Below are 144,179 nucleotides of genomic sequence, written 5' to 3' on the forward strand. Positions count from 1 at the left end.
TGGGTTTGGGTGGAAGGCTGCAGCCACTGAAGGGGAGATGAGCTGCAGTGGGATGTCCAGTCACACAGCCCAAGTAAATGTGCAATTTTTCCTTGAGGTTGTTTTGTGCATTGCTTAACGCACATCACACACTACAGCCAAATATTCATCCTGGGCTTAGACCTGGATACATTGTAGGGCAATTAAAGTAAAATATTACCCTCTCCTCCCTAGGCCACAAGCAAACACGTCTGCGGGTGAAGGCCAGCAGAGGAAGAATGACATCATGAAACCCAAGAGGGAAAGCAAACACCAAGCCAGCGCCATGTGCAGGTCAGCCACTGCACCAGGACAGGCTTTCCTCTTTGTGACTTTGATTTCTGTGCTCTGTTTGCCCAGCAGACTTTTATTGGGAAAGCTTTCAAGCACAGGTGTGCTACACACCACAGCTCACTGCAGAAGGACCTGGCCCTCTCCTGCTTTTCCACTCCTGGTGGTGGCAAACAGAGCTCAACACCCTCACCACCCTGCCCTGATGAAGCTCCTCATGAGCCAGCAAAAGCCCATTTAGCCACGCTCTGCCTGCAGCCCTGGACAGCCAGGGCTTGTCCTCTGGCCCATGCTGCTCCTGCTGGGGCAGAGCTCAGGGCTGCCCACCAAAGCGTGTCCTCAAAGCATGAAAGCAACTAATTTCGGGTAGCAGGACTCCTCTCACCACACAGTGGTGCTAAAATAAGTGTCTTTTCTTACAATGGCAAGGAAATTACCTGAACCCCATGTAATTTTTTTTTTAAAATCTAGGATGGAACAGTGCTGGTGCCAGTCCTGGTGCCATAGATTGCCTCCTCCTTGGATGCTTGCCATTCCATGCCCAGCTACTTAAAACACGAAGGTTTGCTACCGTAGGCAGGCTGTATGTATGCAGGCAAACTTGCTTGCCAAGATCCAGGTGTCTGGGATGCAGTTCAACAGGATCACTTGTAGGAATCAGTATTGTATGAAAGTGCTGGTAGGATTGGCCCAGAGTTCCCCACGATACAACATCCCCTGCATCATGTGCTACCAGCAAAACCAGGTTTTACTGAGTTCCCTTGCTTAGCCCCACCGAAGCCAAAGCCAGTGCTGACACCTCTGTGCAAACAATGGCTTGTGTGGCTATAATTATATCCACTAGCAAATATAGAATACTGCCCTTCAACCACAATTGCTATAAATTTATTATGAATAAAAAAACCTGAACTGGCCAGGACTTGAAAAGCGGCACTATAAAAATTAAACTTTCCTGGCACTACAAGTCCGTGTGCCTGGAACGTTTGGTTTTGAAAAGGACCCTCATAACTGGGAATAAACCCCAAAATTTATCAACTTGTTTATTGTGGTATTTTTTTTTTTTTTGGGGTAGAAGTAAGTTTCATATGTTAACAAAAGCAGAATAGTTTTATTTAGTGTTCATCTCACACCTTCGACAGCTGCAGCTGTCAGGCACAGAAGTACAGTATTAAAATAAACTGAACAGAGTTGCTCATTGCAAAAAATCACACTATGCAAACCTGTGGATTGTAACATCAACAGTATAAAATGTAACAAAATTGAAACTTTTAATTTTTTTTAAGCTTTTAAAGATAATAGTCCAGGCTATAAAACTATATAAGCATTGAATAAGAAATGTTAAAGTCAACAAGTCTACAACAGATACATCTTGTAAAAACTCAATAAATTATATATATATTTATAATATCTAGTAACATTTAAAACCATGCACAGTTTTGTACATTTTCTTTTTTCAGTACAGGAAAACTCTTTGCTTCGAGTACTTGGAATGTACATAATTAGCAGACATTTGTAAGAAAATACCAAAAAATTCTTTCTTTTTTTTTATTCCAACAAAACAAAAATCTATAGAAATCTACCTTCTGAAACTTCCATTGAAGTAACCTCAAACTATAAATTATTTATTTTAGGATAAGGATTCTGTGGCTCTAAGAAGAAAAAAAATATCTTTAAATGAGATGCTGTCATCCTGTTATTCTGCAACATTGATATGCAATATGCACCAGAGAAAAATGAAAAGAAAGAATTTAGGATGCAATTTGCTTTGCCTCTTTCTGGCAGTACATAAAGATGTCTTCTGGACAAAAAAAAAAAACAACAAACAAACCGAAAAAAACCCACCCACAAAAAATACTCAGCCCAAACCTCCCCCACTGTCAGCTTGATCCATGCTAACATTCCTTCGTTCCCTCCTGTGCTTTTACACAGCTATCTGGCATTGAGGAACAAAACAGCACAGCATTCTAAACACCAAAACTCAGGCATCACTGGCACTTTCCAATGTGTTAGATGCAAAAGAAATATGCAGCTGTAGCAGCTCTTCTGCAAACAGTGTCACTATTTTGCTCACATGGCATTTCTGAAGCCCAAAATACAACAGTACTGGCAAAGGGGAGAGAAAAAACCTACCCTGCACCATCCAAAGTCAACATTTCACTTTGCTGCATACTTGTTATTAAATCGACCACAAAGAATACCTTCATTTGAAAATAGAAAAATAAACACCCACACCCCCTTAATGCACAGTGGTTAAACTGATGGAAGAATTCTTGGCCCTGTTTTTCTGAAATATGTAAAAATCATCTCTCTGCTGCTATTTGTTTGGTTTTAACCACTGGTGATGTATTGAAAAATAAACTTACCTTTGCTCACTGCAATCCAGGATAAACTAATATTTTTTTAATGAATACATATATATATTTATAACATTAAATGTAATTTGTTAAAGGAACTGTACATCTATACATTCTTTCAATATTTCCCATAAACACAAAGGAAAAACTTGATTAATATATTTTTTCTCCATTTTTAATAAGTTAAAAAAAACACCCTTAAGGTTGGTGAAATTTAAAGTTTACAGTAACACTATGCTATTTAAACCAATGAACAGATATGTTAATGTCTATAAATAACTTTACAAATATACATGTTAAGGTACAATTTTTAAAACAAAACTGTGAAGATATAAAACAATCAAAAACATCTTTTCTTTTGCCCAGATCAGTATATCCTAGATTGCAATGCTCGTATTTTGAGACTCTCTCTCTCAGTACTGCTTTATGTTGCATTAGTATTATACATTCTTTTATTTTAATATATTTATTTATATATATACACGATATATTTATAGATATATACAGATTCTCTGGAATAAACCTTTTTGATATAAGTTAAAGGCTCTTGCCTACAGGTACCCGTAACTTCTTTCTCCAAGTCACTGCACGTAGATGGAGCCAAACCTCTGGTGTTGAGGGGTGTGGATAGAGGAGCTGCTCCCCCCACTCACCCTTGGCAAGCAACAACAGCCAAATCCCAAAAATGAGATTTATTCCTTTCCCCCCCACCCCGCAACTGGCTGTTCTCAAAGATCAGGGTGTGACTTGAGATGCCGTGGGCACCCAGGAGCCAGGTCTCAGGGCACCCTCCGCTCTCAGGTGGGTGATGCTCTGCTCCCCAGGGACCCCACAGGGTCTCTGCCCATCCCTGGGGTCTGCTCCTGCCTTGGCACGGACACACCATTCCCAGCCCCGTGCGAGGGCCAAGGCGCTGACACTTCGGATGACTTGACCATCTCTTTTTTTACTATTTTTACTTTCATTTCTCCATGACAATTTGCATTTTACTTAGCTTTGCTTTCTCTTCTTCCAAAAAGGATTCCTTCTGTGTAGCTGGGTAGTACGATCATGAAGCTATAAAAACGACGACAACAAAAATATAGATATTTTTATAAATATATGAATCCCTGCAGGCAACGTGGCTTTTCAGCTCCACCAAAAAGGTTCATGTACAGATTGCATAAGCGAAGAATTTCCACATTCTTTACACCTTTTTTTTTTTTTCTGTGTGTTTTTTTTTTTTTCTTTTTTTTTTTTTTTCTTTAAGGAAGATTTCTTTTTCTCTTCTCTTCGTAATGCAGGCACAGAACGGTTACTCTGGCACTTGGAACGCAAGCGCGGAGGCTGGGGGGTCAGAGCACCCCCCCAGGTTCAACATTCTGCGTACTAAAGAAAAATCCCTAGCAAAATATGAAAAGTAAACAAAAAAACAACCAAACAAAACAAAAAAAAATCATCTAGGATAGATCATCTTGGCAAGAGATTAGTTCCTTCAGGCCAAACAGTGCTTCTTGACTTTTCATACAGCAATAGGGAGGAAAAAAAATATTTAAAAAAAAAAAAAAAAATTAAAAAAAAAAAGTTAAATTTTTTTGTTTTTAACCCTGAACAGCTTGTCAACAACACAAATCTCCAGGCACCATCACACAGTTCCACTGGAAGATCCTTCACTACGGTTTCACGCTCGGCGCCCCACACTTGCGCCTCCATGGGCACACTGCCCACCTGTCCGTCCATCTGTCCGTCTGTCCATGTGCCCTGGGGGTCCTCACGTCCGGATGACGCCGTTGCAGGGCGGGTGCTTGGGCAGGCAGGGCTCATCGGGCAGCAGGTCATGTGCAAAGACCGAGTCATCCCCTGAGGAGCAGGTGCTGTGGGTGTCCTGGCCGGCCGGCGAGTACTGCTCGAAGGGCACCGAGAGGTCCAGGTACTCCTGCCAGGGTGACAGAGCCATCAGTGCTGGCTGTCCCCCACGCCAGGACCCTTCCCACACCCATCCCGCCACACTCACATCGGTGGACGTCACGGTGAGGACCCTGTCCAGGTCTTCCACCAGCTGCTTGAAGGTGGGGCGCTGCGAGGGGACGGCGTGCCAGCACTCCCGCATGATCATGTACCTGCACGTGGGGACATGGCACAGTCACATGTGGTTGGGCCAAGTCACACCCACCCACCTGCCCACCCACCTCCAAACTGCCTGAAGGAACAGCCGTGGCCAACACAACTTCAGCCATGGCCAGCTGGGGGGAAGAGGAGGGATTTGTGAAGCCACAGTCCTCATTACTGATCATCTGACGCATGACCATGCCCTCAGAGCAGGAGGAGGACCTGTCCTGAAGGTGGCACACCAGAGCTACACCCCAAAATGTGCCACCTGCCCTTCGAGGGGAGGTGCTACGTGTCGCTCAGCAGCCATAGGCTGAGGAAAGTCTAGCTGGAGATGGCCACACAACTTCCCAGTGGGGATGTCCCAACAGCCTGGACCCAAGAACCCAGCAGGGTGTGCTTGGCCTCAGAGGGAATGGGGAGTGGAGCAAGGTCAGGTCCCACCACACACTCACAAATCATGGGTGCAGTTTGCAGGTTTGTCCATCCGATGGCCTTCCTTCAAGAGCTTGAAGAGTTCCTCAACAGGAATTCCTGGGTATGGAGACCCTCCCAAAGTGAAGATCTCCCATAGTAGCACTCCAAAAGACCAGCTGGAAACCAAAGAATGATCTTTAAAATTCAATGAGGTTTTTTTCCAAGCACCCCCCATATCCCATCCCCCTTGCTTGGCTTTATTTCTGTGCAGCCATGCATAGCTAACAAAGTCATCAATAGCATGACTAATTGCCTAGGCCATTTTTACTAGTTACTTGGAGATCTCTGCTGATCCAACTCAATAGCAAAGAAATCCCAGGCACCAAGTCTGAAATTGAAATGAGCATTTAATCAGATAGGTGACAGCCCATCTATCACCGCCAGCTCTTTGTTAGGTCTTCCACCAGCTCCACTGAATGGAACAAATCAAATTATTCATGCACGGCTTCACTGAATTGCAGGCTTGGAACCACAGGCCACTAATTGTGCAAGCTGATACCAAAACTTGCTTGTTACAACACTCATTTCACTGGCCAAGCCGGGAGAAAAATACCCCAACAAAAATCAGCAGAGCACTAATGTTACACACTTCAGTCCTGCAGCTGTGCTCTGGTTAAAAGTCCTTTTTTTCAAAAATATCTTCTGCCTTCTTCATTTTCTTTCTAAAAACAGGGATTATCTGTCTCTGTTTTACTTTCACGCACACTCACTCTCCCATTTTCTAGCTTTGATTTATCTGTCATGCCCTCTGCAGCACTACCTAAGCATGGAAACTATGATTTAAGATTAATAAAAGCCAAAATATCTGAAAACTACAGAAATAGAAAAGATTCATTTGTCCAATTGTGAGCAGTGAGCTCTGGGGAGAAAGCAGGCTGGCTATAAAAATGTCATTATTGATCAAATATTACAATAAAAAGCATGTGAAGCTGCTTCAACCCTTGCAAAATTCAGATGTGTTACTGATTTACATGTAAGGAGTGCTCTGCTGTTTGTTTATTGTGCAGAGGCACTAAAACAGATAAGATTAGGAAAAATGAAGAAAATAGATGAAATGGCAAAATTAATCTGAGACTATATTTGCTGAATATTCTTTGATCAATTCTAACAGCAGACAAGAGTATCTGTAGCTCATCTGACTGAAGTGTAACTGACTGGGGCAAAGCACCAAGGATAATTTTTTTTTCATGAGGTTATTTTAGCACAATATTTTTCAATTGCTGGATGAATCACCTCATCTATAAAGTGGACAATAAATACCTGCCTGCTTTCCAGTAATTTTTCAGCAGCTCCCTAGAGATCCTCAGATGAAAGCAAGCAGATAACAGCAAAATAAAACCACGTGTGTGAAGATGCAGCTTGGAATCAATTCCTGTACTTTTGCATCCCCAGGCACTGCAGCATGGAACGAGCCCCAGCCATAGCAGTGCTTTTGTCTGTAAGATACTATAGGTGTTGATTTCCCTGTTGTATTATTATTTTTTTAAAGTGTGGGTTTGCTTACACGTCGCTCTGGTGAGTATAGACCCGGTCAAACAAGGCTTCTGGAGCCATCCATTTCACAGGCAGCCGACCCTGTAATTAGGAAGACAATGGGAACATCCCATCAGCATATTCCCCCAGCCACAACGGCACCATCTGAATCTTCTTTTCTAATCCAGTTTGAAACATTTTCATTAACAACCACATCTGCCTTCCCGGTCACTGGGCAAAGCAGCAGTGGCCACATATAAACAGATTAGAGCATTTGATCCCTGGATCTTCGCTGACAGTCTTTGCAGTAAATGCTCTCTGTAGAGGACTGTACCTCACTGCCAAGGCAGGTTTAACGTATCAGTGCATCTAAATCTTTGCATGGGAACAGCATCCAAGGCTCATAGATGCAGTGAACTCTGTGGCAGAGCATGGGACAACACCTTCCATCTCTTTGGAAAGTACAGTTGACTCCAAGTCCTAACCCAGTTTAGGCTCAACTTGAAGGGAAACTTCCAAAGAGTGAAGGCAAGGGCCAGGCCCTCTAAGAAACAAATCCTGATCCTGCTAGAGGCTAAAGGAGGAGGTCTGATCCCATCCTACATCAGGATCATAAACACAGACTGTCATGTGAGAAATACAAGATGACAAAGACTAGATGAATCATAATTCTCTAGGGCTTTGTTTGGCCCCTGGAGAAAGTACAGGGTTTTGTTTTGTGTTTGAGCCATAATTTGGATATGGGAGAACTTTGTCCTCTTCTTGCCCCCTGTCTCATTGAAGGAGACTAGAGATGGGACACAGGCAGGATATATAAATGGGATTATGCTCTCTGTTGTCCCACACAGCTCTAACAGGAAAAATCCATCTGATATTATTAAAATTCCCAAGAATTGTTATTAATTTATGATTAAGAAATCCTGGCAATTAAGAAAGATTTCTGATATGCGACTGAAGTGGATCAGTATGGACATGGTGGGCTTCTGAGGACTGCTTGGACATTTAAAGCCCTTACAATCCCAAGATGCGCAGGTTCTGCGCTGCCCTCAATCTTCTGCTGCCATCTCCACACTCTGTCCTAGTTAGGGCTTTTCCTCAGGGCTCAACATCTGCTGCAAGCTCTGAACCAAGACACAGAGCTTCTTCTCTCAGCCCTTCATTTGTAAATTCATCTCTACAGAAAATATAAACAACTCCAGGCCTCAGCCCTTGTCTGGGACCATTTACTCATTCTTGGCAATGGCGTCAAGGAGCTCAGATATAAAAAAGACAGAAATGCATGAAAGACAGGTAGATCCAGATATAAAAGTAGTGACATTCCTCTGTCAAGGGCTCTGATGAGACAGGATTTGGCTCCTTGGGACCTTTATGCACAGGAGCATATACAGTGGAGCAGACAGGAAAGGGTTCCTCTCCTGCTTGGGAGAAACCTCAGTTTCTCTTAGTCTAAAGCACCCTGGGCCAGAGCTGAGACCTCACAACCAACTGCTAGCAGGACCAGGATCTGTCAAGAAAAAAACATGGTAGATAGACTCCTGGGACCAGCTCATCTACCCCCTCACCAGGTGAAGTCCCTGTCAGATTTCTTCCTCCTAAGCCCCTCTAGAAAGGGAGATGTGGGACAAAGGCCTCTTGCTGCAGGGATGACGGAGTTCCCTGCCAGGAGGAGAACTGCGTGTGCTTGGCAGCTCTGTACTTACATTGGTGGTTTTCTTGTAATAGTCAATGTTGTGAACGTCTCTAGCAAGGCCAAAATCAGCTATTTTCATCACATTATCTTCAGTGACTAACACGTTCCTGGCTGCCAAGTCGCGATGAATGCACTGTGAAAGGTGAGCAAGCCAATAAATAAGGGCTCGTTAGCTGCTCGCGCCTGGAACCAACAGCACCATGTGGTTTATGAGCTGCCGTTTCATTGACTCCCAGGCTCATAAAGCTGTGGGCACTGCTTAGCTCCCGGCTCTGCGTGTCACCGCCCCACCGTGCCTGCTCAGCGGGAACCACCTCTTAGCAACGCCTCATCGCGGCCTCGGAGCCCACACGGCCACGCACGCGCCCTTCTCTCCAGATGGGATGCACGGATGAGAAAGCCAACTCCCCTCCTCTGTGGGCACTTACTGGGATGTGCAGCTGCTTTTCTGTGCTGCTTCCCCCAGGAAGAGGAGCGCAGGGCAATGTTAGAGGGGAAAAAGATCTTCAAATTAAGGCATCCCTAATACATCCAAAATACACAGACTCACAGAATGGTCTGTGAGCTTGTGCTTTTATAGGCATTTTGTGGGTGCTAATGGTCCTGCAGGTGACAGCTGTACAGCTGCATGGCTCAGGAATGCAGCCAGCATATGGAGACCTTGCATATGGATGAAGCCTTCAGCTTCAAAACCCCAAGATACTTCATCCAGCAAAGCTTGGCCTCTAAAGGGAGAAGCCTGCAATGTTTTGCCTGGGGCTGTCCCACACACAGAGCCTTTGAACGCGTGGCTTTGACCGAGGCTTCTACAGAACGAGGTTTCTCAACTCACTTTCTGAGATGCCAAGTACTCCATGCCCCGTGCCACCTGGTAGGCGCAGGAAACCAGGTCCTTAAACGTCAGCTGCTCCTCGGGCAGCTTGCAGGTGTCAAAGGAATAGTCCATGCCAGGTGGGCGGCGTGCCCTGAGGTATTCCCGCAAGTTCCCCTTTGACGCGTATTCCACCAACACATAGAGTGGTCCTGTGAGGAAGAGCACATCAGCGTCCAGCAGAGGAAGAGCTGACCACCCAAAATCTCATCTGGGCCATTTTGGGCTGCCAGTGAGTAATTACAAAGAAGGGACAGTCGAATCTGAGCCTGACATGACCCTGTTGGTACCGGGCCGCTCTGCTACGTACCGTCCTGTGTGCAGGCACCGAGGAGGTTAATAATGTTTTTGTGCTTCCCAATCATTTTCATCATTTCCATCTCAGAGACCAGGTCAGAAAGGTCTTTGTCTGTAGCATCATCTGGAAAAAGTAGAGGAGGAAAGCAAAAAAAAAAATGTCAGGAAGAAAGTAAATGTTTAGGGGTGTAGTTACAACTGCTGTGCAGCCATGTGGGGCTTTGATGGGGAAACAATACTCAGAATATAACTGTATTTGGCTTTATTCTACTTTGGGAAGAAGAATCAAAATAAAACCAAAATCTACTACCATGGCAACAAAAAAAGACAAACAAATAAGTGAAGGTCAATGTTCATATGGAAATCAATAATGCCTTTCATCTTCTGTTTCATCCTCACAAGCATTAAAGTACAAAAATTCACATTTTGGTACCTGGTACCTGCTTTTCTGATTGTTTCTGTCCCTCATCTCTAGGGGCCAAAAGTTAATGATGGTGGAAGGTCAGGGCTGGGAGGGAATGTATTTTTTTGATGAAAAGTTGCAATTTCTCTGCAAAAACAGAAAAACCTATCTGCAAAACTAGAAAAATTGGGGAAAACCTCCCCAGAGGAACGCTTTGGTTTGGAAAGATGGAAATGTTCCTACTTCCAAAATTGGCTTCAAAAAAGACTAGAGGAAATGTAAATTAACCAAAACCGTTCCTGATAAGAAATATTATTTTTTTTACAGTGTCTCCCTATGTCAAGCCAAGGCTGCTCACTGCCCTGTGTTCTCCAGGTGAACTCAGCTGTCTGTGGTTACTGTGTCTGGGGGCAGGAAATGGAGATTTATCTAGAGGCACCAACTCAATTCCAGTTTCTGTCTCCCTTTAACTTCTCAGGGATCTGGGACCAAGTTTCTTCAATCAAAAAGATCCTCAAGAAGGAGTTTATCAGCTGAAATTCTGCAAATTCCATTGAGACTGCTGCACAAGTTTTTGGTAGAACAGGCAGCGCTGGTTAGGGGAAGAATAAAGAGTGGGCTGATTCACAGAGCTGGCTAGAAGTGAAGGGGGTTCCCCTTCTTGTCAGGGATGCTTGGCAGGGAACTGGGTTAGTTCCCAGTCCCTCTTCCTGATGGGATTTGCACTTTTGCCTGTTCTCCAAGGACAGCCCTCTCCCCCAGGCTATGTGGGTAAAGGGGAGGTGAGGCTGTTCCTGCTTTCTTCTGTTGTATCTAGTTTGTTTAAAAGACTTAAAAGAGAGGCAAAGAGAGGAAATCCCAGCACAATATGCTGTTGTGTCCTCTGTGGACTCCCCATACCTTTTAACATCTTGACAGCAACTGTGATGGCCTTGTTTGGCTTGTCCTTGTCAATCCCAATTGCTTCTGCCATCACCACTTGGCCAAAACACCCCTCGCCAAGCGGCTTCCCCAAGGTCAGGCTGAAGGGAGGAACAAACAGGAATGTTAGGAGGTCCTGGCATGGAGACACTCCCAGCAGGTACAGAGATCCCAACCCTGGCTTTGACTGACCGAGAACGAGTCAATTCCCACTTGGGATCTGGAGGCAGCTCCAGCTCGGAGACGTTGGCCAGCATTGGCCCATCGCTGGAGGAGAGGCGCGTGATCCGGACCAGGGGCGTGTTGGAATTCATGGAAGAGTTGGACTCCAGCGACACCTGCTTGGGTAGAGCAAATGAAGTGTTATTGCCAACTGTATCTCCAGACAGTGCCCAAAATGGATCACTGAGGAGGTTTGTGCTCTCTTTGCCCATGGACAGATTGCTGGGAACTTCTAGCTGGGAAATGCCCCCACCCTTGCAGAAATCCACTTGTTTAGGCACTCGTGGTCAAGTGTTTAGCAGGTGGAAAGGAGGGACAGGTCAGCCAGTGCCCCCCATCATTAGGAAGTATAATCCATTCAGTTATTCTGTCCCATCTCCACAGCCCACACAGGCTGTGAAGTGACTTCTCTCATCCTGGCAGTGTCAATGCCCACTGTGAGCTTGCAGCCGAAGCTTGAAATCTGTGCCCCTCACTGTGGAGTGTCTTTTGCTCCTGCCCCTCTGCAATTCGATGCAGCAGAATATCTCTAACTGCACAGAGACCCTTCTGCCACCTCCAAGGAACAGCTCTGGGCTCACCAGGGACATCTGTGAAAGCAGGAATGAGCACAACCAGCACTTTTTCTCCCCAGATCCCTGTTCCTCCAGAGCACCTGGACTGGACTTCCCCTGCCAGATGTGCTCTCTGTGGCACTCACATCTGCACTGCCAGAACCTCTGGGGCAAGGCCAACAGCAATGGGCTCATGAGCCAGAGTCACTGTCAGCTGCCACCTCTGACAAAGCTCCATTGGCATAAAAATAAATAAAAGGGGGTTACACTTATAGGCTGAAGCCAAATTATGTCCCTCTTGGGCAATGTTTTTCTGGTGGAACTTCTCACCTAGAGAGAGAATTTCAAAAAGGAGGAAAAAAAAAAAAAAAAGAAAAAAAAAGAAAAATAAAGGGATACCATAGGGGGGAATAGGAATCTTGTATCTACTTTCTGTTACCTGTCTCTTCAGTGGGAATTTGGAGACTTTCTGAACAGTGGGAGTGTTCATGGCTTTTTTGTTTGGCATTTTCATCCTCCAGACAATCACCAAGACCAGCACCAGGAGAAGGAGGAAAAAGCCAGTGCCATAACTGAGAATGCCAGTGTACACTGAGCCCGAATCATCCACCTCCATGAGCTCCTCAGCTGCAGGGTGACAAGAGATGGCAGTCAGGACAGGGCAGGCAGCTGCCCACACACAGCTACACACACAGAGCACAGAGAATCTGGGCAGGACTTGTTCAACTATGTCAGTGTCAGTGACTTCAGTGAGGGGACTCTCCCAGGCCAGTGGTTTTCTACCTGCAGCTGTAGCTAAAACATTAGTTCAGTTTGCCCTTTTTGGAGCAATTTTACTTTGTGTTTTCAAGAGCCCCCAGCCCACAGACTGAAAACCACTGCTCTAGGCTGAAGTCATCTTCACACGTCTGTGCTGTCCCTCTGACCCAGACCTTGCTCTGTCCACACATCCACACAACGTGGCTGGATGCCTTGGATGTGCAGGACTGGGGTTTGCTGCACTTTGCTGATTCAGGCTCTCCAGCAAACATTTCCACCAGTGCCTGCCCTGCCGGATCAAGGGGCTTGAACAGCATCCAGCAAAAGGCATTGCACCAGGAAAAAAGTCTCAAGAGAAAAATCTGCTTAATTATTTAATGAAAACTTAGTTCTGCTGGGAAGAGGCCAGAAGGTCTGTCCCAGAGAGGTGGGATAGCCAGGAGGGTGATGGCATGAGCCCATCAGCAGTGGCTACCTGCTTGCAAAACTGTCTCAGAGACCAGCAAAGGTATGCTGTATTTTCCCTCTTGTTCCTTTCAGGACACACACGTAGACCAGAGGAAAGAGCCATGGTGGGACTGATTTTCTGTCCCCCAAAGGAGTGCTGGCATCAGAGGGACAGTCAGCAGTGGGAAGCTTTATAATGAAGTCATGCTGGTGTGGTTAGCTCAGTAATGGATCATGTCCATTGCTGAGCAGTCCCTTCAGCAAGCAGCAGGAACCTTTCCCTGGCAGCAGCAGGCTCTCCTTCAAGTATTTGGTGGCAGTGCCCAGGAGGATGTGGAGAAAGGGCTGTCAAGTGACACTGGGGGCTGCTCCAGCCTGTGTGCCAGCTGTGAAGGGCCTGATCCTGCCAAATGGCCATCTTCTCCCACAAGACAGGGGTTCCAGAGTACCAGATCTCCTGGGATCAGGCACTGTAGTTGGTGCTGCAGCCCTGCTGCCTTGCCCTCTGCTCCCTGTCTCTCCTCCTGTGGCATGGACAGGGCATTACAAGCTGAGGTTCCCCAGATGAGCTGTACCCCTCCCTGTGGGGGCCTGCTGCTGCACAGACAGCTGTCCTTCACTGCATCTGACTTCAAAATAAAGTTCTACGTCTTGATTTTTGGTTGGTTTTCTCCTGCTTATTTTTTTCTTAAATAAGAGGTGTGAATTCATAAACTGTAAAAAGCAGAGTATAAGTTGGAGGAGTGGCATTCTGAAAAGAAGAGACATTAGTCTTCTAACCAAAAGAAATGTTTTCTCATCCAGTGGATGTCAGAAACAGAAATAGGATCAGATCAGCTATTACAGAGCTGGCAAATAAACAGGAAAGATCAGCAGATCCTACCAGCAGCAGGATTGGGCATGGAGGAGACCTTAAGCCCCAGTGAAAGTGATTACATCCAAATCACCCACACAGATAAAGTCAAGATTAGAAATGCCAAAGTTTCTGGTTCCTAAACACATCCTGGGATGAATGTGCTGTGAGATGGACCCAAATGTGGTCTATGACTGGGTGAATCAAAGTGGCCTCTTTAGGATTTTGGGTGCCTTTTCAGTAAGGGTGTAGTGAACATACTTGAGCTTGCCTCTGCACTGTCTGCAAGGCACAGCAGATAGGAAATTCAGTATGAATATTGCTGGTACTTCCCTGGACCACGCTCAAGCCTGCCCTGCAGTCAGAGGCAGATTCAGCAGGTGAAGGGGCATTCAGACTCTTTCCCTTTTGCAGAACAGATCTCTCTGTTGCACATTCTGTGCTGGCTTCATTGTCAATAAGAGCTTTGCACATGAAAGGACCACAAAATTGAGGTCACTCTGGCCTCGGGTTTCAAGCCCACTGCAGCTTTCATCGATCCCAGCTGGAGCAGGCAGCATGCAATGCCCCTGGGAGGCAGGACTCCTGTGCTCTGCCTACAGATGACTCTCCTTGACCTTCTGTTTGAGATCGCTATCTTGGCCTGCTCATCCGTGAAGTGGAAATAATGCTACAGGCAGGGAAGGGTGTACTCACACCAGACACTTATGCATCTAATTTTAGGTTAAGATATGAGGTCAGACAGAAAGGATCCTTCATAAGATGATCCACAGTTCATGTCCAATTTAGGTGCCCTGAATCATCTGATGGGGAGGTTTTCTTCTCCCATTGTCAGTGTAAGAAGACAAAGCTCCTTATTTTGGCACTTAACAGGCCTAACAAAGAGGCTGTGACCAAAAAAAAATAAAAAAAAAAATTCTGTGTATTTTACTATATCCTTATTGCAATCATTTAAATTTTGAGATGCAATGCAAAAGGAGTCAGCTGCAAATATGCAACAGGGGTCTGCAGCAAATCCCAAAGAGGCCTCCCTGGAAAACACCCCTGCTCCAAGCAAGGGGCGGTCTCCGGGAACTTGGCATTTCTAAAGCAAAACATCAAGGCATCCTGGAGAGGGAAGGAGAGGCCAGCACAGAAGGAAATACCTGGTAGCACCGTCAGCCAAGCAGAGTGATGTGAGAACCCAATAGAATTCCCTGCGAGACAAGTATATTCCCCAGCATCCTCAAAAGTAACATTTCGCAAGTACAGAATCTCTAGCTCCTTATCCGTTGTGTTAACACCTGCCGTCTACAGGGAAAAAAAACACACACATATAGAAAGAGGGAAAACAGAGAATAAGCCACATTCCCAGCAAGTGTGAGGACACCACAGGCAAATTCCAAAAGCAGATTAAGGTGTTTTTTTTTTTATTTTCCAATGGCCCATCTTCCACATTTATTTATTCATTCCCCTCTGCAACCTGTAGTCAAAAGCAAAAAAAAAAGTTCCCTTCACCAGGTTCTTACTCTGTCCCACTAAAGAAGCATGCAAGCAAAAGCATCCAAATGAAAAATTTCCCCCACAATATGACTGACTTTGGGTTAGTGAGGTGAGTACAGGGGTGGGGAAAGAGAGATGGGAAATGAGGAAAGACAGAAAGAAAGGGGAAAGGAGGGGAGATGTAGTGGGGAAAGATTCAAGTGCTGATCAGAGGAATATACAAACATTATGGTTCATGAGTTCATCAAAAAATACAGAATTCTAGAATTTTTTAGAATTTCTTCAGTGGGCATCTCAAAGCCTTATATTGATTACACAGACCTCGACACTGCAGTAGAAATCTGGCTGATAACCAGAGGGTGCCTGTAAGGAAGTTTCCTGCAGTGGTACCGAGTAACACAGCAGCCAAACTCTCCAGGCTGGAGTCAAAGCCCAGAGCCCACGAGACTGGTCCTCCTCTCTAGTTAACATGTTTGCTGCCATGAGCCAATGCTGATATTTATTTCTCCATTACTTCTCCAAGGGACAGAACTGATTAATTCAGTTTTGTAGATGAAAAACTCAAAACAGTTTGGTTTTCCAGAGCTTGGAACGTCACAGGTCATTAACATGCAATTCTGTTATCAGCACTCAATTGTAAGGAAAGGAAAGGAAAGGAATAAAAGTATGATGAGTTGATAGCAAAATTTGACAGTCATTTTATTGTGGGAATTTTTCCATGGCAATTGCTGTATAGGCGTTACAGTCTTGTTAAAAAAAAAAAAATTAGCAAGAAAATAAGATAAAGCCATTCAGCGTCAGTTGACAGGGTATAATACAAAATGAATAGTAATTTTAATCACTAGATTCTTAAAAATGTTATAGCTCATTCTTGCAGTTGCCAGGGCCTTGGGACAGAGTCTGTGGTTTACCTGGTTTTGGTTTGCGAATGTGGAGCCAAAATGGCTTTTCGGCTATGCCTACGAAATTGTTGGCTCTACACAGATATTCTCCTTCATCTTGTTCTGTCACATTGAACAGATTTAGGTTAGCATCGGCTTCAGCGTTTTTACTGATCCAAGACTGCAGGAATAGACAGAAACCTGAACTTCAGTAAACCAAACAATAGCTCCATCGCACCTACATCAGCTAGGATTGACTCTGCACGGCTGCCGTGACATCCCCAGCTCACCCTGTGGTGACACACCTAACCCAGCACCTGGGGGGTGAAGAGAAGTTGCCTTTGTCCCCCAAACCACGTGCAGGTGAGCTCCCTTCCCTTCACATATGCAATTTCTTTTTTAAAACAGACCAGTTTTTCCCCTTCTCCATCTGACAGCAGTCAAAGGCTCTATGGTTTCTTAGTAACTCTGCAGACAGGAGCACCAGAGAAAGGGCTTAAGCAGAGATTTGTGTTTGCAACCCGGCTCAGCAAATACTGTTTCAATTATCAGATTCCAAAATAGAATTTGGAAACAAAATATAAGCAGTGGCGGTCTGAAACTCACTGCTGACTTTGCCTTTCAGAAATTAGCTGTAATTTTTTCCACTGCTTATAGGAGCCTCTTCTTTACTAAATAAAGTGGTGTATATAAATCAAACAAACTTCAGACTTTTAAGCAATGGGTTTATTTCTCTTCTTCTATGCTGCCACAACAGCGCATCAGCTTTTTCCCTAAACACTAAACAGTTGTTTTAATTTTGGCTGAAGATGCATAACTGTTTTAAGTGGCCTCAGAAGAAGCTTCAGTTCTGGAAATGAAAATAAAGCAGAGTGTTTTGGTCTTACACTCTCCAGCCCAGTCTTGATGCCTTCCATTCCCAAGCCTGATCCTGCCAATATGACTTGAAGCTCATTAAAATCATCGGGGCAGCCAGCTCTGATCGGTTATTAGGAACTGAACCCAGAGGAGGCACCAGAGAGGAGCCTCAGTGTCCATGTCTGATGACAAACACCACCAGTTTTGACCTGAGCTCATCTCTAAGGCTTACGGGCAAGTCTGTCTGCCCTGCCTAGTGGGGAAACGTGCCTGCCTGCTGTTGCTGCCTTGTTTATAATTAAAACGGGCATGTTTCAATGCAGAATGTACAATTTAGCCTTTGACAAAGCTTGGGCACAGTGCTGCCAGCCCCCTTCTGTAACTGGAATGCATTTAGTGCTCCTCTGCAAAGAAAAAGGGGTTTTCTTTGATCACAAATTAGCCCAGGCTTTCAGGAACTGATGCAGGTGATGGCTTGGTTTTGTCAGGCTGTTTAAAAAATGGTTTGAAAGTACAGCATTCAACTTATCCATCTGGACTTGGATGGGGCTTGACACCCAACCCCCCTTTAGATGTCGGGGGCAGGAATTTCACATGCTGGGCACCTCTCCGTCTCCCTTGCTGCGATGGAGACTGGGATATTCCCCAAACTTAAACTGCCCCATAGCAGCTCCTACACTCCACAAAATCTCCAGGAAGCAGGAGGGAAGGGCAGGCTGATAAAAAAAAGCCTTATCTCCCTGCAGGCAGCACAGCATGGGGCAGGGGGGGCTGTTAACAGCACCCTGCTCCTGCCAGGATGCTGGGACAGGGCAGCAGCACTGCATGGCATGAGGGAAACACGTCCACAAAGCCAACAGACTGGCCCTGGGACAACAGCAACATCATTTTATCAGATCTTATAAAAAACAAGCACACCACATTTAAAAAGGAAAAGAAAAAAAAAAAAAGAAATCCCTGCAAAGCTGGGCCTGACACAGCTCTGTGGAGGCCCAGTACTGGCGCACAAAAGATGCATCCCAAAATGGAAATGCTCTGTGCCCCAGTGCTGATGCCGGCATTAATACAATTCAAAGCATTCCTGATTAACCAGAAGTAGTAAATAGACGTGTGCTGGTCCTATTCAGCAAAAAAACATAAAAACCAAACAAAACTTGTGCTTTCAAGCGCCTGCCTGCGCTCCCCTTCGAGGAATGCGGAGCCTTTGCCGTCCACAGAAGAGAAGGTATTTGGCAATTCTAATTACCTACCCACCCCAGTGCCGCTCCAACTTAATTTTAAAACACTATTTATACGGACTATTTATATGTTCTTTGCCACGGCAAAATGGGGGCTTGTGCTTGTGACACAAGGCACTGTTTGCAGCCGCTCTGCAAACTTCCAAAAGGTAGCACTTTATCCCACGGGGACCACACAGGGAGCTCGGAGACTATATGAGATGGCATGTGACACAACCAGCTATTCAGAGCTTGGTACTGGGCTGTGAAACCAGGGGGAAATTCAAATATGCATAATTCAAACACATTTGGAGAGGTGGCAAGAAATAAAAAGTTTTCTAAACTCAGGAGAAGCACATGTTGCCAGTCCTGAAGAACTGTCTCCAACCAATTCTTCCAACCAATCTGTTATTTCAATCTGTGTAATTATTTCCAGGGTTTCTGGCTTTTATTATAATTTATCTGGCTGTGTTACAGTTTTTTTAGATACTGTCTGATAAGTGGTGGTTGTTTTTTTTCAAACACAGAGAGAAGAAAGGTGTGTGCAGCAGGATGTGCACAAAGAATGTCCACACACAGGACAGCCTCAGCTTGAAGCTGCAGAGACAAAACCTGCCTTCAGCACTAACTGCAGAGCCAGAGAACTCCATTTGGTCCTATATGTTTTAATAAACACCACCACATGATGCCCTTAACTATTTTCTTTTTTTTAAAATATTTTAAAGTAGTGTGCTCCTCACTCCCTATTCCTTACTTTTATATTTATGCTGGTTGAGGGGAACCAAATCCTCTGGCTTTGCTATGGCTGTAATCTGAAAGTTGCCTTTCCAAGAAAGCATTTTAGCAAAGTAAAGTCTTACTATGTTTGCTCAATTAAGAAAAAAAAAAGCTTTTCTGATCATTGATAATAGAAATGTTCACAAATTTAGTGGCTGGAACATGATTATGTTGGCTCTCAGGTGCTGGTAGTTCAGCATTATTTGGTATGTGCACACTGCAATGTGTTTGCTTGGAAGAGGAAGAATGTGTTTTAGTTGGGAGACTTTTATTTTAATAAACCCTGAAAATACCTCCATTGAAGCTGTCAAAAAAAAAAAAAAGGGTATTTTTACAATTTTAGGTCAAATGCAATCTGACAGCTCTTTCATTATGCTGCATTTCCCACAATTGCCTCAGCTCTTACAATTCTGCTTATCTGTGCCACCACAGTAGTAGTGTTATCTCTGGCAAACAGAACAGTTTGGAATATCAATTTCAGGACATTTTTGCTGTATCCCCTCCAAAAAGCAGAGTATTCCACTGGGCAGGCTTACAGAAGGACTGCCCTGAGGGTGAGAAGGAGGAGCATGTACCAACCTTCAGGACTGTGACATAGGGGGTCCCATCGGGTCCGTATTTGCTGCCATTGACTTCCACGTGTTTCAGCCACTGGATGTGAGGCTGGGCATCGCTGTAGACCTTGCAGTGAAACTCCACATTGCTCCCCACCACCACAGTCTGGTTGGCAGGGAGCCCTGCTTGCAGGATTGGGCGGTGGGGTGACCTTTCTGAAAAATAGAAGAGAGGAGAAATCCTAATTCACTTATTTTTCCCCAACAAGCATTCTCCTCTGAAACATTCATTTTCTGGCTTTTCAGGTGAAAGGGTACAAACTGGTGTTTGTCCTGATCACTGCTCTATCCAGGGCTTCTCAAGCCTACAGGGAAGAACCACCTGGGAAGGGAGGAGGCATTTCAGCCCTGCTATTCCTTCTCTGGGCCCTCTGCAGACCCACTAAGTCATTTACTCATCACAGATGTGAGCCTGAATCGTTGGCCAAAAAGAAGCTTGTTGTTGGTTTTAGAAGACACATGATCCAACACTTTGGGAAAGAAACCAAGCTCCTGCCTACCCTATCACTCAGCTATTCAACATCGCCACAGATCAGCTGCTGAGGGAAAACAGTGAAATCTCACCTAATACATCGAGCTGGTACGTGTGCCTAATGTTGCCGTATTTGTTCTCCACGACACAGGTGTAATTCCCTCGATCTGACGGCACAACGCTCTCCATCACCAGGCTCCACTGCTGGTGCCGCAGCTAGAAGAAATCAAAAACCATCAAACTCATGGTCAAGCACCATCATCACCAGACCTTTCAAACCAATGAACAACCACTGAGCTTCCACACACTCGGACCCCAGAGGAAGCCTGAAAATCACAAGGGCCCCTTTACAGGGGTCACTGAAGTCGTAATGAGAAAAGGAATTAAGACCAATGCAAAAATGATGCAACACAATGTAACACACTGAGATTTCAATGGGGACTTCTGTATGTTTCCACAATAATCACAATATAAAAGCCAGCTGACAACTGAATGTGGCACCTCTCATTAGAATAACGACTTCACCAGGCATCACATAGCATCTGTATTTTATAAATTTTGATATTCTGATCTATATTTTAAAATGTGTGCACTGTGGAGGCAACAGATTATGCCATTTGTCCATACAGAAACAGATTTCTCCAACAGAGTTAGTGCCTTAAATTCCCTCTAAAAAAAGAGCAAACGTGTCCAGCCTCAAATCTGTTCCCTAGGATGCCTGGTCAGCCCTTCCATTTTGGCACCGAGTTTTATACTAGATGGTTTTCTGGATGTGGCTCCTGTCCAGAGCTGATGGTGGTTCAGTAGCAGAAGGGAAAGCACAACCCATATCTCCACCCTGACCTGCTGCCCTGTGATCTCAGCTAGAATGTTTGTTTCTAATGATTATAAAGGAAATAATGGATATGGAAAGCAAATCTTGAATTAATACAGAAAGCAACCAACAGTAACAAAGATGACTTCAGGGTGCATAGCATATGAAAGCTCTCCAGATCTCTGGATATTAATTTTATGCCTTCTGCCGCCCAAAGCAGAGCATTTAACTTTATTAAACATTTTGAAGGTGACCCCAAGGACACAGAAGCAGGAGATTTACAATAATGCTGCACTATAGAATGTCAAGGGCTGATGGAAAAAAACAAGGGTGTAATTGCTCCTGGAGATTTCTTGCTGCAGCAGGTGAACTCAAATATGAAGTCATTTAACCTCTTTTGCTACACATAAATTGCATCCACATGCTTTCCATAGAAGGGCCAAGTTGCAATCAAAGCCAGAACTTTGCAAAGAGCAGGTTTAAAACCATAGGACTAGACAGCTTAGTTTCAAGATAAGCAAGCAAATGTCATTTTAACAATTTGTAGACCTCTGCAGTCCTGAAAACAGCATTGCTGAGCACCCCATTTTTTAGAGAATGCTGAATATGGCCTTTCTTTTCATTTCAGAATACAAGTAACAGGAGGCTGTGACCAAATATTTTGTACAGACATCTCAGCTGTGGCAGCTGTCTAGTCAGCTCTGACTGCACCCAGGACAAATGGAGGAGCTCAATGAAGGAGCAGAACCAACACCTCACCTTTTGTAAAGCAAGGTCCTCTTTGCTGCATCTCTGTAACTGTGTGGCAATTACAGAGTAAGAGAAGCTCTGAGAATGGAGAGCCTGGACCCTGAGCCCACAGCTGAACATACCAGACTGTCACGGAAGCTTCAATGCAAATTTGTGGCCGCTCAGTGGCTCACTTCCATACTGGCTTGTCTCATAGTTGTGTCTAAAGGCTTCTTTAAGTGCGCTTTTCAGCATTGCAAAACGTTTGCATCTGGAGCCCCTCGGAGCTACTCCAAGGAAATGGGGCTCCAGACACATGGATGACTCCCTAGTCTGACCCATATTCTAAAACCAGGTCCAAATTAGGTGTTTTACTAAGGATGCACTTTTAAAGACACTTCTATGACACTTCCAAAGAACTTCTCTTCGTCAGGTTTGTGATGGGAACTTTGGACTGTGAATAGAGAAGAACCTGGGGGCACAGACTCACGAGGCAGAACTTGTTTGGAAACTTAGGAAGACATTTTTAGTTTTGAAAACCTCTGGCAAAAGATAATAATTCTTGTAAGGATAGTCACTGCACTTGATAAAACACTAGAAACATGAAGTGACTTAGTGCAGGCATTAATCAAGTGGGTGAGATACTGGAAATCCCTTTGGTTTATTTGGTGTTGTCATTCTTGGCTCCTTGTGAAACAAACATTTGCAGACACACTTGGAACCTCGTGTTTGCCAGACTGGTATGCAAGTCAGGGCAATGGTCTGGGGAAGGGATAATCCTCCATCTCCCCTCCCCTTCAATCTTCCCTTCTAGGGTCATTTAACACACACAGGCTTACGATATTAGAGATTCCAACATGGATTTAACCATTAATGCTCTTTGGGAAATTTCATATGATAAGTCATATGAATTTCTTTACCAGTTAAGGATGAACTGTAACAAAACCAGTTTAGCCTGACCATCATGTTTTCAACACTCACCCTCCTCTCTTGCAGGCTTTACACTGGGCAGTCACATGGGTCTAAATGCCGTGTGCAAGGGGCAGATGTGGAAGAGTGGTCAGCTTTCATTTGCTGACAACAGACTTCTCACAACTAATATTTAAACTCTTTCATGCACTGAAAACAAATGAGAATATCCCCAGCTCAAGAATTTCTGGGTTAAGACCAGATCTCAAGATGAAGCAAACCAACCAAACTCTGCCAGATCTGGATCTTGCCCATTCTTTTCAAGCTGCCTAATCCTGTTATGAAGTTAAGTTGTAACAGGGAATTTAAATCTTAAATACATGAGATACTGAGCAGGTTTTCAATCTCCTTTTCTGGTTCAAATCTCAGCTGATATCTATCAGTATATTTATATTGGATGAGATTTACACTAGATTACTTATATCTAACTGTGGCTCATGACCAAAAGCAAGCAAATAAACAAAGGAAAATTACAGAGAAAGATGTCTTTATATCAAGAATGGGACAAAGAACTACACCTAGACAGATAGAGAGCTTAAACCAATCTTCCTGTAATTGTCCTGACATTGCCTTCAATAGTTCTTTTAAGCTTTGACTTGTTGCTGGAAGGTGCCCCCAGAGAAATAAAACACAGTGATGCCAAAGACTCAGTACTGTGCTTCAGAGGATGAAATGTGTCAATTTAAACTCAAAGATAGATTAAAACTACTAGAAAGTGGGTATGGGAATTGCTTTCAGCTTTAGGGTGTTTTTTTTCTGCAGGCATAATTTAGTGCAGCTGACGTGACACAGTTTAGTAAAAAGCCATTGGAATGGTGCACACAAGCCTGAAAACACTTCAGGATGATCCTTAGAGCCTGCAATTAGTAAAAGATGCTCGTGCTTTGTGAATGTCATCTGCTGAAGAGCAGTTTACCCACAGGAGCTCCCTCCCCACTTCTTTACCGTCCATGGCTTTTCAGAAGATCCAAACCTGAGCGTGTTCTCAGCCTCATCCAGGCTGGAGCTGGGACAGGACTGAGGAAGGAGCTTTAAAGGCTTCACTGAAGCTGTCACAAAAGGCTCTTTCAGGAACAGGTCTGAGCTAACAGGAAAGAAATAGCCCAAAACTGTGGGGAGGGAGGACTTTTTTTGAATCCTCTGGTTTCTGGAGCATGGCATGCTTTGCATGCCCAGTCCCCTTTCAAAACACTACGGATGTGGCAGGCACCAGCACACAGCTATTCTGAGTACTGATGAAGGTGCCTTCCTACAAGGCACCTTCCCCTCCTTAGCAGAGTCCAGGGATATGTCAGGGCTGGCAGAGTGCAGGCAGAAGTTGCTGCTCAAGAGTCCTTCCTGTTATTATGATTTTGTCATAATCAGCTGCAACAGTTTTATTGCCCCCAAATAAAACCAGAAAAAAAGAGTCTGACTGTGACCTCAAGGGGACAAAGTAATAACAGCAGCAAAATCTGAGAAAAGCTGATTTTCCTTTTAAAATCCTGCCATAATTCATCACATAAAGTAGCACAGAGACTTCTGGCTAATTAAATAATTTGACTGCAGTGGAGTTCTGTGTCCCTGAGCTCCATTTGTAAACACGAGCCAAAGCATTTTCCAGAACACCTCATGGTGGAAAGGAAGCAGGGAGAAGAAAGCAGCCAAGGAGCAGATGCTCTTACTCTGGCTACAAGGGAATCCAACACTTGACCAAGGGTCAGTGATTTACACCGCAAGAATGTTAATGACTACCAGCATGATGATCCAGCTCTTTGGTGAGGTCTTTCCTATACCTTCAAAGGACTGAATAGGTTTTCTTTGAGAACAGGGAGTAGCTATAGCTTGATCCAACACATTTCAGTGCACTGGGCTCATCTCCAGAAATCAGGACAGAAGTTTCTGGTCCTGCTTTTTCATCCCTGTTCACAATGCAACCACAAACCCAGCCCCATTTTTACCTACTCCCTGAAAGACCACTATAGACAAACTCAGAGGGAATTAGCCTTTGATCCCAAAGGACAGCAGTCCTTTTTAACACTTAGGTGCCAAGCAATTTCTAAGAATGCAAGAACCACCTTCATTTCTACACAGTCAGGACAGTGCTCTTAAAACTATCCATGTTAATCACTGTGCAATGTAGTTTTCTAGCTGGCAGAAATAATAAAACCCAGATCCAAACCAAGACCTTACCTTAATGCCCCCAATCCTGTGCTCCCCTTTGAACTCCTTGCCGTTTTTCAGCCAGTAGATGGAAGGAGTTGGGTTCCCCCCCGCCGGACATCGGAAGCGAACGGTGTTGGCAGCGGGAACTGCCAGCAGCTTCTTCTCCATCTTATCTGGCCGGGTCCAGAAGGGGACACCTGAGAAATGAAAAACCAAGCTGAACAGGCCCCTTTCTGCTGCAGAGGATATCAGCTGGTGAGCAGATGCATTTGAAGAGTCTATGGCATGTGCAGATTGACAGTTAAATTGCTACCTGCTGCAGTTAAGATAAATGACACAGAAATGCTTTCCAGCTAAATGACTCTCATAGACATAAGAGAGGGTGTTTGCATTTCAGTTTTGTGATGAAAGGTTCATGACCAGGTTCTCGTCTTGGTAATGCCAGTATAAATCTAAAGTGGCTGCTTTTAAATCAACAAGTAGAGTTATCCCAGATCAGGATGAGAATCTGGCCTCAGCGTGTAAAAAGATACAGATGTACCTTTGGGACATTAGTAGCTAAGAAGCATAAACAGCAGAAAGATGTTAGAACTGTAAAAGAATGTTGATGGGCCAGCAAGGGAGCAGAGAAAAAGTATGAGCTGAGTGCACTGGAAAATGTCCCTCCTCAGTGAGTACAAATGTAGTGTAGCCTCCTTAAGGGAAAGAAAGAAAAAAGAAGGTGCCGGTGCCAAATTGGTTTATCATGTTTATGTTCTATAAGTACAAGTGATTTTAGTTTTAAAGATTCATGTTACCTTTAAACAGGGATAAATTTTATAACACCAGTGTTAGCATGAGATACTTTTTATAATCTGCCTCAAGTACAGCTATGTTCCTTGGCTGTGTTACAAACATTACATATTAACTCCAAATTAAGGCAGCAGCAGCAGCAAACTCATTATACTGGGAAGAAAGAAAAAGTTTTTAAAAAAACGCCTCCCAAGCTTTCATTTCTGCTTAGGGAGACACTGCAGAGCTGTACATGCTGTGTTTCCCCTGCCACACCAGGGCCACATCCAGCCCCCAGATCTGGGCTCCACACCAAGGCCAAAGGGAGATGGGGGATGCATTGTCTTGCAAAATAGCAAGGAGGGTAAGGAGTGTAAATGGCATCTCCTCCAGCTGGGTAGGAATAACTCCCAGACATGGAGCACCAGTTGCAAAGGTATGTGTGCTTCTGGCCAAGACACACTGAAGGCACTGGTCCTCCAGGAACTGTCTTGGAGAACATGATGGCCACCAAAGCTGTTGGGAAAACCTTGCTGCTGGCCTCTCCTGCAGTGGTGACAATGCTCAGGAACACCACCCAGCATCACAGCCCCATCTCAGGGCTACCCTGAAGCCCCTGTGATCCCCTTCCCCTTAATGACAGGGGTGTACAAAGTTTTCCCTCTTGTTGCATCCCTCTGAGATGCATGGGAGCTGCTCCCTTTCTCCACCGCTCCTTAGCCCTGATGCATTTGGCTGCATGATATCCATCCCATTGCAATTCCAGGTAAGTCAGTGATTGACTCCACCTTAGTCTAAGACCCCAGTGTCCCTCATGGAGGGTCCCTGCTGCATTCCAGCTCCAAGGATATTTCAGGAAAGAGCATACAGCTCAGCCAAGGCAATCCATGCACCCACTGGTTTTTAGCATCTGCCAACACTCTCCTCATGTCTCCCCCTCCTTGCAAAGTCCAACTGGATGTCAGGAGCTCCATCCAGGATACTTCTCCATGTGCTAGAGACAGGCACATCTCACGTTCCACCTGCTTTCCCACCCCAGCAGTGGGATGGCTGGATGCAGCTGCCCCAGTAACACCATCCAAGGAAGGGAAATCCAGCACTGAGGGTTTGCATCTGCCCTCAGCCTGCCTTGCACAACAGTGTGATGCCTATCAGAGTCAGCCCCACGTATCAGAGGGATCTGTGCTCACCCATCCTGCGTACGCCTCATTTTTCAAATAACGAAACTGCTTAAGGCCCTTTTCTTGCCAGGATGGCACCGGATCCAGCAGGAGTATGGCTGGCACAAACAACAGCAAAAGGAGGAATCCCCGCAGTTCCCATGGCCCTGGAAAATCCCAGCTGCAAACTTTGCTGTGAAAACACGGCACATCCAGGAGGCCTGAAATACTACATGGTAAGGTGAGCTAAAATAGGACATCATGCAACCATCTACCATTCCAAACTGCACAAAAATGGGGAATACTCCAAAAAATATTCAAAGAGTGGGTGCAACTGGTAAAAGAAGAACAGGTCTTGATGGTAAAAGGCTGATGGTGTTACAGGATGAAGGAAGGGCAGAAACCAAGGGAAGACTGGGCAAATTCCGAGGCAGCAGCAGCAGAGTGAGTGCAGAGGACACCTTGGGTGCTGTTGGGAAGGCTGGAGAAGAGAGGGCTCCAGAAACCATGCTGGGAGATGTCTGGTCCTTGGTTTCTGAAGCCTGGGCCATTTTCTGGCCAAATGCTTCTTTTTGGCAGTGCACCGTGATTTTCTGGGGACGTTACAAGAGGTTAACAGGGGTACAGGGGAGATGTCTGGCAAAGAGCAGGCAGAGATGGAAAAGTCCCCTTTTGCCATTGCCACAGAGGGCAGCCAAATAACCTGCTGCTTTCTGTTTGATTAATGTATTTGTCCACAATAAGTCCCATTTTATGGTGTTGGTGACAATCATCTAGGCACTGAGGTGTAATTATATCACATGGTCACCTGGTCAGGCCCAGGTTCCTCCTTTTGCTTTTTGGGGCTCTTCCCTCTTATACAACATGTGCATGTGCTGCAGGGTGATGTTTTATCACGTTTTTTCACTCAAAGGATGAGTTGGAATCTCACAGGAGATCCATCAACCCATTGGCTGCAAATGTTGTCACTGAAGCCAAGGGGGATTTTGCTATCAGAGATCAGAGAGGAGGAAGATGTAGCCCAGGAAAGTTTCCAGCTGGGGATATTCTCCATATGGAGCAAAGGCAGGATTCGCTCCTTCCTCCTGTAATTAGACACGACTTCTTCCCTGAGTGCTTTCCCTCGTTTGGGTGTGCTTCTGTGAGATTCAGGGCTTGCCAGGGCTGGGCACCCCTGGATTATTGTGCCAAGACTCAAACGGGGCATTGCTCTCAAGTCAAACTGGAACTGGAAGAAAGCGTCTACACATTGAAAACAGTGCCTTTGTTCTCACTTGCAGGAGCAGTGAACAAAACATCCCTGCTTTTCCTTTGCTCTGCCCTCCTAGTCCTTTCATTACCACTTTTAAGGGGCTGAAAATGTTGCTAACTCTTCTTTTCAAGCAAAGCTTGCAAAGCTCCAGAGAGTTTTGGGAGCGGGAAAAGAGGAAGGATGAAAGACAGGAAAATTTTCTAGACTAGCTCTCTCTAAATTAATTACCAGCAATGGTTTTGCATGTGCAGGTGGGGAAAAAAAAAAGGGACCCACAAACATTATCACCAGCCCTTTCCCATCATCAAACACTAAGCCTGACGGTCCGTTTTGTTCGTCAAAGACACCGGCCACCCATCCAACTGGAATGACCAATTAAAAAAAAACTGAGAGCAATACTTGGAATAATTAATACAGCCAAGCGCTCATTTAGCAATTAGGAGCTGCCACCAAATTCTGTGGCAGACAGAATCAACCCTAATTGTGTAATTTCCCCAGCTGACGCCTCCGAGGACAGAGCCAGATTTAATTGGAGATTATGGGGGCTCTTTGAAGGTGCTGGGGCTGCGCAGCGGGGGCTCCAAACAAACAGATACAAGAGGGGTAGGGAGCACTGGGGCAGAAGCGCAGTGTGTGAAAAGGGAGTTTTGTTTTTGTTTCAGGGCCAGGAAAAACAGCTGTAGAGAACAGAGGTATTAGAAAGCCTCTTTCTGCAAAGGCGGATCATGGTTTGTGACAGGGCTGCAACAAACGAGCTGATTTGAAGCTGCTGAAGTTTCTCCTTATTCTTTTCTGCTGCCAAACCCTGAGGGATGCCCTGTTTCTACACTGCCCTTCAGAGAGGAAGCTGAGGCTGAGCAGAGCAGGACACTCCACATGGAATTTGGTACTTCCAGCCCTTAAAATGAAAAAGATTGGCTTCAAACTCATGATGCTGTTGGAATCAGCTTTCCAAACTCTCCACTATATGAGGATGAGAAACTCTGTTAAGTAACTCAATTAAGCCAGAAAAGTAACTTATCATCACAAGGGGCCAGGACAAGAGGATTTTATTCAGTGATGTGCGTTGTGGCAACACTCAGTGAGCCAGTCCAGGCTGGACTGCCTCTCCTTAAATATGAAACACTATCAGTTATACTGACTAGATATCTTTAAGGTCCCTTCCAACCCTAACCATCCTCTGAGTCTGTGGTATTTTTCTTTTGCATGAAAGCATTAATTGCCTTTCCTCCTCTAACTACTGACCACAGCTACGTCTGATGCCTGAGCAGGGGCTCATACACCCCATCAGTAAGGGCACATTTTTGCCACAGCAGATACAAGGACCTGGGTCCTTGGGCTGTCCACAGAACATGGCACTGGCTACACCATGTGTGCCTGCCTGGGATGGTCCTTCAGCCCCAGTTCCTGGTGGGATGTCCTGACAGTGGTGGTACCAGGGCTTACAACACAGCTCCCCTGACTCAGGAGACCTCTGAGGGTTAAGTGACATCAAAGAAAGCAACATAAAGCACACCCATGTCACGAAACTTTGTGATGTTCCACCACACTGACACATTAAGCTGATCAACCATTTCTAAAGCAGAAGAGAATCTAACTTTTTATAACTAGACTTTAAAGCAGGCAGCCATTACCTTCAGGTCTAAAAACAGCCTCAAAGTCAAGAAGACACAGAAAACAGGCTATAAATACACGTGGCAAAACGTGTGTTTTCCTTCTCAGTGAAGAAAAATGTCTTTCTGTACCATAAGCCAGCTGATGTTTTGTGATACCTGTTGCTAACAGATTGAGTTCTCTATAAACCACATAAAAAAATGTACAGAATGATTGGTTGTGTGCATCAAAAGCTGCTCTGCAGCAGGAAAAAGCCCTGACAAAGCCAGACCTTCCCTGTGTCTGTAACATTCTTCAGCAGGCACCAGGAGCCCTGAGAACCTCTGCCTGTCACCTGGCAGGATTGGGCTCCTAATTAGAAGCTATCAGAAAACCACTAATGCTGCTGATGGGTCTCCTGGCACAGTAACCATTACTGTTCACACACTGCACACACAGCAGTAGTAACTTATTGCAGCAGCAGACCTGTTTGAAAGAGTCCTGCATGTCCAATGCTATGGGCAGGAGAGATTTTCCAGTCATGTTGAACTTCTGCCAATGTACATAGCTGACTGGGAGTTCAAATGCAAGCCATTTATTTATTAGAACACATACACACGGGCAGCTCACTCTGTAGAAGTATAAAGAGCAGAATAAAACACAACACTAACACCTCTGAAGCCTGTAATGATCCTGATTACTGCTATTGCATTTAAAGAAAACAGCACTGGGATTGAAAGACAATCACTTTGAAAGCATCAAGCACTGTCTTGGGACTCTCCTCCTCACAGGAGTGAAAGAAGAAGCCAGTAAAGCCAAAGAGACTGCTCTCACTTATGGCACCAGTAAATTTGGCCCTTGGCTAGTGTATGTTTTGTACTCTTGACTCCTGTCAAGATGCTGGTAAGGACAAGAATCAGAATAATTAAAAGTAAAGCAGTCAAGGTTTGAAATGATATAAAACTGGTGTAACATCAGTGTAGTAAAAGAAAGTATATATATATATATATAGTGAGTGGGCTTGTCTGGATTTACATGCAAGGAGAATTTGAAACTACTAATCTCTTCAGATGCTCAGCATCAAGTCTTCAAAATTCAGTACTGTTGCTGTAGGATTCCACAGCAGCAATACCACTCTGGCAGCTGTTTCTAAATTTTTAGATAAATTTCATCATGGTTCCATCCTAAGATCACTGATTTCAACATGAAGAGAGAGCTGCTGTGCAATGATGTGAACACCCAGATGAGCTGCACTGCTTGAGAGCTGCAGCTTCTTCAAAGAAAAGGCCTCTGTATCCCAGAAAAACAAATTACCTGTATCTTCTGACTCATCATCGTCATCCTCATCATCACCTGACGAAGGGGAGTCTGGAAAGAGACAAGAAAGAAGTGAAGCAGAAAGAGAATGGTACATGAAGTGGTGGTTCACCCTTCCTTGCAGCTCCACCACCCACCCCCCCTCTGATGCTGATGTGCCAGGCACAACTGGACAGGAGTTTCTCAACTGGGAGAGAGATGTCACGAGTTTGCCAGTGCTCTGAAAACGTGGCCCAATGTCAAATACTTCTCCCTGTGTGAAATGCTCACTTCCACATAAATACAAAAAATTCTAAATCAGAAAATTTCTTTTTGCAGAACAAGCTCTCTTTTTTCTTTTTTCCTTCCCTCTAGCATTCACTCTTAAGACTTCTTATTTTACCATGTCTCAAAACTACAGGTCAGCATTTCTATTTCACTTTCCCTGCATATTTCTTTTAGTTTAATATCCCCCTTCTATGTCTCCCTTCATTAACTCCTTGTTCAAACACTAAGACCAAAACTTTTGAACTTCTTGCAATCAAACCTCTCTCCATCAACGTTTTGATGGCTATTTCATGAACCAGTTCCCTTTAGTTATACTCCTCCCACAGAGGCACCTCGAGGCTGTAACTCAATACAGGTAAACAGGTGGGAATTTTCCATCTGTGTCTCTCCAAAACATCCTGAACTGTTTCTTTTAATGTGGTCTAACATTTCACCCTCTCCAAGCTGTCCACAATGAAGGCTCAGTCCCTCTTCCCCCCATCAAGTGACTACTGCAAAATGTAAATCCCATTATCAAATAGCAGCTTAGTGTGTGATTTAGTTTACACTGTTTAGTTTAGTACAGTTCAGCATCTGGAAGATTTAGTATCACTGATATTACACAATCTCCAGGAATTTTTCTTTTAAATAAAGGCAAAGTGCTATGAACCCAGCAGCCTTTATGTTCTGGACAGTGGGAAAAGAACTTGGCCTTGAACACTAGAAAACAGGAAACATTATGAGTGTTCAACACGTGGCCAGAAACGTAAAGCACTGCTTTAGATCAAGCCAGGCAGAACATCCTTCACTGCAAGATGCACTTGAGTTTTCTACTGTTTTCTGACCAGCAGAGTGGAGTTAAAAATGGAAAAAGGTTGGGAGGGGATATAAGGAGGGAAAAAGAAGGAAAGGTAACAACAAACAGTTCTTCCCTGCAGAATCTGGAAGGGCCTTCCAGGCATTTTCACCATTCACAGAAGCTACACAGGAAACACCTCCCTGCCTTAGACTGCAGGGGCTCATCGTGTTTTGCACCTTCTCCTTGGCAGAGCCTCAAGGACGACTTTAAGCACATATCTAACTGCAAATCCACAGTTGAGGTCCTGCTGGCAGCAGAACTAGGGAAATGCCATGGGGCTTGCTGAAAGTGAAGTGGATGTTTAGGTGTTTTGGCTGATCCAGCAGGTTTACTCAAGTCCTGGCGAAGGCAGAAACTGAGCCAAATCCCCACCAGCACTGACAGAGAAATCAGCACCTTCTCAGCTTTGCTCTCAGATTTGGTTACCCATATATTAACACATGATTATAGTTTACTTCTGCTTTCCAATGAATCCATCATGACCAGAGGAGTAGATTCAATTTTTAAACTAAATCAAAAACATTTTCAAAGGGTTAAGGAAAGTCTTGCTTGTTTTTAAGATGAGAAGTGCAGCTTATATTTTAAGACCAAATACCCTGTAATCATAGCTACTGTCCTATTCAGGTTACTAAAACATCACCTTTTTCAAAAGGTGACTAAAAATTCTAAGCTATTTGTCTTTTATTTACAAAAACAGTAATCCTTTGCAGAAGTTGAGGAGTATTGGCAAGAACTACTCAAAAGGCCTTTAATTATGAATGAAAAAGGACTTAATTTGTTCAGTCACCTGTTTTGTAATGCTTGGCCTTGAGTGTTTGAAAGCTCTGTTTGCTGCTACCAGCCTGCAGTCCATGCTCATCACAGGGGTGCTGCTCAGCCACTAAATCCAAAGGCTGTTCTGTACATGAAATGGTTACAGAAGTGGAGCTTCTGCCAACAGGGCTGGATATCAGTTTGGGCATGCAGCCTCTACAGGATCCTTTCCAAGTGCTCAGGTTTTAAGGGGACAGTATGTTTCTTTTTGTAAACTAGGAAAACACTCAAGCCCTTGTCTGTCAGGGGAGGAATATTTTTAAGAGCTCAAATCCTGCTATCAATCAGCCTGGTTCTCAGCCCCTTGAATGCCAGCTCCAGCATCTACTTGCTCTGTCTCCAGCATCAAACATCCCCCTGTGCACAGTCAGAGTCACTGCAGAACAGTCAGTTTGTTGCAGACTCCAATCTCATGGCTCTGTGTAGGAAAATCCTGAATATGTCCCTAGGACCTGGAAGCATCTCTCAAAATGGAACTTACATGCAGATCAGCTATTCCAAACACACCTAGCCTAGATTTGCTCACTTAGGAACCCAGATCAGAACAATTCCAGTTTGTTAGTACACCTTTAAAGAAGTTTAATGCAGAGAACAACTCCAGCCCCAAACATCAGCTATCCACATGAACACCTGACCAGATACCTGAGCTAACTGCTGGCGTTACCTTTAAGAACTGGGGACACAAACCACAAATCTCCAATCACAATCTCATCTCTGCAGTGCCAGGCTGAGCAATCAATACGAATTATGAAGAAATATCTGAGTATATGAGAGGCACCACTATTGCCACATAAAGCAGGGCTTCAAAGTTTAAAACAAGTGCTGCTGACAGCTAAAAAGGAGGCTCCCACATTACCAGCACTTTGGTGGTAATGACAGTGGGCTAATAGAATCAAAGACTCATAATGTTGTCAGAAAGCAGGTTCAGGTTACTCGCTAGTTCTTAAGCTGTTATTAGCTATTATTAGTGAAGAGGAAAAATACAGGGGCTTAAACTTTTTAAAAGCAGAGGATTATCAGTCCTTCCACTATTAAAAACAATTTCTCACTTTACCAACTTTTGGGGCTGGCAGCTGTTTCATTTGAGCATGTAACCAGCTGCCCTCTCCTGCCTCCCTGCTGCCCCTTGAACTCAAAAGCATTTTCATGTCACTTAGGAAAAAAAGAGAGAGCAACATTTCTAACAACTTGCAGTTCACTGGATAGTTCCAATAATCGTACCTAGTTAAAGAAAGCCTTTCAAGGGCCAAATACTTCTTTAACCATTTAATTGATATGACCTTCAAGCATTCACAGCAATCTCCAGTAACGTTCAATAAAAAGCAGATGTTGCTAAAGGCTTGGTGAAATGAGCTTTTATTCTCACGATGGTTTTCTCTCACACAAAATCCAACTGCACAAGAAAGCTCTTTATGGAGTGGATGTGATTCACAATCACAAACATCTCTGTGTTTAGTTTTCAGACACAGACTCACTTTTTGAGGGAACTCAACTTTTGGAGAAAGGACCTGCTATTCAAGGATTCTTGAAAAAGCTCCAACAGTACAAGAGCAAATGAAAGTTTTCAAAACTTGAGATCCACAAGGGGCTAATTCTCCTGAAAATTCAAGCTTTTAATCTCTGATCAGGAGGTTTTCTATCTGCTCACAGTGATGAGTATCCATCTACCAACACATCGGCCTGAAATCATGAAAATAACCTTTGTATTGGTTTTTAGCTATCTGGAAACAACAGATTTTTCTGGCACTCTGTGTTTAGTGATCCAGGCTTAACAGCTTGTAGCTGTTCTGTTCTATTGTCATCATCCCAAAAAATATTGCCAGGCAAATGAGACCATGTGCTTTGCTAACACAGCACTTGTTTGAAATGTATGAATCCCAATAAGTAACTTTGATGAAGCACATATTTTGGATTATACAGTTTACAGATAAGCTACCTCTAAAACAAGCTAGGAATTTGTGATAACTGTGATGGAGGGCAGAGATTTACCAGCTACAACAGAGAAACAGTTTTCAGGAACTTGCAGCTTCTGTGTGCAATTTTGCCACTGATTTGTCACATATCATGGAAAACATCATTTAACCCCCATGAGGCACAGTTCACTCACTCACAAAAGACTTCAAAGGCACATGTAGCATAGCATCTATTTGAGTGTTAAAGGGGGATTTGAGGTTTAATCTGACTAGCACCCTTTCTAAGTCTCTCTCGGTATTAACATCAAGCTTCGACATTTGGTATGGACATGCAAGCATTCTTCAATTGGTTTGTTTTGCCAGTCTAATCACTGTCAGGAGTTACCAGGGAGGTACAGACCTTCCAAGGACAGACCAACACCACGAAACACCACTTGTGCTGAACACGTGAAAGGGCAAAAACTGAAAAAGAAAATCAGTGGAACAGTTGTATTACTGCACATACCTGTAACTCTGACTGTAAAGTTTCCCAGGACCTCGTTGGAATGCCTTGGCTTGCAACTGTACAGCCCCGAGTCATCATATGACACATTGATTATCTTCAACAGTTTTTGTCCAATATGAGTTCTGTTGGTAGGTGCAATTCCAATACCATCTTTAAACCAGAAAACAGACACAGAAGAGCCTTGGGTGTTACAGGAAAGTTCAATTGTATCTCCATTTCCAAACACCAACTCTTCCAGAAAGGCGGTCTCGCTCCTCAAGTATTCTGCAAAGGGAGAAAGAAACGGAGATGAATAAATGAGAGCAGGTGTCAGAGACAGAAAGGGTTTTAAAGAGAAACATATCTTGTATTTGCTCTGCTGATGCTTCCATGTGTCCAGATCTTCCCCTTGCCAGGCACAGGCAGGTAACTGTGCAAAGACAGTCAGATCTCTGGCTGATCTACAAGGATGGCTTTGACCCTGTAGCAACCAAAACACATCCACCCCCACCAGATGCATCACAACAAACACCACAGATCTCTAGAAGGCTCCTTGCAACACCCAGTGCTGCAGGTGAGGGAGTGATCTGGCAGAAATAAGTGTGTGCTGGCAAGTTCACAGCTCAGTCTCTGGACCTCCTTTTGTTTATTCCTGTTAGTCTGTCCACAAACCCCAGGAGACCCAGCAAGGACAAGATAGAAGCAGAACTGGGGATAAACCAAATTTCTTAGGTGATCCTGGGTGACCCAAAGGCAATGTCTGTGGGATGAAGAAAACAGGTGGAAGGCTGGACAGAAGATACAGGCTGGAATAGCTAAAATAAATAAAACCATCACTAGCTTCCTGCTGAAGTTTTTCTGCGTGCAACAAAGTGCAGAATCAAGGACGTATTCATAGATTATGATTTCACTGTGAAACCAGTGCAAGAACAGCAGCTCCAAATACCTGAGGACTTAGCACTGGCTCCAGGCTGCTCTTCTGCCTTGAGGTGAAAGAGTTGGGGCTCTCTATAGTTCAGGCTACAGAGAAAAACGTATTGCTTTTCTCTTCTTGTTATGCACGTTTTTATTCTTGTATGAATACAAAGATTTAAAATATAAATATGTTGCAGTCAATAGTCTTGCAGGGTGGAAAGAAATGATTCTGGGAGCCTGAAAAGTCGGTATTTCATGGGACGTAATGTCTCACAGGAGGCAAAGCCCACAGTCATTGGGATTACAAAGAACTTTTTCTCATACCATGGCACCAATTCCAATACAAATATTTTATGATTTAGCCAGAATGTTGTGGTGTTCATGAAGTCAAAGGTATAGGGTGTTGGGTATTTTTTACCTTTTAATAAAATTTGTCCCTGAAAGCATATACTTTTAGTAAATCAAAAAAGAAGGCTGAGCTCCATGCAGAATCTCCTCGCTATCAGACCAGCACTCATTGCTACATGTGAGTGTTCACCCCTGGTCTCTTCCCAACAGGGATACATCTCTGGGGAAAATATGGTCAAGAAAGATTCTGGGTTAACTGGTCAAGTTTTTTCTTCCTTCTTCTAGACTATGAGGATTTTTTCACTGGTACCAACTTTGGCTTCAAAATAAAAAGCCCTGTGGACAACTTTGCACTTGCAAGGATGAGTACTGGTCTAACTCTGATGGAACCTCTTGCTAATTTAATCTACTGGAAAACAAACTCCACACAATTGTACAACCCCTCCACATAAAATGCAGTTCTACCAAAGATGTTTGCCAAACAATCAAGACTTGTATATTTTGGCTTTTGTATTATAAACCTACTGAACAGGAACAAGCCCAGACTAAGCACAGGCCAAACTGCACTGGTTAGCCATTTAAAAGGAAATAACTTCCTTTTTTTTGTGAAAACCATACTGAACCTGGGTTAATGACAAAGCAACGAAGAATTTTTATAAAATGGATACAGGGAATGCTGGAATGAAGAGGAAAATAAAACTCAGCAGATGCACTGGGGTCTCAAGCTTCTTCTGTGGAATGAAGCAGCACCTCTTGTTTCTGACAACTTTATTTTGGCATCTCTACCCTCAATCTCCCCAGTTGCTCTCCAGCACACATTGTGATGCAAAGTTTGGTTTTGGGACTTTATTCCTTCTGACTGGGAATAATCTCGGGAAAGATGTAGTGGTGAATTAAAAGGAGAATGCTACTAATGGTCTTAACCTCACTTCTGTAAACTGTTTTTCAAACTTTTGTTTATATACTTATGGCTTAAAAAATAAACAGGACCCAAACTGGAGATCTCCACAAAGTATTTAAATGGGTACTCAAATGCTTTTAAGCACTTTGCCAACTGTGACCTTGGAGAACCAATTTTTACTCTCATTCCTTATATAGCTTTCAAGTACAAAGATAAATCTGAAAGCAGAGACAGTCTCATTTCCATGCTTAAAACAGCAGGAGTTCAAAGCAGGGAAACAAAGCTCACGTCTCACAGGGTGGCCAGAGTCCAGCACCTCCTTCCTGCCTTCCAGTTGCAAGTGCCTGGTGTTTCCAACACCTTTTCAACCAGAGACACCGAGACATGAAGGTGACATGAAGCTGCCCTCTCTGAGGCCAACTCTCCAGCTATAAAAGAATGGGAGGGGACACAGCCAGGACAGCTGAGCCCAGCTGACCCAAGGGATATTCCAGACCACACGACATCATGCTCAGCAACAACACCAGAGAAAGAAGGAGGAAGGGGGATTGTTTGGAGTGGTGGTATTTGTCTTTCTCAGTCACTGTATAAGGGAGCCTGGCTATCCTGGGGATGGCTGAACACCTGCCCTGGGGAAGTGGTGAATTTGCTCCTCGTTCTGCTTTGCTTCTGCGTACAGCCCTTGCTTCTCTTATTAAATTGTCTTTCTCACCACTCATAAGTTTTCTCAACTTTTCCAATTCTCTCCTCCATCCCCTGAGATGGGGTGAGCAAGCTGCAGTGTGGGGCTGAGTTCCCAGACAAGGTTAAACCATGACACACAGGTATAAATTACCAGGGAGTTAACTCATGTAGGGGTTACAGGAGCCCGCTCTGACACTTGCCAGCAGAGCAGGGATTAACACATTCGCAGCTTTAACAGACTCTTGGAGAGAAGGAGACAAATCTGGGTTGTGGGCTCCCAAGGTATGACTAAAATTCAACAAATTATTAGTTTAGACAACTTGAGAACCACCAAGAGATGCATCTGATAGAGATCAGCATTCATTGCTGATGACTGCTCACAGCAAACACACTACAGAGAAAGGAACAATTTTTAAGCTGTTCAGAGGAACAAAAAAGCAGCAACTGGCTGGAAACACCTTCCACAATGAGGAGCAGTTGGCCCAGCAACGCTGAAATGCTTTTGTATGTATTCACTTATAAGGATAAGATACTTCATCTCTGTAGCTGCTTGGCTCATCCCAGCAATAATTCACTTTCTGTGTGGTTCACAGCTCCAAGTATTCAAGTGTGTCAGTATTTCCATCAGCTGTCTGCTCCTCTCAGACATCAATACTTGTTTCTGGCAGAGCCTGGAAATGTTTTATTTTGGTTTTAACGCATGCAGCTCTCAAGTTATTTATTATTCAGGCATGAGAGGACAAGGAAGAGGTGGAGGGTGGCAGGCTATCCCTGGGCTGCTAAGGAGATGGACAGTGGTGGGCTATTCCTGGGCTGCTTATGGCTCCCAAAAAATCCAAGCCAACCTAGAGCCTGCCTGATGCCCTCCTGGGCATCAGGGACTATTTCCAGATGCTGCTGGGGACTGCTCCTGGACATCAAAGGCTCACAGTGAGGGAGCCCCAGGGTCCCACGTCACCTCACAAGGTGCTGGGTTCTAGCTCCAGAAAATGTCTTTCTCCTCACCTTAGTTTTTCCCCTGGAATAACTTCCCACAACCCTATATTTTCAAACACCAAAGTAAGTGTTCAGGAGCCTCCTGAGGAGCTGCTGTGGTGGGGTACATGCATCCCCCATCACCATACTTTTACTTCAGTGGGCACCCTGCAGTAGGGGAACAGCCACCACACAACTCAAACTCCACTGGGACTCCCCCCACAGAGCCCCTGAGCCACACAACTTTCAGTACCACCAGCAAGAGACTCCTCATCCCACCCTGAACCCTGGCACCCCCCAAGAGGCTTTCCAGGATTGCTTCACAGCCCAGTGCTGGAATGGACAAGGGCTCATTTCTAAGCAGATGATATTTTTCCCTTTTCAAGCTGGACAAGCTGTATTTGGCGTGTTAACAAGCACAGAGACGGCAGCACTCCACACATTTCTCTCTTCAGGTTCATTTGAAATAGGTTCTTGTTCTATGTACTTTATTGCACCAAATCCACCGTGACAGGATACATTATAGGATCACAGAGCAACAGCCACGCCAGAGCTTTCTCCTGTTGAGTTTGTCATCCCATTCCCAGGAGGATCACGGTCCCAGCTAGCAAGCTGGTGAGTAATTGCTGGAGGTGTATGAAAACCTCCAGCATCAGGAGGAAGAACACAGCCATGGTGGCAAAGAGCATGTAAACTACCTCCAGACTCAGACCACCACTGTGTCCTGGATTTAGCCCTGGTTTATTCTAAATAAGCATCCTATCTGTGTTAAAATATTATTCACCCAGTGAATAATCAGGTGTTTTTCACAATACCTGTGTGGCTGTTCTTGGGATGGAGTCACTTCCCCACCTCACCTTGGGATTTCTGCACTGGGAAGAGCAAACTTCCCAGAAGGGAAATAAAACACTTTTCTTGCCAAATATTGTTCATTTAAGACCCGTCTAAATCTAAAAAGTAGACAGGAAAAGTGACAAGTGGCCTCGATGTCCCCTCCCTGCAAGAACCATGCCATGCACAGAACCCACATTCCCATTCCCTCTGTCTCCTCCCAGAGAGACAGACAGGCCTGAGGGAATGTTGAAAACCTTCAAACCAGCCCCAGGTCCTGCAGCACTGCAGCCCCTGTTCCAGGGTAAGATCCAGGGATCATCTGCTTTCCCAGGAACCTGCCTTCCCCTCCTTTCTGCTCAGCCATGATGGTGCCAGAGGTGGAAAATCCCTGTCTGGCTGTGGCCTTGTCACCCCAAAAGACACCTCATCAGCCTGGCACAAATACATCAAATGCATGCATGGTATTATTTCAAGTATTTTGTGTCTATATCTTCTATTATATTTTATTTAAAAAATAAAAAGGATTATATGAAACATTCTGTTTTCTCTCTTCTCCCCCTGCTGAGGTCAAGAACCCCTCTTGCACCACACATCCCAGTGTCAGGCTGCAGCCATTCTGGGAAGAAGGGGCATACCTGGCAATCACAGCAGCACAGGATGCTTTGCTGAAGCAGTAGCACCTCCCAAAGTGGTGTTTTGCTGGGTTAGCTCCCCTGCTCAGTGGAGCTCACACCCAGAAATGAAATATTGCAAAACTAAAATATCTGTATCTCTAAAAGTTTAAACTGTGATATAAAAATATATCTTTAGATAATCATATCTGAAAAGGGTTTGCCTCCATTATCTCACAGAATCACAGAATGGTTTGCAATGGAAGAGGTCTTAAATATTATCTCATTCCAACACCCCTAGACCAGATCACTCAAAGGTACCACTTCATCTTTCTTATATTTCAAGTACTTGATTGGGAGGAGGCAGTTTTCCTGGAAAAGCTTAAAAATAAATAAATAAATAAATAAATAAATAAATAAATAAATAATAATAATAATAATAATAGTATTGCAAAGTAGATGTGAAATAGACTGTTTATACTGTATTTGCACTGCAGGGGCCTATGCAATTGTTACCATACATTTCTTTCAAAGACATTAACAAGTAACTGCATTGTGTCATCACCCTGTGGGGGTTTTCTTAGATCTGTTTTAGGAGAAAAGCAAACCTTTTTCCTAGAGAATTACAGAACAATAACCATGTTTAGTTCTGTCATATGCAGCTTCTTTATAAACAAGAGATTATAGAAAGGAATAAAAAAAATCTCTACTGTTTAGCTTGGCTATCCCTGACAGCTACTTTGGAAGAGCTTCCAAAATGGAAAAAGCAGATGTTGCAAATCTGCCTTATCTACGGAGCAACTGTTGACTCTGTTGTGCAAATCCTAATTTACATCTGCATGAAAGGTTTCAGAGATTAAATGGCATTCAAGGAGGAATATTAGCTTTTCTCCCTCCCTCCAGCTCTCCTTTGAATGGATTTACTACTGGCAATTAGCTTTCTGTTCCATCGGCCAAGTAGAAAACAGGATTCATCAGGACTCTACAGTATCCTCCTTTTAATGGACTGTTTTCTTAGATCACCCAATTCAGGCACAGAGAGTTTAAGAAATAAATTGTCACAAAGCTAGAACAGTTACAAAAACACTTTGGCCAGGAGGATTTCCCTCTGACACTTGGAAGTCCTGAGGAGGACAAAAAAACCCCACCAGAGAACAAATCAAAGGGGTCTCCTGGCTACACCTAAAAAGATGGGAATGGAAACCCCTCCAAGAGGAACAAAGCTTTGGTTGATGCTGAGGGCCCAGAACTGGTCCCAAGGACAGCCTTCAGCTGGGGATTGCTGGCTTAAAGGAAGAAGCAGTGATGGGGAGTTTTCCTTAAAATCTGATTGTACAGTCAGACACTTGGTTCCCCACTCAAAACAGGGAAGCAAACACCACTTTTATGTATTTAGTTAGCTCAGAGTTCTGCACTGAACTTTAATACAGAAATAAAAGAGCTGATATGAGGTATCTCCCAATGGTCCCCAAAGACAAGGAGCAGTGGACAGGAGGCAGCATGGGCATGCTGAGCTCCCCGGGCCATGAGAGCTCCTAGCTCCTGCTCAAGGATGCCCATGCAGATGGCTCCTGCTCTCCCAGGTGCCAAACCTCTGTTCCTTCCTCAAGGAGGAGAGCAATGAGCTGCATCAGCTCTCAGCTCTCACACAGTCCTGTCCTGGCACAGTGAGCACACCCTGGCAGCTGCTGGCCCACAGGTCACACAGGCCACCTCACACAACCACGGTGGCCAAACGCGGCCAAGCCCCACCACTCACTGCTCACGGCAGAGTGATGGGACAACCCCTGGGCTGATTCCTGGGGGAGCACAAGAGACTGTGCTGTCATCCTTCTGGTGTCTGCCTCTTGCTGCCTCTGAAGAGCGGTGGCCAACTTGGCCTCAGCTTTTGCTCAGCACAGCAGGGGCGTCCCAGCTTGATGCTGACAGACAGATCCCACCACAAAGCGGCTGATGTTTTACATTTCTGCTCTACATGCCTGAGGAAGTCCAAAAAACCCTCATCATTGCAGCAAGCAAGCAACTACCACAAGCCCTTTCAAAGCCAGTGGCAGCAGCTATGTAAACTGAGGCACAGAATGAGGCCTCCCAGCATCACAATGGACTGGGCAAAGCTTGCCCCAGACTCCATCAGAGCAGAACTCGGTCCTGCTGAACTGTGGAGGCCCTGAGCAAACCTGTTCTCCCCAGCATCAGTGCACCACTGCATCCCTCCTACCTTACCTGGAGAGGTTTTGTAGGTGACACACCCCAAGCAATCAGCAGAGTTTGCTATGAGGACACAGCTTACACAAATGACTGCTCCACAAGCATAGGGAAAGGAAAGTAGCTGTATCTTTGGAAATAGTTTTAAACTTTCTTATAATGCTGCTGAATGATTCTTCTGGTTATTTTTTTCTTGGGCTCTTTCTCTATACATTCATTTCCTTTCTAAAAATCCTTCAAAAATTCATTACTGCTAGAGTTTTGACCCCCAGGGTGGGCTTTCAGCTACTTGGTCAGTTCTATCAAAATTTCACCACCTCTCAAGTGCTCTTGCAGATGAATTTTTAAGAAACATGTAAGTTCCTCAGGCTCAAAAGCTTAGGTTTACCTCAGAGGAACTCTTTAAGGGATACAAATGCTCCTGGCTCCCTTTCCAATTCCCAAGTCAGTTTTTCCTGGAAGCTACTTGTGATGCTTTCTGAAGTGGGCTTTAAGATCACATGGCATCAGAAAAAATTTGCCATAAAGCCCCAACCTTTCCCCTTCGGTTCACAGCTATGCAGCTCCCAAATCCCAGGTCCTCTGCATTTCCCTTGCACTTTTAATGTGCACTTCTCTAATCTTCATTTAATGCAGGCAGCTGGCTGCAAATACCCCCAAACAATGACTTTAATCCTAAGTATCCTGAAGCCCCCCTTCCCGCACCAAAACTGAAGAAGAAAAAAAAAAAAAAAAAAAAAGACCAGCCTCAAGACAGCAAGATGGAGAAATCCAAGCTATCCACTGGGCCAAAGGATCAGAAAGACACAATGAGCTAAATTTTGCCGGGTTTGCTAATTAAAAACGGAAGCTACCCCACTTTGGAGCCAAGGCAGGGAGGTGGGGGGAGTTCTCATGCTATTCAAAAAATCGGCTTCCAACTGGGACCATATTCACTCCACATTAATTGTCATTCCAACTACGAGTGTCCTAGTTTCAAAATGAAAACTACTCTCCGGTGTAGCTAGTGAAAACTAACACCAGTTTTGAGGCATTAAACAAAATTTATTGATTGCATTTTCCCACCCACTAAAACTTTAATAAGCATTAAACCTGAAACTCCTGGCCCCGTTTCCTCCTTCTACCCTCTCTCTCTATAAAAAGGGTCAGGCTCCTCTATATGGAGATTAGGACTTAATGTTTGGTATTTGTTTATGAGCCTATCAATTGCCTTTATTTCAGGGGGGAGAAAAGCACATCTTAAGAGAAAAAAACCCTCTTGTACAGGGATTAAGAGAGGGCAAAGGTTTAGGGTAGTTTGGGTGGGTTTTTTTCCCAACTGATTGTGGGTTTTAGATATATGAAGGATCACGTTCACGTGAATGAAAATAAGAAAATATTCCCCTTTTTGCAAGTTCCCCTTGAGTAACATAAAATGCTATTTTTCAAAGATCCCTATTTCTCTGTAATGAGATGCAAAATTTCAAGTCTTCTCTGCTGGCTGTTTTCAGCTGTGTAAAAGGGAAAAAATAATAATAATTTGGGGGCCGCTCTGTCTGCATACTTAGTAAAGAAAACAAAGGTCAAACATTTGAAATGCAAAGGTTGGTGATTAAGCCCAGAAATCCATATCTATGCATCAAAATGAATAGCCAGATTTTGAGAGTGCTTAAGTGATTTAAATACAGAGCCTGACCTGGCTCAGCACCTTTCAAAACCAAGCTTGTTATTTCAGAGTCTCAAGTGAGATTTAGGTGCCAGGTACCCCCAGTTGGAGAAATTTAACAGTAATCTCCTTTCAGGAAGCCTGATCCACTTTAATGTCGCAAATGAAAAATGAAGATTTTGTTATTTAGAGAACACCTCTAACTAAATCTGCAACACTTTGTCCTTGTGCTAAACTCAAGTTTTATCCTTCAGAATTATTAGAAGAGTTATGAGAGATGGCAAAGTAATGTCAAAAATTCTTTTATTTCTCCCCTTTAAAGAGGGCTGCTAAAGGGATTAGACAGCTTTGAGTTCACTGCTCTGTTAAATCAACCTTACAATATTTTTTCAGCTTGTTCGACTTGCTGTTTCTGTATACATTTGTGTTTTCACCTTTCTGCATTCAAATCCCACGCTCGGCGTTTGTTCCTCGCTTCTCACAGGAAAGTTAGTCAGTTCTTTATTTGTATTAAGTCTACAGGGTTATAGAAAACAGACTTGGAAAACAATCCCTAAATTAGCAGGACTTACCGGCTTCCGTGCGTACGCGCATACACGCAGGGCATCGCATACTGTCCAACCTGAACGCAGAGTTTATCATTTCCAGCAGCAGCACCAGGGCATCAGGTTCACCAGGAGGGACCTTTTAATGGTCTCCTGTAACCGTATCTATTACAGCAGGGTTTGGACTCCACTTTACAAATTAAGAGAGAGTTCAAGGAAGTCATGCGTGTCTCAGTTCCCACTGCCTTCAAGCAGTTTTAGTGCTCCCAAATAATCATCCACAACCTGCACTATGTTAGGATCCAGAAACTCCAGAAGCAGGGGAGATACCTCTATGCCACGATATTTTAGCACTGCTATAAGGATACTGCAGACTCTCTGCAGAAGGCTATTTCCACCTTCCTACACGAGCATGTGTTTGGTCCCACCTGCATGAACCAGGGAACCTTCCACAGGCACTTCGGGATATACTCCCCCATCCTTCTGACTCTGATTTTTTCCAGCTTTTCCCTTCCCCACCAGAAACACTATATACTCTTCTCTGTGCAAATGAGCCTCTAAGCATTAGATGGATGCTGTTGTGATGCCAAAGGTGGTCAGTGCAAGCAGGCAAGCCAAGGGAGAAAGAAAACAGACACTTCTCTCTGCCAGGTGGAAGATATAGATGATAAAAACTGAGCCCAGCAGCCACCAAGGGGCTGGTTATGTCTCAAAGTCAGGCACCAAAGCTAAGCTCCTGCCATGCTCCCTTGGGTGGGATGAACCACCACCTTGTGCTACTCACAGATAACCTCCCTTGATGTATAACCCATAAAGAGAACAAGAGCTGCACACAGCATTCTGCCCCCTTCACTCCCTTTCCATGGGTGGGTGGTTAATCCAGGGTAATCTTTTCTTCCTGGCTGCCCTGAGCATCCTATGTCACCCCTCCAACTTCTCCTTCTCGTGCCCAGAACAGCTGGGCTCAAGCACTGGGTTAAGTTACTCCTGCAAAGACGGCACCTCTTGTCTGCACTTCATGTGCTATGCACTGGGAGGAGGGGACAGAGAGGGAGAAAAACCTCTTCTTCAAATATTTACGTGTATTTTGAAAGCACCTGAGGAGGTTTCAGGCCCTTTTTTGCCAGACCTAACACATTCCACCCACAAGACTATCTTGTTCAGAGCAGGCAGACGGCTCCTTACAGGAAGGATTTGCATTGTGTGGGGTCACCAGACCCAGGATCAGGCAGTGACCCACCACCAAGACACAGTGGTGGGCACAAACCTGCCCCTTTTTGTCCCTGCATTGAGTGGGACAGGGGAAAGGAGAACCCCTTCTGTTCCCTCTGCGCTTCCCTTCCCTTCATGGAGACTTTTACAATGCAGAAGCCCGCTGCCTCCTCAAATCCAAGATGCCAGCACGCCTGCAGTTAAAAATGACGCAGAAATCTCATTCCTTCACTAAATAATTCACAGGTTGGAGCCCCAGCCCAACTCCATTAACACTTCCCAGGAGTTATGTTCCTTTTTGACTGGGCAGATCACAAAGCATTTCTGTAGTAGGAGGCTTTGTGTTTGGGTTTCCTTTGCCTCCTAATTCAAAATAAAGGCAATACTAACTGAACCACTGGGCAAAAGAAAATTGAGTGCGACCCATTTGTCAAAACTCTGGGGATTCCCATTTGCTCCTCCAGCTCTCTGCCTTAACTGGAACAAGGGCAAGAGAAGATGCTGCTGTCAAGACATCCCTCTCTGAAAAATTCTCTTTCAGCCTGGGGTATATGTAACACAGTAGTTTGTATTTAAACTCCACGATATTTACAGTATTTATTGTATCCCAGGATGGCAGCTGGAGTGCAGGACCAGGGTTTTACCCAGTATCTTCATGGCTAATGTTAGTATCCCCCATTAGCCACTTACACCCTTCTTCCCAAGCTGGGTGAACCAGGAGCCTGGAAAGCCTGAAACATATTTTTTTATGCTTGATTACAGATTTCAAGTGCCTGACACCAGGCCCCCACTCATTATGTTTTGACACTGATGACTTTGGGCTGAGCTGGAACAAATGCTTTGCTCTCGCTCATCTCTCACTACATCCACCAGAGTTTAACTGGAAAGAAGGTGGGTGATGGATTTGTAGCAACTCTGGGCAGGGATGCAGAGAGGACACCATCTGCTGTTTCTTACTTTCCCCCACCCCTTCCTTTCTGTAATTTATCAATTCACAAATCAGGAGGCAAAGTTCTCTTGCAGCCTCCTCTTGCGATCAGCACTGCGAGGCAAAGGCTGAGGACACGGCAGGGCAGCTGCAAGGTCCAAATGCTGCCTGTGGAGCTTGGAGCAGCATTCGGGCCACACAGTGGGAGCACCGAGCTCCCAGCACTGCAGCTCATCCCACCCAGGGGCCTCCCAGGGCCCAACCCACCACATGCTGGAAGAAAGAGGCTTTCGGAGTTTTCTTTGGAAAAAAAATTATGCTTTCACAGAAAGCTGTGAATTCATGCATAACACAGAGACTGTAAAAATTGGAAGTATTTTTAATTTTTCTCCCCCAACTGCATTCAGCTCTTTTCTTACAGAGTGAATACTGGAGGCTGGAACAAGGTGATATTTAAGGTCTTGTCCAACCCAAACCATTCCATGATCCTATGGCTCTAAATACCAGCTAATTTATGCACCTCCATTTACCAGATCCCCTCACTTCTGCATGAATCCCTAGCCTATTAACATAACTATTTAAACTGGACATGTTTTCTTAAACATTCTTCTTTCATAAACTGCCAAGTGACAGTTGTTTACTGTCAACAAGCCCGGGTACTCCAAGACAGGGAAAAATATGCCCTTCCAAAAGGCAGACATATCGGCTACCAAAGGAAGATTAAAATCTGGTGTTTTTCTCCCTCCTCAGAAACGCTTTATTCGTAGAGATACTCATGATACTGATCAGGAGAGATGGTACTATGCCTAATTCCAATCATTCTTTTAATTAAAGACATGCTCATTGAGGATTTATCTTCACTTGAACATGCTAATTGTCAGGGCACACTCAGAACTCCTTAACCTTCTCTCATCTCCCAAGGCACATCTTGGCTCATCTTACACAGATCCTACTACTGGCTAGAAACAAAATGCTCTCCTGGAGAAATCTATAAAAAGTTAAAGAAGTTTTAAACAAAAATTAAATCACCAGTTCATTCAGGCCCTACAGTCTCCACACAAGCTGATGAAGTATTTTGCTGGGAGGGAATTGCTTGTACTCGAGTCTCGCCCATGAAAGCTGGGTTATTAAAAAGAAAAAAAAAAAAGAATAATCATATGGGAAAACTTTTTCTTGTGCTCTGTCTGCCCAGAAGTGCCAGGAAAGCTCCTCCACGGGCTCCTGTGTGGTGCAGGATCCCAGGGCTCAGACCCCATGGGGGATTATTAACACTTTCCTGGCTGCTGTGCTGCTCGCAGCTCACGGCGCTGGGGCTGATGTCGGTGACACCGATGAAATGACAGCGAGGACGGGGCAGGAGGGGACAGTGGCCAGCAGGGCAGCCCAGCTCCACACAGGGCTCACAGGAGAGGCACAGGGGAGCCGGGTGCTGGCTGCCGCCGCTGCCCCTGGTGCTTGAGTTTGGGCTGTGACGCTGCCGCGGGCTCCCAGCGAAGGCAGAGTTACAAAAAGCAAGATGGGAAGTGAAGGTCTGTGTTACAGCTGGTTAGAGAGGAACGGGAGGTCACTGAAAGCCACTTCCAGGGATCTCCACCCCCAAACTGGGAGCCCTTTTACTCGCCGGAGTTTCCTCTGCTTGTTAAAATGTTTGGGTCATTAGAAAACTTCCCAAACAATCCCTGCTTATGCTAAATAGCTGCTCCCACCACGATCTGTGAAGGGCTTCAGCCTGCTCTCTTGGAAATCAATGGGGGCTTTTTTTCCCTAGGATTCAATAGGCACAAGATCAGGACCTCATTATTATTTTTACAGGACTACAAGAAGCAGAGAATGGCAAAACCCCCAAAGAAAGCAATGACCCTCCGAACTGGGAGCCAAATTTGCTATGAAGGATCTTTACAAGCTCTGTCAAGCATCAAAATAAAATTAAAAATCCAATTCTTGGGATCTTTTCAGTTTTCTGTCAGGGAAAGCGGAAGGTTGAGAAAGGCTGGCCTCATCATTTGGATCCAGAGACATCTCCCGTAGCTCCTTTTTCCTCCAAAGAAAAGCCTTCACAGATGTGTATTTTACCTTCCCCAGGGGGAGTGAGCAAGAGGGGATGAGCTGTCAGCTCAGGGTGATGCCAGTTACCCTGCGGTGGAACAGAAACACCTCCAGGGCTTCACATGACCTCCTCTGCCACACACCCCAATGAAACCCCCAGTAAATCCCCTCTGCAGAGGCACCACCAGCAACACTGGGGACGAGATGGCTCTTGGGACAGGGTCCTGCTACACGGACCATGCCTGCATCCTGTTTTCACAGAGCCAGGTGCCACCTGCCTCTCGTGAGAGGAGCATCAGAGATATCAGAGATGCTCTCACCCTCAGCACCCTCCTTGGAGCTCTCTGACAGTGAAGCCCTCCCGTTCTTGCTCATTACTTTACATCACTCCTCCCTCTTGGCATCCATCAGTGAGAACCCACCCACGCACCACATCACCACCACCACAAGGTTTGGCCCCTAAGCAATACCCAGCTATTTTGCTGTCTCCCCTACACCCACCTTGAGCCAGGTCAACCCCAAAATGTTTAAAATCCATTGCTTCTGGATGCTAGTTTAATCCTTATAACCCAGCATTGGTCTCCAAAGCTTTACTGAATTAACTATGTCAGCTGAAATAATTTAGTGAGATTTGTTGTGAACAGCACAAGGTAGCTCAGTGAAATCAAGACACTGTAAAACACTTCACTTTCCAGGGCAAAAGTTTCAAATGAAGATAAACTCAGAAACACTTTCATCAGTTATGAATAAGGAACAGCTGGGAAGCCAGCTCTGGAGGTTTCTGGTATGCCATGGTGCACTATCGTTGCCTGTTACTGTCTTTCCCTAAAAGCCTCATACTCAAGGAATTTAACTGATGGCTTGGCTCCTTGGGTGAAAAAGAAATGAGGGGAAAAAATCCAAACCAACATGCTGCCATGTGCCAGCATGACATTTGCAGGTAGTTCAGTAGGTCAGAGGACACCCCTGGTTTGCACACTGTGCAAACAGCAGTGCTGGGGTCCTGGGGCTGTGATGCTCCCAGGGAAGAGCCTTCGGCACACGCAGCAGCCGGTGGAGCAGTGCCTGCTCCCAGACAGCGATCCTGGGCCGCGTCCTTTCCTCACCCGAAAACTTGGAACCCTTCTCACTTGGGTTATTAATTCTTTTAACCCCTCACAACCTGCAGAAATGGCACAGTCCCAAAATCTCACAGATGCTAAACGTGTAAGCACACGGCAATTGTTTTGCATACAGTTCTGTGTGATAAAGAAATCTACTTCCAAGTTTTAATATAACCCTTTTATTTAACCAACTCGTTATCTTGCCTTGCTCTCTGGATTTGAGAAAGCAAGGCCAGCACACCAGACCTACCTCCACCTCTGCAATAAATACCACCCCTTTATGAGATGAATACATCTGAAACTGAAGCAGTTACTGGAGAAATGTTTTGTTGCACTTGACTGTGCTGCTATTCTTCAAAAATAGCTTTGCTACGTTGAGTAATCTGAGTGTCACTGCACAAAAAAGATAAAATTGAATTAACTACCTCCTGGCTAATTCCTATTCACCTGAAGGCAAAAGCCCTGATAGCCTATCAGAATAATAGGGCAGGTTTACATCTGATTACCTTTCACATTTTAACTACTAAGTTTACTAAAGGTTTTACGCAGCCTGTATCTCACTGTTCTTGTTTGCTTTTGATACTGCAGAAACTTCCTGGTCATTCAAACCAAGGAGCAGATACTTTACAGGGAAGCACACCAGGAATACAGCACTCACTGCAGGAATAAAAGCTCTTCTTCACACGTACAGAGTTTTAAATCACATCTGTGGCACCTGGCAACCTGAGCTCTGAGCATATGAGAAAGGGGACACTAGGGGAGTCAGCCTGACTTCAGAGAAAAAGTTGGATTTTTAAACAAGATCACCAGATAAACAGCCAAAAGAGGGGAAAGCATTGAACTGATAAGCTGTGCAGGAGGCGAAAGAAAAAAAATTCAGGGCATTACAAGGTATTTTAAGGTGTTTTTGGCTTTGTACACATCTTCTGACACGGTTTTAACCCAGCATTTGCAGAGAGGTCCTTTCAGATTTACTCCTCCTACAGTCTGGGCTGACTGCTGCCACATACAATGAATGGCTGTGCTAAACCAGAGTCCCATTTGCTGAAAAAAACCCCCAGTATAAAGCAAACTTTTACCAGCCACTATCCTCTCTGGCATACAGTCTGGTACATGTAGAATCAAGTTTATCACTAATCGCTATTAAAAGAGATGAAACGGCAAACACTGAAACAGCTACATCAAACCACTCTGTTGAGTGGCTTGGAGTCAGCAGGCAATTTCAAGGTTGCAGTGTTTTTTAAGGCTCAGAAAAAAAAGGAAGAAACAGGTATGCAGAGTCAGACAAACTTCCAGGACACATGAAAGGTTACGAGCATGCAGCCCATGAGGGATAAGACAGAAATCTATTCAAACAGCGAAACAGAAGAAAAATAGCCAGATTTATTGTTTATCTGTGTATCACGTTCAGCTGAACTGGAAAAAACTAGGGAGGGAATTTTGACTCTATTTTCAGTATAAATATCTGAATTTGTTCTAAGCCTGATGGGTCTACCTTATATATAGTAAAAACTGCTGAAAGCTAAAACCATGATGATAACACAGCCACTTCTCCATTAAACCTAATGGCACATGCTCAGGCTCCTGCACTGAATCCTACACACTTCAATGGCCAGCCAGAAAAAAGCCACCAGCAGGCCATGCCCTAACCTTAGCTAAAATTAAGGTACAGCAAACGCCTTCAGTCACAGCTCTGCATGCCAACAAGAGATCACTGTCAGAAACACCTTGATCCAATACTTTTATAAACTGCAAATTTTATTAACTGCTCAGAAGCCAGGCTGATTCCGTATCCTTTAGGATCCCTCAGTGAATAGCAGATGGACACAGTAAATATTCAGAAAGGATAGCTTTCTAAGCATTTAGGTGCCTACCAAAGTTCACTGCTATTGACCATATTTTAAAAGGAAAAAATTTGGTTTTTAGAAGGGGGGGGAACCCTCCTCCAGGTTTATGAAAAATTTCAGCTTTGTGCAACCAGCAGACTGCATCCCTCTGTATGGAAATGGTCTGGATACAGTGGGAATGCTGTAAGGAAGAGTTCTTTGGCATTCACCTAATTTCAAAACCCATGTTCAGTCAGGCTTCAGGACAGGTTCACCTTCCCAAACAGCACTGAGGATTTTTCTGGAGGGAGTTGTAAAAGTTAACATGCCAGTCAGAGCAGCTTACTTTAACTGCATGATTTAATTAGCAGATCAACACTTTGCTACACAATTTTCAGATCTACTTTCATCACGTTTCCCACTCAGCAGTTGCTAATAAAGTCTTACTTAAAAGAAAAAAATCCTCAGATTTAATTGGAATGACCCTTGTCAGTATGTGTAGAAGACATCATGTTATACAGCCACTACTGAATACATTGAGTCCATTTCTGCACTGGAACAGACATTCTAGTTCACTGTTTGCTAGGTAAGAAATTGATTTTTTTTTAAAAAGAAGCGATATTTCATCATAATTTACTTGTATCCTCTTATTTTATTGCCGATAGTAAAATATGATAGTCTCAATATTAAAGACTTAATTAGCTCTTTAGCTGCTCCTGCTCCTGAGAACAAATGGATCAACTTTCAATCTCAAAATTATCACTCACAGCTGCCCACTGAATCTAAAACACTTCTGGTGTAGGGCACAAAGTAAGCAGCACCATCAATATATGAGAGACTCCTTGCAGAGGGTTTGTATGCATAAACCCCAAGGCCAGCTCCAGGAACAGCCAGTGCCACTTGGCACTCACTTCAATACCCCTAGAACTTCAGGATGAACTTTGAAACACTCAGATACACAAAGCAAGGTGACACAGATCCTAGGTGTACCCTACACCTTGGACCCCTCACTGAGCTCATGCTGGAAGGCTACAAGAGCCCAGTTGCCATCAGCTGCATGAAAAACACTGCAGCCGCAACATCACCACTTCTTTGCACACAAAAAAGTCACAGGAATTTGTGCATGCCCTCCCATTAAACTTCAGCAAAACCCCAAAATGGTCCTTGTTCTGTTCTTCTGGCAAAAAAACCTGCCTGGGCAGTATTAACTCTGGGTGACAATTCCACTCCTTGCACAAGGAAACTTCGGTTCTTGCTCCTGACAGATTGGGAGAGCTCTCCCCTCCCCTTCCCACACAAACCTGATCAAACATTAGCAGCTCTCTATACAACTCTTTCAATGCACTCAGCCTCAGCAGCTAACTAGTGCAACACAAATCCTAAAGAGCCCAGAAATTGCCTTTTTCACATACAGTGTGTGCAGACACACACAAGCCAGCTACAGGAGACAGGATGGTTATCAGAATTTCTTAAAAGTTAAATGCTGCTGTTTCAGTCGGGCTGCTCTCTAAGAAAACAGCCAGCATTACTTGACATTCACAAATCGTACGAAGTAATATCTTTATCTGAATACTAATGCAAATTGGACGGGCTTTTTTATATTGATGTCTATTCTGTGGCTGCTGAATAGAGTGACCGCATGCTCAAGGCTGCAAAGGAGTTCACTGACCTCCCTAATCATCTCTGTCATAGCCCCTGAATGACATACACATTCAATCCTGCCTCGCCTCTCTTACTTTCATTCATAAAAAAAAAAAAAAAAAAAAAAAAAGAGGGAGGGGGGAAATTTGACATTGTTCTTCCTGCAGCAGCCCCGAGAACGGGAGAGAAGAGAAACTCAGCCCAGATGAGGCCCCTGGTGTTTTTAGTTTAGCTTCTATTCAGCAACAGCCCCGCCATCTGCCTCCTTCCTGCCAACAGCCGAACACCTCCCTGCGGAGATGTTAAAACCTGCACCCCCTCCACCTCCGCTAATAGCCAGTATTCATATTAGCAAACATACACATACCTCGAGAATGCCTCCCTTCAATGTGTGTTTTATGTAGCTGAGTATAGGCACAAAGCAGTAGCTGTTATAGCCTTCACAGCCCCGTGTGGAGAATTAGATCACTGGGGAAAAATCCTTCCAAGCCCCTTTATGGAAAATAAGGCCTTAGACTGTAAATGCAAAGCCCAGCGAACAACAACCCTCAGTAATGAGCCAATACCCCATGGCCCATTTGACTAGGAGAAAGAATTTGCTTTTTACCATTCAATTCAAAAAGACTGAAAAAGTAAAATGTGTTTTTACTTGGCTCTGAAGGTTTATATTCTTTACAGTTTCTTTTGCACAACCTTTTCCCCCCCAGGTCGGCCAGGCAGCGGGTGCCCTCACGGCCGCAGAGCCGCTGCCTTTGGCACAGAGCTGGGGAAGCGGCACTGCCTTCACCCTTCCCCACGCACGTGGAAGATGCTGGGACAGCCACTTCAGAAGGCACTCAAAAGCTCTCTCTCCCCACAGTTCCCGTCCACATGAGCTTTCAACAGCTCACAGTGATGGGACAACTCCTGAAGACATTGCTAGGTGGTGGGGTTGACGGGACCCCTCTCGGCTCCGGGAGGAATCCCACTTTCCAGGGAGTTGACAGTGCCACCTTTGCTTTGGAGAAAGCTGACCGGGAGGTAAGACAGCCTGTCCCGAAGATTTCCACAGGAGCCCCTGGAAATCCCAACCCATCACTCACTTCACAGTCATCACCGGAGGGATGCTTCCCTCCGTGTGACCTCCGAGTATGCCACTTGCTACAATTCCAACAGCGTCCCAGAGCTTTAACTTGCAGAAGTATCTTAGAGCACGGGAAGGGTTTAACACCACTTCAACACATCATCAACCCCAGCTATGGGCTGAAAGTGAGGGTGGAAGCCCAGGGACCACTGAGGCAGCCACCGAGGCTGCTCCTCAACCCCTTGGGCTCGACTGTGCCTGAAGTGACAGCTCTACCACGCACTTCAGGCTAAGTCACAGAGAACTGGGGACCCTTCGCTTCTGTCACTCGCACCGCTGTGGCCAGCACAGGCTGCCCGCTGCCTTCCGCACACCGACCTCATCTGCTTTGACCAAGTCCCTGCGACGTTGCCCCATAAATCAATTATTTTGGCTGTGAAAAATGAGCCAAACGAGTTACACTAAGAATGTGGTGTTTTATTAGGACTTTCTTGAAAACAAACCCAACCCCCGGTGTGATTTATAGCTTTAACCAAAAGGGGTATGAAAGTAATGCCCCTCACCCCCCAGCCTCCACGAAGTCCATTTATTCCCCTGTCACTTTTTTGGCAAACAGGCTTCAAACCCTTTCCTGAACAATGGAAACTTTCTGCCGGGTACATGCAAACCGGAGGACGGGGGGCTGCGAGGGGGCTCCCTTCCATTAAAGAGCTTTGAAAAATAAACAGGGACTCAGGTAGCAGCTGAGGCGGATCAGAGAGACACGATGTTTCAAACCCGCCGTATATTACTTGGAAAGAAGAAGGAAAAAAAACAAAACCCAGCTTTTGTCCGACGTGTTAACTTTTTTTCACTTGCAACCGCAGTGCTGCCACTCCAGGGGAGATCGTCCCCGGCTCCCCCGAAACGCAGCTCCCTTCGCAGCACAGTCACTTACTCAGCTGCAAACCAGCCTGTGCCGACGCGGACTTGTGGCAACTCCACTTTTGCTCCCAAGACACGGCTATAAATGACCTTTCCTTACTTTTCCCAGCGAACACACGCAGTCCGAGCATTTCCGATGTGCGCCGAAAACGCGCCGCTACACACGCACGCAAGCATCTTCCCAGCTGTTACCCACGGGGTGTCCCATGCACTGCCTCGCTGGGAGAGGGCTCCTGGCAGACAGAAATCCTCTTAAAAGCACTTTGTCCCTCCTGGGCGCCTCTGAGACTACCCCGAGCCGCGGCGAAGTGGAGCCGCCCCGGCCCCGCGTTCGTAACTCCCGCTCCACAGCCGCCTCCATCCATCCGCTCCACTCCGGGACGGGGACCGGCAGCGCCGAACCCGGCAGAGCACGTGTGTGCGCGGCCGCGCAGCCCTTACCTGCCGGCTGCCCGCCGCTCCTCGCCGCCGCCTTGCCGCCGCCTTGCCGCCTCGCCGCCGGCATCCCGCCGACGGCCGCCGCCAGGCACAGGCACCAGACGGAGCCCCAGGCCGCCCGCATGCCTCCGGAGCGGCGCCGGGGCAGCGCGGCCGCCGCCGCACCGCCCGCCTCAGACATCCCCCGGCCGCCGCATGCTGCCGCCGCTCACCGCTCCGCTCCGCCGCCGCGCTGCCGGGAGAGGGAGAGAGGCGCTCAGCGCGGGGAGGAGGATGAGAAAACCCCCCGCCCCCGGTGCCCGCGCGGAGGAGGAACAGGAAAAATAATAGTAAAAAGGCGGAAAAAAAGTGGTGGGAGCAGTAAAAAAAGTGCAGGGGGCCGCGCGAAGCCGTGCGCCGAGCGGCGGCGGGGCGCCTACCTGCGCAAGCCCCGGGGCCGGCCGCGCACCGCGCATCGAGGGAGGGAGGGACGGAGGGAGCGCCCGCAGGAGCCGCCGCTGCCGCCCGCCCGCCGCCGCGGCGCTCCTGCGTCTGCTCGGCGCGGAGCGGGAGCGGAGCGGGGCGGCCGCGGTGTCCCCGCCCGCCGGGCCGGACCGCCCGCCCCGCCCCGCCCCGCCCCGCCGCCGCGGGGGCCGCGCCCGCCCCGCTCCGCTCCGCGCCCGGCCCCGGGGCTGAGCGGGGGGGCCGCGCGGGGCTGCGCCCGCCGAGCCCTCGGGGGGAGCGGCACCCGCTTCCCACAGACGTGAGATGAAAGTTGGCGCGGTGCTCCCGCGGTGGATCCCGAGTGGCACCGTGCGCCGCGGCGGTCACCCCCGTGTCCCCTTGTCCTGGCCCTGGAACAGCGCGTTTTCTGGAGAGGGGCGGCGGGAAGCGGGATCCGTGGGTTGGGCACAGCTCTGTGCGTGCAGCACTTGGGCTCAGCCTGAGACTTGGGCAGCAAATGGCCCATGCACCCATTCCCCCCGCATGGCTGCCACTCTGTACCCCGAAGTGAAGCCACCCGCTTGGAGCGCCCTGACTTCACTCCCCCACACCCATAATCGCTGTGGTACATTGATGGGACTAATCACAGACTCCACGCCACTCTGCATGTTCTCCTCTGCCAGCTGGACTAGCTATTTTAATAAAAAGTCTGACCAAGTGGATCTAGTCCCATTTACAGTTACGATTAGGACGATCTAGTCACTATCACAGTTATGGCTTGGGGTACTGTGGTCATCTCAGAGACCCCCGACACGGCAGAGCTGCTGAAGCGACATGCATCAGTTACTGCTGACAGCGAGCTGAGCTGCCTCATACAGAGAAGTCAGAGCTCTGCTTTAATCCCACTTGACACAGCAGCTCATTCGCTGAAAATAGACGCAAATATTATCAGAGCTGAAAATGCTCTGCAGAAGGGGCCCAAGAAACCAACCTGCTTAAGAGTCGTGGGGAGCCTTTTTGGGTGGGAGGAAAGCTGGGCGGTGTGGAGGTTTGGCTTGCAGCGAGGGCAGACCGCGGGGATCGCTCCTCGCCGCCGTGGAGGGCTCGGAGCTCGCACTGTTGTCGCTGCAACAGGGATCTGTCTTGACACCTTTATCAAACACAGAGACTCTGACATCTCAATACTGTGGCATTGTGTGGGGAAGCATTGAGACGGGGCTGCGGCGAGGAAATCCTACATGTCAGCGGAGACCCTCGCCAGTGACACTGTCGGTTTTAAATGAAAACAATGGAGGGAAATGCAGACATATAAATAAAATGTGCTTATTTCACCGTCACAGAGAAGGCTTGGCAGTACGTCAAGCTGCACGATGTTTGCTCTCATAACTGCTGTGCTAGAGGTGCCAGAAAATCACTAAAAATTAACAACAGCAGCGTAAGTATAACACTGCACAAGGAGTTGTTGGCGTCACTATCTTGAAGACAAAATTGTGAAAGCAGAGCCAAATTCTGCTCTCAAGTAAAGCCACTAGGGCAAGATTGTTGTTGTAGCATTATTCCTATTGCTAGTAAGAGTTAGTATTGTTGCTATTACTGCCCCAATTTTCCAAGAGGAGAGCAGCAAAGGAGAATCAAAGTTAAGCCCTCAGATAAAATAAAAATGTCCATGAGAAATCAGTGTGGTTTTTCACACTGTGGCTGAGTTTTAAAAGTGCCACCGTGATTGTTCCTTTCTGTCAGGTGAGGGCAAACACTCTCATGCTGCTCCTAGAGGATAGAAATGGCCCATCTGAACCTGGAGAGTTTTGCTGGGAGATGTAAAGGTCTGCACCGTGGATCAAGTTAGCTCAGCCCTTTAATGGTTTTAAACTGGTTTTCATTTGGAAAAAAAACAAGAACTTATAACATTTGGAAGCCCTTTACAACAGGAAATCAAATGGGTATTGAGATAGTCCTGTATGAAGGACTTTCAGGTTTGCAGTTTTCCCTAAAGTGGGATATTTTTAGGTTTCCCATTTATTAACCATGCAGAACACTCATGTGGTGGTTGGGGAGCACAGACCCAATTAAGTACAGACTTTTTGATGCCGCTTTGTCACTGTGCTGGCCACCGTAAGAGAGCCCAGGATGTAATGCTGTGCAGCAAAAACTGCAGCTCTGGACTGTGTCTCAGCCACTTTCTTACAAAAAAAAAAAAAAAAAAAAAAATCCTTGTACATAGGCTAGTAAAGCCTACACAACACCATTGCATTTATTTCAGCACTGTTATGCCATAAGCCATATATTACACCAAAGTTTTTCTTCCCCCTCAGGCTAGGAGCATGCACCTCCCTCCATGCAGGGATATTCTCTCTGCCAGCATGTTTGTTCTCCTTTTACCCTTTATAAGAATTCCCTTCCCAGAACTTTATATTTGTTTATCCCCTTAATATCCAAAGCTGTCTGTGATGAAAATCAACCCCCTTTCAGCAGCTCGGGGATGGTGAGTGGTTGCCCTTTTCTGAGTGAGTAGCTCCAAGCCTGTCACTGTCACACACCTCCATCTGCCCAGACCCCACTGGGGGCTCAGCCACTGAGACTGGCTGCCCTGGGACAGTTTTTGGGGAGCCTTGCAGACCCTAGGGGCATTTGCATGGCTAAACCCTCTCCCTCCCTTTGTGCCTCTCCAAAGCTCTACCTCAGAGGGAGGCTGCTGATCTCTATGAAAGTGCAACCTGTTGATAGTCTCAAATCAAGTTAAAGGAAGGCTGCTGTCAAAAAAAAAAAAAAAATGGAGCAGGTGTGAATGCTTTAAGCAGTCCCTTCTGCCTCTCTGTCCAGGAGATGGGGATGGGACAGGCTGTCAGAAGCTTGTCCCAAAGCCCTTGGGACTGAGGCTCTGGAGAGGAATGAAGGAAGAGGGGCTTTGTTCATGGCAGTGTCACCCTTGGTGACACTGCTGTCAGAAAGCGTGTGATCACTTCCCTTCCCCTGCAACCCCCCTCGTGCACTGTGCAAAGCTCTCCCCTGCACATCTGAGCTGGCAGATGTACCATGGCAGGCAGAGGGCTCAGGCTCTGGTGCAGGGCTCAACAAGGATCTTGCAAAAATTACACCGGGGACTGGTGCCCCTATACATCTGATACTTGCAGGAGCTGCTTCCTTAACCAGCAGAAAGCAATTCCTGAATCAATACTGAGTTGGAGCAGAGCAATGAAGTAGGTGAAGCTTTAATTCAAATTTTAATATGCTGGCAAATTTGATCAGACTCGGTCACACGAGCTGCTGAATCATATCAGGTTAGGTACACACAATAAATATTGCCAAATATTTCTTATCAAAACAGGGTCTCGTTAGCTGACTTGTGAGCCAGACTGAGTGTTGTGGCCTCACAGTGCTGTAACAGGCTGCTCCTTCAGCCCAACTGAATGCTACGAGCTCACATAAAACTGAATCGAAATATCGGTTCAGGGATCAGTATCAGTGTGCATGAGCAGAAGCCCAAGCTGTTCACACTTAGCATTCAAGGGTTAAATAGCATCAGTGGATGCCAGCACTGGGATACATTTTCCAGAGCTCATGTCACTACCCATTTATATCAATAAGGCGCATTGGAACAGCTAAACCGCTTTTTATTAGCTAGCCAGCCCTTAGAACTGCAGTTCCAGGCTGGTTTATTGAATTTCAAGCTCAAAAGTCATTGTTGCTGAGATTAAGGATCCAAATGATTGTCAGGGTAAACACTGTGAGCAGTCAAGCACCTTGTGAAGGATCTCTCTGTCTGTGAGCTGGTTGCAACACAATCTTACCCTGTTGGATTTGTTTCCCACTGAACTGCATGGAACAGACAAGGAATAGAGGGCTCTGCAAGGAGTGAGTTGTTTTATTTGAAGTGAAATAAGAAGGAACAAGTGAACTGGAGAGGCACGCTGGATCTCTTCTGCAAGAGCTGTGTGTGGGGAGGTGCTGGCAGAGGTAAAATAACTTGTCAGCCTGGAAAGCAAAGGAGGCAATTGGAGAAATAGAGGAGGAAAAAACCCAGAAACAACAACAACAACAAAACAACCAACCAAAAAAAAAAAAAAAAATATCAAAACCAAACCAAAAAAAAACAAAAAAACTGGAGCAAGCCTGTGGAGGGTGTGAGAAGCAAGGATTTAAAATCAGACCTTGAAATAATGCTGACTCAGCACAGCAGCTCTGTGTGTGCAGCCAGGGCACTGCTCCAGGGTCACAAGTGGCTCTCAGAGGTGTCACTGATCACTTGCATGGGCTGGGTGTTGCCTGTCCTTGTAGTAAACCAAGGCAACAGAGGGGACAAGACAGATTACTGCTGCCTGCCAGGCCTCTTCATGCCATGGGCACACAGGATATTTCAGGCAAATGTGTGTGCAGCAGGGCTGCACTTGTGGGTGTAGCAAGGCACCTCGCTTTGAGGGGCATTGGAAACAGCCACAGCCTGTTTATCCCTTAGCAGCCTGGTGCCTGTAAGGAGAAATCACACACTGCCAAGATGAGCTTCTGGGAGCCCAACAGCTGCCCTGGAAGTCCTCTCTCCTGGATGTGGGCACCAGCTGCCTGCTGCTGCCCATTCACCCTGACTGCTCACCCGAAGCAGCTGTTACAGAAACTTCTCCTTTCTGCATCCCTTTAGAGCTCACACACATTGGACTCTTCCCCAGGTCCTGGCCCCACTGTATGGCCTAGTGGCTCTCCTTTTTCCAGGGATTTTCCCCTGTTCTGCCCCATTCCAAGGCAGGGAAAGGGATGAGCAGGGAGTGGCATGGGAACTTTCAGAACAAGCAGCCACTTCCTAAAATAAGTACAAGGTCAGGTCTTTCATCTGTTAGGGACAGCAGAATTGTGGTCAATATTAGTCATTGCTGCTATGACTTTCAGGCAAGCCCTTCATCAGTGGAAGATTGACTTACTTGGGAGGAAGCTTGAATATGAGGACAATTCAGTCACACTCAATTCTGCTTTAATACAGACTGTATGCTCCCTCAAGCCAGTGCTGTGTCTGACACCAGCCCTGCCACATCTAGAGCTTGATTTGTATGGCTGTCTTCTAGCAATTCCTATGGTAGTTTTATTTTTCCAATAGAATTTTATTTTTCCAAGCAGAGCTCTGCTCTGGGTGTATTCTGCTGCAGAGAGAGGGTGGGTGGATCAGACATGTATCAGCATTTTAAATATACAGGACATATTACAGAATTGGGTGACTCTACAGCTTTTATTGGCCTTTGAAATAAGATGCAAACATACATATGTATTCCAGATTCAGTGTGCAAGTCCAGCAGCTCTGAAGAGGAAAAAGGGTTGAGGGTCTTTACAAACAGAAATAATCCTGTAGGGGATAGTTAAGTGTTATTATCCCTGTGGTACACTCAGTCATTCCAAAGCCCAGGAAGGCGAAATGCTTTCCCAAATATCAACTCCTGGTCTGCAGCTTAGCTTGTGGGACCATGTCCAGCTCTGTCACAATAAAGTGATAACTGCCTCAGGGATCTTGTGCTTTTGCAGGAATGTGATTCCCCTCACGCAGTGTGCTGGACATCCAGATCAAACATGATGAAGAATGCAACCTGTGGTCAGGGAGGTTTGGCCTCCGACAGCCTCGAAAGGCCTCTGCGCAGTAATTGTGGCATAAATCATTTCATTCACCATTAAGGGAAAAGCATTTGTGGTGTGGAAAGCAGCAGTTGCATAAGAAATTGGATAGGAGACAGGTAGGCATTGACTTTAAGACATTTCATGGAGCCAATGCCTTTAATCAACAAGGGAAATGTTTGAATGTTAATAGAACTAACAATGAAACCAGAGTCGTGTTTTGACAAGTATTTCCAAACATTCCAGGAACACTGTGATGCTCTAGCAGCCTCTTTCCTAGGGAGGGAATTGATTGCTTGAGTTGTAGTGCAGTTTGCAATGTTCAAACAGTATTTCTGGAGGAGCTGGGATGCTGCCATGGGCAGGGGCAGGTGGTGGTCCAGGTGGTACTGGGGGAGATGGGCAAATTGGTGTTTTTAATAAATGAGAGCACTTTCTTCCTATATTGGACAAATATCCTGTAGCCTTCTTAGAAGAGAAGTGAACTCAATGCTGGGAGCTTTTCCTGTGATAGAAATTATCTTCCTTTTTGTCTTTTTATATGAAAAAATTGCTCATGTTACATTTTTCCAGATCAAGGTGATGGCTCTGTCCTCTATTGCACTTTGGCCCAATTATTTTGCATATACTTTTAACACATTGGCTCTGTGTGATCTGAAAGGAAGCCCTGACCCACTTAAAACATGACCAGAAAATTGCTGGGGGACAAGGGTACCAGGCCTGCAAGGCCTGCATGGGTTTGCCATGCTTTTCACAGCTGATTTTGCATTAGGTCAATGGATCAGATGAATCATTAATAAGCATTTGGAAGCCCTGGGTGCCAGGTACCACTGATCTTGAGCACCTTGTTAAAGATTCACTGACAGGTCAAAGGTTTTTATTTAAGGAGAAGACCCAAGGCTTACCCCCAGATTTGCCATTAACTGTGTGACTCCAGAACCTCCCCACCCTCTCTGAACATCTCCTCTCTGTGACACTTTACTGCCCATGTAGGCTGAAAAACTCACATGATTTCAAGTGAAGTTAGCAAACACCTAACTTAGGAACATGGTGGATCTGAGCTATGGTTGATAAGAACAATATGCCTCCAAAACCTGACTTTTTGAACTTAGGTTTCTTCTAATGGTGCTTGTCTCTCTCTGCTGATAGTGGAGGGATCTGGGATGCTCAGCTGAGGAAAGGGGGTTGTTTTTCACCCCTTTTTATCAGCCTACAGTGTTGCTTTCTGATGATGGAGGGGCTTGAAAGCTTCCCTGTGATGTAGAGAGAGACAGGACTCCACTGACTCCATGGACACTGGCTGGAAGTGCCACAAGTAGGTCCAAGGCAGGAGTCCCACGGTCCCTTAAGGCTTCACTTCTCCAAACTAGAGCCTTGCTGGAGGTCAGGATATGTGCCCTTCCCTTCATTCAGCACCATTTCCCATTTGTGCATCATCATTAAATCCAAAAGTCACAATTTCATTGCAAACCCCGCTCAAATATGTTTTCAGTACTAGGGAAAGGTAAATAGATCCTTCTGAAAGCATTTCTACAGCATAACTCCAGTCTTCCTAAAAAAAAAAAACAAACCCAAACAGCCAGAGTAGCCAGTGGTTTTCAGTCAATGGTTTTCAATCTTTTCCATTTGCAGACATATACATTTTTTACCAGCAGAACTTTAGCCCCTCATATAGTTAAATTGAAGCCTATTGACAATATGCTTATTTTTCTTGTGAAGTTTTGTAGACCATTCAGAAGTCAGTGCACCCCAAAGACCTACAAACTGCAGTGAAACTGATTGAAAACTGCTATCTACTTATTCTTCTGTAATTAAATAGGATGGGTTTTGCCATATGTTTATGTGAGCTGTCTGCTTTAGTCTCTCTAGTGTCTGGAATCTGTGGGCTTTCTAGTTAGGTGGGACAGGCATTTTCTCCAAGGCTGAAGGCAAATATTATCGAGATATTTTCAATTATTTAGTGATGTCCCTATGTGGAGTGTAACAACAGCTGTAACTGGGAACTATTATTAATGGACAAAATCAAGTTACTCCTCTTAAACACCAGTTTCTGAACTTGTTGCAATGAGGGGAGAAAAATCTTTAAATTAATCAGAGTAATAGCAATAATTGCCAAAAAGCTTAATGTAGTTTACCCAGAAATTGTTTCTTAATTGCTCATGGTGGGCTCATGAGGGTCAGCAGCAAACAGTGCAGATCCTAGGAATCTCTGTAGCCTAGTGCTGGAGAGAAATCCTCATTTTCTGTGAGGAAAAATGCACAAAGTTGGGCATTTTGAAAGCAATGACAAGGAGATGGCTGCAGTATCCACTCTGGCTCATACAAGCCATTTGATTGTGACAGGAAATTTGTGTCCTTTTCCAAATTTTAGGCGTAGTAATTAATCATTTGCCATGGTAAGACAAAAGCGTTGTGTATTGCCAGGAATATATTTGCTCCTCTTTCAATTGAGAACACAAGTAGAAACTTGGTTTAAAAGGGCATATTTTCTCTGTGGCTGTTGATGCCTCAAACCATAGAAATATAAAAATATTTGTAATAGTTTGTATCTTACTACAGAGTGGAAGGGGGATAATCACTGTCAGGCTGATTTCTCTGCAGACAGCTGCACAGCTTGTAACAAGGGATATCTGCACATGTAAAAAGGATACCGAAATCAAATTATCTGAACTTTGAAAATATATTCCTTTCTGCAGCTGACAGTGCTAAAGTTAACCCAGGAGCCAGAGAACACTCTGTCTGCAAAGAAAATTAAAACCACTATTTGCTTCCAGCCATATGACTGGCTCATGGGGTAATAAGAAAGACAAGGACACTAAAAGTAAAGTTATCATTTTTTCTTGAAGGCTGTGTGAAAAATTTTCGGTTGCTTCTTTGCCAAAATAGTTTTGTAAATACTGGAGACGCTTGATTTTATCCACCCTGAATTCATCAAAATGTTGAAGCATGTTCTCACAGGTAGCCACAGTTAATCTGTAATCTTGAAATGGCTTCCAGCTTTTAGAAGTTTACATTAAGTAAAGATTATCCAATTATAGTTTTCCTTAAAGATAAGAAAGATAAGGTTGACGGAGAGACATGCTAGATGACTGAAGTATGCTGCTTTTATTTCATACTTTTTTTGCAGTATACTGTGAGATGATTCAAAATTTAAGCACTGATTTCTACTATGTGGGAGTGTATGACATAACACAGTAATGAAACATAAACACAACAAAAGATTACAATCATGGTCATCACTGCTGGTATCTCAAACACATTATGGCACTATGGATATCATCCAGTTATACATTAGCTTTCAAAATGCCTCACTTCATGTTTTTATTTCAGCCAATAAATTACTTGAGGCCTGACTCAGCCACTTGAAAAATAAATGTTGACTTTTCAGGAAATTGTAAGCATTACTGGAAGGTCTGAAGTCTGATAAACAGCTGGTTATGGATCGTTTTGTAGGAGGAATATTGTGTTCAGAGAAATTAAAAGAGCATTTGGAAGTTTGGTGGCAGGAAGTGGACTCATATGCTAACTTTGAGTTCTCTTGGTCTCTTCCTGTATGTGAAATATGCTGTATTTGCTTCTACCTAACTTCAGCTTTAAAAAGTATTCCTTTTGTAAGCAGGCTTGGACAGATTTAAGAAACCAGGTGAATATTGGTCACAAGAAGTCCAAACATTAAGTTAATACCCATTAAGATAATATCCATTTCAATTGTATCAGTAAGGGGTTTCATGGAATGATTTGAAAAATAAATATTAGTGTAATATGCCAAACTGGTAATAAAAACAATTTTAAACAAGGTATTGTTGCTTATCAGAATTCACCTCCCAGCTGAAAGCCAAGGGAAAACCTACCTACAAGTGGAAACACAGGATATACCTTAGGGAAAAGTGGTTTCTCCTGAGGATGCTTGTTCCCAGGTGGTCAGGAAGGCCAATGGCATCCTGGCTCATATCAACAAGAGTGTGTCCAGCAGGAGCAGGGCAGGGATTGTCCTCGTGTGCTGGGCACTGGTGAGGCCACACCTTGAGTCCTGTGTCCAGTTCTGGGCCCCTCACAACAAGAAGGATATTGAGGTGCTGAATGTGCCCAGAGAAGGACAATGGAACGGGGGAAGGGTCTGGAGCACAAATTTTATGAGGAGTAACTGAGGAAACTGGGGATGTTTAGCCTCTAGAAAAGGATGCTGAAATGCCAACCATATGCTCAGGCCTGAGAGTGAACAAGGAAAATTCTCCAAATCAAACAGTCTCTTGCAGGTCTTTTAACGTCACAAGTGTTTGGGGTTTTTTTGGTGGATGATGCTGTAAAAATAGAGATCTGTGAATTTAGCTGGTGTCAGAGAAATTTTCAGGGTGAAATTCATTTTGCCAAGAGACTGTGATGCTTGTTTTGAAAAAAAAACCAAAAAAACAAAAAAAAAAAAAAAAAGAAAGATCTGGACTTTCAGCTTCTTACTTGTCAAAGGTACTGGAGGGAGGAAGACTGAAAAATGTTATTTTTCTTTTGGTTATTGTATGCAATAACCACTTGTCCTTATACTGGCTTCTTTTATTCTGTTGCACCCAGTCTTTTTCTCCGCCTTCATTTGAAATGCTTCAACCTCACCTGTGTGTTTGCAGTGACCCATGTGAAAGGGAATAAAAATGTTGTGCTGTTTTCACACCTGCAGACTAATCTTTATTTCTACAAAGCTTCTGTGTTTTGGGTCCTGGCTGTGCTCTGACACCACAGGTCACCACTGGCAAATTCAAGTTAGAAGGTAATTGTGGTAAAAAAGTGCTGGGACACTGCCTGTCCCATTGCAGTGAGGAGCTCAGGGGTGTCTTGAGGACTGTTCTGAGAGAGAATCTGGGGAAAGAGCTGTGGGGGATTCATTCTGAGTTCTGCAGATCCAGAAGAAGCAGGAGAGATCATGCCTTGCTCAAGTCAAATGTGTTATTTTTGCTCTGGTACACCAGCTGGTACTTGCTTTGGTGCTTGCTCTTTTCTGTGTTGCCCTCCTTGGTCTGTGTTATAATTTTTACTTCCCAAGGATGTTAAACCTTAAAGGGAAGGCCTGAGGACTGCTGTCCTGTGCAAAGGCAATGAAAGGTAACCCTTCTCTTCCTCAAAGCTCTGAGTATGGCCTTTTCATTTCTGGAATGCAAGAGGTGAGCTCCAGGGAATCTGGGCAAGAATTGGTGCAAAGTCAGTTTTCACATCTGACCTCTCCATATTCAAGGTGAGCCTAGAAATGGCCTACAGCAATTATTTTTAATTCCAGATGGATGACTTTGCAGATGGAGGAACTGAGCTGAGGGTGACTTTCTCAGAATTGAGAGAAGGTGCAAGAAAATGGGGAGAAGCTGAGTGGGTGGGTGGATGGAGTGAGGGTCTCTGCTTACATATTCTTCACAGGGATCATTTCCACTGATCTATGCAATGCCATACCTTGGCAGTGCAGCGTGACAAGGGAATACCAGAGTTTAGCAGAAATGCGAGGATTGTGTCCAGAGTAAAGGCAAATGCGAGGAGAAAACAGGGGAGGCCAAAACCTCTATGGTGCACAACTTCATCGTGGGTGTGTGATTCTTCAGGGTCTTGCAAAGCTGCCAGCAAGTCCCTCTGCAGTATCAGGTGTCCTTTGTCTCCTGATCTGCCTCAGGAAGTGGAGTTGTTTTCTGACTCACTGCTCTGACCTCCTTGGGATGCTGTGAATCTTCTAAACAGGAGAGGGTTTGGTCATGTTTATTTGCAGTTATTTTTCTCTGAGGCCCTTCCTCAGGATTTTGTTAGCATTGCAAATTCCCATTTCACAATCTGCATTCTTCCAACAGGCAGACAAAGGCGTTTGAAACTAGCTGCATTTATCACTAATGCTCAATCTGGATGAAAGAGGGCTGGATGGATCCTCAGGCGCAGGGCTTACGCCATCACTCCATCCACCCTGGGGGAGCCTCGCTGATTTACCACAGCTGAGGATCCGCTTGGTGGAATTTCATCTGGGGAGGGTTTGGTGATGATCTGATCAAAGGCAGCCTCTGCTGAGGCTGAATTCAGAAGGCTGAAGGATGGGAACACTGCACTCTTGGGACATGCTCTACTCCTGCTCAGGAGATGGCCGGAGAGTCCGGCTCAGCCTGTTGCACAGCAGTGCTGTTGCAGATAACAACCATCTGCATACTTGGCAGCCTCTCTCCGGTTGCATGTCCACCCCTCAGGCAATCGCTGTCCCTTGGATGGCCTGTTAGACCAGGTTTAGGCAGACTGATAAGATTAAAAAGGTGAAAGAAAAGATAGGCAGCGGCAGCATTTACCCTTGAAAGCCGTTTGCTCAAGGGCCATCCTGCAGAGCAGTGCTGGGGAGGACCTTTGCTCCCAGCTCTGTGCCTGGGCAGCTGGGTCCGTCCCAAGGGATGTGGTGAGCAGGACCAGGCAGGTTGCTCTAGCAGCTGGTAGCAGGATTGTGTCCATGCAGACGTGTCCTTGGGGGTCCAGCAGGTTTTAAACTCTCAATGATGTTTTCAAGAAGCAGACTGGGTTTTGGATTGGTTTGTGTTTACCTAACTGCACTTCAGTCATTTAGTTTTAGCTCTGAGGACACTGAAGGACAGTAGTGGAAACAAGTTTTAAAATTAATTATTTCCTTTTGTCTTCAGCTTCCGCTCGCCACTTACAAGACTGAAGAAACTGAATTTGGATGCTTCCCTCACTATTGGGTACTTGAGACAATTTCTTAGTCAGTTCTGTCTGGCTTGAGCTGCTCTTTGAATGTCTCTTCCTTTGAGGAGCATTGTTGCAGCCATCCCCATCTGTGTTTCCTTCCAGGTGCCTGGTGGCAAGACAACCTCTGCAGATGTTCTGCTTTCATTTTTGGCATATATCAGCTGTGTGCCTCTCTCTTACTGGGTAATGCTGGAGTCTCAGGTCTGATGAGCTCTGAGAGTCCTTTCTGCCATCACTGCTGTGGCTGAAGCATTGAGCAGATTAATCCAAACCATATAACTTTAGCCAGGTTCAAAGTAGTGACAAAACCCACCCAAAGAAGAGACAAGTGTGTGGGTAGTTACTCCGCTATGCTTTTGGCTTAGACTGCTGCTAATTATATGTTTAAAGCTGCTTCAAGGTATGTCTACAGGTTATCTCTTCTACAGCAGAGCCTTTGATCAACTTCTGCACTGTCTGAAATAAATTCCTTTAGTCAGATATATCATTCTTCCCAAGGAGTTTGCATCCAAAGTCCTTTGGCTGGCTCTCTGGACCTTCAGAGGATTTTTTCTGGTTTTCTACCCATTTGTTAACATGGGAATAACATATGAACTGGAGCCTGAGTGATAGCAATTTAAGCTGCAGATTTTTGAGGCTCAAATCTTGGTTAACACTGCTGTGCTGACTGTGGATGTGATTTCCTTCCAGACATTCCTACTGAGCTGCACATTGCTGCCAAGATATGTGAATTGCCTCACTTAGATTCCTTTGCTTTCTAATATCACATTGAGTTAGGCATTACCTGGATTCTCATTAAGTTTGCTTTTTTTAAAGAGCTAATTATTTAACTTCCCTTTTTTTGCTGATCTGGGCAACATTTTGAGCTCTGTTTATATGTGAGTACAGCTCTCAAGTAAAAACTGTGCTGCTAGTAAAATCTGAGTGAATCTTAGGGCACTGCTGCTGAGCCACATAAGGCCTGTGTTGCATCTATGTGTGCTTTTTCTCCTGATGAAGTCCTGAGCAATGCCAAGGAGAAGTGGAGGAAAATAACCTTGTGTGACGTCAGTTGCCTGTGTGAAGGCATTTAATGATGCACTCTGCACCTTGATATAAAACATTAGTAATGCTCCTTCATTTTGCTGGCATTCAGAAACAGGGTGAATCACTGCGATGGCATTACCTGAGACAAATAAAACATATTTAACAAGTCCTTCAAAGCCAGTGACCTCTGTAGACATGCCACAGTCAGGACTGCTGGTCATATTTTACTAACATCATTCCTAGAAAGAAGTGTGTCTTTCCTTAAATAGATCAGCTGGCTTTAGGGAAAGAGGTTGGAAGAGTAAAGCCCCAGTAATGGTTTAAGGGTGGAGCTCACAGGGAAACAACCCAGCCAAGCACCTCAGAGCCTCAAATGGAAATCAGTTCAATCTAAAATCGACCTTGAGAGATTGTTCTCCAAACCCTGTGTTGCAAAAGTGTTAGCTGTTCTTGACAAAAGGAAAGTAGATATTTGATTACAAAGCTTTTTCTCAGTTGTTTAATTAAGGGAATTAATGATTAATTTCATCAGCAGTTTCTGGGCTGTTTTGTCAGTGCCTTGTGGCTGAAGGACAGAAAAACTGTTTGAGCCTTTGGCTGGGAACAACCACAGTTTATTGTGCATTTTGCTTTTGTCAGCATTTCCAATAATTGAACCAATTTCTGACAGGAATTACTCACCCTCCCTCTTCACACAGCAGTCAATATTTGCAGCAATCAGTTTTCTTTGGATACACTGGTACCTCTGTGCTGCATCTGGTCCATCATGGTTTGGTTCTTCAGAAGGAAATAAAAATGCAAGTCTGAGGACGCACAGATACCTTAAAGACTTGGCTTATGGGACTCTTCAGTCTTCAGGGGCTGTGGATCTGCTTGGAAGATATGTCCCTCTGCCATTTGTTGCTCATGGAAATTGTATACTTAACTTCTGGGCTTCCAGAAAGTTAATCAGTGTAAGAAACAGTACTGAAATCTCTGGTTTACTTTGAGTTCACCATAACGTCCACCTTTGAGCACCTGAGAAAAACTGAAGGCATCAGCCCATGGCTCTGTTGAAGCTCTGTAGAAGTAGAAGTGTCTGAAGCTGTACCCCATCACTGGCTGCAGGTTTCTTTTGAGGAGCATGGGTCACTATGTTTCTAAGTATATAAACTACAGCCTTGTATCCAAAAATGCATTTGAAAGGGGGATGTATCTCATGCAGTTTTGAGTGGCTACAGGTAGGCACTTTATAGGGATAGGCATCCCTTCCAAAGGATTTGGACTGGTGTTCCCCACAGAGTGAGTGACAGAGCTCCTTGGACCTGATGGAAGGGGATTTTCAGGCTCCTTGCACTCTTTCAGGGAATGTCCTTGACTGAAGCATTGCTGGCTTTAGGTCAAAAAGCTGATTCAGTAGAAGTCTAAACTTCTGTCCTTATGGTGTTTAGGAAACATCCTGATTTACTTAATTTAAACAAAGGCAGATATCCGGTTAAAATCCCTGGAGCTGCAGCCAATAAGTGCCTTATTTCAGCACTATGCTGGCAGTGACGGCTACCCAGCATAAAACCACGGTTCAGGGGAGAAAGAGTATTAGGAAAATAAATGGATGTAATACTTGAATTAGACACAGATTTGAAATATGTGAGGAAAAATGGAGCAAGCAGAAAGAGCTGACAAAGAATAAATAGAAAGGACTTGGTGACAGCATGCTTAAGTCAGGCTGATGCATAGGGTGCATTTTTATCTTGTATTTGATTTCTTCTCTCACACTGCATAGGTGAGAAAGGGGCTTGCACTGCCAGGCATCTTGAAAAGAATCAGCAAAAGGGTGATCCATGGTGTGGAGAGGGCCTGAGGAGCTGCAAAAGAAGCTGCAGGAGAAGACCTCAATGTTGTCAGTGGATGCATTGAAGAAGATTGGCTTGGGTGGGTTAAGGACAGAGATATGGTTTGAGACAAATGAATACTTTCTCAGGTTACTCTTGCCAGTGTCCACACCTTCTGACCACATGGATACTTCATGTCTCCAGCACCACTAAGTATCTCACTAACATGAACAGATGTCATGGTTTAACCCCAGCCAGCAACTCAGCCCCACAGAGCTGCTCACTCACCTCTTGGTGGGTTTGGGGAGAGAATCAGAAGAGAAGAAGGGAGAAAAGTCATGGGTTGAGATAAAGACATTTTAATGGATAAAACAAAAGCCCCAGACAAGCAAAGCAGAACAAGGAATAACTCAGCACTTCCCCAGGCAGGTGTTCAGCCATCCCCAGGACAGCCGGGCTCCACCACATGTAACGGTGACTTGGGAAGGCAAACACCACCACTCCAAACAACCCCCCTTCCTCCTCCTTCCCCCAGCTTCATGTACTGAGCATGATGCCATATATATGGTATGGAATATCCCTGGGTCATTTGGGGTCAGCTGCCCCAGCTGTGTCCCCTCCCAACTCCTTGTGCCCCCCCAGCCTCCTCGCTGCTGGGCTGGGGTGAGGAGCAGAAAAGGCCTTGGCTGTGTGTGAGTCCTGCTCAGCAATAACAAAAACACCCCTGGGTTATCAGCACTGCTTCCAGCACAAATCCAAAACACAGCCCCATAGCAGCTTCTCTGAAGAAGATTAACTCTATTCCAGCCAAAGTCAGCACTGTGGGTCTGTCAATACATATTATGGGTCTGGAAAGGCAGGAAGAGGTTAAATGTCCTCCCTGGGCTCATACAGGAGATTTGACCCAATCTCCCCAAACCCACGTTTTAATGAAACAAGTATGTGGAACTGTAAAAAAAATTGTGAAGACCAAAAAATTGTAGAAGACCTTGAAAGGTCAATGAGTCCTTCCTCCAGGCCCTCCACTGCTTAATGAAAACAGCTGATCTTGTCCCTCTCTTTGACAGAGCTCTGGGTCACTGCTTTTGGAAGTGAAAATTATTTCGTAGTGGGGTAGGGAGGAGAGTGATTTCTTCATTTGTTTTCTACCTCTTTCTAGTTTTCTGCCTCTTTCCCTGATTAGGATATTGTGTATGAGAAGACAGTCTGACTGCAGCCTGGAGTGGCACCCTTTATTCCTGCTGTTGCTGGGACTGAGGAGATTGTCAAGAGAGTCAGTGGGTCTGCTGAGATGGCAGGATCAGACTCGGTGTCCCCTGCTTGAGCACTTTGTAGAGACTCTAGCACTAAGACTTGAGTCATGGTCTTTTCTTTGCCTTAGGCTAATGATACAAGCTGGAGTCATCCTGGCTCTGAGGTTAGACTCATCTGGTATAAAAAAGGCGAGTTCAGAACAGGCCACCCTCAGACTCTAAACAAGAATGCTGTCGCTCGGTTTATGAATTCAAGATGTCAGGTTTTACATCCCCAGATCTATTTTCTGCTATGGTTTCTATTCAAGAAGGGCTGTGCCTGTGTAATGAGTAGCAGCTGATGAGGTCTTACAGCTCAGCATTACGCAACCAAAGTCAATCACATGTTGTGCAGGAGCCCCTGGCATGGCACAGTGAGAGCTCAGCCTGGGGCCAGTCCCCGCATCATTCCCTGTCTGTCTGATATCTTTCAAGAGTATGGATAGGGACAGGATTTGCTTTTTTCTCAGAGGGAAAGTTGTGAAACCTGTCCATCCTGATTTTCTTTCCAAAGCCCCTAAAATCTACTCTGTCAGGATGTTACGGTGTCCTTTGGGACAGAGTTGTGCTTTAGCAGTGACCGTGCCTCATCTTCCAGGCAAGGTGTGTCTTGTGAATGCAGATAATATATTTCATTAATCTTTTATTTTAGTCTAATAACAAAAATCTCACCTCTCCCCACATCTGCTTCTTCTCCTGAGGGCACTGTGGGTACTACAACACCTAAGCACTCCTCCTGGGATCAAAAAGCCCAGACCCCACATCAACTCTCCTGGCAGCAGCTCAGTGTGGTCTCTCTTAATCCCCTTGATCTCCTTAATTCCCCCAAGAAAAGGGTGCCAGGGAGCTGATGAGTTGATCTAGGTAAACAATGGCGTTTCATGTTCCAAGAATGATAAATAAATTGCTTCAGGTCAAACCAAAACAAATTATTTGCATTTTCTTGGCAAACTGAGGAAAAAAAAGGAAGAGATTCCTGTAGGGTCAAGACCAAATATTTTCTTCAGTCCAAACCCCAAATGTTTTATTGCATTTATTAACCTTTTCATTCAACTTTATTTTCTTTTGATTTATATTAGTTTGTAAAACAAAAAGGCTGTTTTGAGACCCGAATGGGAAGATGTCGAAATGAAACATTTTTGTATTTCAGAAAAAAACCAGCCCATTTTGTTTAGAAGATTTTGAAACAATGTGTTTTGAAATTTTTTCAGAATTCTCCTCCCACTCTATTCTCTTTGTTTCCTTTTTTTTTTTTTTTCCCCTCTGGCTGAAACTATTAGCTCAGATCACCCTGAATTTGCAAGCAAATTAATCTTCCAAAAACTTTAATTTCTGGTTTACTTGCTGTTACTGAAAAGAAAAATCCTACCCCAGATTAAAACAAATCTGAAATACCCTTCAGTACCTCTGATTATCAGCTCTGGATGCTGCTGTCATATGGATGGGGAGAAAGAGAAGCTGAGTATCTCTGAAATGGACTTTACATTGGCCCAGGACAAGGACAGATCTATCTATCTATTGATAGCTCTACCTTTGAAACCTCTGCTGCAACCACTACAGAGAGGTTTTTTCTCACTCTGAGGGATGTGAGTGCCAAATTAGTGTTGCCTCCTCATCCCCCTCTTCAGTAGCCCATCCTCCAGCACACCTGGTGGGGATGGTGCCTTTCTCACTAGCTCAAAGTGAGGCACTCCCCAGGAGTGGAGGTGATGCAGATGGTGAGCTTGGTTATTCCAGAGATTGCTGGTATCCCTGAGAAGTTGCTGAGGAGCAGCAACTTTAGCTGGATTGCAATCTCAGAACTGTAGAATGGCTTGGGTTGTAAGGGCCTTAAAGATCACCTTGTTTCAACTCCCTGCCACCTTCCATTAGACCAGGATTCCATCCAAACTGCCTGTGGTCATCGTGTTTAAGCCATTTCCAGAACCCTCATGGCTCCCAAGACCTGCAGTGCTGTCTGCCTGGAGCTGCTCCTGCCTGCTTGGCCTCTCTGGGCAGCCAAACCCATCCTTGGGTGAAAGGTCCTGGGGTGTCAGCACCTTGGGATGTGCACTCCAGGATGCTCTGAGCTTCACAGCGAGCTTCACCAGGTGCTGTGCTCAAGTGCCCTGAGACAGCCAGCCCTGGGGCTTTGTCTCTGAACAGGGCAGCCTCTACCAGCAACACCCAAAACTGAGAGAGAAGAGGCAGGAGGAAGGAGCAAGAGCATGACCCTCGGTGAGATCACTGTCTCATACCATAGGTGCTGCGAGAGACAAAAGCCAGCTTTGAAGATTACTGCTTTCACTTGTATCCAGCTGCTGTTCAGACCTTTCTGTCTTCTCTGTACTGGTGTTGTCCCTGCTCTGTTCTTGCCCACAAGAAGAATGGCATGAAACATGAGAGCAAGAATAATTTTTTTAAAAAAGAAGCTTTAAAAAAAAAAAAAGCAACAAAGTAGCCAACAAATCGGTTCTTTGAAACTGATGGGGTGGAAGGAGTCAACTGGAAACATTTTTTGCTATATAGCCTTAAGACTATTTCCATTAAGACTCTGGCAAACAAGTAATATATTTTCTTTTGCATTTATAAACAGCAAGTTGCCTCTTTATTTTATAATGTTTGGGCAAGCACAGATTAGTTTGTGGGACAAAGGGTGGTGGCAGTGGTGGGGGGTATAAGCATAGTTAGGGTTTTTTAACTCTGGTGTGAAAGAGCTCAGGGAATGCAAGGAGGGGTGTGGTGGGAAGGGATGAGGTTGTGTTACGTGTGATGGTGCCCCTCACACACATGGACATCCACAGTCCTTGCTGGCATGGAGGGAGGGTCCAGCTGTCTGCAGCTCCTCCAGGGAATTTTTGGGACTGAATCCTTGCTGCTGCCAGCCTTTTTTCTTATTGTCTCTATATTCATAGACCACAGTACTTTTTGCCACAATAACAGCAGAATTCATCTCCAAACTCTGGTGCACCCCTGTTATAGGGGTATTTGAGTGCCTTGATGGCTGTAGTTACATGAGGAATGGTATTTTGTCCCTGAGAGAAGAGTCAGAGCTCCACAGCTGGACTTAAGGAGCATCAAGTGGGAAGAAGCATGGCTCAGCCATGGCATTGGTGCTTCACTGTCTGCCAGTCCCTTGCACCTTCACCAGAGATTGGGACCTCTGGACCTCTGCCAGAGCTCTGCCATCATACCTTCTGCCAAAATTAGGTGACTCAGCCAGGATTATACAGTAAGTTTGTGCAAGGGGATGAGTCCAGAGCCTGCCTCCTTCCTTCCCCTTCTTTCCTAACCCAGTATTTGTCCTTTCCCTTTAGTCTACTGATCAACATGCAGCACGGTGCTGTTCAGAGGGTACAGCACATACATTCAGAGGGTGTAGGAGAGGGCTGAAGGAGGACAAAAGGAAGACATTTGGGCTTGGTAGCATTTTACATCCACTTTGCACCACTTGGAATAACTGCATGCAGTGCAGAGCAGTGGAGAAATAGGCTCCTTACCATGGGACTATTATATTACATATCCTATAAAACAAGCCCTTCATTTTGCTCATTAAAATCAGGCATGCTTGTTTGTTGGCGTTCAGCAGTACAGTATTTCTTCTATTTGTGGGTTTAGCTATAAAACCAAAAGAAAACTTTTCTTATGGTTAATTTTCCTTTTAATTGGTTGTAGTAGAGTCCTTCTGACTCCAGACTGTTTCTGTAATTACTGGACTGCATTCTTGCCCCCTGTACCTCTTTTATAGGGTAGGAGCACTATTTGCCTCTCCTGAGTCCAGAATCCTTGTTGAGATGAAACTGTAGAAATGCAAACACAAATCAAGGCTCTCAGCTCTTGTGTGTTTGTTATTCTTGTAGCTAAACTGAAAATGGCCTTTTCCTTTTTTTCTCAAGAAATAAAATAATTTTTTTTAAAAAATCCAGTTAAGATACCTTTCTTGCATTCTGAGTCTACAGTTGGGTGAGAGACTGTGCTCTGGCTGCAGTGAGAGGATGGGGACTCCCAAGTGGTTGAGAGTTCTGCTTTGGGCACCAAGTTGCTGTGTGGCCCATGGCTTTTCCCAGCAGGCAGGACTTCATGGCAGAGCAAAGCGAAGCTCAGCACACCAGCCCTCTCAGGCTCCCTGTCCCAGCAGAGCTGCTCCTCTGTCCTGCTCCAGGCCATAAGCGCTGGCTGCATTGTCAAACCATCTGGGCAGTGTTTCACAGCTCTTTGTAGTTCAGTAACACCAAACTGGTCTTCAGGGGTATTTGGAGATGTTTGCTCTTTGGGGCAGCCAAAGGATCTCATAGGAAGGCAATATTTGGGATGCTTTTTGTCTGTACCTCCATTTCAGAAGGAAAGCAGTGCCCCAGCTCCAACCCCTGTTATCTGTGCCTCTACCTCCCACCAACCTCCCCCCCCCTTTTTTGGGAACTGTTCGTGTCTCGAGTAATTTTTCCTACTCCCCATGTGCCAGAGACTGATTTCTGCTCATTACAGCTATGAACAGTGTGAGAAAAAATTCAGTGTAATTCTCTACCTGGTGCCTTGATGATTCCAAATCAGCTCAAGGCACTTGAGCTCAAGTGAGCTCAAGGCATTGCCTCAATACTGGAGCAGCTGACAGGACTTGCATCCTAGTTTTCATCAGCCCAAACTGCACAGAGTCAAAATCCCCTTAGTTTAGCTGAATTTGTTACTGCTGCAGCCAAGGATGCCCCAGGGCTGAGGAATTCCTGCCATGGATTAGGTCAGCCATGAGCAAGTATGACCAGCAGTAGTTTAGGTGAAAGGAGTTGATGAGCTCATATAAACTCCTATCACTAGACTGATCTGTCCCTCTGATTACTGGAAAAGGGCAGGTTTGCCCAAAGGCACAGCAGGTGTGACAATGAAGGCAGACTCTCACAGCTCTGGAGGAACTGTGGACATCTCTCCAAGGAAGCACAGTGATCCTCCATGGACACCTCACCACACAGAGACAAAAGATGGGGCACAAACTGAATGCTTCTCATGGTTTGTTCCAACCAGAAGCAGCCTCAAAGCAGCTGGTTGTGCTGCAGAGGGTGTGCTGGCCATGCTGGGTGGGTTGAAGGTGGGGTGTCTCTGGCTGCCCTGCCATGCACAGAGTTCTTGAGCAGCAGTGGCTGCAAAACCCATCTCACCCAGCCAGGGAGGGGAAGAGACTCCTCTAGGGATGTGGCACTGGCAGAGGACTCTGACGATTCCCATTTTTCACCTTGATCAGCTGCACATCTGGTCTCAGCTGTGGATCTTGAGTCCCTCTGCTTGTGCTTTGCCATATGTCTCTGAGCTTGTGACAGCTTGGTTTGTGCTCCAGGGTAATGCTTATTTACTGGCAGTAAGTTCAGCAGTTGCCAGGGTAGGCAAGCTATTTGCAGAGTTTCTATTTCCTAATAGTCTTATAATGCAGCCCACTGTTGATAGTTTGTTTGAAAAGTCACTTTTCATATATAAACATATTCCAGTCAGTTATTATTTGCTTTTCTAACTCCTGTTATCAATAGAATTTATTATTAACACCCCTCCCCACTTCATTAGAAAATGTTGTTCTGGAATATTTGTGTGTCTGAAAATGATAAATATTGAGATTTCTGCTTTTTATATTTGTGAAAGGGCAATTCATTTATTCAAGTACTCAACTTTTGACCCGATCTTTGGAGTAGTCACTTCTGCTGGTTGAATTATTCATTGTGAATAAATTATCCCATGGATTTATCCCCTCCTGTCTGTGAAGCGTATGCTGAGTAATCCTGATTTCTGAGAACAGAACCATCATTTGCGAGAATTCACTGAATATAGTTGCATATCCGATGCTTTCTGTGGCAGCCACAGTCTGGCCGCCTCCTTCCCTGTCTGCTTTCCTGGAGACAGCCAGGAGACCTGAAATGGAGGGAGAAGATTAAAGACAAGACCCTCTTTTTGGGGGAAATAAGACCACCCTACATACACATCAGCTTGAAGGGGCTGGGGCTGAAACACACAGTCAATGGAGCAGATCCTACACCCCACCTCCATCTCCTTTGCTTCAAGTCTCTCCACTTCTGCATTTGGCCCAACATGTATAGTTTAAGTCCCAGGAATTGGGAAGAAAAAAAAGAAATCAGCATAAAACCTAAATACAGATCCACTCTGCAGACAGCCATGCTTTCAAGCAAGGTCCTAAGGAATGTTTTCCGTCACTCCCAGTGAAACTCTAGGACTTTCATCTCTCGGTGCTTGCAGAGCTGCAGATGAAAGGCTCCTGAAGTGGAGCTCAGCTTTTGATCTCTCCATTGCCTGCATGCTCGGCCGAGGAGCGCTGCTGCAGCTCCACGTCCCTCTTCCAAAAGAAAACAAGTGTTTTCTTTGCCTCTCCCCATTTAATATTATCCAGTTTACCCAAGGGATGGACAGCCCTATTTTCTGAGGGTCAAATATTATGACAGCTTTGGATATCAGTGTTCTCACAGTACCTCTGGAAGCTGTCTCCCAAAATAACTTCACTTATCATTTTTAGGGAATAAACTTTCCTGGATACTTCAGCTTTGATTCTTGCTGGGTTTTGGGGAGAGCTTTTCTACAAGAGATGGGGTGAAGAGCTTTATTTATTTTTTCAGAGGAGAATTCTGGCTGTTTTGAGACTGCTCTTAAATGAAACATTGAGCACTGCCAATCTCTGTGGAAGACAAACAGCCTCAATGATGATGAGCTATCACTTGCTGTTGTACTTTTGAGGGCCAAGAACTGAAAAAGTGAAGTAGGAAGGATTTCCAAGGGAAACTGTGTGTGTGTATGAGATTCACTGCTGGGAATGGTCTAAGTGAGGGCCACTCACCGCTTAGAGGTCTTGCAGGTAAAATTAGGGAGGGAGGAGCTGATTTTCCACTGTTGCAAATGGTATCCTTTGCTGCTACAGAAATGGAATGTAAACCTCTGACATGCCAGAAATCTCTGTTCAGGAGTTGGTATTGATTTACACCCACTTAGCACCCAATTTGTGCTGGCTTAAACATCTGCTTAAGACAGTGGCAAATCAGGATAATTTTGTGGTAGTCCTGAGTCAAGTAATAGTGTAATCAAGAGTAATGACCTTGGAGGACTGGGGGTTTTTTTGTACATGCACTTGCTCTTCCTCCTCAGTGGAAAGGGATTTGTTGTGAGGAGGGACCAGCAGGTGCTCAGCGGATCTCCTGGCACAGCGGTGCTCCCACACCTCCGATGGCTGAGCAGAATCATCATCCCATGCTCTATGTGAAAACCCTCCATAAAGCAATCCTCTGCCTCTAAAAGCTGTGACTCCAAAGTAACATAATGCAGAAAGCTGGTTTTAATTAGACAGAAAAGCATATTTTCAGACCATTTCAGCTAATGCATCCTAAAGCCTCCCATAGAGGAGACCAGTTATATTTTCACACCTGCTGTGTTACTGAGGGGAACTCCCAGGGATTGCTCTGATCAGCTGATGTTTATGCACAGTTTTAACCATCTCAATTAGGACTTCTGGCAATTTTCACTAATACATTTCATGCATTTTCAAGCCCAGTTGAGTAAAGCTCTATGTCTCCAGTAGTGAAAGGGAGTAAACTGGTTATAGGTTAACTAGGACATGAGAGGAAGCACTGCAGTGCCATGGCACGACTCTCTGGACACATTTAGCAAAGTGGTTAAAGAAAAAAAGGGGTAACTTGTCTTGCATTAATTGTGCCATTTCTGGGACACTCCTGCAGGACTTCAACATTTCCCTCGCGGATGGACAAGAGGACACAGGTTGTCTTTGCCTCCCTGAGTCTCTCCAGCTTTCCTCTTTATTCTCACGTTGGAGGTCCTCCCAGGCTTCCCCAAAACCCCTGCAAAGATGTGGGATGTTCACTAATGTCCAGAACAGTCAATGAGTGGAATACCTTAGAGTCAGCACAGATGTACCTGGAGCACCTGGTGGATGGGAAGGGCTGTGCTCATCCCATGTCTCTTGTCACACACTGAACCCAAATTCAGTTCCCTCTTTTGCTGTGGGATTCTCAGCATGTGAGCAGCCCAGTTTTCCTTCCCTCCGTTTTGTCAGTACAGCAGCACTGCTCCTCCCTTGGGACTCTAAGGAAATCCCAGGAGCACTTGGATGCTGCTGTTAGGGCACCCACATCATTCCTTGCACCCTCCATGCACTGAAGGCCTGGAATAAGTCTTCAGAGACAAAATCCCATTCCAAAAATTCATTGCATCAAGTGCTGTGAGGTTTTGCTGAAACTCTCCTTTCAGATTTATAAGCCTGACAAATACAATTTTTTTTCCAGCTTGCTGGCCATCTGCTGATCCTCTATAAATATAGCTGATATAGTGCTTTGTCTTAAAAAAGAATAAGACACATATTTACACACAACCTGTAAGGGGGTGCCTGTGGAAGGTATTAGGAAATAGAGTTGGCCAGGACCCATGAATCACACAGAACAGTATGGCTAAATGTGCTGTGGGATCAATTCCCTCTAAGGGCTGAGCAATCTTCCAAAACAGCCTGACATCCAGTAAAGGCCATGATGGTGACATTGTTTGTCTCCTCTAGTTGTCTCTTCTCTCACAGGATTTAGCACACCTGTGTGTGGTTGCACTCAGCCCAGCTTTCACCTTTCCAGCAAGGTGCCAGATGGCTTGAAGATTGTGCCCCACAGCAAAAAAAAAAACCAGGGAGGGAGGGAGGGAGGGAGGGAGGGAGGGAGGGAGGGAAGGAAGGAAGGAAGGAAGGAAGGAAGGAAGGAAGGAAGGAAGGAAGGAAGGGACTTGGCAGGTAAAGGGTGTGAGCACTACCTAACAGAAAAAGAAGGTATTACTTATGTTCTCCTGGATTTTGCTATATATTTTATCAAATTGTATGCACACAGGAGATATCTTACCTCTGTAGAGGTGATCATTCAAACATGCTGGGTTATAAACTGGTCCATCAGCAGAGAAACAGCCAGATCACCATGCTGATACCCTCATGCCTCTGCTCCTCTGCTCCTCCTTATTCCTAATGTATGTGAGTATGTGAGTCCTTGGCATACAGATGTGTATTCCTCTTACATAGCTCACAACTAGGAGCTGCCATTTTTGCATATAAACATTTCACCTCTTTTTCTGGCCATGAAGTTTTGAGTGCATTTGCTTTTGGGTTTTGCAATAGAGGGAGTTCTTGGCAATTTATTTTCCCTACCTGCCTTGTGAATCCAGTGTTGGCTTGTGGGGAATCCCTGCAGGAAGAGACAGGCAAACAAAGGGCACGGCATCTCCCCAGGGCATAAAGAAATAGCCCTTGCCTGGTTTTGTAGCCTGAGAAGCCATGGCCAGACCCTGCCGGTGGGTGGGAAGGGCAGGGGTTGGGTTTTTCTCCAGAGAGCTGGGTCTGTGAACACAGTCTAATGACACGGGGCTGGAGCATTTTGAGGCTGCTCGTCTCCCCTAGACTTGCCTAAGCCAAGTGGGATGAGTGACAGATTTCTCCTCTGAGACCAGTGAGGAAAAAAATTCTTCCATTGATGCAAAGCAGCCTCAGGAGAGCATCTCCGTGACTGCTCCTCCATCCTGGAACCAAGAGCCTCTGCAGCTTTTTCATGCCTCTGTGTGAAGGTCAATGTCAGTGTCCCCGGCCAGGGAGGATCCCCTGCCCATGCCCTGCCCTGTCCCTTGCCTGTCCTCTCTGCACAAGCCCCTGAAGTGCACAAGTGGCACTTGGGCAGATGTTCTTTTGCTCCTCTGGCACTCCAGTGTCCCGAAACCCCACAGGCAGAGCCCTGTGTGCCCGTGGAGGGGGAGACGTGGCCCATTGTGCATTGACAAGGACTGGAAGACAGTAAACAAATAAATCAAAAATAATTGAAATGACACCATGGGAAATAACTCCCTGGGGCTTGCAAGCAGACAACTTCTTCCCAAGGAAAGTTCCTGGGGTTGCTGTGTTGGAGATGTCAGTGTAATGACAACAAAACCAAAACCCACCCCAAACCAGGGAACGTTTTACTTTAACTAACGGGTCCCTTTTAAGTGTAGGATATTGACATTGTGTTTGAATGGGGGCACTGTAGGAGCCCAAACTTGCCATACATGTATTTCCAAACCTACCACCTTCTGTAGAAACATCAAGGGAATACATTTGAATGGAAATAAATTCAGCTAACGCCTATTGATGCAAATGGGTAATTTCAAGTGCATTAAAGAATGCGGCCAGAAACGCTTCAGCAAACAATCCAGATCATGTTTTAATTAAGGTATTTTCTTTCTTCTTCTTTCTTCTTCTTTCTTTTTTCTTTCTTCCTTTTTTTGTCCCCTCCATTTGTGGGCACAATAGCAAAGAATCCTCTCAGTGCCTGAGAAGACAAAATTACACCTAAAAACCAAAGCTGTCTAAAAACATGTGCTTTGATAAACATACATGGACATGAATTTAATTGTGCCCTGCGCTTTCACTCTGCAAAGGTGACAGCTGAGCCAATCATCTAACTAATTAACATACACTGCAAACGAGATTCCTCTTTTCTCAGGCCCGGGACAGATGGCCTATGCCACTCAGCCAGCTTCCTGCACCTAATCCCCCGCTCCTATTTGCTCCAGTGGCTGCAGATATTTGCATTCACTCAACAATAACCCATTGAAACAAATCACTCCCTTTTTTCTTGCCACCTCCAAGAAAGCCTTACACACCCCTGCCAATGTGGAAATACTGCCACAAAAGAACCAATTATTATTTACAGGAAAATATCAGAAAAAGGAAAAAAAAGAAAAACAGGATTGCTGGTAAAAATAAAACCAAGCCCCTAAAAAAAGGGGGGGGCGGGGTGGGAATGAGAAGAAGTAAAATAACATTTCTGAAAGGGTTTGTTTCATAAGGGCAGTATTCAGAGTGCCTGGAGCAGGTTTTCATATTTTTTGCCTACTTCTGTTGCCATTGAATCCAATAGTGTGCTTTGCTTGTTAACAAGTTTTATGCTTTATTTTGGACAATCGTTTTCTGCCTTGGCCAATAATACAGATTCAGATTTGTTTTCTAACAGTCTCTTTTCTAGTGGCCCACCCATTGCCAAGAATAAAAACAGTTGTAAAGCAAGATTTATTCTCAACAATATCTTTTATCTCAGCACATCCCTAGATGCTCCATGGAGAAATCCAGGACTGGGTAGCCTGAGGCTGCATTTTGTGTGTTGGAAGATTCTGGTGCTGCAACATCCCCAGCTGCTTCCCACCAACTGTTGCTGTCCCCTGGGGGTCCAGGGTGAACTCTTAGGAGGGAGTTCTGAAGGATGAGCAGACCTTAGAGTGGGGTAATGTGGCTGCCTTTGGTATTGTTGGTGGTTTTGGGCACCCTACTCCAACCTATCCTGCAGCCCAGGGTTGCAGACGTCTTCCCAGTTTTCTCAGAAGTCAGGGTGTGCTGGTTTTCATGGATCCCATGAAAAAAGTGGCTTTAAAAATACAGCAGAGCAGCAGAGCGTGTACTGTGATGCCCTGCAATGTGTTTTCAAGGATGCAGAGGCTTTGCCATGGCTGTGAGAAGAATCCTCATCCAAGCTCTGGAAAGAGGCAGCTCCCAGAGCCCTTTGGCATTGCAGAGCAAGGAGTAAACAGTGATGGGGAGAAAAAAAAAGTAAAACCAATAGGGCATTAGGGAGATCAAAGAGAAAATTATTTGGGAAAATCTTTCCCAGTACAATACAATACTAATCTAAGGATAATACAATAAAATCTAAGGATAAGATTCCTCTAGAAGGGCTTCCTTAGACAATCATTAGTGCTTGGGTACAAGCCAAGACTGTTAGGTCCCAACAACACACCTGTAACATGTCTCAAGTGTTGGTAAAAAACATTACCAGCTGCTTGGATAAGGTTTGAAATTATTGCTTTGTGATTTGGTTGGTTGGTTGGATTTGTTTTTCTAATACAGAGGAGGTTCAAAATATCTGACATCCAAAGTCCTTCCTATGTTATTTTTGGTACAACTTTAATCAGTGATATTTTCAGTACAACTTTGATCAGTTTCATTTATACAACATTTGTGTTGTACTTTGTCTGACTGAGATGATCCTGGCAATTGATTCAAGTGCTCTATGATGCCACCAATTAACTGAGTCTTCTTTCCTGGATACAAAAACATCTACTCTTGGTGGTGGCATAGTTGGTTGCATGGCTTTATGTTTGGCTATTGGTGCCTCGGGTGAGCCTTACTGGGGAAAAAAAATGGCTTTCTGACATCCATCTGCCCTGGAATTTTGGTTCACATAGTGGGATCTCAATCCATGATGGGTTAATGCCAGCATTAAAATTGTATTAATCACACTCAAGAAGGAGCCTGCATTGACAAATTGAATAGTCTTCTCTCCCTCTTACACTCTCAGTTTAGTAGAAACACTTGCAGTGGTCTGGAGGATTACAAACATCAGATTTTCAATGGAATTCCACTGAAAAATTTAAGATACAATTCCAGTCTGAGGACTGTCAGGGAAGCTCCTCAGCATATATTTCCAAATCCATCAGAAGAGTTCAATGCATGAATGTTTGCTTCTAGTTTGAGAAGATCTTTGCCCAGGCAAAGATCTTTGTGTGCAGGCACTCATGTGCTTTGCTGATGAAATGAGAATTTGCAGAGATGTGCACAGCCTGTCCCTGTGGACAGGTAGGTCAGGACACCAGGGCAAGTTGAAGGTGCAACAAAAAGTATTTCATAACACAAAACAGAGCTTCCCAGCGATCTCAAAGCCCAGGCACTTTCACCTGTTCTCACAAAATTTATACTACTGTCTGTTGTCAGTCACATGGAGAGACTAAAGCAGAATAGGAGAGGCTCTTCTCCATATCTCTCCAGTTTGACCAGAGTGATGACAAGCAGCCAACCAACATTTGAGCAGGCTGTGATGAAATTTCCTGCTTGGCTGTGCAGTGTTTCTCCTTGCAGATCAGCAGCCACGCTCCAGGGTCCTCCTGTAACGCACGGCTCCTCAACTTCAATTCTCAAAGGTTGGGTGGCCTAATTAAAACCCACAGAAAATGAGAATGCAATTTTGCACACTGCACCTCAGCCTACAGGCTGGTTTGATCATTCCTATCACCTTTTCCACACTTCCAGTATCTTTTCCACATCCACACAGCATAGGAATGGTTACAGGAACATAGCTAAGAAACCCATTACAGGAGTGGTGGGCCCACATGCTATTCCCTCTTATCTTTCCAACAGATCCAGTCCTTTCACAGAGGCAGGAATCCATCCCTGCTATTTTTCCCCTGGAGCAGTCTCCTACTCTAGTCATCGAAATGAATATGCAAGGTGGAAAGATTGCAGCCCGGTGAAAAGCTGTGCTCTCCTTTGCATCCCAAATAACCACTGATCTCTCTGTAAAAATAACTTCCCAGAGGACTGCATGAATTCACTGGCTGGTTTGCATGCAATTAAAAGAAACCCAACAATAACAAGAAAATCCCCCGTATTTTAAAGACAGAGCTATTTTTCATAGCAGAGCTTTAAAAGTCCTTATAAATGTGAGATGCCAGTGGTTTCTCATGAAAACAAAAGATCCCGGGGCTTAGCTCTCTGCTGAGAGGGGAGGAAGCGCCAGGGTAGGAGCGAGGGAACATTCAATCGGGCTGCTCTGACAGCTTTATAGCCCAGATACAATGGGCAGAGCCCCGGCACTGATGAGCCCCACGCCGGCGGCCCCGGGCTCGCCCCCGCCTTCTCCCCGCGGCTCCGCCGATTCTTCTGCCCGGCCCGACCCGACCCGGCCCGGCCCGGCCCGGCACCGGGGCCCCGCACACCTCTGGGAGACCCCCGCCAGAAAAAGCGGCTGTTTAGCAAAACAAAAGGCCTGCCATAATCTACTTATTGTGCCTCATTAGGATTGCGGGCGCCCTCTTCTAATGGGAAAGTTATAGGATCAAGCCGGCGGCGCGCTGCGGGGTTACCGCGCCGGGTAATAAAGACATTTTTTTCCCCGTTCATGTCCAAGCATGACAAGACACATCGGCTCGCTCCCGAGAAGCCACTTGACATCTTCATTGTTCTACCTTCGTCGCTAAACACTTTTTTTCCAGCGTTTCTTGGGGTGAGCGTCACGAACCCAAGCGTGGCTTTTCCAGGGAGAGGGGCTGGGGTTGGGCTTTTTGTCTGCTCCCGGCCAAAGAAGGGAGCTCGCTCGGGCAGGATCTCTGCTCATTTTCAAAGGAGAGTCCTGGGCAGATGTTATCAGGGATAGTTTATATAAATCCGAGCCTAGGTTAATTCAGAAAATATGTCGTTTCTGCAACAGCTGTGAACCACACAATGTTATCGTGCTCCTGATATGCGGGCACTTAGATAACATGACAGTCCCTAGGTGATAGGGTCATATCAACCTTTGATGCTGAAACACATGCAAATTCCCCTTAGAGTTGGAAATGCAGTGCTTCTGGGGGCTGTTTAAAGAAGACATTGTTCAGATAGTGTTTCTCACTGAAGCTGCAGTTTCTTATTTCCAAAGGAGAGGAGCCAGCTCTGTTGGATATTACAGAAGCCCCTTAGAAACATTTGAGAGAGAGCTTAAAATTAACCATTATAGCCCAATTTAAATGGATTTATGGAACGTAAAATAAAACAAAAACTTGGCTTGTTTAAGAAACTGTAGAGTCAAAAATCTGATGTGCTCAGTAAATACAGCAGCCAGAGTCGTGCTGCAGAAAACATTTATGAAGCACTGAGCATTTGACTTTTTCTTCATATGTAATTTAATTCTAATGGACCATTTTGTGTCATCAGTTTTGAAGTAAGAATACTTGATGAAGTCTTCAGGGGAAATGCTTAAAAAAACAGTGACATGGTAAGGACATGAGGATTTCAAAGCCCTTCAGCAACCTAAAAAGGCTTCAGTCCAGAGCACTTTATTTAGGCGAAACACAGAGGTTTCCAGCATCTGGACTCAGACTAACCACACAGCCTGTTTCAAAAAACATTTGAAAGTAGATCACCCTTGTAGGAAACACATGTATTATTTAATGGTTCATGACAACGCTGCCTTTCAATTTGTTGAAACACATTTGAATCAGTGTTGAGGACTATCACACCCAGGGGACACAGGGGAAGGAATTTTGGATGGTGCAAGGTCATTCCCTGTTTCGCCTGAGATAAACCTCTCTCTTCCAAATGCCCTAATCTTTTCCTGATATCCTAGCGCTTGCATAAAATCACTATGGCTTCTTAAAGACAATGAATGGTCAGCATTTGTTCTACTCAAAGATAAATTCAGTTTATAATCTCATCTGAAGAGGAGGTATCTGTATGATGGTAAAATAAAATAAAGTTTTAGACCACGATATTCACATTAGATTATTTTTATATTGCCAGTGTGGTAATATTAAGGTGGATTTCTTTTTTTTTTCCCCATCCCTTTCTGAAGCACCCATTGCACACACAGTCACTAGAAGTAGGTGTTTTAGGGTTCCTGTGAGGGATTATGGTGGGTGACGAAAAGCTCAGGTCTCTGAGCCCTGTCAGTGCTGCTGCCAGGTGACACATAACCCAGCTCTTCTAACCATGTGCTAATAATGTTTGCTCTCCAATAAATGCAGTTTCAAACACAATCTGTGCTTACATGCATGAAGTGCACAGAGCCTTCAAGCAAAACGTGTAGGCAGCAGGTATGGCCTTCCCAGGAATGCAAGGAGGAATGAGGAGCAGTTCTTTGGAAGCATTCACTGAAACAGCCAAAGTGGGAGAGCAATAACTGGTGAAGGACTGCCAGGGTGTGTAACCTGGGAAGACACTGCCCTTTTGGGCAAAGCAGATGTATTTTGCAGAGCTCTGGGCAATGACAAGTCTTGGAACGTCACAGCTAATGTTTCACCCAGCGGCCTGCAAGGAGACCAAATTTCTTGGAAATACATTTCTCATGGATGTCTCATAAACAAGTTATTCTTGCTGCATCCACTGAGCTGTCCCTTCCTAAGAAGAGCAAATACACAACAAAACCCAACCAAAATGAAGTCGAAGCTGTGGTGGCACAAAGACCAATGCATGGGTTGAACCTGGAGTGATGCCATTTTCTTTAATCTGTTCGTAGGGAGGTAACAAATATCCAGTTTCTCTTGTGTATCAGCAGCTTTGAGGCCTCTTTGTAAGCAGAGCTAAAGTCAAGTGCATCAGTAATGCCTGTTATTGTGGCAGACACCACAGAGAGAGCATTAGGAGCTCCCTCCTCACCCAGGGAACACAAACCAGGGTGTGTTTATGGCCCAATAATTGCTTGTTTGTGTAAAGTAATGATGTCCCTGTTTGGCTTTTAGACTAATTAGTAGAATAAAGGTGGTAAAAACACCAACATAATTAGTCTAATGACTAGAAACCACTGACACTAAGTGTAAAATCTCTAGCCTTTTTGACACCCCGGTTTTATAGTGCAATATCAGGAGGGTAGTAACGTTTGCATGTAGGGGAGTTCCTCTGCTTTTGTCGTTGACTTTGAATGCCCCTGCACAATCTGATGTGTTTCGATCGCCTGGGGTGGCTGGCTGTGGCCTCATATTAAGGAAAGTTGCCTCTGCTAATTATTCTTTGTACTGCTTTTCCCCCTTGCTAATTAAGAGTGGCAGAGAAATTTGATTACCGTGTTTTCCTAGTAGTTCAAAAAAGACAAAATCGAACCTCTACCCACCCCAGATGCCCAGGCTGAAACAGATGCTGCTCCTCACATCCAGGGTTTCATTGCTTTATCAATATGTTACCAGCTGAGATTGCCAGGGACCTACTACCAGCAGTGGAAGGCATTAAAAATCAGTCTTCTAATGCCAGCCACGGTGCCAGGGCTGTTTGGTGGGTAGACAGGAGAGTTATCTGGATGTGCAGCTCCATCTGAAAACACGAACAGCTTCTCTGTGGCACCACAGCTCCCTTCCCAGTGCAGTTCAAAAGTGACTGGAGACTGGAAAGGCCAAGGTTTGCCCTAGGGTAATTATTCACCTGGAGACTCTCTTGAAAAAAGCAATGCAAGTTCTTTTGGGGGTCTCTCCTTCTGGTGTGAAAACCTCTTTGGTTCTTTCAGTGCTGGATCCAGCCTGTGCTGGAGAAGCTGTGCTACACAATCTTTTTGTGTTGCACTTATGGCAGCAAAACTGCTATTATTAAATCAATCCTTCTCCAGTGAGCTGATTTCTGCTGGGAAAATCCACTTTTCGATGCACAGGAGCAGCACAGCTGGGAGACCATGCTTCATCACCCCATGGCACTGAGTGCTTAGAGCTGTGAAGTCCCATGTACCTGCCACAGAGGTGGAGACCTCGTCACAGTGCACATTTCACAGCACAGCAGAAATTTTCTTGTGTGTTATTCAGCGTGTTGTCTGATCACAGCCTGGGGCAGCTGGTGGATACCTCAGATTTTCCTCATGAGTGTGGGGGATGAAGAGGCATTGCAACCCCAGCCTCTGTCTCTGAGAATTCCCAAATTTTCCCCTGAGATCCTGGACATGATCACCTTTATGACCTCTGCTTTTGCTCCGTTTCTACACCTCAACACCTGCCCTGGCACAATCCCCTGAAGAAGGGGCTCTTGCATCTGTTTAAGGCCATGGGGGAAAAACAGCTGTCTCATTTTAGGAGTAAAGCAATGGCTCAACTCAACCTGTTTTTTAGTCCCAGAGGACTCAAAGGGCATGGGGACATCTGCAAACAGCAGAGAGCCAGCCTTAGTTCCCAGATGTTGGTTATTGCACTCACTGCTGGCTCTGCTGTCCAGCAAACCCAGCAGCAGGATTTGGTTTCCTCCTCATCCATTAGGGAAGATGGTCTGTGGCTGCCTTTGCAGAGGAGCAGAATAATCAGACAAAACAACAGGGACCTTTCACATGGCAAATTATGTAATAATGCTTTAAAAGTAATATTTTTCCTAAGGACACAGCTAATTAAAAGGAACTGGGAGTGGTAGCATTTTCACCATAAGTTTGAACTTCTCAATGCTCAGAACTTCCTGGATTCAGGTTAGTTTTGCTGATGGTTTTTAGAATTTTTTAATAGTTTCAACAGATGTCAAAACCATAAGTTGTTGAATTAAAGATGACAGTAAAGAGGATATCTCTTGCTCAGAAAGCTCAGCTTTGGGGTTTTGAAGCATTTATCTTTTAGCAAGAAGTCCATCTTTCTTCCAGCCTCTGCTGAAGCTCAGCCCTCATGCTCTCTTTCCATGGCTTATCTAAAAAAGGTTCTGCCTTCCTTCACTCTTTTCAGATCAAAGGGACCATTATCAGTTTACAAAGCATCCCTGTTTCTTCCTGTCTCCCAGCACCTCTGTCTCACTAACCTTCTCTCCAGGGTCAAGGGGTTGGAACCCAGGCTGCTGGGAGCACTGGTTCCCCTTGAACCAGGGTGGCTATGGAGGTCTTCTGCACTGTGAATTAGAAAATCGTGCCTAAGTTTCCTATTCCCAGAAAATGTTGCTTAGTCTGATGGTACAGGCCACCAAACATTTCTAGTAGAAGACCACTGAACCCAGCGAGTTCCCAAAAGATTCAATTTGACCCCCTGTCCTTGATTTGCACCAGGGGAAGAAAGGGGAAAGAAAGGAATAAAAGGCATAAAAATGTAAGTTAAAGACAGAGTGTCACCCTTTGCTTTGAGTTTCCTGCCTTTTGTCAGGCTAAGTGCTCAATGCCATTTAAATGCAAGTTTTCCATAGGAGAATCCTCCCCCAGCCAGACTTCCATGGAAAGTTTTGCAGTGCCCATTGCCTTCATGGCAGCAAGTTGGGGAGCAGCTCGTCCAAAATCTCCTGTCATCAGAGAGTTCATCTTGGGGTTTCATTAGGGTTGGGTGATTTTTCCTTTAGGGCTGGAGCAGAGAGGAGGAAGCACTTCATCCTCTGACAGGCTTTGTCACACACACATTACTTAACCACTTTCTGCCTCAGTTTACCTGCCATTCCATGGTTAATGACTGGTGGTGGGTACATCACAAATCATAACATTGCCAAGTGCCTGAACATCCCTTGTGGGTTGCACTTAGGTTGGAAAAACTTCTTCAAAAATCTCTTTTGCTAATGCTGCATTTTTTTTCCTTGCCAAGATGGCCAGATGGATCTTAGTTAAAAAATAAAATTAATATTTTTTTTGCTAGATTCTCATTACAGTATGTTACTGATAGAACACTTGCTTCTTAAGTATTTTTTCTCCCTTCTATCTATCCTACCCATCTTGCCCCTAAACAGATTCTCAATTAACCACGAGAACAGATTCTCAATTAGGAATGGGCAAAACTCACAAGCTCATTTTTACATATTTATATGGTTGGTCAATGTTTTTCTGTCTTAGATTATATTTCTCATTGGTTTTAAATTAAATAAAAGCATCTGCTCACTGGAAAAAAAAAAATCAGTGCAACTGAAGCTACAAACCTGTCTTGTTCTTTGGTAAAATATGTGCTATGTCTTTTTTTTCTGATGGTGGTGACCTTAATTTTTGACCTTAATTTTTCCCAGAGGTTATTGAATCCTGAAATTTCCCAGTGGTTTAGTAAGGTATGAGGGAAGGACCCTCTCTAAAAGCCAAACACATGAAAATAAGTGAGAATGCAGTTATTCAAGTGCAGACACATCTGGTTCCTAATCCTGCATTGACTGGATATACCTGATTACACCTGGTTTCACCTGGAGAGCACACAGGTTATCCTTCACCTTTTAGGCTTTGGTGGAAATCTAGAACAGCTTCATCAAACCAATGGAGCTGTACCCAGCGAGGCCATGCGATTTTATGGCTGAAATTCCTGCCTGGGAAGATCATTCTGATTCATGCTGTGGCTTGGAAACACAGTGGATGTGCTGAAGGGCAGATTATCCCAGAAAAAAACCCAAATGATCTCTGTATTGGTCACTCATTCTTTCTAGTGGTGGCTCTGAGCACAGTCCAGGGAGGACAGAGAGGGATGGATTCACCTTCACCACTGCTGAGCTCCTGCAAACCCCAGGCAAAGCTGGTTTCTCTGGAAGCTGAGGTGAAGAGAAGTAAATTTGTCTGCCCAGGTGAGACCATTCTTCCTGTTGTAGTTTCACACTTGAAAACACAGCCCTGGCCTAAAGCCTATTTTCAGGATTCCAGCCTGTCCCAGGTCAGCCCTGGAGCCCCACGAAGGTGGGACAGCCTGTCCCTTGGTGCGGGGATCTGTGCTGGGTTTAAGCACCGGATTAGCTGCAGAATAGCTAAGCTCCTATAAGGCTTGGGAAAACATGCTGCCCTTCCATGCTTAGTGGGTTTGCCGGGCTCTCCTGTCACTTAGAATGAATGGGGAGAGAAATCATTATTTAATTATCTGGGAAGCCCTTTAAAAGACTAATCAGCAAGGAATTTCTCTCCAGTAGTAACAGCTGGCTCTCACACTATGAGTCACAAAGAGAGATATTAAAAGGCTGTTTTTCTCAGTTAGTGAACTTATTAACTGTGCTCTTCTCTTTTATAGAAATGCTGCTTTGTTCTCTAACAATGGTCCCCAGCCCTTGAGAAACATGACAGCATGCTGAAAGGGATGGGGGGCTGTTTTACTGTAAGCTGGGGTTTACCTAGTCCAGGATCTCACACTTCAAATGCCAGTTCTGCTTTTTTGGGGGGTTCAAATGAGGCCCTTCCCTGCAGCCAGGTGGCAAAGGGGTCTGTCATGAGAGGAGTCAAATAGAGGATGCACCAGGAAGGGGCACAGCAGTTCGTGCAGTGACAGCCAGTAATTCACTTCCCTGCTGCCCTTGCAGCTAGGGAAAATTGCATCCAAGCTGGGGATGCCGTGGTTTGCCTCAGTACTGTAGGAATAGCAGAGAGGAATGAGCTCAAAGTAGTGGGTTGGGCAGGATGAGATGAAAGATACCTCTGAATGAGACTGGGACATGGAGATAGAAAGGGAAGAGGTGTTCTTTCCTGGACAGCAGCTCTCAGTGGATGCTCTTACTCAGGGTCACCAAGTTGAGAAGACCTGACCCAGCTCTGCCCAGAAGCCTCTGCACCAGCTCCCCTCATGCCAGTGCTCAACAGTGGATTCAGGAATGACAACAGCCACAGGGCACCTATTAAACCTTCTTGCAAGGAAGTGGTTTTAAGTTCAAGTGGCATCTTAAGTGACATTAAAAGAGGGAAGCCATGTCTCAGGCAGTGTAATTCCAGGCTACCTGTCCCTATCTCTGGGTTTACACTTTGGGCACCGGGTTTGCTCTCCTCTGCAATCTGCAGTTGTGTAATGAGCACTTCAAGGCTCAGCAGACCCCATCAGCCCCTCCAGCTCTGTCAGCCAGACCCTTGGCCTTATCAGAGCTTTGCAGAGGGAAGAGCTGCCCTCCTTCCCTGGGCGTGTCAGCCCTCGGAGGGTTTAAACATGTATCTCTCCAAACACAGCTGGTCCAACAGCACAGTGTAATTGCTGTGTGAGTGTGGAGATGGGGACCAGAGCCCTCCAGGAAACTGGGGCACAAATGACTGGAGAGGTGCTGGCTGTGTGGGAGAGCACTCAGGCTGGGGCCAGGGGAGTGCTTGGCTCTGGTGGGGACCTGAGGTGTTGGGGTGTACATGTGTGGTTGTTTACCTCTGTGGGTGGGAAGGAGGACTGAAGGGGAATGGGATTACAGTTTGCTGAATACCCATTCCCGTATGCACAGTGATTTGTTGCTTTAAATTTTTCTTCAGAAATATTTTTCTTTGTGCACGGGTGAAAATTTCAGACCCCCAAGAGAGACTTCCCTCCCTCCATGATCAAGCATTTAAATGTGAAAGATATTTACAGGGTCAAATTGAATTCCTACTGTTTGAGCCAGTGTCTCAGCATAACAGAGAGGAAGAATCTCTGTCCAGGTGACATTGGGCTCTCTGCTGCAGGGGAAAATGAGCAATAATATTTACCTTGCACAGACAAAATCAGAACACAACCATCCTCTCCTCTTCTGGGGCCCTTCCTGAAGACAGACGGCTCAGCAGTCTGACAGTAATGGATAAATCTCAAAGGACAATATTTCAGCTTATATAAGGGGATGGGGCTTCCTGCCAAGTGAGCTTCTACAATTTACATCAGGGAGGATTTGGCTGGAGATAAATCAGGTAATCATTCCCCTGGAGGAGCTGCGGTACCATCAGCGCTCACCTGTCTGCTCGGCATCAGAGCCAAGCCCATCCTCCCTCAGGCAGCTCCAGGTATGAATTGCACATTTGGGGTGCTTTGGGAGAGGGAGGCCCTGGCAATGATGAGAGGCACTGGCAAACTCAGGCGTGCATAAACATTGGAGAAATAGGTGTTTAAGTGGAGTCTTTTCCCTTAGAGAGGGATCCATGTTCAGCTCCCTGCTTTGCCTCTTTTTTCTGTGTCATCAGTCTCTCGGTCTTGGTCTGCTGCCTGCCAGCACCTCCTTCAGTCTCCTGGCCTGTAGGTCGAGAATTAAGCAGGGCTTCTCCTGTTTGTCCTGTCTGTGCAAGAGATGGGATGAAAAGCAGGGCAAGCAGTGAGCAGTATTTCCATCTCCCCTGATTCACATTCCTGCACAGCTGCTGCTCTGGGGGAACACACATCATCGTTGTGGGGCTGTGCAGGTTCACCTTTCCCTCCTGCTCCAGGACAAATCTGGGAGAGCTGGTGAGTCGGAGCTGTCTGCACCACAGCTTGCCCTGGGGCTGCTCTGATGGAGCTGCTGGAGCCAGCCCTCCCTCAGGGCACTGCCTCCAGCTGCAGCTTTGGGAGCAGACACACATTTCCAGCTCCTGGCTGCCTGCATCTGTTCAGGAGCAGGATTTGCTCCCAATATTTTGCCCATGCATCCACTCAAGCTGGTAGGGTGCAAGCCACAGAGCTCTGGTGCAAACACAGCCCTGCTTCTTTCCTTCCAGCAAGCAGAGCTTTCCCTGGAGCTGCTGGATGTAGATGAGGCCCTGCTGAGCTGAGGCTCTACCTGATGCTCGTGGGGAGGTCTGCAGCAGCCAGACATGGAGCTTCCTCTGCCTCTGCCCTGCATGCCTGCAGCTTTGTTGTATAAATAAAAAGCAATTTGCTCCTTATTGTTTGTATTTTATTTTCATACTCAGTGGTCTCACAGCATGCAAGGGAGGTACACACATGGGGAGCTCTCCAGCATCCCAAGGGAGATCAATAAACCTCTAATCAGTGCTCTGGGAAAGATATCTCCTCTAGATTGCTTTGGTATGTGTATGAGGGAAGGATATGGTGCCTGCTTAAGAAAGGGCCTTGCTGGAGATCCCATTCCCAGATCTCCCAGGCTGTTTTAAAAAACAAGGAGGAAAAGGTATTTCAAGTTTTGCAAACTGCAGCTTGATGCACAGAGGATTAAGAGTTCAGTCAGACCGCCATGAACTGGTTGTCTGCTACTCTGAACAAGACTGGGAGTTTGTCAAACATCTGAAGGGGCCCAGCCCATCAAACAGAAGGGTTGGGGCCATTTGTGTCATCTGGGGACTAGAAGGATCCTGAAGACTGTCTGATAGCACTGGATGCCTGTGCATAAAAAACTGAATTGAGCTTAAGTCACTGTCAGAGGAGAAGACTGAGACAAGATCTCCTGCATCAAAGGCTTGTGCCTGTTTCTGCAAAGAGCACTCACACCACTGGACACTGTACAATATCAAAGCATTTCTGGCCTAGGCTGCTATGAAAGCTCCTTGACAGATAAGAAAATATGTCTTTATATTTGTCATTTGATTATGAAAGGAGACATTTTAATCAACATTTGTCAGCCTGTCTGATGTATAAAGTGTTTTATTCTGTTGCACTGCTCTTATTAGTGTCCTACAGCCTGTTTGCTCACAAACAGCAGAGATTACCTCATCTGTAAGGAAACTGAGGCTTTCTTTTTCTTAATTGGGCAAAATTCTTGCTGAAGTTCTATCAAAATTGATGGGTCCCAGCTCAGGTGAGTGTCTGGGGGGGCAAAATGGAAAAGGGATCAGACACAAAAGTATTTCAGAGCTAAATTAAGAAACAAGAGGATGGGGTGGCTGGTGTAAGGGTCCAAGAGACAGCCACCAGGCAGGGGGGACAGGACCCCAAGGATGTGAGCCTGCTGCAGATATGGGTGCAGTTGAAGCAAAGATGTTGAAGATTATGATATTTGTGAGATACACAGGGAAGGACCATCCCTGGAGTGCTGCTTCAGCCTTTCGTCTCCTTCCATCTGCTTTTGACACATGCAGTGAAACCTTGCATCTCCCTGTCCTGTCCCAGCACCTTTGCCCATCTCCTCTCTGTCATGGGCACCTGCAAACCCACCAGGAGAAGTGTATGAACAGTCCTGCTGGGATAATGGGCTAGCTGATGGTTTTTCCACCCTAGGTAAATAGATGCTTTGGTGCAGGAAGGCACTTTGGGGTTATGGTGACCTTGGATGTGTTTTGACCAGTAATTAACTGGAGGCAGCTGTGCCTCCTGGAGAGATGATGTGCTCTGGGCTGTGTCCTCACCTGACTGTGTCCTAAAATAGTCCTGCTGATGGGGATTCATGGGAGTGCTGTCTGCCCTGTGTCCTGCAGCATGGAGGGAATGTTTCTACAATGAGTGTGTTGCTGCACATCCTTCACCTCAGATATGGTCTGCAACACCTCAACTGAAACCCAGGTAAGCTCCAAGTGACAGTGTGGTTTGTGGCTCTCAGGTGTGACAATAGGGATTTACAACCTTCAGCTACACTGGTGCTGCCTACAAATTCCTCTTTGCTTTTCCCCCTGGTATTTGCAGTGTCCAGCTCTCTCTCTGTGCTGCTGATGCTGAGGATGGATCTCATTTGTGCTATGAAATGTTGTAAGCAGTGGGAACTTTCAGTGCTTCAACACAGAGATATAAATCTTCCCAAGTCTGAGAGATTTCCAAATTCCAAGTAAATGCCTGGTGGCTCCCATTTCTGCAAAAACAAAGCCAGGCACCAAAGGCACCTGTTTAGGAGCAAAACACAGAGCAAGATCTAAGGCCATGGCTTGATGCTATTTCTATGCCTTCTGCAACAGCTCAGTTAAAAGGCATTTTTGCAGAGAAAAATGTGACACTTAAAAGGTAACATATTCTTTTCACCTTCCAGTTTCCAATTCAGTTTGTAACTTAGCCCCCAAGAAGTGATCAGGGGCTGCTTTCTTTTCAGCTTAAAATCTCTTTTTTCATGCACTGGTTGTCAGTGCTCCCGAAAAGATTAAATAAGGCAGAGGTAATGTAGATTTAAAGAATTTTCCAGATGAAGTGCCAGAGCACTTTGAACTGAAGAAGAAAGAGGTTGCTGTGAGGGGACTGGTTGGTGCTGGGGGAAGGCACTGTGGAGCTTTGCTCAGCGCGCTCTCTGTGGGTAAATGTGCCAGGGCTGTGGAGTTGTGGGGGCTGGCAGAGCACCACAAACTGCTGTGGGGCACAGGGCAGTGCTGGCAGTGTGCTGACCAAAACACACACAACCGCACTGTGTGTCCACTGATGTCCCTGGGGGATGGTCCTTCCTCAGAGGTGAGCTCTGCTGCCCATGTCTGGGGGCTGGAGGAACCTTGCTCAGCTGCAGTGCTGGTGTCACACGGAGTATGAGCAGTGCTGATGGGGCAGAGGAGACCTCCACCCCCCTGAGCCCTTGCCCGGAGATCCAGCTCTGCATAAAGAGCAAAACCCCCCTAAGGGGAGGTAGCGTGGGAGGAAAAGCTGGAATTACAACAAGTATCCTTCCTGTGTCTGTTCTGTAGGTTTCTCAGGCAGGGAAGGGGCATTGGACATCACCAGAGTCAAGTGTTGCTGCTACCACCAGAAAAAGAGGTATCAAGGGCAATTTCTCCTCTTGTCCTCCAAGGGAAAGATTCCACCCTGCTTCAGCACTGAGCATGCCTGGGAAGGAAGATGAGCTGCCACAAAGGATAAATTACTCCTGTTATCTCCAGATGGATCAGGTCTCTGACTGATGATAGCAGCTCATGTGGAGGAAAGTTCTAGGGAGATTTGTAGAATCACTTGCTCTGTAATGATCTCAGAAGATGCAGAGTTACCTTCTGGCCATGGACAGTGGGTGGAGGGAGTAGGGGGGAGAGGAACAGGATTTAATAAAAACAATAATATTAAAAAAATCCCCTTTTTATTTCAGTAACAGTTCTTCCAAAATTCCCAGACCAAATTAATTCATGAAAAATTCCTGGCAGGTGGGTATGAATTCCATAGATAGGTGAAAAGAGATTTGGAGGTAGAGTGAATAAACAGTTTTGAGTCATGCAAAATGGTTCTGGAGTGAGTCAAAGAAGAACTCAGGACTCCAGCTCCTCTCTGGCTGTGTTTTCCATGTGCCTTTTGGTCTTCAGGAATATGTGTCTTTTCTCAGGAATTCTTTGTTTGGAGAGCTGCAAGGCAGCATGGATAGCCCTCAGGAGCACTTTAGGTATCCAATGCCATGGAGCAGATACTCATCTCTGCCTGTTCAGGCTTGTTCACCCTTCGGGGTACGTGGGTGTGAACGTGTGGGGCAGCACAGGATTATTAGGGAGCAGAAGGTAATATCAGAAATACAAGTCTTGACAACAACTCAAGGGCTGATTTTTGGGTGCTCTGCACCTGCAATCAGCTTGCTTCTTTCAGAACCCTTCTTCGCCCTCCTGGGCAAACTTCCAGGGTGGCTGCTGACCTGGTGAGCTCTGGTGAAAACCATTTGTTTTGAAATCTAGCCATGGTTTAAATTGTGATCTCTTGGGAAGTTTGACACTTGATGCATAGCCAGATCAAGTACAAAGACACTGAGTGTACAACAACAGATTCTCATACCCTGCTTCTACAGACATACAACACAGTTATTGAGATACCTGGGATCCCTTTAATCAGTTTTGGGTGTCTGTTTATTTATTTTTTATTTTATTAAGGGAGCATCCTATGCTAGTGGCAGGTGTAAGATTTTGCATTGTGTTTGGGCTCCCAGCACATCAGTCCCTGTCCTTAGCAGGATGAACAGAACTGACAGCAGGCATGATGATGCTGAGCTCAGTCTTCCTTTGTGACAGGCAACTCTGCAACACATGTCCAGTCCCAAAGTCACCACTGAACAGCTATTCCACATGTCCACCTCCATGGGATGAAAACGTTGCCCCAGTAATAAACTGCAGACCTGCAGTCAGAGACTCAGAGCTGTGCTGTTGATGGAGGATTCCTCAAGGGCATCTTTGATCATGGCACAAGAGAGAAATTGTGAAGTAAAATTCCCCCTTCACTCTGCAGGAAGGCTCACAGCCCTTACTTCAAACAGAAGGAAAGAGCCCCACAACTCCTGCCAGTCTGAGCTGAGAGAGGCTGACTCCTGGTCTCAAATACGGTGTCAAGTGTAGCCCTGAGTGGGTGATCCAAGACAGTGTTTAACACCTCCATGAGGATCAGTCCCTCTGTCCTTCCCTGCTTCACCTTTCCAGCTCTTGTCAGCCCCAGGTGCCTCTGAGGAGGGTGAGGAAACCCAGCAAAAAAAGAAGAAAGTTCCTCATGGGTTCTGGGGACACCCATGGATATCAGGTGATGATCAGTCCCATGTGGAGAGGGACATAAACCTGCCTGGCCACCCAACAGCCCTTCTCACAGACATGAACTAATGGGGCTGTCATGGGTTTTTCATAATTTTAAGGCAGAAATGGCTTGATTTTTAAGGTGTTCAGCATCCAGACCCATGGAATCTCAGACCCAAATGCTCTGGGAATCACTGCTGCTTCACAAGTGCAGAGCAGGCAGCTGCAGGCAGACAAGACCGAGGGCAAAAGCAGGGTCCTTTTCAGCTGTAGTCTTAAAATATTGCAGCACAGGTTGGATTTTGCCCCTGGAATGGGGCATTGCACACTTCCTTGGGTACCCAGGACCAGACGGTCACATCCTGCTTTCCCTGTGTCCCCTCCTCAGAGCCTTCATAAACACAGATGTTCCTTCTCCTCCGACAAAAATCATTCATGAAAAATTCAATGGGACGTTTCTTCCCCCTCTTTCTCCCTTTCGTTTTTTTTGTATCCTTGACAAGCTTGAACTCCATAGGGGGGGAAAATAAAAGAGCAGCCCAGCCCCTGGTCCTCCCTGCATCCTGCTGCAGTGCCCATTTTACATGGTACAAAGGTCATTTAGCATAGCTTGGAGCCCTCAGCAAGTTGCACAAGGCAATTTCATCTGATCCGTGATGGAATTCCACTCAGCCAAAGTCCTTATTATTATGCATTTTTTACACATTAGGATTTTCCTTTTGTTGGCAGCCAGATCTCTTCATGAGGTGTTAAAAAGTGCAGAGGGGCTCTCTGCTCCACTTCGGGTAGCTAATCCTGCCTTTAAGGCTGGGATAACTGTTTCATTACGGGACGGGCTCAGCTTTAGAGCCACTGATGTTTGCTGACAAGTATCTCAGAAACCAGCACAAAACCTGAGATGGAAGAAAACTCATCTCTTCTTCTCGTAGGACAGCCACAACCCAGTAAGGGCCGTGAGACTGACTGTAGTTTCTTAAGTTTCTTTTCTCTTTCCTTTTTTTTTTTTTTTTTCTTCCTGAAGTTCTAGCCCCTAATTTTCTAAATGTTTTCCAAGCTGGCAAACATGTGATGACTCATTTGCACCTGTGAAAAGCAATCCTCCCAATTTGATGGATGATATTGCAAACTTTAAAAAATAAAGGTTAACTGGTAAAGTTAAATAAATAGATTCTCTCCCAGCACCGAATGGAGCGATGTCGTAGGCAGAGCAAGCATTTGCTTCATGCCAATCACAGCCACGTGCCTCTTGAGTAGTCAGAAAAGCAGCTTTATTAAGTAGTGTGGTCCTCAAATAATAATTAGATAATACCTGAGCCTAAGAAAATATGTAGCTTTTGTTCGTAGCCCTCATAAAATAATACTGAGTTTTATTACAATGCTTCTGGCTGGAAAAATAATCAAATCCAGTCCTTCAGTCAGTGGGATATTTCAGTGATTTTAAACTGGTTTGACTTTATCACAAAAGATGAATTCAAACAGGAACAGGTGCAGAGAAAAGCAACTCGGATGGAGGATAATCAGGGCCTGGAAAGTCTGTTTTATGAGAAAGGACTAAAAGAGATTGGCTTGTTAAGCCCAGCAAAATGAAGGGAACATGACTGCTGTCTATAAATACAGCAGGATGTAAATACAAAGGAGGGAAAAGAGCTATTAAAGCAAAAGGCAGAGTTGGCACAAGAGCAAATGGCCATAAACTGGTCACTAATAAACGTAGCCAGGAAATCAGAAGATGTTTTTGAGCCACCTGAGCAGTGCTGCTCTGAAACAGGCTTCCAGCAGCAGTGGAGGGAGAGAGGGCTGGGCTGAGCTTGGATGGTGCCTGGCCAGTTTCTGGCAGGGATGGCATGTCCTGAGAGCCAGGACTGAATCCAGAGCCCTGGGAGAGCCCTGCTGTCCCACCTTCATCTGTCAATGCAAATGCTTCATGGCAAGTGGGGGGTGGAAGAAAAAAAGATAGAAAATTGTAACAATGTTGGCCGTTTGCTGGGAAAATATTGCTTCTGGGGTAAATAATTTCTCATTGAATAGAAATAAACAGTGAGAAAAATTCAACCAGCAAGATAAGAACAGATAATTACATGTGTGGTAGCAGTAAAATGTTTTTCTCTGGTTTATATAGGAAGCAGATAGAACTGGCATAACTAAATAACTTGAAACCTCATTTCTTGGTGACAATATGAGTTTTCTTCCCTGAAATATAGCAAAACTCAAATAAATTATACAGGAGAAGATCTTGTAAGTCTGGAAAGAGACCACCACAGCTGCTAGCAATGAGCTGATAGCATTTGGTAAGTTATGAAAGGATAAACTTTATCTCTTTCTTCCATCTTCCCCATTGAAAATATGGACAAGGACTTCCCTTTGACACACTGCCCAAAGAACACGGGGAAGGGGTAAATTAGTGCAACTGTTTAATTCCCTTGCTGAAAGTGCCCTTTTTTCCCTTTTGATTTAGACAAATGGAAAAGTTTGAGCGAATTCAGCAGTCTGGCACAGTCTCTGGCTGAAGCTGCTCTGCTGCATATGAAATCCTTAAATGGATTTTGGCTCAACAGAAACACACTGTTTTTGTTTTGTGAGTAAACCCCAAGTGTTATTTGGAGTCATCCTCTCACAAACACAGGCACAGAGCAGTGTGTTTTGGTCAAGCTGATTCAGTTCCTGCCTCAGCAAAAGGATTTTAGTTAATGGGTTTTTAAGTGATCCAATGTTCATCTTGTGAATGATGAGAGGATAAAAAAAAATAAAAAAATAAAAAAGTCCCTGTTCTGGTTTTATTTACAGACCAGAAAAACCTCTCGTATTCCATGGAGAGGGAAAAAACTGGGAGGAGACCTTGATCCCACTCTCAGCAGCTCCTCTACCGAGTCACTGACTCTGTAAGAACAGTAAGTTTCCCTCAAGACATTGTTCCTATCCTGTTTTTCTGGTTTATCAGGTACCTGTCCAAGTCTTTTTTGCAATTAAGAACACACTGGTCCCCCTTCAGTAATAATAAAGGCAAAGAGAGGTAATGCAAATAGTTACCAAAGGGGAGTAAAGCAAGCGTGACGCTTCTAAATAGGCAAGTAACCCTTGGTCCTGTGGCTGCAGCGTATCAACACAGGCACACATCAATACCAGTCAATGCTGTGCCAGGGGCCAGCACCCAGCACTGTCCCACAAGCCATTACCACTCCTACTTCAGACACCCAAAAGCAGCCCAGGTGTCTGCCCTGGCTCCATGATGCACGGAGCCCTTTTTCCTATGAGTCAGTTGTTAACTCAGGTAATGCCATGGAGAAATTACACAGACCCAGCATTAGTAACCAGGTAGTAACCTGTTCCTAATGGTCCAAATGCAAGATCAAAGGTGTTTAGAGAGGCATGGGCAAGGAAACTGCTGTGTTAAACACAGTTAAATCTAAATGACAACCCATTGCTAGGAGACATTTGCTGAGAGACATTTACTCAGAGGCATTTACTGCATGTATTAGCAGGGGTAATGCAGAAAGGACAAATTCATTACCTGGGTAATGATTTTACATTACTATTTGCATTCAGCGAATTGTCTCCAGGAACCATTTTCACCCTGTCCATATGTACATATGATTATTTCTCCTTGTTTGCATTCAGGAAAATCAAATCTGCAGTGAAACTTGAGAGAAAGCTAGACAGAACACAGAGATGTGGCAATGGCCTTCAACTCTTTATCTGCTAAAAAGTGGGATGAAAAAGTACTCTAACACACTTGCAGACTGGGTAGATGTCAGAAGGAGTGTAAAGAAGCACTGGTGTTATAGGTCTGCAAGCCAGGTAAAACCTCATTGAGGGTTTGAGGGTGAGGAGTTCACTGAAGGTTGTGCAGTAATTGTGGCGTGACTTACTTAGTCCCATTGATCTCCTGAAAAATGCTTTTGAGTGAAGAAATCATCCATATGTACTGTACAGAGGAGAATAACTTCTGGTTTGTGAGTTTCCTGTTGGAGGCATGCACTGATAACATGCCATATGAATAAATTAATGATTAGTCTGCTGCAGGAACACTTATTGATCCGGTTTGCCTTTCCTTTCTGTCCCAGAAATGCCCTTGCTGCTTCTGCTCATCCTTTAAAGTGAAATTCTTTTAGACAATGGAAATCCTCAAAGTTCACCTGAAGTTGAAATTAGACCTTTAATGACAAGGCCATCATTTAGAAATGGGACAGGGTGTGCAGTTTCATTTAGAAAGATAGAGAGAAGGTGGATAGGATGAGAGAGAAGAAGAAAGAAGAAAGGAGGAATCTGGAAGGAAGGAAAATATATAAGGATGGATCACAAGTGACAAACTCAGATCCATTTATGGAGTCTGGCCTATCCCTGTGCCAGCTCATCTTCAAATAACCAATTTTTATGGAGTGAATTGATATAAATTGAAATGAGGCTTTTGGGTTGGTCACAGACCCAGGACGGCTACATGACAAAGTACGAATCAAGGTGCAAATTCAGATTTCAAGTGTCCTCAGATCTGGGTGTGTTTAGATGCACAGTTTGGCATTACATTTCCAATATTGAGTTGCCTGAACAATCACTGAGCCTCAGCTCGGAGAGTAAACACTTTGCTGCCCAGGCTGTGGTTTGCAACTGCCCTATGCTGATATGGCTCCCCTCACTGCCAGCAGATTTCTTGTCCTGTACTGAGAAAGATCCTTCTTCTTCCTCTCTCAGCCCTTATCCCACAGCCATTTCTCTGCCTTGAGGCCAGGAGGAGCCCATTGCAGAGAAGGTGCCTGGCCAGACACCATTTGATGGGCAGAGGATCCACACATACCAAAGTACACCCAAACAGCTTTTTAGAAGTGGTGCTACACCAAAGGACTCGAGCCTGAGGATGGCAGAAGTTTTGTTGGCTTCAGTCCAGGTTTTGTTCGCAGATCTCTCCTGGTAATTCTTTGTGGCCTATTTTGCACCTTTCAGACCAAGACTCCCGAGGTGGAGGATTCTCACTGCTCTGGGCACGAGGCTGACTCCACACATGGCAAGTCACACCTTGCAAAGGTTCAGGGTGAGCACATCAGCTCTGTTGGTGCCTGTGGCCAGCCTCCTGAAATATCTGCCATGAAGGTGTTCAATGCTCTGTCTTGTGGGCTGGGGACCTGCACAGCCTGTCCAGGCTGGAAGCCAGGTGGGAGAACAGGGTGATGCTGCTCCAGGGTCTGTTGCCATGAGATGCCAGCCTAATGTGGCACAGATGTCAAGCAGCTTCTGCACTTACAGAGCTTCTTGCTTTGTATTTCAGGGCTTCTCACTGTACCCAAACTGCACTACTAAAATAGGTGTCTTCTGGCTTGGATGTGACCTGAAAGCAAACCTAGACAGTGTGTTCAGATCACTGGAGCTGAGAGGGCTACATCCCCAATTCTGATCTTTTTGTTATCTATTTATTCCTCATATACAGTAAATAATTTCTGCCAGATGTTAAAAACCCTTTGTGTTATCTGAAACTTAGAAATCCAACAGAAAGGAGGCTGATAAATACATACATGCCTGCTCCTAGATGATTATTGCAGGGACCCCCAAATTTCATGCTGCCGAAATGTATTTAGACATGAATATCAATTTGAGACTTCAGTTCTGATCATGCTAGATGACTCTTAACAACCATGACCAGCCTCTCCTCAAATCATTACCATTCGTATAGCCACAAAAGGCAAACTTGATGAGAGAATGAGATGCTAGTAGGGTCTCAGGCTAAGCATACAACAGTGGGATAGCTATAAATGAACCTTTTCAACCATAAATTACATGTGGCCAGTAATTCCCTTTTCTCCCCTCTCCCTCCCTCCCCATCCTCCCCCTCCACTCTGAAAACCCTGGGACAAAGGCTTGCCTCTCTGAAGGATGCCTTTCTGGAGGATTAAGCAGCTTTTGTTGACAAAATACAAATTACAACTCCTTTGCTTGGTGTCCCGCCTTCTCAGCTGGGCTCCAGTCCCTGAGGGACAAGGCTCTATTACCCCTGCGTAGATGAAGAGCTCAGAATAGGCAGATGTAATTATTAACACCATTCAATGGAGTGTCTTTCTGAATTATCAATTAAAAATCTCTACTGTTTTTTCCTCACACTAAATAGAAAGCTGACAGCAGTTAATCTATTGTGCAGCAGAGCTTTATATGCATATTTAAACAGTGTGCTTCTCTGCTTTTTTATTCCGGGGGCAGTGTGGGGTGAGAGGGACTCCCATGAGGTAACACAAAGAGCCCTGTCATTTGACTGAGAGAAGAGTCTTTGGAAAAATATTGTCGCCTTCCACCCTGGCAAACAGGTCCCGTGGAGATATCCAAACAGGCCCGAGATGCCCGATATTGTGGGAGATGACAAACGAGCGTTCCCTGCTCACGCACCAAAGTGCGTCTGAGCAGCTCCTTTGACGTGCTGCTATTAAAATGCAGAGTTCACGGGCAACAGACACATGAGCATGGAGTGAAAACAGAAATTAAGCAATGTGATTAAAACCAACAGCCACGCCGAGCCGGGCTGCCAGGAGCTGTCAGCTTTTGGCTGAAGGGGAAGACTGATGCACCGGGTTCTGGGGAAGGGGCTGCGAGCATGGCTCAGGAGATCACGGGTAGAGTTTTGTTAACCCTCCTGCTGCCCCACAAGTATGGCTCTGGCTCTCACCAGAATAAACTGTCCTGCAAACCTCCCCAGACAGCGTCTTTCAACTCTACTGAGAGCTTTAAAATTTCCATTGGTGGCACTGGGATGTTGAGCTACCATTTATTTATTATCATGTACCACTAACCACAAGTCAGCACTTGTCAGCTCCAAAGTCCAGTCCTAACATTCCTAATAATAATTTATTTTTTTTCTCAAATCCTTTTTTTTTTTCCCTTTTGGTCAGCTTCTCTCCAGTGATAAAGTAGGACCTACTGCTTGCACAGAGCAAACTCCTGATATATGAGTAAATTATATCTGTTTTTTTCTTGTTTGTAATGTGTATGTCATCTTTTTTCATAGCTAGGATTCCCACCAAATCCACAAGCAGAGTGAGACAAGTTTTTAAACATTGGAAAAGTGGCATTATGCATAACAGGAATTTCAGTTCAAGGGTTTCAATTTCCAGGGTGGTGTCAACAGAAAAAGCATCCAAAGAAAGACAAAACAAGCCAAATTTGGGAGTATCGCTGGTCTTGGAGAAGGAGAGTTAAAAATGTTATATCAGACAGAAACAATAATAACTGCTAAGGAATTGGAAAGCATTTGGGGCTGGACATGTGCCTTCAGCAGTTTAGAAGCTTATTTTATTAGCACTTAAGTCCTAGAAGTAGCACTGAACTCTTGACATGTTGGACCACTTCCACCTATTGCCTAATACAACCCCTATTCTCTTTTTCTAGCTCTTCAGAATTACCTAAGAGCATGCAATACCTGGGATGGCAATTTTATTTTCCTTTTTAATGATTTAATTCCCCTTGTCCCCAAAAGCCAGACCCCAGTAATGGACCCTAATGCACATGTAAGTGTTTCCAAGCTGCACTGCTCTGCTCAAAAGCCTTTCTCCAAGATGAATAGCATTTGAACTTTGTCCAATTTTTCTTATGTGGTATGTGCCCTTTATTTACTCCGTCATGTATATCTCACTCCATTTAAAATATTCACAGTTTGTTTTCAGAGCTATCTGGCTGGCCTTCAGTCTGGGTTTAACAAATGTTAGACGTTATATTCACTTGCATATATCAGGTTTTGTCATGAACCAGAAGGGGAAAAAAGAATAAAAAAAAATTGCCTTCACCATGATTTAAATAACATGTTCAGATCCTTTATTTTTTTGTTTTAAATGCCTTCATCTCTTGGCCTTATAAGGTGCAGACTGTCTCACACTGAACTCTAGCTGGGTGGCCTCCATCAGCCAACAGCCCTGCAAGCTCATCCCATTAAAGTCATTATGTTTACTTCTTATTTCAACAAACCAACCTGGATTTTGAGGCAGGAAAAATTGAGGGAAGAAATTCTAGGTGCATTTCAGAGAGAAAGGGTGTGAAATTCAGTTGCTGCTGGGCTGCAAAATTAAAGCTCTCTGCATTTGCTGCTAAAAATGTCTTTTTTTTATTATTTTTGTCCTGGTAAGGACTGTCCTTTTTCTTATAAAATCTAAGGGACCAATCAGTTCATATCTGAATACCATCACTTGGAGCACTTCTGGTCCTGCTCTGTGAGGAGAGTGTGTTCCTTCATAACAGCCCTGAAATGCTTTCAGTGGTTGGGAAAACTGAGACATGGGCACAAAGTTGCTGGACAAGTCAGGGAGCAGACTCTCATGAAGAACAGTGCACTGGAGGGGGGCTCAAGGCTCCTGTGCACCAACAAGTACCACCTTTCACACTGGGGACACAACCTCCCTCTGGTGCCTTGTAGATGTAGGGAGACTCTGATCCTCCTCCCAGGAATTTGTAGTCCAGGAGTCAGAGAGAAAGGACCAGAACCTGCTGATAACAGGCCTTGAGGCAAAAATGCCAATGCAAAAGTTGATAAAGGGGAATGCAGTAGTGAAAACAAAGAAATCTGGGTTCCTGGTAGAGTGCCCTTGTGGATGGGCTGGGCTCAAGGTCCTCAGTTCCATTGCTGAGCAGCTGTGCCATCATGTCACTTAATTTCCCCATAATATCTCCTATTTTCCCTGGGGCAGGGGTGAGTTCCCAAGGCAGTCCTGAAGAAAGGAGCCCTCAGCAGAATGGTTCTTCTAGATTACATATAAAAAGACAAGAGTAGATGCTTGGAAAGTGTGAGGTAATCCCTTCAGAGCTGGACACTGTGACTTCCCTTGGGCTGTCACGCTGTGCCCATTTCCCTCCTGTCCTCCAGACAAATAGGACAATAAAAGGAAAATTGAGGAGTTGACTTGATGGAGTGCCCAAGTACATTCCAGAGATACTGGGCACTACAAGGGCTTTTCAAATTCAGCTGGAGAGCAGCACAACAAGAACCAGTAAGAAGAAGCTCAGCCTGGAATTTCAGGGCAGTCAAATTCACAGGGGAGATAAAGCATGGAAAAACAGTTAAAACAATTAAAACAGCAAGGCTGATTAACGCTGAGCACAAAATATGGAGGGGAAACAAGACATTTTCAAATCTATTTCCAAATTCTTCATTCAGTCAAACCCCTTTCTGGAAGGCGTGCTTTGATCATAATAAAAGTGATTGTCTCAACAGAAGGAAACCAGGGTGAAATCCCCATGGGTGGTGATTTCCAGAAGATCTCCCCATCTGAGTAAATTGATCTTTTTGATTTAACAATATCCTGAGCTCTTCATTGTTGAGATTTATTTTTATAAACTCAGTCCTGTCAGTTGTGTGGCAAGAAGTGTCAGCACTAGCCTGGCAGTTTCTGGGAGAACTTTCATCCTTCTGTGTCTCACAAATGTCTCTGTGCACAGGGAGCAGGAGAAGAGGGAAGGAGAGAGTGCTGAAGTCACTCATTCCACGGAGCTGGAGAAGAGTCCCAGCAGTGTCTGGTGGAAGGCTGCACCCTGCCAGTGCTTGCAGCCGGGAAGAATTGCTTAGCATGCATTTCTGAGGCAAAATAGCAAAGCAGCAAATGCAAATGGGCAAGCTGGATAAACAAAAACATCCCCCAAAGCAGGCTCTGGGAAAATAGATTCAGGCTGCTCCGTCCCAGGGCTGTAGTCTGCATTCCTCCTCAGCAGAAGGAGCTGGCCTTGCTGCTGGCCGTGCAGGATGATCCAGGCTGCATTTGGAGAGGCTCTGCAGCCACTGGGAGGAATGTGCTCATGGAGCAGCTCAAACTCGCTACAGCACCCAGCACTTCTGCAGCTGGAATGAGCATTGATGGACTGTTTGTAGCTGTGTTAAGAGCCATGACCTCATGCCTCTGCCCCGTGGAGGAGCTGCCCATCATTCACCTGTTTGACACCTAAGTTAACTGATAGTTTCCTTGAGGTCCTTGCAGGCTGAGGTAGGATCAGAGCAAAGGTCTGACCCTCCATAGCCACTCATCCAGTGTGACCCACAGCTTTCAGGAAGCAGAATTTTCTGTAACAGGAGCCTGACTCTGGACTTTTCTTTTGGTGTTGGACTGCATGCCCCCATTACAAGGGAAAACAGTTTTAACCTGAAAGAGACTTGATTTAGATTAGATATTAGGCTGAAATTCTTTCCTATGAGGGTGGTGAGATTCTGGGAGAGGTTGTCCAGAGAAATTGTGGATGCTCCATCCCTGGAAGTACTCAAGGCCAAGTTGGGTGGGGCATTGGGTGAACTGGTCCAGTGTAAGTGTCCCTGCCCATGGCAGGGGGGTTGGAACGAGATGATCTGTAAGGTCTCTTCCAACACAAAGCATTCTATGATTCTGTGACATGCATGCTGCATACAGACTGATGGACCTCTCTCTGTGACTGCCACAGAAGATGTAATTTTCCAGCTTTTGTTTGTAGATGAGGTGGTGCCTGTTTGCTCTGTGCAGAGGTGCCAAACAAAGGCATTGTCCTGGCTGTCCCCAGGTCACTCACAGATATTGGGAAGCATATCCCGAGCCACAGCACTTGGTATCACTTTGCATCCTGCCAGTAGTTGTGTAATTGTGTGTCTCATGTACCAGAACTGGGTTTCCTACAGTGACCTTCCAAAGAACAAGGCTCAGAGGTGTAAAAGGTGATGTTATAATGTGTTGCTGTTTACATGGCAGCTTTATCACTCACATTTCACTGCTGCTTGAGAAAAATCCAGGCTGTGCATTCCTTGATTGCAGCTGTTGCACACTAGGTTTGCAAGCTGGGACCATCATTGAATTACACCATTAGAGCATTCTTAATGCTCTCAGAACTTGCTGCTGTTAATATACAGGTTTTTAAAACATGTAGAGACCGGTATGAATATAAACAGCACTTGTAACAGAGGCACATGTACAATTAGTGTCCTCCCTGTGCAATTAACTTCAGATTTTCCCCAAATCTGCTCAGCATTTTGGAGTACCACTAAAATCCCAATCCTATGGCCTAACCCCTGAGCCAGACCTTTAGATCTGAGAAACTCACTCAAAAATATTGACCTGTCACTGTAAAAGTCATGCCTTTAAGATGTGGATCAACATCTGAGCCTCAGCCTCACACATATGGACATTTCCTTGCAGTGTAAAATCCTAGATATCCCTTTCTTTTATAACTGAAAGCTGAATTTTCATACTCATCTCTTTATCCCAGTTGATGGACCTTTAGCAAAACCACAGAACATTGTGAGACCTCTAGTAAGACCATGACATTTCTGTCTGCTTGTATTTGTATAAGCATCTGACTGAACTGAAGTCACTAACCTCTATGAACTTTTTATGACTGTTTTCCTACAGGTGACTACACAAGAATTCACCTTTAAAAAAAAACTAAAAATATAAGCAGCAGTTGCAGAGAGGAGGCTGAGAATATGAGCCATGATGCTTTAATGTTTAGAATTCAAAATAGTAAAAGTTTGTTGTCATGTATCAAACATCTCATGATTTTTTAAGATAATCTCAGGATTTTGTAAAGAATGTTTATCTATGACTTTCTAATATGAAGTGGGCAACCTCTGAAAATACAGAAGTTATGACAGCACCCAAATAAGTGGTCACTTCAAGCATGTTTTATTCCTATTCTGTTCTTGTTCTTTGGGTACTCACTTTTTTTTTTTTTTCCAAATCAAACTATTTGTGTTGAAGAGATTGAAGGCAGAAAACAACTTTCAGCTTGGCTGATGGAAAAATGACTATGCTAACACTGCCAGCATTTGCCACTTCTGTTTCCAAGTGAATGAGACTTTCCAGAGACAGAGCACCCTCATGCTGCAGAGAAACAACTTCTTTATCCAGGCAGCTTATGCAGTAATTTGAAAAGAATAATGGCATTGCCTAGAAGGCTGCAGATCAAGTGACACAAGCCGTGATGCTGCTGCTCCTCTCTCATCTACCCTCCCATCCAGGACCTGGAATGATTTTTTCCTCACAAGCAGTTTCCTATTTCACTGGCAATTATATGTGTACAACTGAACACAGGCAAGCTTGTAATCGTCAACTGCCACATTTGGAAATTCCTCTTGCTTTCCTCCATCAGCTTGGCTTTTAATTTAGAGGCAAAACTGTTTTCTATATTATTTATCCTAGGCAATTTCCAAACTCTTCAGTATCCTGAACTCTTTCTCTGAGGTATTTTACATGACATTTATTGAAGCAGATTGGCCAAGATCAAACAAACATTATTACAGTAGCTGCATAAGTGTATTTATCATTTGTAAACACAAAATATTAGTGTTCTTTTCCAATCATTAAGTCTCAGATGATTACATGTTGGTAATCTGTTGGCTGGAGGGGTGTTTGACGTGTCATTCCACGCTGGTGCTTAATATTTTGGGTGATATGACACAAAAAAACTTTTGTCTAGTCCTATAATGGTAAAGTGGGGCAAGGAAGTGTGAGGGGTTGGTTCAGTTTCTGTGACTCCTCCAAGACAGGTGTAGGACTTTTTGAAATTCAGGGCTGATAGATACAATGCTGCGGAAGTGAAGCCAAGTGCTTTCAGCAGAGCTTTTGTCTTTCTGATGTCTGTGGGTTGAATTAAGGCTACAGCAGAGAAATCAAGTTGTGTGTGGAGGTGTAGAACGGCTTTGGCCGTTCAGATGTCCTTGGTTTGAGCTCACACTGGGTGTCACGCTTGGAAAGGCAGCAGTCTTTAAAACCAGGCTTAAATTTCCAGGAGAATGTGGAATCAGAGGGTGACTGGTTGGAGCAAATGGCAGTAGCAGCAAAGACCCCACAGCAAGAGCTTTGGGGACAACTCTCCTGAGACCATGACCTTCACTGACAGTGCCATTGCTAAATCCAGCACCATCATTTGCTGGTGCTGCTGTGAATGTTCTGCCTGGATTGAGCTACCATGGCTGCAGTCACACCTTCTGTTGAGTTGACAGCCCTAAATTCACTGCCTTTGTGGATGAGACAGAAAGGACAGTGTATAAACACACACAGATCAGTGCTCCACCTAAAAGAAGAAATATCCTTTTCCCTGAAAGTAGTACAGCCTCATGACTCACACAGATCTACATTTATTATAAAACAGCAGAAATAATGCATTATAAAAGCTCAAGAACATAGGAATGATTTTATGAATACCCTGATATCCCACTATCCTATTTCTAAGCCATGGCCAGTAGCAGTTGCTTAAGAAAGGGTGTAGGAAAAGAATAAGTGTAAACAAGAGTCAACAATTTGTACTTCAAGGACTTCCTCAGCTTAGTCACATCTTTGCAAATACATAATGCTGGAATAGTCAAAGGATAGTTGGAGGGAAATGGACTTCCAGTTGCTGGAAACATCCAAAGTGATTTGATCCCAGTGAGCCATAAGGTGAAGAAATTAGGTATAAAGTCCAGTAAAACGAAGGTGGGTTGTGGATGTAGCATCAGCGGTGGGGGCAGGACTTCAACTTCTCTGCTGGGAATGGGAGCTGGCACCAAGGAAAGAGCTGCAACCCAGTAGAGCATCCCCTGCAGCCTCTGGAGACGGCTCTGCCAGGGAGAAAGGGCTAAGGGAACCATTGGGAAAATTATGTTGCATTTAATGTGAATCTGACAGTCCTCCTCCTTCTCAAATCACCCCACAGTACCATATATGAAGAGCCTCATTCGTTTAAGCAAATGTAATTTAATTGTTTCTTAGACTTGATGATCTTTCATGTTAAGATTTTCAGCTTTAAACTCAAGTGTGTCGGCCCATTTTTTAGATTCCATCTGTTGGGCCAGGTCTCCAGTCCTTGTCCCTAAACATTACTAAAAGCTGGTGAAAAGCATTGATCCTGTCTGGTTGTCTGTAGCTCTAGCCATGTACAATCAGATGAGCCAAAATAAACACAAACTGGGCAACTATTCCAAGAATGAAAACACCTCATTTGTTGAACCTCCAGGTCTCAAAGAAGCTTTGTCCATTTCTACTTCAAACTTTCCAGAAAGAAAAACCCGTTGGTCCAAGAGATCATGGATGTAAAATTCCAGATGGATTGGTGAAGGCTTTGAAAATTAGGAAAAAAATTGTCTGAGACTGGGAAACTACTGTAAGATGAATACTGTTTTGGACTTACGTCTCTCCTCAAAATGGTCCCAAATATAGCAGCATTGGACAATATGATATATTTGGTAGCTTGAACAAACCTGCAAAATGCTGGTATTTTCAGGATTTAAATGATACATATTGCATTTCAGTACTTAGAAACACTGGAAGCATTATGAAACATTTAAATAAAACATTTTACTGAGTATTAAATGAGGAAGCATTCAGCTGGTTTTGGCTGGAGAGTCATGCATTTAGAAAACCTGAGCTTTTTTACACACTGTAATATTAGTTATTTGGCAAGAGACTCTCTAAACCCTCATTAGTAAGATTGCTGATTTGGCAGCAGTGAAATGTGTCTGTTTATGAGTAAATCCTCACATTATCTTTCTCTGCTCTTCTATTTTGCTTTTTTCCATTAAATATTTCTCTCTGGAGCCATTCCACCACTGCTTTCCTCTGATAACCCATTGGCCCTTCTAAATGCAGGACTTCCTGCAGGTGATGAATGTCTCTTTCTATGAGCTGCAGCTTTGAAAACATGCTGAAGTACCCATCTCCTTCCCTTTTTTAGTTCTTTAGCATTAGTCAAGACAAGACTAGCATCTGACACTTGTGTGTTTTCCCCAGGGATGATATATAAAATTTACTAGTTTATTATTATTATTTTTTAGGTCTTTAACAGTCCCTGTTCCTCATTGTGATGAATATTTCTGTCATGTTTAGGGCTATACAATGAGTTATTATTTGTTTTGCCCACCTCTAACAGTCCTGGATTAGGAAACTCACCCACATGTGGAATCTGGATCTGGATCTCTTTAACAGTAGTTTGCTGTGGGCTCAGCATTTCCTCTGCTTCCCTCTAGTTTTGTCCCATAAATGGAAACCTGGTAGAGGCGAAATGTATCCATAGAAAAGACTTTGAGTGGGATATTCTCCTTCCTAGATCCATGCTCCAAGACTTAAATGTGTGTGATTTAGGAGCGCTGTTTACTCTTCCACTCTGTGGAAAACAGCAAGGGTCTAAGAATTATTGACCTAGAGGTGAAGTCCAGATCATGCTGGGTAATGTGAATTAACAGTCACTAATTATGAATGTGGGAGGGGGAAAAAGCAAAGGTCATTCTGACCCATTCTACACCAAAAGCTTGGAGTCCGTTCAGAAAACTCCTGCCTACCAAGACCACTGAAAACAGTGCTTTGATCTCTGTACAATGCACTCAATTAGAGGGAGGGAATTTCCAAACAAAAGCTTTTTGAAATTTCCTTTAGAATGAATGATTTTGAGGGTGGCGGAGGATGACGGCAACAATTGAAGGAAATAATCGCTCACTATTTGCCCAGACATTTCACTAGAACATGAAAAGCCATGAGGAAGCACCTTTTGGGGTGGGTACAGGTACAAAGCTGCACACAACACACTGAGGTCTGTGTGGGTGCAGAGGATGATAAATAGCATTACACACATGGCTTTGTACAGCCCTTGTCCCAAAGTTTCACCCTGCAGAACTTGCCTTCTCCAGCAAGGTTAGGGCCTGCAAGAGCTCATCTGTAAACCAGAGCGGTTCTTTCTCAAGATGAATTCATCTACCAGAAGTCTCACATTAGCTGTGAAAAGAGGCAAAGCCAGATACAGAGATCACCTGAAGCCCATGGCATCACCTCCACTGGGAGAGCAGAGCAGCTCATCTGATGCCCTTCTAAGGCTGTGAGGAGCTTTGCCTCCCAGCCTGGACTGCAGGACACTTAACAGACCTGGGTTATCCTCATAGCTCATCATTTTTCTTAATTCCTACTTATATGCTGCCTCACTCTGGCTCTTTCTAATGTCAGCTATGCCAGTTTCAACACTCATTTGACCACAGCCCTGTGGAAGTAAGATTTTCCATTCTTTCCTTCCTGTCTTTTGATAGTATCCAGTAATTTTAAGAACCATAGATGAAGTTAAACATAAACCATGGGACTGTGCAGTGCTGTCAGTTGCTGTAGGATGAGGGACTGTAGAACACAGCTCTCCTGATCTGGCAGCATTTCACAGTAGGATAACTGGAACAGTGCTGGTGATGGCAAAATCAGTCCATATGGGTTTAACAGCATTTTCCTCAAAGGACATTTAAATCTATGTGCTGAAATGGAGTGGGAAGCTCTTCAGAACCAGCACACAGAGTTCAGATTAAGGTTTTGGCTGAAGAGTCGTGCATACAAGTGGAATGATGTTATTTGCAGCAGATTAACAGAATCTAGGGGCAGGAGCAAGCCTGTGGAGATACGTGGCATCCATGTCAAGTCTTTTCAGAGACTGGGTTACAGAGAGGCCTCTGTGGGAAATGTTGTTTATGAGTAAGGAAAAGTCTTCCAGGGAAATTTAGGTCTTAGAAACTCACCTACAGCTCATGCAAGGAATTGGGTTTCTGTGAGAAAGTCTGGAAGTGAGGAGCAGAACAGTGGTGGTGTTAATGGGGAACAGCGTGACAGCCCTCCTTCCACCCAGCAGCTTGGAAAAGGAAAGACATGATCTGGAATGTGCTGAAATTCAGGACATGAGAAGGCTGTGAAGACAAACCTCAGCTGGTGTTACTTGTTGAGCATTTTAAAGCCAAATCTGAATGCAATCTGTAGCTGGTTTACTGCATGTCTGGAAGTCCTGTCACCTTTTGAAAGATTCCTACTCTTAGAGTGTGGTTAGACATGGTGTTTCACTAAACCAAGACAAGGATCAGAAGAGGACATGCAGGTGGATTGCAGGTAGGAGTGGTTGTAAGCAAACTCATGATGGAGATGCCTTGATTGCCCTTGACTCAAGACATTTGGCACAGGGAACCTCAGCTTTCCCTCCAGAGAAAGAGTGGCATTTCAGGGTCATGATCATCACATTTCAGTTGTGGAGATATCTCAGGTCAGCTTCCTGAGATGCCTGAAGTTGGCTGAGATGTGTGTTAGCCTTTGCTGCTGGGAGGAGTGGACCCAAGGACACAGCTCCTCAAGCAGTGGTTGTATCAAATGAGAGAGGAGGTAAATACCAGAAAATGTGATAGAAATAAGTTTCTGGGAGGCATCCTAAAGTGTTTCTCTAAACTCACAATGCAAAAGCACTGTGGCTTTCAGGGGAACTGGCATCTAAATAAAATGAAACCCTATCTTCTGGTAGGTGAAGGCATAAGGCACTGACTCTGCAGGGAGAGACTTAGTTTCTATATTCAGAAATTATATTCCTATCGATAATGAAGATACCTGGGTGTAAGCTACACATCCTAACAGCAAGTATATTTGGAGGGGTAGTACTCCCTGTTAAGAGATGAAGTCATTCCTTAACTATTTCAATGCAAAACAAGTATTCTGAGAGAGATTATTTAAAATTTGCCTGCAGTCATGATTTAATGCAGTTATCTCAAGTATTTGCCACTGGCTACTGTCAGAGTCAAGATGTTGGATAGATCAGCTTTGGATCTTCTTTAAAATGTCAGCTTCTGTATTCTGAGGATAGAGGAAGGCAATCTGTAGATCTGTAGGTTGAGATATGCATAAGATAAATACAGTTTTCATGTCTTTCCTTTATGCCTCACTGACTTTGCTAATGTGGCATGAAGAACAAAGGCTATCTAAGCCTAGATTCAGTGTTTCAAAGTCCAGCTGCCTTTGCTGCCTGAGAGGGGCTAAAGTGAACTGTAGCCTGTATTAGGATCTTGAGCTTTTGTTGAGAAGTTATTTTACCAAATCAATGCATTCCAGACACTGTCTCAGTTTAGGTGGAATTTCATCCATCCATCCATCTGAACAAAAGGTGTGCTCTGACCTCCACAGGCTCTCCTATCCCCTGTATCACACCTGTATCACACCCATATCACCTGTGTTACCCAGGGAAGTGGGAATCTGACACCTTTTACAAAGTCCCAATAGACACTCAACATTTTCCCTAGGGACTTTTGTTCCTTAAGGTTTGTCAATCCATGAAAGGGCCCCAAATCACTGACTTTTATTTACATCCTTGAACAGAGGATGCCACTCCAAGAGCAAAACATGAAATGTCCTAACTCCACAGAGCTTACAGTTTATGATTTAATTTTAGGTTTTGGCTGATGGGCACAGTCAGAATCAAACAGGTTAAAACAACAACCCACAGGAACAAAAACAGAACCTGACTCTGGTTTTTTTTTTTTTTAAGCACAAGAGACTGCAGTAATTTATAATAGATGGAGTTCTTTTGATCTCTGTACTATCCACTTAAACTTTTCCGTACAGTTACTCAACCATACAGGCCATAAGGTTAAAGAAAGAAGATTTCCATGGTCAGATGGAGCAACAAGTTTTTTTGTTTGAGATTTAATTCTTTTTACATGAATGTGATGACAGCAAGTTATACAAAAATGCACCAGCTCATGCGTTTCCCTCTCCAATCTTTGATAGATGACATATGTTCACATAACCCAGCTGTTATTTAAGTAAAACTGCATGTATACAATATGTCAGAGACAACACAGGCCAAAGTCTATAATACAACTACTTAAGATATATAGGCTAAAATCTGTATTTTGTCTCCCAAAATCCTAAAACAAATTAAACTGACCCAATACAAACCACACAGCAGTGTCCTTCAAAATCACAAGAAGATCAAGGTTCAAACTGACACTCCTGATTTTGATGGGACATTTCTTGCCCCAGTACAGTGCCAGTATATTTTTTACCCTAACTGGGAAGAGGATTTTATGATTCTCTGTGATCCCCAGGGAAGTCCTAACCCTTGCAGTAACAATATTTGTGCTTAGCTGTGTTGGATCTGGGACCTGTTCTGATCAGGCACAGGAGAGTGATGAACACAGAATCACCTGCAACCCAGCCATGCTAGTACATGCCAAAATTGCTCTTGGACATTGAGATAGGGAGCAGCACAAAGCTTATCTGCTTACAGGGGCTGGGTTTAGGAGCCAGCAGGGAACTTTACAGCTCCTAACTCCTGTCCAGTTAGGGATGGGACTGTTCTTCATTTCTCACCAGGAGATAATGAGTAAGCCAGGGATAGACACATAGCTCACATACTTAACAAGACATACCCACCTAAAACTGAAAATTGATTTATTTGTGGCTAGGACACTGGGCTGGGTCCTGACTCTTCGGTGTCCCACTGCTAACTTGTTGATCTCAGACAAGGCACTGTGTGTTTCCTGCCCTCATTTGTATCAGCTCCCACCTCCTCCCTTATTTTAAAAGGGTAAAATGCTACTCTGCCTTGCTATTTAACACATAGGGCTCTCAGGGGTCTGTCTTTCTTTTTGCATACCAGCCCGCTGTGTTTACATCAGGCCTCCAGTGACCGTCATTGCAGTGTCTACATTAAATCAAGATGCCCTCTCTTCCACAGATACCAGCAGCTCCACTTCATTAATCAATTAACCTGGGAGACCCAGGAATGCAGCTGCAAAGACAGCACGAAGATTCTGATTTTTCAGATGAAAGAGTTAATGAAGAGCAACAACATTTTTGAACATACCAAGCCATGATAAATGGATGTAGGCAAACACAGGTCTTGACACTCTCCGTCAGCACACAAAAAGGGCCTCACAGTATTTTCTGATTCACAGACCTGACCAGTCTGCCACTCCATGCTGCCTTTGAGTACATGAAAATCCCCACTCACCCATCTGCTGTGAGAACATGTGTGTTGAGGGTTAGATAGGTGAAACATCTCATATCTGTCAACAGTGTCTGCAAACTGAGCGTGGAGGACTTTGTGAGTGATTTGCACAGTTTCTGGCTTGAATAATGTTAAGCTTGAAATGGCTGCAAGCAAGTCTCTGCTGCTGGAAAAAAAGAGTAGAAGCAGGTAAGGATACAGAGTGCAAACTGCACATGGAAGAGATCCTAAGTTTTGTCATATCAAAACAAGAGCTGATATAATCCAGCAATAAGTATTGTCGACCTGATGAGTCACCTGTAAGTGGAGCATCGCTGCTCCACATTGTGCAGCCTTCTGCAGAATGGGACTGTCCTGATGCTGGGCATAGAACAACAAAAAAACAACAGAAGAGTCCTTTGCCAGCAACTTCAAATGCAGACCCAATTAAACTCTCTCAGGGAGGAGTTTTCCACATTCATCATCTGGCTTATCAACGCTGTCTTGAGCAAAACCTAGATGCAGGCTTTGTGAGTGCCAGAGCACATGAACAATGGTTGAAGCAGGGAGGGCGATGATAAGAAGAGAGTGCAAAGCACATGTTTCAAGTTCTACCTTTTCAAGCAAGTGTTGGGGCAGGGGAAGCTGAGCTTGGGCTGACTGCCAGCATTCCCTGCAATTTAATCCTAGCCCTTGGAGGAACAAGCTGTTATCCTCGCTCCATGCCAGTGTCTCCCCCTTATCTCACATTCGAAATTCTTTAACCACTTCAAAACAAAGTATCTCCAAGGAACACTTCAGAAAATGTGTTTTCTTTTGTCTCTTGAAAACACTGATGAGAAGAAAAGCTCTTTTGTGTTTTGTGTAAGAAGCCTTTCAACGTCTGGGCTCTAAGTGCTCTCTTCTGTTCATTCACTTTCCCTGAAGTCTCACCGTGTAAGAGGAATAGTCCTTTCCACACGGAGGGCTGAAAATCTGAGACAGTGAAGAAGGGGAGGCTTAGGCAAGGGATGGAGCATCAGGTATATAGAAAAACATTAAAGCATCACTAAGGGGCTAAGGAAGGCCAGCAAATGTGCCTGAGTGGAGCCAAGACACACCTAGACAACCAGCAGCTTTGTTTCCTCCTCCATCCCAGCTGTTGTAAAGGCATTCATTTCCTCCAGCTCACCATACAAAGGGATACTACTAAGCCTAAACACCAGGGAATGATCCAGAAGGTTTGTGTGCACTCATGAAACCTGAGGGAGAAGAGTGATGAGGGACTTGGAAAGCTGCAGAGGCTCAGGAAGTGAAACGAGGACTAGAAAAATAGGGTTTGGCTTTAGGAGTCCTGAGAAGTGAGATTGAATCGAGATCCAGGAGGGGTTCAGGGCTGCCTCCCAGTTGTTTTTATAGACTTTCTTATTAAACAAAACAGTGGGGAATTTGTCCTGCAGCAGTCAGTGGGAGCCTTTCACTGGCCTTCAGGGTGGGAATGTATCAACATCGAAACTACTCTGCACTGGGCCTACTGCAAGCACAGCCCTACAAAGGATAATATGAGCAAAGAGAGGGTTAACCCACCACTGCAAACTTATTCCGTGCCTTAGAGATGACTAAGACACAAAACTGATAAAGCAAATATTGCCAGTGATAGCAGATAGCCATAACGCAATCTGGCCAGCTCTCCTTGGACAAGGAGCAGTCTGCTGCAGAAAGACCTTGCTTTGGCTGCCTGTGCTCTCAGACTCAAATTGACAGGACTTGGCTCTAACCGAGGGCTGTAGGTGTGGAAGAACATGGTTTGTGTCTCCAGTACCCTCAGGAGTGCTCTAACCCTGCCCAGTTTTGTGCATGTTCTCTTGATGTCCTACTCTGTCACACTGGGGACAACAAGCATAACCAACGGTGAATTCTTATCTGTCCAGTTTTTCAGCAAATTTTTTTAACCATGCTCCCTTCTAAGATGTTTGAAAACAACAACTCAGATGAATACTAGCCCTTTGCAACTTTATGTTCCCTGTGGCTTCAGTCAGCATCTGTGGGCTACTTAGCCTCCTGTTTCTTTCTCCTTAACTGATTTTTCCTGCCTGTGGCAATAATTTGGATTCCTACCCAGAGATGCCATGGGAGAATCTTAAAAACAGAATCTTAAAAACGTCTTTAAGGTAATCATAGATGTTGATTTGAAGAAGTTGGTATGGTTCCAATCAAAAAGGCAGGTTTTTTTTCCAGAAATATTTAGGTGACAGTGTTCAGCTTGTGCTTCTTGTTGAAGTTTGGAACAGATTTGCCAAATCATCCTGTTTGAGACTCATACTCAGTGTTATGGAAGACTGTATCTGTTTCACGTGATTGCCAAGTGGTGTTTGATGCTGGTTCAGAGAAGAACTGTGAGAACAATCTGAGGGCTGAGACTGCATTGATGCTGCAATGACTTCACAAAAAAACCTCCCAAAACCTCAGATCAAATATATGTGCAATATGATGTTTTTCTGCAGTTTTCTTCTCCTGAAACCTCCTGGCTCTTAGAGGTAACTACGTGATGTTTAAATTTCTTAACCTTAGAAAGAAAAAAATGTTTCTCCCATAGATGACCAGTTGTATGCAAAGTTCTGTTTACTTCTGGTAAAAGTTTATGTCTAATTTATAAAAGACTGTGCTTATGATTCAATTACGAAATCACAGCTTAGCAAATGTGGTCTTTATCTGGGATGGCAAAGTGGCTGAAGTTTAATAACATTTTTTTGGGCACAGTTCTTTTTACGCTCTTTTTTCCCCCTCTGATGATTTTAAAGCCATGGATTCTCATCCTGTGAGCAGCCCCTATTGTGCTGTGGCAGAGGAGGGCTTATCTCCCCGAAGTAGGCGTCACGGTGACTGTTTACGAACAAACCACACAAAACTTGGCTAAATCTTAATGGGCCCATTTACGCAGTATCAAGGGTGAAGTAGACTTGGACCCCACAGCATGTTCAAATTACATGGCTTTAAGTGAATTTAGAGCTTGTCAAAGGAGTTGGTTTGACAGCCCAGGAGACTAAAATCCTCTGTTTACCTCCTGAACAGATATCACATGGAGCATTCACAAGTCCCCCTCTGTGCTAATCCACAGAGGATCGGAGCTGTTACGGCTCCCAGCTCCGCAGCCTGGCTCTGAACCCCAGCCTGCAACAACCTGGGCTTTTAGCTCTGGAGGCACCTACTTCAATCCCAGTGTGTCAGCCAAGACAGGGGCCATAATAAACTTCCCTAACGTGTTCCAGTCCTACCCCAGAGAGCTCCTTCTGAGGGCTGAACAACTCTGCTCTGTGCCCAGTGAGTCAGATGGCACTAGTACAGAGAAGAAGCATAAAAAAACCCCTGACAGCTTAGGGATAAGATCACAATGGGCAGAAAGAAACAGAAATGGGAGTGAAAGAAAGAAAAATGAAAATTAAATAGCAGGAAAGGTTGGTCTGCTTTACACTTTCCAAAGCAAAGTTATGCAGGCAATTGCACTCAGGAAAGCTTTCCATTATTGGATCGAGGAGATCTCTGCAACTTCATTTTCATTCAGAGCAAAAGAAGACCAAACTTTCAAGATCCCTACAATGATGGAATAGTCCCTACTCGTCCTCCTATGAAAATCTGCAAAGACTTTTTTATCCCAGGGTTTGGTTCTTTTGGAAGGAGACTAACTAGTTGTGTGTTGGCCATGAAAGATAGAAAATTACTGGCCATGTCTTCTGTTCAGAATCAGAGGCTAATTTTTGGTAATTCAGGCTAGAACCAGGACAGTTGTTAGGAAAAATGTTTGCTTTGGTGACAAAAGGTGGATACAAGGCAGAGGGGCATGCAGGGAAGCTTCTGGGGCGATCCAACTAGCAACCAAACAGCCAGTACCCAGACAGAAGTCCTCCATTTTACCATATTACCATATTATCACTGATATTCAGGTCTAGATGAGTTGTTAGATGGATGAAAGGATGCTACAGGTTTCTGCAGGGTTTGGGTTGCATACATAGGAAAACTGACTGAATCATATGGTTTCCAAGCTGCCATTGCCTGTAAAAGTCCAGGTGTAGCTCTATTGCCGGTTGAATGGTGGGGTGAGACCTTCATAAGTTTTGTGTGCAGCTCCTTTATGTTGGATGGTTGGTGTTTCACTCCCTAATGACATGTGGCTAGAAGCTGTCTCAAATGGGGGGAAGTGTTTCTTTGTTTTGGCACTTCTTTTGAGTTCACAAGCAGCCAATGGAATTTTCCTCCGGCTTTTCAAAAAATCCAGGCTCACCTTTGGTCAGAAGTGAAACATGGAAAATTTCAGCCAAGTTGGTTGAATTTTTTTGCAAATTCCAAGTGTATTAAGGAACAAAAATGTGTGGAGATGGTTGATAAATAAGAGTATGCAATGCAGATGGGGGAAATGTCCTTCACCTCCACTGACCAGAGGAGGCAGATTCATATGATAAACTGCAGGACTTTTCACTGGTAGTATAAGGGTGAGGATCACTGAGTGCAGGTCTGAGAGAGCAGATCACTCAGCAGCTCCAGATAACTGCTGTCCCTTCTGAGCATCAGACAGTTTCTCTTTGCTCAGAGGTGATTTCATGGCAGTCAGTGAAGCTTCACCAGCCTAAGGAGAAGCAAACACAACATGCTGTGACAGAACTGTGCACTGAACCAAGCCCTATTTATTCCCATGGCAAGAATAAACATGAAGTCTGGAATATTTTCGCTTCCTGCTCCCCAACCCAGTTGAGTTTCTTCTTTGGGACTTTTATTGTTTTCCCTGTATTTGAACTGCAAATAGGAAGAGACAAAAATACACTTACAGGAAGGCAACTCAAAGCAAAGAAAAAGCACCTCTAACGTCTCTCATTGTGCAGGTGTGATTCTGATCTCACCGAATAAATCTGGAGTAACTCTACTCAAGTGAATGGATTCATTCTGGAAAGTCAGAAGTGAGTCCAGTCCTGTATGTTTTGTTTTGCTGGGAAGCAGGGTTTTAGAGCAAGCATTAAACCCATTTGTTTAATGAAAACCCTCTTTCTTACGCTGTAATCATGGGCACCTCTCACTTTTAATTGCTTTTAAAATGCTGGACTGCAGCAGTAATTTTATATCTTGGCTCCGTTTGGCCTTGATTGCATCAGTAGCAGTTGAGAAGTGAGGGCTGAATAGCGTTTCACTGTTTGGTAAAATAATTACTGCTCTGGCTCAACATTTCAATTAATCCTTTCAGTGCTGCTGGAAAATGTTTGTGCCTGTGAGTCCTAACCACATATTCAGTGTAAGGATCCTTCCCATTCACTCTCAGATGGTTTTGCACGGAGTCCCTCATGCAGCTGAGATAGTGACTGAGTAAAGAAATGAAGAAAGGATTATAAGTGTGGAAAAGGGGAAAAAAAGGCCCATTTGGAGGCATGTCCTGCAAGTGGGGAACAGATGCTACTTCACATTGTGTGGCAGAGAGGAAAGCAGGTAAAAGTGTCCTTTTGAAGACCTGAAGCTGGGCTCAGGCTTGGATCTCACAAGCTTGCCATTGGTCTTGAAATTCCCACAGAACTGCTTCCACTCACGTGGGGCTCCTCAGAGGTCCCAGCCTGGTGGGACAGGGGGTGAGGTGTGAACACAGGCTGAGAAAGGAGAAAGGGCAGGCTGCTCAGGCTGGAGAAGGGAGGGCTGTGTGGAGACCTCACAGCAGCCAGAACCTTCCAGTGTCTGGACAGGGCCTACAGGGAGGCTTCAGAGGGACTCTTCATCAGTAACTGTAGTGACAGGACAAGGAATAATGGATACAAATTAAAAGTGGGGAAAATTAGGAAGAAATTCTTTGCTGTGAAGGTGATGAGGCACTGGAACAAGCTGTGGCTGCGCTTCTGCTGGAAGTTTTCAAGGCCAGGTTGGATGGGGCTTTGAGCAACCTGGGATAGGGGAAGGTGTCCCTGCCCATGGCAGAAGGGCTGGAACAAGATGATCTTTAAGATCCCTTCAAACCCAAACCAGCCTGTGATTCTGTGATTCTAGGACCCGCAGTCTAGTGACAGGTATGTAAGAAATGCAACAACAAACCCATAAATCCTCGGTCCCAGAGAGCTGATGACAGCACACACAGGGCTTGAGCCATGCAAGGGACACCACTCAAGGGTGTTTGTTAGTCCCAAACTTCTCTCAGATATACTTGGATCATGTGCACCTTCTGCTTTCCTTGGCACTGTGGTCCCTCTCTGAGCTTCTTGCTTGCCCAGGACAGCCCTCTCAGGTCCCCACATTACACTGGGGTTTTTGCCAGTGCTGGTGCTTTCCCATCATGAGCTCTGCAGAGCAACAAGGCACTGATCTTTGAGACAGCAGGAAGTTTCTCATCACTGCAGAAAGCTTGAAACTGAGGGAAAATGTGGAACTCTGTTTTAGCAAAGAAAAAAACCTATGACTTTTTTTAAAAATTTCAATTTCATAATTTTTCATCCAGTAATTTTTAGGCTTGGCTCACTCTCCTTCTGTTCTCAGTGTTAGTCAGATTACATAAATTGATTTATCCAGTAATAATTATCTCCATTTCAGGTAATTAACACAACAGGGTATAGGAGCTAAACCATTGCAGTGAGATTAACAGCAGTAGTGCAGAACCAAGCCTTACATCTGCCTGAAGTAAGGGGAAAGTGCTGGAAATAATCTTGGGATTTTATTATGTCTGTGCTCATGACCTCTTTGGAGAATGCTTGGTCTGGAGAAACTGGAACATATGAATATTCACAAAGTGACATTTGAGCAATTTTTTTTTTTAATTTTTTTTTAATTTTTTTTTTTTTTTTAAACTGATCTGAAATTAATTTGAGGAGAAATTTAAAAAAAGGTGGCATGTAAAATACAGGGCTTTGCTCAGAAACAGAAATTTCAGCACAATCTGACTTCAGCCTCTTTCCCCCACAGCAGCCTTCAAGGCATGTAAGAGAGTTGCTTGGCCTGTTTGTGCTCCATCTCTGGTTTATGGGAACAGCACCTTGTCCAAGGGAAGCCAATCCTGCCTCAGATGGGAGAGCTGAGGCCAGGAGAGAGTGTCCATGTGGACACTCCATTTTCTGTCTTGGTAGTGAAGAACCCTTTATCAGGAAGGCAACAATTCTGCCAGCAAAGCTTGTGTCTCTGACTTTATGATGTGCCTGTGACAGGGCAAGACAAATTTGGCTGAGAATCCCTCTGTGACTTGGCATGGAGATCTGACCTTATTAACTTTGCATAGCCTTGGGTAAGGTGGAGGAAGAGTCCTGCTGCTGCAAGGAGCAGCTCATTCCTCCAGAGATGCAAACAGACAACAGTCACAGATGTGGGTCACACTACACAGAGTATCACACCTTGAAGAGTGAATTTTGTAATTGACAGACCATGAGCCACCCTAGGGCTGAAGCATATTCTCCTGAAACATTTGCTGATTTTTGAGAGATAACAAAGTCAAAACAGCAGAGCTTTCACAGTCAATTTTACTTTTTTTTTAATATTGGACTACTATCCTTCTAAATTTTCTGAGTCAATTATTTGCTGCTAACTGTTCACTCGGCTAATCCCAGTACAAGGCAACTTTCATATTGCCTTCACAAGAGTGCCAGCCTTGTTCAGAGCCTGTCAGCACAAGGGATTTCTGTTTGTGAACAAAAGTCTTTACACATTCTGGCTCCGAACGTGTGTGCTGTCCTTTCAAAGCCAAGACTCTCTCCCCGTGCCAGTCTGTGTTTCCAAAGTTGTTCTGTGTCCCCTCATCACCAGCCAAGCTGTGCTGTGCTACTGAACTACGTTTTTGGAATTGCAAGGAGAGCTCGTTTAGAGGGGGATTGAGGACAAACTGCACAAGGTCTTGGCCAAATGTGTCCCAGGCAGTGCATGCCCGTGTCCCCGGGGAAGGTGCTGCTGTGTGCAGATGCAGAGGGATCTCAGTTATGTCGGGTGTGAGGTGCTGATGTGCTTCCCTGCTTCTGTCACACAGTTTTGGGTTTATTTTGGCGGAAATGAGAGCAGGAATTAGCTTGGCTGCTGCCCAGAAACCTTCCTTAGCTCTCTGTGGATGCTCCTCCCTGGGAAGTCACAGCTCTGTTTCCAAAGGAGCCCGGCACTCCGGCACATCATTTCTCAGAGACACAGAGACACGAAGTCGCCTGTGGTTGGAGACACGAGCGAGGCCCCACATGTTTGATGCATCAATGAGGTGACAGCATCCACCAGCTTCTGGATGAGGCTCAGCAGGGCAGAGGAGCTGCAGACCTCACACTGGCCCTGGCCACACAGTGCTCATTTTGGAGATACATCTTGTGATTGCTGTGTTGAGCTGACTGATAATTCAGTATTTCCCAGAAAGATGTGTTGGTATAAAACATCTTGCTCATAGGATGAGCACTACCTATCATTATTTTTTATTGAGGGAATGCTGTGGTTTTCCAGCAGCAGGCAATTTAATTTCTGCTATTCCTGTGTGATCACCTCAGAAATCTTTCTCCTGGATGTTATTTCTTATAAGGGATATAGATTCCAGTTGTAAAACCAGTGCCCTTAAAGATTCTGACTTCTTTGTGGGGCTGATCACAGAGAGGTCTTGTGAAATATGATACATATGAGATTTAAGCAGGAAAATACCAAGAACAGTTCTAAATATACTAAACAGTTCTAAAAATACTGAACCAAGAAGCCTTAACAAAACTGCTATTACACCTAAGGGCACTGAACATCAGGATGCTGTAACATGTATTTTTTTCACCAGCAGTCTTTTATCAGATAATTAATAAAGAGCTGTACAGTGTTACTGCTGCTCTGTCCTCCCCCTCACGTATATGCCCACATTCTCTGCTGACATACAGGTTTTAATCTCAAACTGAAATTATCACTAACAGTGATGGGAAGATAAATCAAATTAGTTTTACTGTCATGTGTCTTGCACATACAGACATGAGAGAGGTCTCTAGGATCCCTCAAAACCTTTTTCTTCTCTCCTGAGCAGTGTTTTAGAATTTACCGGTGCATTGAAGACACAGAATTTATGAATTACCTTATTTTTTCCCCTCTATTCTTCCTATTGAGTTTGAGAAACATTGGGCTTCACTGTAGAAATTGGTAGCATTTTAAAGCAAGCACAGTGTCTGCAATTTAGTGTATTGCTTACACCAAAGTATTACAAGATGTAAGGACCTTTTGGATTTTCCCAGTGGAGATATTTCAGAGATGGTAAAAAGAATTCATCATTCCTATAGCCTTGAAAAGGACAGAACAGCTTTTGCATATTTCAAAAGAGGAGACTCTAGATTAAAAAATAAATAAATAAATTTGTATCTATACCAGCAACTTGGTGAAGAAGAAACATAGCATATTTGCAGAAAGGCCACTTGCCTATGTCTCTACCACCAGAAGGGCCAGTCTGACAGAGCTGCTGCTAAATCTGGAGATCTTTGACTGAAGAATCATTATTCTTCCTGCCAGCATTTTCTGGAAATATAGTGAGCATGCCCATTAGGAAAGCAGGTAAATGGGAACACTAGGAAAGTGAAATGATCTTGTAGAAAAGATTTCTTGTAGAAAGATTTCCCTGCTGTCCTGGGAAATGTGAGACCAGGCCAGGCCAAGAACCCTGTGATGTCTACTGACTGAAATCACTTTGGTCTCACTGAACCAGAGAAGGAATGTGGGAAAGCTGCTTCAAGTCCCAGCTCTCCACAGTGTCTGTATGGCCCTGGGCAAATCCCTTCTTTGCTCTGTGCCATGGTTGTTCACCTATGAGTGGAATCAAAAATACATTTACAACCTCTCTGCACATGAAGAAATAACTACACTGAATTCTGAGATACTTAAAGAAGGATAAAAAATTGATTTGTTTTAGATTTATACCAAAACCAGGGAGATATTTTTTTCAGGACAATACAAACCTAATTTTTGAGGCTATTTAGCAAATGAGCTTATCAATTTTTAACAAAGTCAGAGGATAAATTCCTAAATCAGAAATGGCACCGATTAGAATTATTGCCTACACAAAGGAAAAGGCTTTGAGCAGCATGGTCTGGACAGTCCTGGCCATAGAGATTTCAATACAGAAACAGCCCCAGGGACAAAAGGGGACCTTTAACAGTTCTCTAATGACAGGTTTATTCCCTTCCAAAAGCCCCAAACAAAAAAAAAAACCCAAAAAACCAAAAAACCAAAACAAAAAAACCCCCAAACCAAAAATCAAGAACTGGAAAAAAAATCTTAGAATTTCTTCACAATATGCCTGGTTATAAGCTGAGAGAGTAAAGGTGGAAAAGCCTTTCAGAAAAGTGAGATGGAAAAGTGTTTCAGAAAAGTGAGGAAGAGAATGAAAGTTCAGAGAATGAAAAAAAGCTGTGCTGAAGTGTGATATTTCAACATTAATGCCACTGCCACAAATTAGTTTTGTCATCATTAAGAATTCAGCAAGAGGTTAGAGATGAATTATAATAATGCAGCTACATGAAAGGAGTTGTTTTTTATTACATATTCACCTGAATTTAATTTTCTCCTCTTCCACAGTCATCCAGTAGACGGTTCTCTAGGGGAATATTTATATTTTGCCTTTGAATGTACAGGAATTCAGTGGAGGCTGGATTTTTTTATTATTTTAAGGTGAATTAAAAAAAAAAATCATGATAAAACACAGTATTTCCTATGTTCTCCAGTGTCTGTAAGATCTGTAGCCATTCTGAAATGATTATGATCTCCAGGGACATAGTAAACAGTGGTGTTTTTCAAGATAACCTTGTTTTCCTTTACCAAAATCTTCTTTGAAGACCAAGTTGTTATCTCAGGAGTTTATTCCCCAGAAATCACACTTAGAAAGACACCTGTGTCTTTCTATCACTTACATACTACTGGGTCTTAAACTGAGGTTGGTGGAAATAAAAACCAAATTAGGTGCATGGATGAATGAACACAAGAGATTCTACTTTTTGGGCTCTGTAGTTAATGTAATCTAAAACAATAATTGCTAAACCTCATCAGGTGCTTGGCATTTACTCTTGCTTGATGGAGATAAAACAAAACAATAAAGGAAGGTCCCACCACAGGAGCAACACTCAGATTCTGAAGAACTAAATTCAGTTACCTGAACCAGCCTAAAATGGCCTTGGTAGGATGGTGTGAACCAAGCCCACCACAATGTTTAAGGTGTTTAAATTCCCTTTGAAATCTCTGGTGTGGTCAGAGGTCTGTGATCTCATGTGTCATCGCTATAGGCTGCTTCCAGATATATGTCTTAACTCCCATTTTTCTCAGGAAAATGGAAATAGCAGGCACTCCCTTCTAGGCAATAAAAAAAAATCCATCTTGACAAGCTGAATAAATAGTGATATCCATAGTCAGTGATAACTAATCTCATTCTGTAAACCCAAAAAAAGCAGCCTTTGGGAAAGGAAACAAGGTAATGGGAAATGGAAACCTGACATTCTCAAATTCTTTCCTTAGCACTTGCATAGAAATCAATCCCCAGCTATCAGACAATCAAGTGGATACCATTCCTGATGCTGCAGTGCAAACTAACATCTCAGACAGCCCTCCCACTCCTCAGAGCCAGCTGTTGAAAGTTTTATTCTGAGTCACTCACAACATTCTGGTGAGGAAGGAAAATACAGTAGATACCTCCATTTTACAGATGAAGTACAAAACCACCAGAGACTCAATTCCACCAGAGGAAATGAGAAGCTTATGGGCTGTCCAGGTGTCCCTGGAGGAGCATTTGCCCAAAATTCAGATTCCTACCAGTTGTCTGCTGCCTGTGTGAGAGGTGACTTTGGATGCCTCAATTCCTCCTTTAGCATGTAGGAAAAAGTTTTTGCACAAATCTAATCCAAAGGTGACTTAGTATTAATTAGATGTCTCCTAATAGATCTATCAGTATTTTACTAATTTTCTTAGACATGTTCCTTACCTTTTCTGAGAAAATGTCTTTCACTTAGGGCTTGCAGAACCATGAGCATTTGTAGGATATTTATACAAAAGACCATGACACCATTTAGCAAAAGAGGATTTTCTGTTTGCCTGAAATTTGCACTCAGTGGAAATGACATGCTACAAATCAAGTTATTTGGTTACAAGTGAAACAATCTTTCTAATAAATTACTACAATTTAGCTTAAATATAAATCAATTACTTTTTTTTTTTCAGATAAGGTAATAATTGCAATCCTTTCTACATTTTATAGGGCTTCTTTTATGAGCCATAAGAGGAACAATTTTTTTTCACTTCATGATGCAAATACTTCAAATTTTTTGAAATAGCTCAGTGACTTCTTTATTGACATTGTACAGAATTTCTGGAATCTATTAATATGTTGTTGGACTCTTTTCTCATTTTCACTGTTGTGTACTGAAGCCAAACTGAGAGCAAAGTGTTCATTTAGGTTGGAAATGAAGCAAGACAAGTTTGTCCAGATACATGAATGACTACTTTTCTCCTAGAGGAAAAAATAGCAGAATAACTGAGTGCTCTGCAGTACTCTTCCCTTATTTCTGGAACTAAACCTGGATTGGAGTGATTTGTGAGACTCCCGCTCATTCTGGATTCCAGAAATTAGTTGTTCTAGTACCATTTTGAATCTCTCTGGAAGGCAGATGAAAGCCTCAATAGAGCAAACTCCAGCCTCTGGGAAGATTTGCACATTTATTCAGGAATCTGGTACCTGACCTAAGCCTAAAATATGTAGGCAGTGAGTGCTGTTCTCATTGAGAGAGGTCAGTTAAACCTGAGCACAGCTCTGAAATTCCAGGGTTCAGTCATTGAGTTTCCTAATTACTTGGGTTTTGTTATTCTTTATGTCTTGCCAGAACCACAGCAGATGAAGAAAGTAAAATTTCATCATCCTAGCAGTTGAGTGAACACAATTTCTGCATTTATCAAGTACCAGATAACTGACACCAAGGCAAACAAACAGGCAAATATGAGTATGTTTCTTTATCTTTCGGCTCCCTCTTTACAGATCTCCCTAGGGCAGAAAACTTATGAAAGCTAAAGTGTTCTCACAAGGTTTTTTTTTAGCTCGATTAATAGCTCTTTAGAAGTCTCCTTCACCACAGGCTCCTTTGGACACCAATGTTTTGTTGAACTTGCACACCCTTCCTCTGAAACGGAGGTTACTCGATAACCATCCACAACACTCCGTGCATTGATGAACAAGAGTGCAGAACACCAGTCACAGGCTTCTGGAAGCGTATCCTCAGCCAAATCATGAACAAACTCCTGGGTAAATATTCATCAGCCTTTCTCTCTTATAAGCTTCACTTAAAAATCATCTGAGATTGTGAAATGCTGCATCAAGTCTTACGGTTCTGGGCAGAGCCTGATGCTGTTGTGGCGTTGAAGTGTGTCACAGGTAAGGCTCATTTTTCACTCAGCCAGTCTACCCTAGAGCAGGAATGACAGACATGGACTAGACAGAGAGTGGCTGCCTTGAACTCCTACATCAGTAGAAATGTTGATGCTGTACAGAATGTATGACACATCCTCTGGGCAGCAGTTTCAATTGAGAGACAATTGCTTTTTTATGTTCAAAGATGCAGCTTTAAAGCCTTTCTTCTTGGGGCCTTTTTCTTACAAGCGTCTCTTGTAAATAATTTCCACGTCCCCCAGATTAAATTAGTTGTCCTGCAGAAGTACCTGATTGGTATTTGGGGTGGGGGGTGTGTGTGTGGTGTGTGTGTCTGTTTAGATGAAATCTCCTATATTTGGAAACAGCACCCATAAAAAGGGCAAGGATGAAGTTACTTCTAAACCACACACTATAGTAACAAGTGTAAAAGAGCCACAGGGATGAACAGACAGGGTAAGTCAGTGGGAGTGAGCATTAATGATCAATTTTTTGTCAGCCTCCTTACTTTCATTACAAAAGACCTTTAGAGAAACTTTTAGCTTTGTTTTTCTGTGCAGAAAGTAAAGCAGCAGTCCTGGGGAGCCAGACCCTGGAAGCAGTACTGAAGTGGGCAATCCATGGAAATGGATCAGAGAGGTCCTCCAGAAAAAAGAAAGCTGCTGACATAGAGAGGGAGGGTATTACTTGCTCTTTCTGTGTATGCCTAGTAGAAAAAGGATGGGCTTAAAGTGCAAAAATCCAGATTAAATTGTTGTTTTCTAGGCCTTGGTAAAGCCAGTTACCCAGTAAGGCAATGCTGCTCTCATTGCTTGAGCACCAGATATCACTGTCTGCTGTCATTACCTACCTCATTGCTGCTACCTCCTTCCAGAGCAGTAAAGTGAAGTGTTTCAGTACCAACAAATCAGCTAAAATGTTCCTTTAGGCAGAATATGAGAGAATACTGAGTTTAAAGAGTTTTTGCCTGTTTTGCCAATGCCTGAAAAAAGGTCAGTGAATTCACAGCTACAGACTTGCACCAAACTGAACAAAACTTGTTCTGCCACCTTCAAAAAAATCCTGACTTTCTCAGCACCATCCTTCCAGATTTGCCTTGCTCCACTTCAATCTCTGACAGTTCCCTTTAGTTCTTTGCTGTTCCTTCCTTTTTTCTCTCACTCACCTTTCTCTGCAATTTCAACTCTTGAACTGGCCACTCAACCATATCCCACAGAATTTGACTGCACAGTAGTTTGCACCTCACCCCTTAAACAAAACCGTGAACACGACAATATCGCATTTTCTTCAGGGGAAAAAATATTTTAAAAATCGGTTTTTTTAGTTTCCTTTGGAGAAAACTTAAATAGAACAGGCCCTTGCAGTGGAAGGAGATGTTCTCCAGCTAAATCATGCACTCTTAGACCACATTAGGTCCCTGAACCAATACCTGGGAACAGGATCTCTGGATTAGGAACCCACAGGGGTTGGCAATGCCTGGCTTACCCTACTGCCACTGAGCTGGAGAGCCTTGAGGACCGTGAGAGCACAGGAATAGGTCTCTATTTTGGCAATCATTGGTTGCATTGGCTCCTTGAGGCTGTTGGTAGCTAAGGTGTAAGGAGAGAACAGCTCGTCACATGGCAGTACCAGAGCTGAGGAAGAAAAAACACTCCACAGAGGATTAAAGTCTCCTTTGACTGGTTCGTTGTTTTTTGTTTTTTTTCCTGGAGAAAATTGCTCACAGGCAGAGGAAAGCTGATGGCAGCAGACCCCGGGACAGCATCTGGGCCAATCCCTTGAACACCCCTCAGACCTTCATCAGCCCTTAACTCAGGGAAAAGAAACTTCTCCAAACTTACCTAACTGTGAGCCAATACAATGGAGGTCACAAATAAAAACAAGTAATGAATAGAAACATTAAAAGAGCTGCTTTGAAAGACACCAACTACTTTCAATAATTCAATGAATAGCTGCAGTGGCAGTATCTCTGCATAAAGGCATTTTTTAATGTTAGTAATGGCCAGTGCAAGGAATTAATGCAGCTACTGAAGTTGCTTTATTTAGAGAGGTGAAACAGCCAGTTCTAAAATGAGCACAGCTACACACGTTTTGAAAAGTCTGCTGTGAGAAGGAAGCACAAAATTGCATCCTGAAAATGAGAAGCACTCTGAAGGAGAAATTCATGGTAATGTAAACTGGAATTTTTCTTCAGTGAATCACTTAAAATGAAACTGCTCCCTTCTCCTTATTCTTCTCAAGCTGCTGACATGCATAAAAATGTGTGTTTGACCAGCAGCTTATTTGGCATGTTTTCTCCTTCCGTAATGAAAATGTGTTATTTCTCTAAACAATATGCCACTCAATACCAACAGAAGTCTCCTTAGCAGATAGGACACAGTTGCAAGGTTCAACCTGTGCCAGGGTTAGGATCTAGAAAGAAAACCCTGGTAGACTCAAGTATTTACTTATTTAGCAATTCTTTCCAAGGTCATATTTTTAAGCTGTAGGGGAAACCATCCTGAAGAGTAAACTGAGTGACTGGGAAGCTGAAGCACAGAAGCTTGCTGTGACTGAGTTAGTAATGCCCTCTTTAAACAGTGGCCCCACTGAAGAATTGAACTTAAGTGCCTCGGCACAGTAAAGCCTATGTGTTGTTTTTGGGAAGCATTTTCAGCTTAATAGGGACGAGGTTTCCTTTATGCCTGATGCAGCAGCACATTTCGCTTCACAAATTTTCTTTTCCACGCATTGAAGCAATTAACTTGGAATGAATGAGATGCCAGATGAATATTACTGCCTTAAGAATCAATAGGTGATTCTGAGGTGGCTCTGGAGAAAAGAAGGGTCTATATTAGCCAGCTGTGCATCTTGACATCTTGCCAAAGCCACAGCACCTCAGCAGTTATCTCAGGAGCACTGTACCCATGCCTCTGTGTGCCCCATTTCAGCAGTAACTTGTGCTCTCTTATTTCCCTCCTGCCCTCATGGCAGGAGTGGTGACCTCTTGGGTAAAAGAGCAGAGCAGAGGCTTTGCAGGTTGGTCTAGGGATGTGCAGAGTGCATCCCAGGCATGGGCTGGCAGCACGAGCAAAGATGGTGTTAATTACTCCCAGTGCCACCACAGAGTTTACAAGTCCTAGTGAAAACTTCTTACCTGGTAAAGCTGACCCTTGTCTAGAAAACAAGTCACTTTGCTGCTTTCCACGGCTGGTATGAAAAGGAAAGTGATGAAAATTCCTTTACTGGTATTCCTTTTACTTTAGAAACCCGCTGTCCCCTCAGATAGCGCAGGTGCACTTACAGGTGCCTTGTTCAGCTCTCTGACCCCATGTGGATCAACTTCTGGTCCAGTGAAGTGGCCCCTCAAGAGAGGTGAACAGAGGTCTCCTTTTAGGTGCCTTCAAGCAATCCTGGTGGGCAGAACTGAACAAAGAACTATGTTTTGATGCCGACAGCTCACTGAGCATGTCTAAAATATGCTGATGAAAACCAGTGTAGAAAATTGTTGAGCCTGATAAAGCAGTTCTTAAGCGCAGAGCTGGAAACTCTTCTAAATCATCCTTCACCTGGAGGATAATATCCTAAAGGATAAATCTTTTCTATTTGTAGGATGTTCACTTCTGGAGATGTCTGACCTGGAAAGACAGGATTGGGTTAAACACGAGACACATGGAGCAAGGGGCTTCTCTCCAAGGCACTGCTCCCAGTCAGGCAATGGTAAAGGGACAGATTGGAATGAGAAACTTACTCACCACCTGAATATTTGCCAGTGAATAGTTGAGGCCATGAGAGGCTGTGACAGAACAATGAACCTCCCCATGCAGTCTGCTGAGGTTATTTTCAGCACATGTCAGCACTTTTGAGCTGAAGTTTGAAATGTGGGCTCTTACACCATTCTTGCAAGACATTTTCAGGACGCAGGTACTTGTCACTGTGGTTACGTGGTCTACACGAGCAAAGCCTCGTACTCACTGGAAAAGGGGTCCTGTGCACTTCTGATAGTCCACCTTAGGCAGTGGGAACATCTCCCTTCCAGGCTGAAGAATATCACCTTGTCCTTGAATACCCTGGGCAAGGTGGTGGATGCGGTAAAGAGAGAAGGAAATGTGCAGTGAGCCTTGGCTGTGCTGACTGCCTGTGATGGCTCAGCTGCATGGGATGTACATCCCTGGGATAAAATCATGCAGATCCCTGTCTCTTTGGGGAAGAAGGTGGAGAAAATACCACTAGCAATACTGCATCTGCAGCCCTGTTGAATGAGGACTAAGTTATGGTGAAATGGGTGGCTTTTTGAGCCTAGGGCTTTTGGATATATAAACTTCCATGTGATAATTCTTTAATCCAGAGCACAGCAATAAAAAGGGCAATTGTGCACATTTCATTTTAAGCATAAATCTATTTTTTCACTGGCTTCTTATTTTGACCTAGTAGGTTTGGCTCTCTGTCAGAAAGCACCACATCCGATCCTACTAATTCCTTTCTTTAGGTCCTTCCTGTCTGAGAGCTGATGTGGTTTTGGTGAATTCCTGCACAAATTCACTTCATACAGTTTGACCCTCTGGCATTAACAATAAGCTTCCTCCTAACAAGGAAACCAACAGAGTTACAAACATATGCCTTCAGTTACACACAGGTATGCTGACACCTAGAAGTCTGGATTTTGGTTGCCACACAAAAGCAGCTCTGGTTCTTGGAGGTGTTGGGAACAGGGGCTCCTATGACAAGGCTTGACTTCAGGCACAGAGGATTGAAAAAGTTGGCATAATAGTGTCATCATAGGAGGTGACAGCCCTGAAATGGTGTGGAAATAACCTTGATGTCCTTGTTTCTTAAAACAGTTTCCTTCGTGTGAAGATTTTCTTCTGGGATTGTACGAAATACTCTTAGCCTGGACTGAATTATTTTCCTTTCTGAGGTGCAGACATTTTGTTTGTTTGTTTGTCTTGGGTTTTTTTGGTTTTTTTTTGGTTTGTTTGTTTGGATCTTTGGGTTTTTTGTTATTGTTGTTGTTGTTGCTGCAGTTTTTTGTTGTTTTTTGTTTTCTGCTGGAGGGAGCTATTCCAGCACTAAAACTGAATAAAATGCAGTGTGCCAGATTGGCATCAGTTTTGTTTTAACAAACACTTCAGTTATACTTAATTTTATGGTTTTTGCTTTGTCACTGTGTTTTCTCAAACACTACAGAGCTGCATTCATTTTAAATGAGCTCTAAAGCAAAGTGAACCAACAAGGATTTACAGACGTGTTTATGACGGAAGCAACATTGTAAAATCAGGACTGACACAGCACGGAGCAATATCTGGGTTGTACTGGATGTGAAGATTCTCTCCCACGCCCTCAGCCTATAAATTATTGTTGCCACATCACTTCTGAATGAATGAATCTGATCAGATCAGGTGTTTAGAAGCTGAAACCTGGTAGTTCTTAGGTCAAAGTATCTTTTGTATCAAAGTATAACATATATGCTAACCACTTTTTCTTATCCATCCTAAAAGCAGGTGGATGTGTTGTTATTAAGAGCCATGGGTTTAAGAACTCATCTGAGATGTACCAAACAGAAAACTATTAGAAGGGGAATGAAATGTCTGGCAGTGTGAGGGGCAGGTGCCATACCATGATTTCTCCTTTGTGAAGGAGACCTCTTCCACCTCCAGTCTGGTCCCTAACATGCGGGAGTGCTGACTTTGCTCCCCGTGATGTTTGCAGATATGTGTGTACATTTATAGTGCGTGATCAGTGTTGTTTTTTCACTTTTTTTCCTGCAAGCCACTGCTAATTGGACCCTTTTTTCTGCTAGAAGTGTCAGTGATACTACTCTTTCTGCAAAGAAGATGGTTATAAAGTAAAGATCTTCAAAATCAGCTTTGATGCTAAAGGGGTACCATGGAGGAGAAATGAATTAATTCATGAACAGACATGGAATTCTATTTTCCTGTCACAGCAGTAATCCACATGTTACATGATTCAAATTGTGAGGCAATGACATTCACAAAATATTTAAAAATTAGGAATTAATTTTGGCAGTTCCAAATACTCTGTTTTTTTCTCAGACTTCTCAGAACTAGTATTGGAAATTGGAGATCTGTAAATTAACTTCCATCATCCCCTTTTTTGAGAAAGGACTTCTGATGCACCCTGTGTTTCTAAACACAAATAGTGCTCTGCTTCTGGTACAGATTATTGCTTTAGAAATGTTTTATCAAATAATAAAATATACAGTCCATTTTCATTAGTTATGTGAAACAAAAATTGTTTTAGAAATGTGTAGGCTGATTAACATCTGTGCTAATGTGGAGTAAATATGGAGTTTTAGCCAAGAATGTGAAAAGCAAGTGTTCACATATGTATTTCCAATACTTTCTGAAACTTATTATCTCCTAGTGGCCACTATTTTACATCTCATGGCTCCTATTGCCTCATCCAACCCAACAGAGCTGAACATCTTCACTCAACAGAGCCAACACCTTATTGAAGAGCCTAAATTTTCACATCAGAGCTGGTGCTCCTAAAACACTTAATAAAGCTCAGCTGAAATATAAATCCAGATATTGGACAGATGACTACTCCACATGAAAGTTTATTTTCCAGGAGTTTGCTGTATACTTTCCATGGATACTCAAAAGAGTAATTTCTTGATATTATGATGTTAGCCCATCAGAAATCTTCAGAGTTTCCATCTCACTTGCCAAACCCTATGAATCCATTTAGCCTCCTGCTGACCTATGTTTGTGAATATTGCAGGGTGAATTTCATCACATGGCTGGGATTTACTATCCCCTGAGATGCCAGTAGTAGATTTTGAGTTGTCCTATTTTAAGGCTACAAGGTTCACTGACATTGAGAATAAACTGGGATGAAAAACCTTATGTCATATCTTCACAGCTCCTGAGAAATGTGTCCCTTCCCAAGTCACTTGACATCCAGATTTCTGGCCAAGGTGCTTTTGATAGACAGTTTTGTGTTTGTTTTTTTTTTCTGGTTTTTTTTTTCCCTTCATTTGAAAATGCTGGTTTGTCAGATTTGAATTTTTTAATGCAAGGTCCAAGTACATTCTTCTCTGTGTTGGGGACAAACTTTCTGAATAAATGGAAAGACCACTCCCTGCCTCCTGATCACACTGCAGCACTGCCAATGACACAAAAGTAAAGACCTCACTTATAATGACAGAGAACCAGCCCTTCAATATATCTAATTCAGATCAAGCTGTGAAGCCTAAATAATCTGTGTATTAAGTGACCTTCAGGCTGCAAATATTTTTGTTGAAGATACTGCTGAACACTCCTTGAGTGGAGTCGTACAGGTGATAGGACTGAGAAAAAACCAGAAAAAAATGAAATTATTGTTTTCAGCCCCAAATACTGCTGACTTTTGCCCCAGTGCCAACCTTGGGCCATGTTGCCCTTGTCTGTACATCTCTTTTCATGGCATTGGAAAAAGAATGAATCAGATGTTCTGTTTATTTATTTATATGGTGATGTTGTTTTGTGGTACTCTCTGGGGGCACAAAGAGCAGTGTGTGGGCTTGAGCAATCCTGTTGATTGACATTTCTGCATAGATTTCTATTCAAACCTGCTGAGACCTTACCTGGATTTTAGAGGACTTGTCAGAAGCAGAGCTAAACGTCAGCATAAGATTTATCAGCAATACAAGTCCTTGCAGGCAGATGAGTAACTGAAGGAACTCAAGTAAAAGCAAAAAAAATTGTAAAGATAGACTGACAAGTTAAGAAAATAATTAGAAAAGCTATATTGGATGGAAGACAACTGGTGAGGGACATGCTTGTTCCAGTTTCTTTGAGGCATGAAGCACCAGCTAGCAAAAAAGACTATTTGCAGATGAGAGTTTGATGATTTTTCCATACTGGCAGCTCCGATCAAATGCATACTATCCATCAAAATACCGTATATAGAGACCAAAGAAGCAAATTATGGGAAGGCTAAGCAGTGGAATAAGAGAGGCTGTCAGAAGAAAGAAGGCATATTCCTGAAAAAGGTGAAGCTGTGTTCAGCTGAGGAAAAAAAGAAGATAACTATTTTCTGTATATTAAATATAGAGGGTCGTGAGACCCTAGAAGAAGTTTCCCAGAGATGCTGTGGATGCCCCATCCCTAGAAGTGTTCAAGGTCAGGTTGGATGGGGCTTTAGGCAACCTGCTACAGTGGAAGGTGTCCCTGCCCAAGGCAGGAGGGTAGAACTAGGTGATCTTTAAGGCCCTTTCCAAACCAAACTATTCTATGATTCCATGAGTCTATGAAATATGCAGATTCCAAAAGAGAAACTAAAAATTAGATTGGAATCACCTTTAAAAAGGGCATAAGGATTGAACAATAGTAAATTACCTAGTTATATTATGAATGTCTTGCAGAGACTTTGCAGACCAGTAGACAGTGAAGTTGTGAAAATAGGAATGAGAAAAAGCAACAGAGTAGAAGAGAAATGAGTTTTTGTTTTCCATATTTATTCACTGTGTGGCCTTAATGCATATTTTGTCTGCCTCATCTCCAAGGACAAAGAAGATATATCAGGAGAAACAAATTGTCAGCATCACATATTGTTCATTAAATGGGTTCTAAAAAAGGCAAGTTGGAAATAATGGATCTTCTGGCTGTGGAGTGTGAGCTTTCATTTAAACCTGCCTTTTAATAAAATTCTTCAAGTGGAAACATACAAGTTTGGGTACCAATCAAGTCGTAGAGCTTAGAATAAAAAAAAAGATCATGAAACACAAGAAAATAACCTTTATTAATTTATGTGGGAATAATCCAAACAGCTTCTGTGGCAGCTGTGTTCTTTGAGGGATTCAGGGAGCACATAGACAAAGGAGAACTGATTGACAAAGTCTAACTGGATTTCTTAAACAATCAACAAAGCCCCTCAGCAAAGCCTGTAGAGAGACTGCTGTGAGATAGGTAAGACCTTGATACCTGGGTAAAAGAGAGGAAACAATAAGTAGGAAATAATGGTCAGTTCCTGAATGTTTGCCAAGGGGCTTTCCAAGTAACATCTGTTTGTGCTTGAGCTGTGCAACACACACACGTTTATATCTATAAATGAGCTCCGTGTCTGGTGAAAGCACAGACCTTGCTCACCAGCCCAGACAGGACCACTCAGGGTAAAAATGAAAGTTCGCTATGAAGACATGCAGAGGCAATAAACCAGCATTGCAATACTGATGAAAAAATTCCAGATGGAATTCAGCATTGATAATTCAGAGGTAAAGCACCTAAGGAAAAAAAGCCTCAATTAACATGCCTAATGACATGCTCCTCAGATATGCTCTTAGCCATTGCCCTTTAAGAAAGAAGCAGACAGTTCTATAAAAAGCAACTTAATATTCTGTAGCAGTCCAAAAAAAATAAATCTCAGTTTGAATTTAAGAGCTACTTGGAGAGGAAAACAAAAAAGTAAAAGGCCTTATGCCACTTTGTAAATCTATGGCATGAACACATCTCCAACAGTGTACACCAGTCCAGAGTCTCCACCTTAAAAACTATGTGGTAAAACTTTTACTGCAGCTGCAAGTGGATGTAGACAAACAAGACCTGTAAATGGACATCTCTTATTAAAACAGCTGGTAGAATAAAAGAAAATAAACATACAATAGGGTACACAAACCCTTTCCAGATCTAAAATAAAAAAGCAGCAAAGAAGGGGTCTTATCCAAAATCTAGTTTGGTATTTTTAGCTGTAGAGCTAAGTCTAATAAAAAAATTAATTACAGCTATCTGAAAACCTTGTATTGCCCAATGCACACCTAGAAAATTATAAAGAAGCTTTCAGGGTATGGTATAACACCCATACAAAGGTGGAATAATCACCTCTGATAAATGAAGTTGAGAGAGATGTAGAGAAAGCAATTAGGAAATGAAAGGTTGCTTATTTTCTAGTACAAGATTGATGGAAGTCAACCATGAAACTAATAGGTGTCAGGTTTGAAACCAAGAGGAAGAGGCATTTCCTCATACAACACTGAGTTGAACTGTGGATCTCTTTACCACAGGATGTTGGGGAGGCTAAAAATCTACAGAGCATCAAAAAGTGACCAGACTAAATAGATCATAGAGGGAAAACCAACCAAGAGCAAGAGCAGCAGCCAGTGACTTAGGAAATCCATAAGCCACTATGCTCTAGAGCTTGAGGAATTTGCAGGGAGACACAATGATATTTTTATTGGGTCTTTGTATGCTTCCCTAGGCATCCTAGCAGCACAGTGTGTAAGGAAGATCATTGCCCTGAACATTTCTGAATGTTCTGACACCTGGGCTGGGCAGAATGCATCAGAATCAGGCTCAGGAGAGAGCCCTAACCCCAAAGGTGGAGCAGAAAGATGATTTAGTTCAGGCCCTTTGGTGATCATGACATGGAGAGGGATGGAGAGGGGAGGCCTGGTATGTTGTGTCCATCTTTATCCTGGTTGGAGCTCAGAAACAACAGCTACTGTAAGCTGAAGTGAGAAGCTGGTGATGATGGTGAAGTGACGGTGGGCAGCTTGAAGAGCTTGAAGGGGTCAAACACTTTGGTTAGGAGCCCCAGTGCCATTGTCAGGGGTCCCAGTGCCATTGTCAGGGGTCCCAGTGCCATTATTGGGTAAGCCAGGTCAGATATTGATGGCCCTCCCACACCTGGGGCTCAGCACATGGCACACTTAGGGATGGTCAAAGGGCTCCAGGGTGATGTCCTGGCTAACAAAACCTGTGGCTTTGAAGGACAAGACACCGACTGTGCTGCCAGACTTCTCCCTTAGGAGGGATTTTGTTCTTTTACAGGCACTGGTATAAAGCACAAGTGCTCTGGCTTTAGGGGGATTTGCTATTCTCATAGTGATATATGTATTTTCAGAGAGCATTGTTCTTGAATGGCGTTCATTAAAATGAATTTGCAGGTAACTTCTCTGTCCAACTTTTTGACAAATGTCTCCAACTCAATGCTTAACTCCAAAGGGGCCAGGAAATGAAAATATAGCCCCATTCCTCAATAATTATTAATTTCCTGTCACTATTTTCCTTACTTCAAGAGTAAGAAAAGTTCTAAAAATCTTTAGAGGTTGA

General features: G+C 44.4%; 1 protein-coding gene across 4 annotated transcripts; it reads right to left on the reverse strand.

The window, feature by feature from the left end:
- Positions 1–1,397: 1,397 nt before the first annotated feature.
- Positions 1,398–56,476, reverse strand: FGFR3 (fibroblast growth factor receptor 3). 4 transcript variants are annotated; one of them, XM_058838668.1, is made up of 18 exons: positions 56,348–56,476; positions 55,932–56,160; positions 35,106–35,369; positions 30,767–30,820; positions 24,704–24,873; positions 20,112–20,235; positions 19,513–19,703; positions 14,864–15,008; positions 12,099–12,286; positions 11,076–11,221; positions 10,863–10,984; positions 9,573–9,683; positions 9,224–9,414; positions 8,402–8,524; positions 6,733–6,803; positions 5,207–5,344; positions 4,657–4,762; positions 1,398–4,578 (listed from the first exon to the last, which is right to left on the reverse strand). In XM_058838668.1, exons 2-18 carry the CDS (start codon positions 56,107–56,109, stop codon positions 4,414–4,416), a joined length of 2,487 nt encoding a protein of 828 aa, XP_058694651.1. In that variant the 5' UTR covers positions 56,110–56,160; positions 56,348–56,476; the 3' UTR covers positions 1,398–4,413. The 4 variants fall into 4 exon arrangements, with proteins under 4 accessions (XP_058694651.1, XP_058694650.1, XP_058694649.1 ...); XM_058838667.1 differs by having other exon boundaries at positions 11,076–11,224; XM_058838666.1 differs by lacking the exon at positions 14,864–15,008 and adding an exon at positions 16,112–16,262.
- Positions 56,477–144,179: the final 87,703 nt, after the last annotated feature.

This window comes from Poecile atricapillus, chromosome 4, assembly GCF_030490865.1.
Source record: "Poecile atricapillus isolate bPoeAtr1 chromosome 4, bPoeAtr1.hap1, whole genome shotgun sequence".
In the NCBI taxonomy this organism is placed as follows: domain Eukaryota; kingdom Metazoa; phylum Chordata; class Aves; order Passeriformes; family Paridae; genus Poecile; species Poecile atricapillus.

Bases quoted from the DNA above. Each gene is read 5' to 3' on its own strand.
- FGFR3 (XM_058838665.1), bottom strand. From the start codon at position 56,109: ATGTCTGAGGCGGGCGGTGCGGCGGCGGCCGCGCTGCCCCGGCGCCGC. The intron at 20,236-24,703 runs GTAAGGTCTTGG...GATTTCTTCTAG, and splicing joins ACAGGATTGGGGGCATTAAG to CTGCGGCACCAGCAGTGGAG. The intron at 8,525-9,223 runs GTGAGTTGAGAA...CACCTTTCACAG, and splicing joins AGTACTTGGCATCTCAGAAA to TGCATTCATCGCGACTTGGC.